At 40.3% G+C, this 108,328-nt stretch overlaps 2 protein-coding genes and 1 non-coding gene across 3 annotated transcripts; 1 reads left to right on the top strand and 2 right to left on the bottom strand.

The window, feature by feature from the left end:
- Nucleotides 1-13,544: 13,544 nt before the first annotated feature.
- Nucleotides 13,545-13,651, bottom strand: LOC136171254 (U6 spliceosomal RNA). Its single transcript, XR_010663804.1, has one exon. It is a non-coding gene; the product is annotated as a U6 spliceosomal RNA (small nuclear RNA).
- Nucleotides 13,652-21,258: 7,607 nt separating this feature from the next.
- KLHDC10 (kelch domain containing 10) lies at nt 21,259-83,251 on the bottom strand. The gene is made up of 10 exons (XM_065938850.1): nt 82,992-83,251; nt 50,835-50,921; nt 35,431-35,652; nt 33,916-34,070; nt 32,426-32,574; nt 30,495-30,579; nt 29,563-29,629; nt 28,884-28,931; nt 26,965-27,104; nt 21,259-26,349 (listed from the first exon to the last, which is right to left on the bottom strand). Exons 1-10 carry the CDS (start codon nt 83,155-83,157, stop codon nt 26,140-26,142), a joined length of 1,329 nt encoding a protein of 442 aa, XP_065794922.1. The 5' UTR covers nt 83,158-83,251; the 3' UTR covers nt 21,259-26,139.
- LOC136170731 (cytochrome b-c1 complex subunit 7) lies at nt 72,039-72,534 on the top strand. Its single transcript, XM_065939190.1, has one exon. The coding sequence runs from the start codon at nt 72,047-72,049 to the stop codon at nt 72,380-72,382; it is 336 nt and encodes a 111-aa protein (XP_065795262.1). The 5' UTR covers nt 72,039-72,046; the 3' UTR covers nt 72,383-72,534.
- Nucleotides 83,252-108,328: the final 25,077 nt, after the last annotated feature.

Below are 108,328 nucleotides of genomic sequence, written 5' to 3'. Positions count from 1 at the left end.
CTTTTCCAAGGGATCTTCCTGACCCAGGGATCAAACCCAGGGTCTCCTGAATTGCAGGTGGACTCTTGCCATTTCATCCACCAGGGAAGCCTGTAACACTAAGAAGGAGGAAACATTTCCCAGGCCTGAAGAGCTGTAGCGGGGACACTGCCTAAAAAGGGTGGGCGTTAGGAAAACACACAGCCAATTCCTTGTACTCTTGGGAAATCTTCCTTAATGATCTGGTGTGAGGCGGTTGCACTTAACAGCAGCACATTGGCCCAGATGCTACAGGGTCCACTGTGAGGAGCTGGGAGAGGTCAGCCGGCCCAGCCATCTGTCCAGGTGGCTTCAGTCACAGCACTCCCCAGGTTATTGATAGGGCCAAGCAGCAGAGGGCTGGGATCTCCAGCAGAAAGCCTTTTGAGAAGGATCTGGGAGGGGGCGGGGGGAACAGGTGGTTGTCTGGCCACTTGGAGTGAGAGCAGTTTGCACCATCAGCACCTGTGCTCCTTAGGCCCCAGTGACATTGCCGCGTCTCACTGTGTATGCCAGTTGCTTTGTGCTGAGACTGCAGGATTGTCAGGCATTAGCTCTGAGCCACGTCTCTAATTTGATCCCTGAATGGTCATCAGTAATTCCATTTCCACACCGAATGAACCGCGCTGGCCGGGGGAATAGGTTATGGATTCTATGGAGGGTGGCACCTCAGTCAGCCTTAGGAAGAAGAGTCCAGTACAGCAGGATAGGTATAGAAAACAACCTCATGTGTGCCCAGAATCCTGTTTACTCAGGACAGCAGTGACCCCAGAGATATTCCACAGCAAAGTCAACATGCAAACAATCTCAGGCACTGCTAAGGATGAAAGGTAAAGTTATAACTAAATCCCTTCATGCCCCCAAAGCAAATTGAATATTCCACAGTCCATCTGGCTGGAAGAGCCACTGGCTTGCACCAGCTGAGACTTGGGAGGACTGAACTCTGTCACTGTTGGGGCAGGGCAGTTTAACCTTTTACACTGATTTCTGGGCATAAGAAAGATATTCATACCTCAGTGATCACTGAGAAGCTGAATGAAAATAATCAGTGTGCGTTAGGGTAAGGGGAAAAATGGACTTAAAAAGTCTTTCAGGGGACTTCCCTGGTGGTCCAGTGGCTGAGACTGTGCTCCCAATGCAGGGAGCCCGAGTTCAATGCCTGGTCAGGGCACTAGATCCCACATGCTGCAATGAAGATTGAAGATCCTGCATTCCTCAACTAAGACCTGACATGGCCAAATAAGTATTTTTTTAAAAATAAAAAAGTCTTTCAGAATAACATTAATATAAAACTAGGAAATGGCTGTTTTGGCATTGTAAAGCAACCCTATCATTCTTGGACTGTGCTGAGATGTATATAGATCTTCATGCCTTGACACACTCACACCCAACCCTACTCTCCTACCCCAGCTGTATCTGCCTCCTGCTCCCTATTTGCTTCCCCGACCCCAGACCTGGCCATTCCTCAATCAGAGACAGTAATGCCCTTGTATCTTGAAGGCTGGGCTTTCTGGTCTACCAAGAAAAACACTGTCTCCCTCCTTTACCATTTCTAAACTAGAAGGAAAAAATAACAACCCTGAATCAGACTCTGCTTTCATGAACTGCATCCCACAGGAAGAAAGTCAGAAGGTGGTGATCTGCTCTGTTGGGGGCAAAATTTGTTTTTTCAGAAGCCGAAGCCAGGCATGATTCTTCCTCAAATACATGGTGTGTAGACTGGAACCAGGAGCTCTGTGATAGTTTTGGCCAGGAATACAGGCATTAACTGGCTGAGCTGCAACTCCAAAGAAAGGCCCCTTTTGTTCCTAATGGGGAGGGTATCATCCACTGGACACCCTGAGGGGCAGAGGAGTAGTCCCGTTAACTTGTCAAAGTGAGACTTGGCAGAAGGGAGTCTGTACTAAAGCCATCAGTACCCAAACCTGGTGGTTTGAAAAGGTGTTTTACAGCTTCCATCTCAAGTTAGTTAACCAACATTAAAAATAAATTCAGTACAATGCTCTGCTTCCAGTTAAGTGCTCTGCATGAATTCTTTAAAGTTTTTTTTATGCCATCTTGAGAATTCCTGGAGTTCACTGCCTTAAAGTGGTGGTTAGACTCCACTTAGACCAAGTGCCTTGGCTAGAACCTGGAGGCAAAGTCCACATCCTAACATACAGTGTCTCTTCAATAAAACACTAGGTGTTTTTCTGTGTAGCCAGAGAAATGATTAATTTAAACTACTGTATCTAAGTTGCTACTTTTTCCCACCTCATTGTTGTTCAGTCACTCAGTCATGTCTGACTCTCTGCGACCCCAGGGACTCCAGCACACCTGGCTTCCCAGCCTATCACCATCTCCCGGAGTTTGCTCAAACTCATGTCCACTGAGTCAGTGATGCCATCCAACCATCTCATTCCCTTCTCCTCCTGCCTTCAATCTTTCCCAGCATCAGGGTCTTTTCCAATGAGCATCAGGTGGCCAAAGTACTGGAGCTTTGGCTTCATCATCAGTCCTTCCAGTGAATATTCAGGGTTGATTTCCTTTAGGATTGACTGGTTTGATCTCTGTGCTGTCCAAGTGACTCTCAAGAGTTTTCTCCAGCACCACAGTTCGAAAGCATCAATTCTTTGGTGCTCATATCTCCCAAAGAGCTCATTTCCAGCTCTCATATCCATACATGACTACTGGAAATTTGTAGGCAAAGTAATGTCTCTGCTTTTTAATACACTGTCTAGGTCTATCACTGCTTTTCTTCCAAGGAGCAAACATCTTTTAATCTCATGACTGCAGTCACCATCCACAGTGACTTTGGAGCCCAAGAAAATAGTCTGTCAGTTTCCATTGTTTCCCCATCTATTTGCCATGAAGTGATGGGACCGGATGACATGATCTTAGTTTTTTGAATGTTGAGTTTTAATCCAGTTATTTTCACTCTCCTTTCTTCCCCACCTCACAACTCTTATTTTCCCACACATCCTACCTCTCCACTCAACCAACCCCAGGCTGACTTGCCCTCTTGACCCTGACCTGGCACCTGTAATAATGGGGCTATGCTAAAACAAGTACCCAAGGAAAACTGCAAGTCTCTTGATTGGACAGAACGCCTATGAATGATAAGCTTCTGTTAGACTGTGACTTCCTTATCGTTCTTGAGGGCAGGTGCATGTCAGGTGTTCAGTAAATATTTGTTGAATTAATAATTGGGTTAAGTAGACAGAATTCACTTGAAAAGCAATCATTTATTTTTTTGACTGGAATTTTTTTATGTGTACTTTCTATGCTAAAGACTATCATTGGGAAAGCAAGCAGGAGGCCCACACGTGGCCTCTACATGTGACCTGGGCTTCCTCATAACATAGTGGCTGAATTCCAAGGGCAAGTATCCTGAGAAAAAAGGGAGCAGGTAGAGGCAGAGCATATTACTTTTTACAACCTGGGCTTGAAAGTTCTGTGTTTCTTCCGCTGCGTTCTGTTGATCAATATAGGTACAACTGAACAGTTTCAAAGGGAGAGGATATACAGAGAGCTCTCTGGCCGGAGAGTGGAAGTGTGGCAGAGAAGAGAGGAAGTAAGAAGCTGGCAACTGGCAGTGGATCTAAACTTGTAGAAGGAAAGGCAGAGGGCCTGCTCTACATTTTCATGCATTCCTTTGTGCTGGGCTCTATGAAAATTGATTCAGTAGTAAAGAGGAGGCATGGCGGTGGGAGAAATACCATCTAGATATGTATCTGCTGGTAGTTTCTCACTAGAAAACAAAATTGGTGACATCGTGCAGGCCCTTACAGCTGGAGCCGTATTAGGAGCAGCTGTAAGGGCTGGGAACACTCTGATCCATTATCAGAGTGGATACCGTCATCCCATTCCCTGACACACTATATAGTTTCCTCCAAGCTTGTGTGTAATTGGACTAGAGCATGTGTTCTCTGAGCCACTTCTCTAGAATCTGCTTTCTCTAATGAGGAAACCAACATAGCTTCAGTCTACTACAGAGTCAGACTCTGTGGACAGGACAATGCATACCCTAGTTATGTATACTTCTAACAAATGTACAGATGGATAAACATTTACCAAGTGCCTGCTAAGAATTAAGAATAAAAATGCAGTGATGTATCCCCTCAAGGAGCTTACAGATGAGAAACAGAGATGAGATTTGCAGACTTTGAGGTCAATGCCCACAAAGAGGCCACATACCAGGGCTCATGAGGTTGTGGTGAACCTGCAAATTACTACAAATCTTTCAGAACACAACATGGGACTGTGTGTTTCAGCCACTTCTGCTGCATTACAAATTGTCCCCAAACAATAATCATTGGTATCTCTCTCTGTGGATCAGGAGTTCAGATAGGGTACAAAATGGGGATGGCTTCTCTCTTCTCCACAGTGTGTGGGGCTGGATGACTGAATCATCTGAAGGCTGTTCACTCCCACGTTCAGTGGTTGATTCTGGATATTGACTGGGGACATCATTGGGAGTGCGGGCACAAGGCCCACATGTGGATTCTACATGTGGCTTGGGCTTCCTTATAACATAGTGACTGAATTCCAAGAGCAAGTGTCTTAAGAAAGAGGGGGAGATAGAGACAAAGCCTACTACCTTTTATAACCTGGGCTTGAAAGTTCCATGTTTCTTCCACTGTATTCTGTTGATGAGATGGTTGGATGGCATCACCAATGTGATGAACATGAGTTTGAGTAGGCTCCAGGAGCTGGTGATGGACAGGGAAGCCTGGCATGCTGCAGTTCATGGGGTTGCAAAGAGTCTGACACGACTGAACAACTGAACTGAACTGATTCTGTTAATCAACACAGGTATAAAAAAATGAACAGTTCCAAAGGGTGAGAACATAGATTCCACCTCTCAATGGAGGAACATCCCACATCATAGCATGTGGGATGGGACATATATCGATGTGACCATTTTTGAAAAATACAGTCTGCCACAATGTGCAAGGGCTTCCCAGATAGCTCAAACTGTAAAGAATCTGCCTGCAATGCAGGAAACCTGGGTCAGGAAGATCCCCTGGAGAAGGGAATGGCAACCCACTCCAATATTCTTGCCTGGAAAATCCCAAGGATAGAGGAGCCTGGCGGGCTATAGTCCATGGGGTCGCAAAGAGTTGGACATGACTGAGCAACTAATACTTCCACTTCACAATGGGCAAAGCCCCCCAAAATGTTAATTTTATATTAAAATATTTTATATAAGATGTTAATGCTCTTTTAGCACTCTTTGACTGGGAAAATATTCAACAGAAAAAAAAGTTATGTCTAAGGATGTTCACTGTGTGCATTTGTTTATCCATCCATCCAACAAATGCTGACTGAAGCAGTTAGCTAGGAGCTAGGAATAGAAGCCTTAAGATTTCCTTTTTACTTTGAAATAGCTTTCTAGTCTATTAATAGCTTGACTATAACAAAACCCATCATATGTCAGTGGTAGATGGTCTTATAAATTATAGTACATCGACTCCGTAAGACACTTGGAGGTGGTAGTTTGGTCACTAAATCGTGTCCAACTTTTGTAACCGCATGGACTGTAGCCCACCAGGCTCCTCTGAAGCTGGAGCAGTTACAGGCATGGAGACCTGTGAGGAGGCTGCTGCAGTAATCCAGGGCCTGGATGCCAGGGGTGGCAGAAAAGACTGGAGAGCATTTGTAGAAGAAAAATGATCACAACTTGGTAACCTGGTGCACACAATGCCAACATTTCAGTTTAGGTTATTATGATATGAAGATAGTAGCACTAACAGAAACAGAGGAGGATGAACTGGTTTGAAGCAGAAGAGAAATTTTAAACATGTTGAGTTTGAGATGCTATTGGGACATCGAGAAGGAGATGACAACCAATAGTTGGAAATATAAGTCTGAATCTCAAGAGACTTCCACTTTTGGCAGAACAATTTGACTATATCCCTTTCCCCCAAATGTTCTTACCCCAGCTATCTGTAACAGCTCCTCCCTGTCTTCACTAAGCCCTCTTCTCAAAAATCACCTCCTCAGACCCTTTCATGTTACTTTTGAAATGACATCCCTGGCACTTACCATCCTCATACCCCACCTGCTCACTTATTCTTCATTGCATATACCTGAGATTTTACTTATTATCTGCTCCCTCCATTCGCATCCCCTTAGAGATGGAATGCCAGTCTCATCTTCCTGTTTGAGGAACTGTACACTAAAGGGCATCTATGTATCAATTAGGCTTCCCAGGTGGCACAGTGGTAACAGTAAAGAATCTGCCTGCCAATGAAGGAGATGCAAGTTGGATCCCTGGGTCAGGAAGATCCCCTGGAGTAGGAAATGGCAACCCACTCCGTCTTGTCTGGGAAATCCCATGGACAGAGGAGTCTGGCGGGCTACAGTCCATGGAGTTGAAAAGATTTAGACATGACTGAGCAACTGAGCACACACATTTATCAATTCACTCCTAAATAAATTTCTACTGTGAAATGATAACAACTAATAGCATGTGTTTTTTCTTCAGATCCTAGTCTAAAAGTTTCAAACTTATCTGTGATGTTACAGAAGAACATATACCAATGGGGTGGTGGCACACACATCCCACTGAACAGCACTTAATCACATGGACAGGACTTCCTTGGTGGCCCAGTGGTTGGGACTCTGTGCTTCCAATACAAGGGGCACAGGTTTAATCTCTCGTTGGGAAACTAAGATCCCATATGCTGCATGACATGGCCAAAAAAAAAAAAAAGTCACACAAACATAACTAACTGCAAAAGAAACTAGGGAAAGTTTTTGTTTTTTTTTTGTTCTGGCCATGACCAGCTAATAATCCTAGCACTTCAGAAGAAGCAGATAATGGGTATCAGGCAACAGTAGTAGTCTTTCCCTGCAGGAGATGTCTGAATCAATCTCCAGAGCCCTGACTGCACCTAACTCCAAGAACAGTAACTGTGGATACAGAACTCCTGGTCCCCTCGAACAATTTAACTCTCAACAAGTGCTTCCTTAATTGCCTCACTCTGTCCGCCTTCCCCGGGGAACTGAAAATGAGGAAATGTCCAACATTTCTGTATTCCAGATGCCACAATTCTATAAAACAAAAAACACTTCAGACTTGTTCATGGTTCTCCTTGACCAACATTCTAAGTATTTGTAGCCAGCATCAGCATCACAATTGCAGGATCCATTGTAAAATAAAAATGTGGGGCCCTTGTACAAAACTTATCAAGACTTTTAAGACAGCCACAACAGAGCATTAAACCCAATACAGGGCCGTTCAAAGTGTGGGGTTCTGTATGACTACCCAGGTCACAGGCCTGTGAAGTCATTTAGTCTTAAAAAAAAGAAAGGAGTTGTTATATATCATGAAACCCACAGGCAAGTAATGTTGGCTTTTCAGCCTGCTTCAACTTTTAGGGTTTTTTTTTTTTTCTTTTCCTTTGTCATGGCTCTGAAAACATAGAAATGGCCCTGGGAATCAAACAGTTGGACTGTTTGATTTTACAGAAGCCCAGAGAGGATCTTGGGGCTTCCCTTATAGCTCAGTTGGTAAAGAATCCGCCTGCCACACAGGAGACCTGGGTTCAATCCCTGGGTTGGGAAGATCCCCTGGAGAAGGGAAAGGCTACCCACTCCAGTGTTCTGGCCTGGAGAATTCCATAGACTGTCCATAGAGTTGCAAAGAGTCTGACTTTTCACTACTTTCACTTTCAGAGAGGATCTGCGAGTGCCTGGGGTGTTGCTGGGTGCTGGTACCAGAGCCACTCTAGCAGTCTGACCCCTACACCGTGCCCCCTGGGCGCCCTGACTGCACTGCAGGAGGGGTCATTTTTCCCATCAGGCAAGCTCTGTGGTGTCAGGTCACAGGCACCCAGGACAGTCTTGGGACTTCCCACTGCTTTCTTGTGCTAGACTCCTCTTCCAGGCTCTGGTCAAAGCAGAGAAGAAACAACCAGAAAGTCACCTTGTTCTTGATTCCCTTTAGGGGAGGTACTGCTGGTCATGGAAAGGCTGAGTGGCTGGCCTGAGAAGGAAGAGCTTGGCCACTGTGTTCCCAGGCTCCCTCCTCAGATACCTCCTGGCGGTGGTTCTGTGCCCCTCTAAGTGGGCAGAGAGGTTACAGGAGGGCTGCCTGACACAGCAGAGGGTTCACCCTGACAGACACTGGGCCGGGGTGAGGTATGGGCACACAGACAGTCATCCTGGTGGAGGCTGGAGCAGGAGACAGCAAGCTGGGGAGGGCAGCGTTGGGGCTGCACAGAGCAGAAGCAGGGGCAAGGACAGATGAATGCGTCACGGAGAGCAGGCGCGCAAGTTGTCAGATGGGCACGCTTTTCTCCAGGGGAAGGAAGGCTGTGCGAGACGCGCCAGAGAGGAGAGCGGAGTGATTAGCAAAGCAGGGATTGAGTCACGCATCCAGTCCCCAGGGCAGCGCGTGCAGGCTGCGGGCTCTCTTGGGTGCAGACGTGGTGGCAGGCAGCCCAGCAGGCTCCAGCAGAGGTGCCAGGCTTCCTGCGGGCCTCGCGAGGTGGGGCCTGGAGCCTGGGGTCTGATGGCCACCTGGCTCCTGGCTGGGATCCAGAGTCCATGGGCATCTCTGCCTCTGGGCCTCCTCGCTGGCCTCAGACACCCTCCCAGTGAGCAAGCCTGATGTCCCTCCCCTGCGCCCCCTTCCCCCCCACACTCTGAGGACTCAGGGTTTCTGAAGAGCTCGAGGGAGGCAGAAGTCCCCCCAGGCTCCCTCCCAGCGCCACTCTGGCCCAAAGGACAGAACCTGCACCCCGTGGGTGAAAGAGAGAGCGTCCAGGTCTAACAAACCCCGAGGTGCTGGCAGTCACGGTCACACCACTGCAGGCAGTCCCTGCCTCCCCATGACTCCTAGACCTGTGTCCACTAGGTTTCTGGCACCCTGGGGAGTTGTGGTAAAGAAACCCTACAATTGCTCTTCCCCGGAGGCTGGAGAGCTGTGAGTGGCTCCCCATGCCACTAGGTCCCTCATCGCGTGGGTTCCCTGGTCCCCACAGCCCCGGAAGATGAACGTCCTGCGGCCCTGTTTCTAGAATTCTTTTTTCAGAGCCGATGGCCCCTCCCCCCTGGGCTCTGCTTCTCGGGGGTTCATCAAAGTTGGGGAGAGCAGAGGGCCGAGGTCGGGGGTGACAGGGAGCCCACGGGGAGGGGCTGTTCAGAAATGCAGGGCCGAGCACACGTCTGAAGCCGCCGGATGTCCAGCTCTGCCCGGGGGCCCTGGAGCGCTTCTGTCCCCGAACTCTGCCCTCCTGGGGGAAGGAGGAAGGTCTGCAGGGGCCTCTCCCCACTCCCAGGCCCTGGAGTTATTCTAGCATCAGCTCCACCCTGATCCAGGAGGTCACCCGGCTGCCACGGGCCAGATGTTAGCCTGCCCACAGTCGTGCCAATATCTCCTCGAGGATCAGGGAGTTCTTCACACCCTGGCCTGGTCACTGATGCTCGCCCCTCTGCTGCCAGAAGCTTCTCTGCCCTTGCTGAGGAGGGGTGAGGGTGGGGCGGGCGCCAGGAGGAGGAGGCCACACGTCTCTGGCCCCCACAGGTGAGGGCCGGCCAGGCCTGCCGGCCTCTGTCACGGGCTCGACCCCGCACGCGGCCCTGAGTGTCCCCTCCCTCCTCCTGAGTCCCTCGCGGAGGCATGGACCGTTCTGAGGCTGGGGCTTCTGAAGCTGCTTTCACCTTCTGCTCACGTTCCCCGCCTCCATTTTCTCTGTCTGCAAAATGAGATCAATACATCTCGGCTCTGAGGTAAGAGGCCCTCCCAAGGCATAGCTTGGGAGGGAACAACAGGCCCGCCGCTGCAGGCGGTGACGCACTTTCTTTCTAAAGACAGAGCGAGCGGCCTCGTGCTGCTGCCTCCTGCGTCACCGCGTGGGCGGCCAACTCCCCAACCTCGCCTAGAGGCGGGACAGGGGTGAATGGCTGTGTGGGGGGGCTGTCTGGTATATTTGGGGTGTGTGTGTGTGTGTGTGTGTGTGTGTGTGTCGGTCCTTGCTATATTTGAGGGGTGTGTGTGTGTGTGTGTGTGTGTGTGTGTGTGTCCTTGCTATATTTGAGGTGTGTGTGTGTGCCCCCGGTGTATTTGGGGTGTGTGTCCCTGGTATATTTGGGGTGTGTGTGTGTGCATGTGTGTGCCCTAGTATATGTGGTGTGTGTGTGCTGTGTATTTTGTGTGGTATATGTGGAGAGGTGTGTGTGGTGTGGTATGTGGCTTGGATTAGAGGCTGGGACAGGGGTGAATGGTCCTAGTATATCTGGGATCTGTAGGGGGGTATGTATTTCATGTGGTGAATGTGGAGAGGCGTGTGTGGTGTGGTATATAGCTTTTCTGTGGTGTGGCATGTATGTCTAATGTGGGACTGTGTACACAGGTGGTACTAAACTGTTTATGAAATAAAAAGAGGGCAGGAGAGACTCTTAAGAGGCCGTGGGGGTCCTCTTCCCTGAGGCTGTCCCCTCAGCCCCTTGGTCTGCACGCCCACACCCTCTTCATTAGATGAATGTTGGAGAGGAGGCAACTCCTGACAGACCTAGAGCAGATGTGGGTGCAGCTGGGGCAGGGCAGCAGGTGGCTGTCCTTAGCCAGCATCTCCTGGGTTGAGAGCCAGGTTGAGTGCACCTACTGCTGGTGGGCTGCCTGGAGCTCTTCTGCAGGGAGTAGGACCTGAAGCTGCACCCCACCATTAGACCCCAGGCAGCAGGATTTGGGGGAGTGTGCAGCACAGCCTCAGTGCCTCTCTCCAGGATTATATGCCAGACAACCCTCCGGGGGAGCAGGAGGAATTCGAGGTTTTCAGGGTAAAATGTCTTAACAGGCTCTTAGCCTCCCTCTCCCCAATCTGTTGTTGTTCAGTCGCTTAGTTGTGTCCGATTCTGTAACCCCATGGACTACAGCACATCAGGTTTCCCTGTCCTTCACCATCTCCCCAAGCTTGCTCAAACTCTTGTCCATTGAGTCAGTGATTGATGCCATCCAACCATCTCATCCTCTGTTGTCCCCTCTCCTCCTGCCTTCAATCCTTCCCAGCATCAGGGTCTTTTCCAATGAATCAGCTCTTTGTATCAGGTGGTCAAAGTATTGGAACTTCAGTTTCAGCTGGAGATTAACTCATGTTATAGCAAAAGCATTTAGGTTTTGCATTCAGAGCTCCAACTCCCCTGCTTACCAGCTAGTGGCCTTGGGCAGGTTTCTTAACCGAATCAGATTTTAACTAAAGCCTGTGAAGCCCAAAGTCATACAGAACTACTATGAGCGCTTTCTGGAAAATAGAGATTGACAACACTCCCTGCAGGTAGGAGCTGTGAAAGTCATTCACGGCTCACCAAGCCCTATGGACAACGAACTCCAGGGCACCTAGCCAACAGCGTCTCCATCCTCTGTCCTGTCCGAGTCCTCTCCCAATCCTGATCTCATGAAAAAGAAACCAGAAAGGCTCTATTACTTGGCTTCTATCTGACATCTTGAAATTTAAGGACTTTAATCAGTAGAACTTTAAGGAGTTAAATAGTTACAATAACAAGAAAGCTGCCAGCTGGCCCTTCCAGTGACCTTGCCACAGTGTGAGGGAAATGGATGGCACCATCTGGGTCTGACTTCCCTCCTGGGGAAAAGTGAGTGACTGCAACACTTTAGGACCAAAGTTTACCCAAAGATAAGCTGTGGTCCCAAACAGCTTATATCTAAAGTATCATCTGCTTCCTGCATCCCACTGCCCCCACCCCACCCCAGCCCTCCTCTATGCCCTGTTCCAGGTCCACAATTCCAACATGGCGTCTTTTGGAAGGGCTGACGGCACCACAAGAGGGCTCCCAGGGAAGAAATGTGGAAAAGTCCTAAAAAGCAGGGAGTCGATAACACTGGTTGAAAAGACAAGAAAAGGGGTGAACTCTTCCCTCAAGTCCAAGTCCAGGATTTCCCAGGCCTCTTCTGGAGGCCATCCTGCTGTCATTGGGGGAACTTACAGCTAAATCTGTGAAGGAAAGATAGAGCAGTCTTCCCAGCGGTGACCATCGAGGCAGGATCGGGAAGGAGCGTTGGTGGTTCATGCTGACTTTCCCTTTTTTTGAGGAACCACTGACAGGAAGCCTGAATTTTGAGACTGGAAGGCCGCCCAAAAATTCCCATGCCCCCACCCCTGGCCCCAGCAATGGCTGACGAACCTGATGCCCCACCTTATCCCTGGGAATAAGAGGCTAAGGGAGCAGGAAGAAGGCAGGATTGAAACTCAGGCTGAGGCTTAGGCTGCTCTTGGAAGTGCCACTGTGAGGAAGGGGCTGGGCTCTTCTCTCCCCAAAGGGATGTATATGATGTGGCAGTTTGGGGGACATCTGCCCACTGAAGGATGTACTGCAGCCTTGCGCTGCTTGGCCAGCTTCGCCCTCTCACCTCGCTGCCCCTCAGACTCTTTTCTTCAGCCCTGGAAGCTTTGCCCCCTTTGACTGGTAGGACACCACAAACCAGCCCTGGAGGTTGTCAGCGTCTTGGCCACTCATGCCCTTTCTGAAGGAACTGACCGTCAGTCATCCTCCCAGGGAGCAGCTTGAGCTACAGAGGTTGGAGTGGCCTGACTATGGTGGGAAGAAGTGGTGATGAGGAAAAGCTCGCCTCCTGAAACACGAGAAGCAAACCCCAGAGAGAGAGCCTCATGAGGTCAGCCAGGGCTTGAGGTGGGAATGGGGCCGGGGGGACGGCAGCTGGGTGGATGGTGCGGCTCCTGAGGCTGGGACCAGAGCTCCTCCCAGGCTGTAAAGTATGGCATCAACCACCTGGGAAGAATCTAATCAGATGCCTGCTGACACTGGCACTTTACAGGTCACTCTTTTTTTTTTCTTCTTGGGCTAGGGTCTCACAACCTTTGGAGGGCAGTTTTTCTCATTTCAGAGAGGAGGAAAGCAAGGTTCAGAAGGTCACATTCTAAATAGAATCGTGAGACTCAAAGTCACGTTTGGTTTAAAGCTCATGTAACTAACCCCTTGGGGCCTGGCCAGCTGGGTCCAGGTGCACCCAGGGCATCAGAGCCCACTCAGCTGCTGGCTTGTCCCTCCACAGGCGGAAATCACATGACCCAAGGCTCAGCGCCACCCATGCCAGTAAAAAGACACTGAGTCTTCTTTTTTAATCCTTTAAGAGAAAGTATAGAGAATACTCTTATGCTTACTACTCAGATTTGTCTTATACCTACTACTCAGCCCTGAGTTGGTATTGAAAAAAAATTTTTTTAAGAAAAAACATAATAGATAAACTGTAGTATATCCAGATAGAGGAGTATTATTCAGCACTTAAATGAGCCATCAAACTATGAAAAGACATGGAGGAAACCTAGTGAAAGAAGCCAATCTGAAAAGGATACATACTGAAAAGGCTACATTACCCCAACTATGACATTCTGGAAAAAGCAAAACCATGTAGACAGTGAAAATATCAGTGGTTGCCAGGGGATGAGGGGAGGGGAGGTGAATTGATAATACACAAAAGATTTTTAGGGCAGTGACATTATTCAGTATGATACTGTGATGGTAGATACATGTAACATGTATCACTCTCTCTTTTTTTAAAAAATATGAAACGCTTCACAAATTTGCATGTCATCCTTGAGCAGAGGCCATGCTAATATTCTCAGCATCATTCCAATTTTAGTATATGTGCTGGTGAAGCAAGCACTGTAATATGTATCTTTAATTTAAAAAAGTATTAATAAAATACGTAGAATGTGCAAGAGTGAACCCTAAGGAAAACTGAATTATGCCTGCTTATGATGTGTCATCCTTTGCAACAAACGTACCCCTCTGGTGGTTGACGTTAATAGTGAAAGAAGCTGTGGCTGTGTAGCAGCAGGGAGTACATGGAAAATCTCTGTACCTTTCTGTTTTGCTGTAAACCTTAAACTGCTTCAAAAAAAAGATAATCTTGTAAAAAACAAAAAGTACAGAAACATTAAGAACAATAACACCTAACTCTCTACACAAAGCCTCTACAGTGCCCCCATGGAAGTAGTTCTGTAGGTCAGTCATAACAACATACCGCACACCTGCTGACTTCAATAGAAATTGTCACATAGCTCTGGAGGCTACCCGTTCTGGATCAAGATTTGACAGGGTTCATACCTCTCTCTTAGCTGTGGTGGTTGGCTGGTAATCTTTGGTGTTCCTTAGCTTGCAGATGTATCACCCGTTTCTGCCTTCACATTCACATGCTGTTCTGTGTGTCCGTGTGTGTGTGTGCAAATTTCCCCTTTTTCTAAACACGCCAGTCGTGTTGGATTAGGTAGGACCCATCCTAATGATTTTATTTTAATTTATCTCTGTAAAGACCCTATCACTGAATAAGGTCACTTTCTGAGGTACTACAAGTTAGGACTGCAACATATCTTTTTTGGGGGGGACACAGTGCAACCCAAAATGCCTGCCGAGGACACAGCCTTGCTCCAACATGTGGCAGCTGGTTGAGTGCTCTGTTGCTATGGAGCCGTTCAGACAGTGTTTATAACCAGCCCCAGCCAAGCGGGTTTTATTCCATCTCGGAGTCTCACAGGTAATTTCACAAGCAGACTGCCACTCATACCTGCTCTCCCATCAGAGCAGCCTGTCAACTGGCAGCGTGGTTACACGCATTTTTCAGGTGTCCCTGGACAGGTCTACACGTGGCAGGTCAGCCTGCATTCAACAAGCACAGACAAGTCTCCACCAGAGGGTCTCAGGGAACCTAGGCACTCTCAGAGCTTTTCTCTTTCCCATCTGTCTCTGTTGCAAAGAAGCCATGCCAGACGTTCCACTAGTGAGAATTTTCTCAAGATCTGTTGCCCAAAACACACTTACTGTCTGACACAGTCATTTTTATATCTTTTAGAGTCCCTTTTCGCACTGCTGACTCCAAGAAAACTAATTAATTATTTTAGACACCACTATTAAGTTGACACAGTGATTAATCGGATCATCCTTTTTATGAAATTACCTCTGAAATGCTAACTTCTCATCTTCTGAAACTCACTGTGTAAATTACTCTGAAGATTACATTGTACTGGCTTTCAGCTCTGTAAATCTTAATAGCAGTTTTTTGTTTTTTGCCGAAAGCAATAAAAGCTGTCCCGAATTTATCAGGTCAATCAGGAAAGAGGCGGGCAGCAGGAAATTGAAGGTGACTCACGCCGCAAGTGGGAGTTTGACTGATGGATTGTTAGAACCTTCTGTTGCTGGTTACCGTCAGGGGACTTGGCATCAGTGAGTCAGTGAGCAGTACACAGGCAGCCTCATGAACCAGAGGGACATGTGGAACCCACAGGTGCAGGTGTCAGGGCTCCAGCTGGAGAGAAGAACTAGTGTTCTAAGAGTGGCCCTCCCCCAACTCTCCTCACCCCCTCCACCGCCTTTCTTGCATTTTCTCTCAGTGCACCCCCTGAGTCTCTTGGTGTCCATTTGAGCCCATTTGGGCTCAAAGCCCACAGAGAACTGCCTCATGGCTTTCCACGCGGAGCAGTGCCCCAAACTCCTAGGCCTGGGGAGGGAGCAGGGAGCACAGCTTATCTACTGCCCTCCACTTTACTCCACCCAGTGGGCAGGCTTCTGGACTCCAGGCTCCATCAACGCTGCCCCACAGAAGGAATTTTAAAGCCTGCAGAGGCTCTCAAGCCTGGTAGAAGTAGCAGTGTTAATCTTCATTTTTTTTTTTTTTCCTAGCTAGTTTTCTTTCTTTTTAGTAGTAAATCCTGAGCATCCCATGTGTGCCTTACCAGGAGAGTGTTAGAGGTCACTTTGCCAGTCCCTTCTCAGGCTGCATGCAAAACACCTTTTACTTGTTTTGAGAACAGCTGAAAGACAAAACACACTGAACCTGTATCAGGCTTCCCACTTCTTTGCTAGTGGCAAAGAATCTGCCTGCCAATGCAGGAGACACAAGAGATGCAGGTTTGATCCCTGAGTTGAGAAGAATCCCCTGGAGAAGGGAATGGCAACCCACTCCCATATTCTTGCCTGGAGAATCCTATGGACAGAGGAGCTTGGTGAGCTACAGTCCATGGGGTCTCAAAGAGTTGGAAATGACTGTGGCCTCATTTACCCATGTATCAGCCCACCCATCCGTCCATCCATCCACCGTGTATATTGAGCAACCTACTGCATGTAAGGCTCTGTTCTAGGCTCTTGGGGAAAACAGAACAAGAACATGGCAGAGATGATTCCTACCCTCATGACAGCTTTAATAGAGAAGTTGGACAATAAATAAGATAAATACTAAGTGAGATGGTGTTCCATGCTTTCAGAAGAGGATAGGGACTACTAGTGTGGGTGGCAGTCTACAATTTTAAATAGAAGAGTCAGGGAAGGCTGAGTTGCCTCACTAACGTCACCCTAGCCCTGGCTCCGCCTCATGGAGAAGATGACATTTGAATAAAGAACTGAAGGAGGTGAGAGGCTGATCCATGTGAAAACTAGAAGGAAGAAACTTCCAGGCAGAGAGAACCTTCCAGGCAGAGGGAATCTTCCAGTGCCAAGGCCCTGACACAGGAGCATGCTTGACTGATCGAGGAACAGCGAGGAGGTGTGGTGGCTAGAAGAGGGTGGCAGGAGTTAGAAGTCAGAGAAGTTTGGCATCCACCGGCCATGGAAAGAGCTGAGTAAACTTGACACTCAGGTGTTTAAAGGAAGAAAGCATCTCTTTGTCTTGTTCCGGTACTCCCCTGGGGTTCTGGCTTGCCCTGAAGGTGTCTACCCGCAGGCAGACCAGAGCCCAGGGCCCCGGCTAACAGAAGGGTGTGGGCTGGAGAGCATGAGGAGAGGGGGAAGCATTTCCTGGGCTCTGAAGCCCCACTGCCAGGTTTCTCCACGTGCCTGAGGAAACTGAGGTTAGAGGGCCTCTCCCTGCGGCTCCCCCTGTAGTGTCACTAAGGCAAGCTTCGTCTCTGAGCAGGTTCCTTCTGCTTCACTGGGGCAGGAAGTTTACCACTTACAAGCTCCCTCGGTCGGGATTTTTCTCCCATGCCTATGCACACAGGTGAGAGATAAGAAAGAAAGGCTTTCAGCTGCTGGGCCGACTCCTCTGGTGGAAGGCGAAACCTTGAAACCAGACGCGGTTAATGATGCCCTCATGTTGCTCCTAAGGGCGGAACACAGTGTGAAAGAGGGCTCCCGTCAGCAGCTGGAGCGAGGCACGGTGAAAGGCAGTCCCTCTCCTCTGGAGGTCTGAGGGGTGAGGGGGCACTCCACTGTGACACCCCCACACCCGAAGTCCTGTGTGGAAGTTAGCCTGTTATTTCATTACCCTCACCCCTTCAGCAAAAGGACGACTTTTCCAGTCATGACGCCACATTGAGGTGTCAAGCCTTCCCGGGGAGGGACAGGAAGAGCCCAGGAAAGCTTCTGAGGGGAGCATGGCAGGGGACGCAGTGTCCCCCCTAGCTCTCCCGCGCAGGCTGTTTTTTTCAGACAAACCCTGTCTTTGGGCCTGCGGCTCTGGATTGCATCTGTGACCGCCCCTCCGCTAAGTTGCCCCACGAAAGGATCTTTCCGGAAAGGGATAGAGAAGTGTGAGTCCAGGGAGGCTGCGAGAGCCCTGGCAGCTGTTTTCTGCTCCCCTGGGTGTGAGGATGCGTGACAGCGCCATAGCTGTGTGTGTCCCCTGCCCTCTGGCTTATCTGCCTGTTCCCCCCCACCCCCCCAGAGGGCCCAACTCCTGCCTCTTCTCCTCCCCTCCTCCAGGCCCAGGCCAGGTTCCAGAACAATCTCCCCCACCCCAACCGGGTGCGTGGTGGAGCCGGCCTTCCTCCCCGTGGCTTTTCTAGTGAGCCTTTCCATCCCCCAGAAGTCACGCTCACAAACCCGAGAGCGCCATTATCGACGGCCTTCAGGGTTGCCATGGAAACAGAGCATTCCTCTCTCCTCCCCTCCTCTCTGTTTACCTCGGTAAAGGACTGCGGCAAAAACCAGCCTGCGGCGGAAAGGGAGGGAGGGCGGAGGGACGGGGAGAGGGAGGAGAGAAAGCCAGCCTGCTCTAAACCAGATCATTCCGGTTCAGAGTGGTCCCCACCCCCGCTCCTCCCGCCCCTTTCCGATCCTGGGAGCCGCTCGGCTAGGCCTGGTGGGCTGCAGTGGGAAACTCTAGGCCCTCCGGTAGCGTTAGTGGAGAGGGTCCGAGGCTCCTCTTGCCGGCCTCTGATCAGAGCTAGACAGGTGTTCACGACACAGGGGCGCCCTGCTGAGGGTGGGGAGGGAGGAGAGCTGAAATCCAGCCCTGACCGGTGTGCCCTGGCCGGCTGGAAGCATCCTCACCCTGCCTGGACCACTGCCAGGTCCTCCCAACAGAGTCCTGCTTCCCCTCGCACCCTCCCTGGGGCAGCCAGAAGCATCCTTCTGTGTTCCCCCTGGCTGAAAAGCATCTCACTTGCTCCTAAATAAAAGCCAGACTATTTGCCCAGCTCTTCTTGATCTGCCTCACCTGCCTCTCCTTTCTCGCATTCCGCACCTCTGCTTCCGGGTTCCCCTTGCTCCTTCTTTCTAGAAGACTCCAGGAGGTGGGTTTTGTCCGTGTCAGGTTCGTTATAACATCTGAAATGCTCTGGTCCGTTATAGTAACATTCGTCCTCACTGGCGCTTTCTAGCTTCCTCCACATTCAATGGGTTCCTAGGTTTTATCTAACTTCTCTATGTGAAACGTAAAATAGTTCGTATTTACATCAGCCCCATTCCACCCACCCCAGATGGAAGCTCCCTGAAGACAGGGCCATAGTCCCTGCTGCATGGCGCACCAGGAGGCGATTGCCTCCTCTAGGGGAGCTCCGTTGGCTTCATTTCTGCTGGCGGGGAAGAGGGGGTAATTGGCGGGGAGCCACCCAGACAGCTCTTCAGGATGCCTGAGTTCAGCACCAGGCCCCCTTTATTTATTTTTTTGGCCGCAGCATTGGGTTGCAGCATCTTAATTCCCCAATTTGGGACTGAATCCGTACCCCCTGTATTGGAAGCTCAGAGTCTTAACCGTTGGACCACCAGGGAAGTCCCCACCAGGCCATCTTGCTGCTGACAGAGAAACACTGCGCGGTGTGTGTGCAGCGGGCATCCCCAACCCTGCCCAATGGGGAAAAAGCCAGGGTGGCAGGGCGGCTGGAATCTCAGTCCTGGAGTGGAGGGGCACGTGGGGTATGCTGCGTCTTGAGGTGTAACTCAGAGCCAGAGCTTCACTGCCCCAAACGGCCCACCCCCAGGAGGTGGGGGTGGAGGGGTGTGCTTCTCCAGATGCCCTTCCACTAGGATTTCCTTGGTCATGACCTGCTGTCTGCAGCCAGGCCCTGCCTGGTGGATGACAGTTCTTATAGAAAACCTCTCGGAAATGTAGGCAGGGCGCCCTTTTTCTGGGCTTTGCAGGTCTGGGTAATTCTCGTGGCAAATCACATAAGTTGGCTTGTCTTGGTTTCACAGCCTGTGAAAGGGGGTAAGACTTCTCCATCCTTTTAATCATCCAGTCATTTACAAGCAGACTTGGCCAGAAGGGACCCAGAGTTACAGTATCTTGAAGAACTAAATAGAGCTGCACAGGGTTCTGCATTATAAAGGAAAAAAAAAAAAAACAAAAAAACCCACCAAGAACACACACTTAAGGAAACAGCAGCTCCCTCTGCAGCCCATCTTATCTCCCAAACTCTAACAGTTGTTAGCTCCTTTGTCTGTTTTTTCCCTCCATTTCTTCTTTTTAAAATTTTATTTATTTAGGCTGTGCTGGGTCTTGGTTGCTGCGCAGGCTTTTCTCTAGGTGTGGGGCACAGGGCTTCTCACTACAGTGGCTTTCTTCTGTGGAGCATGAATTCTAGAGTTTAAGGGCTTCAGCAGCTGTGGCTCCCCAGCTCTAGAGCACAGGCTTAGGAGTTGTGGTACATGGGCTTCGCGGCATGTAGGATCTTCCTGTGGGATCAAACCCGTGTCTCCTGCATTGGCAGGCATAGTCTTTACCACTGAACCACCAGGGAAGCCCCTGTTTCTTCTTTACATTTCTAATCAATACGCTTTCCTAGTTTTTTTAGGTATTCTATGTATTTCCTTCCTGACATGGAAAATGAGGATTTCTCTCTCTTCCAATACTCACTCTCTCTACTATCTCATCTTCCTCTATTTAGTTTCTTTACTGGGTTATCTTTACAATTTTAATAAGTAAAGGTACTTCACCTTTATTTCTTATTCCATCATCTCTAGAGAGCAACCTAATAATGCTTATTATGTGCCAAACATCGTTCTGAGCACTTTACATATGTTTAAGCCACACAATAATATCAAGAGATGGGTTATAGTTATTAGCCCCATCTTAGGGAAAAGAAAACTAGGACTATTTTACTATTATCACTAGTGGTTTACCAAGAGGGAGAGGAGATAAACATGGGTGGCCAATCTGTCATCCGTGCACTCAGTTCTAACAGGGCAAGTTTTCGGAAACATTCATTTTGGCCTTTGCTCTAGTTCCTGGTTGGGCAAATAAGTGTGACGGTGACAAGTAAGGTACAGAGGTCTCCTGGCCATCTCAGCCAGCACCAGGCAGTTAGCTCAGCTGTGGGACAGGGATTCCCAAATGTCATTGATAAGCTAAAATGCAATCAACTAAGGAGTTTGTTAAAGTAACTCACCTACAAAAACAATCTTTGGGATTTGGACCTAAGAATCTTTGTTTTTAACAGTCATGCCTCATGTGTAGAAACCAGTGATTTTTCCCTTGAATCATACAGATAGTTGTGACTCTGTACGTAAAGATTCACATTTTCCCTCTGAATTCTCTGTAGCTTCTCCAACCCTTCAGAAGTCTTGGTACATCCATATAAACTTGTCTAGCAGTGGTCTGGGGAATATATGGGACGAGACAGTAAAAGGGGGTATGACTTGCCCCGCAGTCACTCCCTTGCTGATGTCCTGGAGGGAGCCGAGTTGTGTTAAGGGGACTACATGTGTCCAGGAGTTCCAGAACGGGAGCAGAGAAGGCACACACAGTGCCTGTGGGCATGAAAGGTGGAAGACACACCTATTACAGAGAAAAGCTGTCCTTGTGGGTGGTAACGGAGAAGGCAATGGCTATCCCACTCCAGTACTCTTGCCTGGAAAATCCCATGGATGGAGGAGCCTGGTAGGCTGCAGTCCATGGGGTCGCACAGAGTCGGACACGACTGAAGTGACTTAGCAGTAGCAGTGGGTGGTAAAGGATGTGGTGGCGGCAGGTGGGACTGATGCTTAGGTCATACAGGTGAGCTCACATTACCATCAGACAATCACATTACCATCAGACAATCAAGGTGGCCTTGAACCAAATAGATCTGGATAAGATTTATTGATCAGATTGTTTTAGAAAACCAACAGCAAAACACTGACAAGATACATAAATACAGATTGGACATTTTAGGGTAAATTCACTATATTTCCTACCTGCTTGTAGGAAACCAGGTAAGGTGGAAAAGGTCCTGATCATATGGCATGCACACCAGACTGCAAAAGGACTTCCACACTAGTTAACAGGACTGTGGCAAATAGCTTTAAAGTAAGGCAAGCATCGTGTGTGGCCCAAGCATACCCTGTACCAAGAGCCAAGCCCAGGCTCGTCCTCAGAGGCTGAGTGAGGGTTCCCTTTCGTGCCCACGTCCTTCCACTGAAAGCTTCACTGGCAGGTGCCGTTAGAGGGAGATGCCTGGCGCTGTCCCTGCTCAGACTCTGTGTACAAGGAAGTGGCTTTAGAGAAAGTCAGTGTGTTTCTGATGCCTCCTTTGTATTCTAAATGTGCAACTAGTAAAACAGCAATTACTACAGCTTGGTGACTGCGCTCTGACTCACCCTGTACAGTGACTAAGCAGGTCCTTTTCAAAACTTATAAAAAGTGAAGAAGAAGAAAAGATAAAAACATTAAAATTATACTCAAAAGATGGTACCACTTTTTGAAGCACAATGCAAAACTTTTTTTCTTAACACCAGATGAGGGAAGAAGTCGTTTTCCACCGAATCTAATGACCTTAGAAGGGAAACACCACTGCTGGGCATGACCTGGTGGCGACACAGAGGACATGGAACTCTACCAAACCTACCTCAGGCCCTGCCAAGGCCCTGGAGCCGCACGGCATTTAGGGAACTTAAGCAACTGAAACCAATGGCGACTGGTTTTGGAAGCTTATGATCTTAGGACCATAAACCCTCATCCATCCTGGAGCTCAATGCTAGAACAATGAAGAAGAAGGAAAATGGCTTATTGTGCTACATCAGAGGGCTGGCAGGTAGACAATTCAATAACCTATACCACCTTCTAAAATCTGTAAGACACGTAAAAACAAACTGGTTTTAGAGAATTAAGACCAACATAGTCTTAAAGGATAATTTAACCTTTCCTACAAGCCAAGCAGTATGGCTGGTAAAGGTATCTCCTAAGGAAAACAAAAGTTCCTTCAAGAACAGTGGAAAAGCAAATGTTTGCAAAGAGAGTCAAAGAAATGTATTCAAATGATGGGATTTCTTGTGCATCATACACAGCTCTTTCTTCTTATATGTGCTAAGAGTTCTTTGGTGGTTACAGGAGAGACAGCCTAGAACTCAGGGCAGGAGACTATGCCAAAGCAGAAGAGCAAAGAGTGATATCTAAACTCAGCATTAACAGCTGTCATCTTGTTGACCAATTACAGCTAATTGAGCTGCTTTTATGTTCGCTGGTTTCTAGCCCCTCCCGGATTCCTGCTTTTCCATTTCTAGCTATGCATTAGCCCCACTCCACTGAAAATGAGGTACTTGTGGGAAAAGGGTAGGGAGAAGGAAGAACAAATGAATCAATTTTTTGATAGGAAAGTTGAAACACTGATTATCTCTGGATTTCAATTATCTGTGCTTTAATCTGGTTATTCTGGGTAACCAAAGGTCACTGAATATACCTTTTGTTTAGAAATGTTAATGTTTATTATTATATTTTTAAATTAGCTATGTATTGGACATGAATAGTTTAGGGCAAATTTTTATATCATGTTCCAGGGCCCTGAAAAATGAAGATTCTGCCAGTAGAAAGGGTTTCAGTTTGACCCCTGAAGAACAGTTAAAATTTCAATCTATTCTATATTGGTTTATAGATTTTCCAGAATATGGAAAATACTTTATTACATGAAGAAAGTCATCATTTTCTTCATGTAATAACATATTACATTCACAGATAAATTAGTATATACATGGGAGAACTGATAGTATTAAATAGTAGGTTTTAATTCTCCATTTAAAAAACTTCTTATAGGTAGACTTCCTTGTTGCTGGGCAAAGAAATGTAAAAAGATATGCAAATATGAGATGGAGTACGAAGATGACTGGGGAAAAGTCTCAGTGGTAATAAGCCCAAGAAACAATAAATCTCTAACAGTTGCAGTAATGAGACACTGGACTTGAAATCCAGGTTTACCAAGAGTTGCCCTAAGTCAGCCAATCACATCTCAAATTTCTGGTATAATTTTAACTCTAAAGTAGTGAGCTGGCTTCCCCAAGACAGATACAAAAAAGTAGTCTACCTGCTTTACAGTCACACCTTATATATAATCTGTATATATCCATATGTGTTTCTATATATTGCACTTAAACTTATAGGACTGCAGTAAGATGGCTGGGAGTACCTCAAAGAGGCAGAGAAGCAGCAGGCATAAACTTTCCTAAATCAAGTAACAGTGTCAGGCATTCAGAGTGCTGGTTATGGATATACTAAATGCCTGGTGACCCCCTATATAAAACTCTAGTCATCTACATTTAAGTCATCATACACACATTCTCATTTGGCATCCAGAACATGTGCACCTGTGTGGTTCTATAGCACTCAAAGCTGATCATACTACATCATTTTCACTAGTGTTATATTAAAAGAAGACACTTTAGACCAAGGGTATGTACTTTTATGAAAATGTCACACACAAGGTCTTGGATGTCAGGCCTCCAAAGACCACGTCAAAGAAGACTGCCTTCCGAAGGCTTTAAAAAGGAGGCTAGCAAGTGTGGATTGAACCACTCTCTCTCTTAGCTCTCAGGTGTCGCAGAAGTAGAGACCTGCTTATATCCCAAGACTATGGAAGGATAAGCACAGAGGCTGAGCATTCAGTCTTTGGTCCCTATGAATCCATGACAAAGATCCTTCTGCCACCCTGAGTAGTGTGACTTAATTATGGATAGTCCTCCCCCCCCCCCACCCCCAAAAACATCCAGAGACTAGACTGGAGTCTTTCAGTGAAGTTTTGTTTTGAACTAACAGAGTTGCTCAGACTGACTTGGTCTGGAGAGAGCTCCTCACAGGAACAAGCCTAGCAGTGGGTGGTAAGAGGTTAAAAGGCCAGAACTGATCATGGCAATGTGGGGGTGAGGCTTCCAGAGGAATTGCTCCTTTCCTCATCTCCCCTACCCCTTCACCCCCGTAAAGGACCCAAACTCACAGATGAAAGATGATAAGACCCTTCAGAACACAGGCTCCATGAACTCAATCCCACATGGTTAGGAGATTATAATAAGGCCAGGATGTTAGGAGTCCAAGTCCAGAGGCCACATTTTTCTCTTTCTCAGAACCGAACACTAGATAGTAACTTTTCAGCTACAACTCAAAGGTGATTTTAAATCCACACATAAGCCTAAGAGATTCCCTTCTGAGATGAAGGAAAAACAAGAATAATCTTAAAAGCTAAGTGAAAAAGAGGCACTTAAAGGAAAAATATGTCCCCAGTCTCCTGTCTGAGTCTCCTGTTGTGATGTAACCAACGGGATGATCAGCACTGTGCCCTCCTGCACACCTTTAGCACCTTTCTTACACATAAGGACCTCCAACTGCTTGTGTCTCAGTAGGTCACTGATGGCAAAGCAAGTGAAAATTTAAGTCATTTCTGTTTTAAAATTAAAATACAATATAAAACAAACCAGAACTAAAACTTCACACCAAAGAAGTGAATGATTCTCAGTTTCTTTTCTTCTGCATGCTAGTTTTCAAAATGATACTTAGTTCTTCAGGAAGAATGACCCGTGGCTTTCCCCCAAGACCTTTTATCCAATTACTAGGCAATTACAGCACCATGCACATTAAAGCAGACAGAAAATGAGGCAAAAAGCTAAGAAAAAAATCAAGGGCCAATTTGCTTTCTAGAGATAAAACCCACTGCCTGAGAATATGGTAGGTGCATGGCCTAGAGTGAGAAAAGAAACGATCTAAAAGGAAATAGCCAGTATGACAGTCAAAGCTCATAGCCCAAGAGCAGAAGCCCTTCCTGCCCTGCTCTTCTCTGGCCTCTCGCGAACCTTATGTACCACGGTATGAATGCCACACATGTTTAGGGCCCGCAGTTCCCCATGATGGAGTCAAAAAGATACTTGAAACCATTAACAGGCATAGGAGAATTTAAAAACTGCTCAGAATGAAGAACTTTGACCACCATAAGTTTCTTGATTTGAAATATTCTCGTGCCATAATTTCTAAGAGCAACAACAAACAGCACAACCACCACACACGATGAAGTCTTTAGACACGTCAACTCTAACCACTGCTGGCACCAGAAGGATGAGAACAGAAATCACTGATTGAGAGTTGCTGAGCTGCTCAACTTTCCTCTAAAGTAAGTTCAAGGGCAGGTTTGGGTATCTAGGCTGCAAGATACCAGCCACTGCTGCCATTACGTACAGCTACTCAATTAGATGTACCTTTGAAAACAGCAAGTTAAACACTGAGCTTTCCCTATAATCTGCAGGATTCTCAAGGTTAGCCTTCTTGTTCTATCCCCAGTGCTACTTCTCGTTGTTGCTGGATTTACTTTTTTTAATTTTTGTTTTTACTGATGATGTTGTTTTAATTTATAGAGCAATGCCTAACATGGTCATATGGTGAGAGTTCCTTTAACATTTTCTTTATCTTATCTTGATTCATAATGTTATGAAGGTAACTTTCAGACTCTCCCTCAACTTCCATCAGGGAAGAGGGAGTATGTGAGTATGTGTGTGTACTGGGGCAGAAGGGAGAGAAGCAAAGAAAAAAGCACAAGGGAAAGTGAGATTCCATAAACTTAAAACAATTTACAGAAAGGCATCTGATGTATTTTCTGAATAAGGCCTTGATCAGGGTAACCAATTCTCTCTGTAGCACATTCTACACTGCCCATAAATAAAGGAGTCTCTTTAAATTAACATTTCCAGTATCAATGAACAGTCCAGTAATCCTCATTTCAAGCGCTCGATGAGTCCCTGTGTGAGTCCAAGGTGCAGAAGCTGTGTTCGGGAGAGGTTTGCTAGGTTGGGGAAGGCCGCAAGCAGCTTCTCCCACGCCAGTTCCAGCAGGCTAGGAACCACCAGCCAGATCTTAAACAATGACCCAGTCCGTTTATTTTCGTGGATGTTCACCACTCCTCCATGAATGTACATGCAACCAGCCTATGAACAAATGGCAGTCAATAGAGGATAAATAACAGATACTTAAGCTGAAGATTCAGGAAAAAAAATTCATAGTAGGCTGAACTGAATGAAGTGAAATCAAAAATTTCTCACTGATCCCAACATAGTGCAGAGATCAAGAAAGATTTATATAATGAATGAGTTACTAAGGGAAAAACTAGAGATTACTTTTACTTCAACAACTTTGACATCGTTAAACTAAGATTATATTAAGTACCCATCGTGCCAAAGATAAGAATACAGAGATTAAAATAAAGCTCTTGCATTCAAGAAGCTAGTAGAATCTTCAATAACACAGCATTTTGGGGGTAAAATTATTCTGCCCTCCCAGGAAACATCTTTGATATCACTGTCAAGGCCTGAATACCACATGCAGCATTTCTTTTACATTTTATGCGGCTCTTTTAAGCTTGTACATGATGGATTTTCTCCCTTTTTCTCAGAGGAAGAGCTAGTTTTGGAAGAAAGGTTTTAAAAACACATTCTTAATCCAAGCTTTGCTAATATAAGACATCTTTTTTTCTTGCTCTACCCCTAAAAGTATTTCCTTATCATCTGCAACTACATAAAGAAGATAAGAAAACAAAAACTTACTGGTGTAACAGCTGCACAGTGAAAATAAACTGGCTCTGGCATGGTAGCTGGGAGCTTAACCCATTGAAAAGTCTGCAGATTCAGCTTCCAGATATCTCCCAGGATCACTTCTCCATTATAGCCCCCGCAAATAAACACATCTATCAGTGGAAGAGAAAACCAAAATCATGCAAAGGGAAAGAGCCACAGTGCCAGCATGTCCTGTCGTAGCTCTCATGGCTAGCTGACATGGGGACTTCACACCATAGGGGACTTCAGCTGGCGGGCTGCTCACACTGCTGCCTTGTCCCTCACCAAAGTCTGAACTCGGTGTGTGGATTTTCTCTAGGGCTAAGGATACAAGCCTCTGAGGAGGCTTCATGTCCAGGTTCTTAAATTCAAACACCTTCAAGTGCCAGGCATAGGAAGTGAATGAGCAAGAAGGTTCAGGGAAAATAGATAAGCCAGCTGTAGGAGTGCACGTGCTCTAACAGGGAAGATGGTGATGCAGCTCCAGCTGATGGAGCTACACAGGACACAAGGTCAGCGATGGCCAGACCTTCCAAGTTTGTAGGAGAAGTTGGAAATCCAGATTTTTTTGAAAAATGAAACTTTTTGATTTTTAAGTATTGACCACTAATTCAATAACTATAATACACACATGAGCCAAACAAAACACAACTGCAGGCCACCAGTTTGCAAACCCTTCTTTTAAATAGTGTCCCTAAAAGGATAGACATTTATCTGCCCATAGAGACAAACATTCTCTATGTAGACAATTAGCCTGCAATGTTCAGTTTGGGGGCACAAAGGTTTTTCCAAGCTTTCTTCAGCCCAAAGAGAACAGTCTGAAATCCAAGTTGATCTGTGCATTAATGTCAGGAAAAAACCTTTCCAAAATCAAAGTTGTTTTTTTTTTTCAAATTGCTGTTATTGTTCTGTTTGTTTTTGTAAAGTCAGTTATAACCAAGTATACAACATGTAACAAAGGCTATGTGAAACTTTAAATGCTCAGAACTACAGCTGAGTTCAGCTTGTATGGTGCCAGGATTCAAAGAACCAAATGAACCCTTGTCTTAACTCAGGTCTAGATCAAGTTTAAGCCAATACCTAATTAAACTATAAAATACACTAGAAACATTTTTGGCTAGGATTCAAAAAAAAGTATGGTTCCATTTTTAGAGAGGCAAGGCTGAACAATGCCACTATCTATAAATCTTGCCCAAAGAGCAAAGCATAATAAAAAGCACCTCTGTACTAGAGATGGCAGCATAATCCTAGTAAAATCTGAACTAAGCTGCTAAAAGGATATAGGCTATCAAACTCGTTTATACACACCTTCTTCCTCTCCAAAACTTTAAGGCAGTATATCCAACTATAAAATAAACTGTAAATTAAAAGACAGGAAGGTTGTCCAAAGAGGAGTCATTTATCACACTTAGATAAAGTAGCTGCAGCTGCTTTCTGAAGCCATACAATGCCTGTGTTGTAATATGGCCAAAGAATGAGCTAAGAGTTCTATTTGGCATCAGACGGAGAACAGAATAAACTTTATGAAATAACACTCTAAAGGAGTTATTACAATGTTAATACAATGTCTACCAAGGTCTCTATTGTATGTCAGGATTATTAGTGTTACCCATAATAACCATAGACATCTGTTAAGGTACAGTGCTGAAAGATTAGGTGGTATAGTAAAAGCTTACTTATCGCTTATTTTTGAGTTCTCTGATAAGAAGGAACCCAACCACATTAGTTTACTTTATGAAAATTCCTGAGAGAAGCATAACTTTATGGATTTCCCTTTAAGTATAAACTACAAGAAATAGACTCTCCCCAAAGGTATGCTATGACTCTTTTAGGGTTATCATTAAGAAATAAGATATTCTCAGAATATACAATTACAAAAATGGAACCAGCATGCTATTTGAAATCCTTACCATTTTTTATTTGAACACAACTGTGACATCTCCGGGCTGCAGGAAAACCTGCCAAACACATAAACATGGAAATTCAATTATTCATAAGATACAGCAAAAGACAAACTATGAGTAAGTTATTTAAAACAATCCCTTTGTTGCATTAAGCAAACACTGAATAGTCCTTCCAACCTTCCCTTATTTCACACTCAAATAAAGTCATCAGAAGTTCCATCACAATGATATAATGTTAAGGTCTCACCAAAATAAAGTGAGGTGGCAGTGGGCAAGGGTTATTAGTGGATCTCCCAAGCCCTTTTTACCCACAAAGAGACAGGTACATCTTGATTTAAGTGCCTACTTCTTATCCTACCCAGATTTCCCTCTGCCACAGAATTCAGCAATCCCCATTAAAAGTCTTTGCTCAGCTGCTGAGGAAGAATAATTGGGCTAAGGAATACAAGTAATTTCTCTCTTTCTTTTTCCTAGTTCCCCAACCAGGGATCAAACTCGTTGTCCCCTGCAGTGAAAATACGAGTCTTCACCACTGAACCTCCAGGGAAGTCCCATAAGTAATCTCTAATACCAGTTCAACAGATATTTTTCTTGTCATATAATGCAATAAAACCACTTTTTCACTTTCAGAACCAACTGAAAAGTACATTTATTAAAGATAAATGAATCAATATTTTAAATTTACCTATTTTTTCATGGGGTTTTGTTGCAATTTCCTCCCATGCATTCGTTTCAAGGTTGTATGCATGAATCTTGGAGACAGAAAATAAGAAGACACACAAATAACTTTAGTTAGCCAGAAAACTGGATTTTCACAACAGCCTGTACAAACATATTCCTGATTGAAAATGCTTCTTTTCCTTTGCTATTCTCTGATTGTTCCTAATTCTAATATAAAGCAAAACATTAAATGAAGCAGTTGAAAATTAAGCACATACATAATTTTATTATTTTTAAGTCATAGAAAAAAATGAGGGAAAAAGTTGGAATTCTGCTGCTTCCACATTTTCTGTGATAAACATGTATCATTTTTATAACAGAAAAAAGCAACTGTTTTTAAGTAAATATGAGAATGCGGTTTTGACAAAACTTGGAAAGGACCATTAAGATTCCAAAGCAGATCAGGAGCTCTGAGGCCTATAGACCTCCTCTGGGACACGTGGATTTAGAAATGCCACAGGGATGGATGAAGAGAAGCTTCAGAGCTCGGCTTTCTCAGGTTAGTGATGTGTCGTCCTAAACATGCCTGTTCTCTTTAGATACACAGCACTGACAATGAGAACAATGTGACATTCTGAGAATACTGGTTCCAATTCTAATTAGCTGCCCCATTTGAGCTACTGTATCTTTCTTTTAATATCTTTTCTCATCGAGCACAAAGGGATAAGTCTAATAAAGGATCTTCGGTGTGTGGTTACACAACTGTCAACGGGAAAGCACATTAGGGGCACAGAGTTCAACCCTATATTATAAAGAGCATCCAACACAAAATAGGTCTTCATAAAGAACCTGCTTGAAAATTAAAATGTCTACCATAACAGAGCTGTTACTCATTATGCTCAGTGTAACAATGCCTTTCCTCTGGCCCTCTTCCTCTCTCTCTCCTTTTTAATGTACCTTGTTTAAGGAATAAGCTGTCCAAGAAGTACCACCTCCCAAGATGTAAATCCTCTGCCCATCATGTGCAATTTCATGTCTGTACCTGAAAATATACAACAAATACATTCATAATTAAGGGGGAAATGACCTACGTAAGAGTTGGCTAGAAGACTTTTACTGCATCGTTACTTATAATAATAAATTATTGGAAATGACTCAAGTGTCAAATAATAATAAATTGGTTAAATACAATATAAAAAATGGATTAGTATGCAACCAATGAGAATGTAGATACAGAGAATGTTAATATACTGAAAACTTCTTTTCATGTCACTGACTGAAAAAAATCAGTTAGATAAGAGCAGATAGGTTATAATCCTACTAAAAATTTACAGATATACAAATAATGCACAGAAAAATGACTATAAGGATACATGTAAAATGTTAACCTTGGTTATCCCTGAGTTTAGATTTTATTTTTTATTTTCTTCATTTTGCTTATTTGTATCTTCTAGATTTTCTATAATCTTTTTGTGGTAACTGTATAAGGGGGGAAAATATTACAGTTTTAGAAAGTGATCTGCCTACATTTAATCAGAAAGTCTAGACTATGGGTTTTCAAATTAACACACTTATTTAACAGATACAAAGATTATCAGGAAAAATCATGCTACATAAAGCTGTGAATATAATATGAAACACCTACCAGAACTTTTATCCAAGTAGTTTAGCTAAAAGCTGAAACAATTTATAATATATCCATAAAATTACTCAAAGAAGGCAACTATGTGAAAATACTTTGAAAACTTAATCTAGTTTCTCCTTGTCCTGAAGGCCTTGGTGCTGAAAAAATATTATACATCAAAATTATTCCCTGTACCAAGCCATCTCCCAAGTTCTCCTATGGTAGTTCTGCAATAATCAGAGCACTAAGATACTACAATAGAGATAAATCTTCCTCAGCACCCAAATGCCATTTTTAAAAAGCCGACAAAGAATAGTCTAACAGTAAATTAAAAATTGTTTACTGTCTTTGCTTTTAAACTAGGGGGGGTGGGGAAAACACCTCTTTAAGTTTTCTGGTGAGTTTAATTATAAGAAGAGGCAACTGCTGTTAGGAAAGAAAAATGAAAGATAGTTCATGTAGGACTGCTACTAAAAGGTAACTACAGAGAATCATGTGATGTCTGAGTGTTTAATAGAGCACTTAAAATACACAATCTTCCCTCCCTTTGTTCCATTCATCCAACCACCCATTCAATCAACATTCACTGAGTACCACATGAGCAAGGCACTGTGTCCTTCCTGGGGATAGGTTGTTAAGCAAGGGAGCCAAAGAATCCTAATATGCAAGTTAAGAAGGGAAATCAAAAAGTAACTAGAAAGTAACCGGCTGTGCCAGTAATATGAAATTTAGTTACAATTGTTACCACTGTTTTTTTCTCTTTTCACTGTTTTTTTCTAAAGGGCTGCTGCTGCTGAGTCGCTTCAGTCGTGTCCGACTCTGTGCAACCTCATAGACGGCAGCCCACCAGGCTCCCCTGTCCCTGGGATTCTCCAGGCAAGAACACTGGAGTGGGGTTGCCATTTCCTTCTCCAATGCATGAAAGTGAAAAGTGAAAGTGAAGTCGCTCAGTCATGTCCAACTCTTAGGGACCCCATGGACTGCAGCCCACCAGGCTTCTCCATCCATGGGATTTTCCAGGCAAGTGTACTTTCTTAATGCAGGAAAACTGAAGCATAAAAGGAAGTAACGTGAAAAAAATGCTATAGTCCAGAGGGAAATATTTCCTCACCAGAAAACCCTTCTTTAATGCTGAACAGGGATCTAATAGCCAGTCAGCTATTTCAACCAGGGCAAAGGGCTTCTTCAAACCATACTGCCAATATTCTAAAAAAAAAGGTAAAATCTTAGCAAGAAAGAATATGCTTTAATCCTAGAATCTCACCTCTCTTCTGGTAGATCACAGGATAGGTTGTTTGGTTTCAGTTGTGTCCACTCTCTGGTATTGAGATCTAATTTGTGCAGGTCTGTGCTGTAAATATAGCCAGTTGTCCCTCCAAATACATAAAGGGAGCCATTGATGATAGCCATAGCCTGGATAATGAGGAGATGTGAACAAGACTGCCTCGTTAACACGTGATTAAAGAATGTAAACTTATTAGATACCCCAAAATCAAGTTTTATGAAGTTTTCTTGTACTTTTTAATCCTTCTAAAAATCAGACCCTTAAAGGATTAAAGATTTTAGAACACAAGAGATTGTTTTTAGAAAAATAAGTTTTGCTCAACTGGAAAGCAAGTTCTGTCTAGATGGGCAAAGGGCTCCTTAGGGGTCTTAGCCAACCAAAGAATTTACAGATCATGGACATGAGCATTTCCACTGAAAGTTGCTTCACTTTCTAAGCAGTCTAGAGAAAAATGTCTTTACGAAGAAGGAGCCGATATGAAAATAAGACCCCAGAATCCCTTAAGTAAGAAAGTTCTCAAAACTTGACATTTTCCACAAGACTCTTCTCAATGTAAGCGTGGCTTTTGCTATAGTCATTTCTTAGAGTTTAAACCTGTGGTGGGATACAGTCATTCAGTATGTGCTTCTACACACAGTACAGAAGCTACGTATCAGTATCAATGCCAGCTAGTTGAGAAAGAAGTCATTGTTTTGGCTGTTTTAAGCTTAGCCCATTATTCTCAAAGGGTCTCTGATGTATGATGAGTTGCTTCCTACCTTTTCCTACAAAACTTTCCAAACCTAAAGTCTGAAGTACTAGAACCTAAAGTGAAAGTGAAAGTGAAGTCGCTCAGTTGTGCCCGACTCTTTGCGACCCCGTGGACTGTAGCCCACCAGGCTCCTCCGTCCATGGGATTCTCCAGGCAAGAATACTGGAGTGGGTTGCCATTTCCTTCTCCAGGGGATCTTCCCAACCCAGGGATCGAACCTGGGTCTCCCGCATTGCAGGCAGACACTTTAACCTCTGAGTCACCAACTGGAAGCTAATTTCTGTGTAATCTGCGTTTTAGCCAAGATCTGTATAAAAGTCTCTTAACCAAGTGCAGGGATCATCTACTCTAAACTTAGGTCAGAAAGCTCTTCAAAGCATCATATCACTCTAAAAACGACAGAACTTGGACCATATATATAGCCCAATCTCTTACTGAGGGTAAGTGAGGTCCTGATATTTAAGGAAACTTCCATATAGGTCTAGATCATTGATCCTAAAAGTTGGAGTAGGAAAAAAAAAAAGAGGGGGGAAAAGAACGGAAAGAAGAAGGCAAACAACCAGATTTACAATTTCACACTGGAACTGAAAAATCGAATAGTAACAATGGATTTATTTGCCATTTAAAAAATTGGTGGTAAAATAAATATTCTGACGTTGTTCCTGGAATTAAAGAATCTGAACAAATTCATCCACCATGACTGGCCATAGATTGGTACCTGTCCATATATACGACTGGGTTTCTTCCCCCGACAGCTGAGCAAAGCCCATCTCTTATATTTCACGTTGCAGACGTGGACGTCATTGCCATTGCTCTCACCAAATGGGATGCCAGTACCTCCAAACACTAACAGGTTGTTTCCATGCAGCACAACTGGGAAAGAAGAAGCATGGATTTCATTTTCGTACTGGCTACTTGCATGGTACTCCCACATTAACCCAGGATATCAGAGAAACTAAAAAATGTCTGCTTTAATGCTTTCAGAAAATAGCTCAAACCACTGACATATAACTACTGTAAGTTCTACAGAAAAAGATCTAATTCATACTACATCACATGGCTCACTCTTTGATATGTGACATGTATTCAATGCACATTTTTGGAATTCATGAAACACGGTATATAACAATACAGAATGATATGAACTACAATCCACCACTGCTGCTTAACACAGTTCAAGTACACAGTAGAGCAGAAGAAAATGAAGGCTCATCTTTGCCTTAGCAAAGACCCAGTGGGACTCAGGATGAAGGGATAAAAGGATCATTCTGTATTTTTCCAGGGGAATGATCGCTACATGTTAAATTATAGTTTCTGTCATCTTAATCCTACACCTGATAAAGAGAACATGAATATCCTGCTGGCAACTTTCTGTTCCTGTCATCAAACACACTTGTATATTCTTTCTCTTATGGCAAATATTCTGAAAATACAGCTACTGGATCACTTCAATGATTTTTTTTTAACCAATTCTTCAATTGATAGTGTTAGAGTCAACAGCAGGAGCTCTAGAGACAGTGAAAGCTGGGTTTTAAGTCTTATGTGACCTCAGGAAAGTTATTTAATCTCTTTAAATTAATCTTTCCAACAACCCTATGAGGTAGGAACTATTATTCTCTTCTTCATTTTTATAGATGATGAAATAGAAAGTGGTGAAAGGTTTAAATAACTTGTTGAAGGTTTTCTAAAAAGAACCTTGTCAAACTAGGGTTCAATCCCAGGCAGTCTGGCTCCAGAGCCTGCACTCACAGCCACTGTCCCTTAGGGCCTCTCTAAAGCCTCAGTCTCCTCATCTGTACAATGGCAAGAATTCCAGTGCTGGCACCATAGAGATGCATGTGAGATACCATGTGTGAAGCACTTTGCTCAACAGCTGTAAACGCCATTTGTTTATCTTCTACTACATTTTGCCAGGCTTATATATGATACTTTATGTTGTACCCTCTGAGATATTAGTTCCATTTTATGGGTAAGGAACTAGAAGTGAAAAATCATTAGGCAAGTACGTGACATACAGCTAAATTCAAACTCAGGATGATCCAACTCACAATTGATTCTGAATACAATGCTATATAGTATTATCATAGTGAGAGTCTACCCATTAACAGGGCTTAATCATATTACTATTATGATTTAGTATTCTTAAAAATCATTAACAAGAAAAACACCTAACATTGAACCAGACCTCTGAGATGTTTCATAAAGCCCAAAGTTCAGAACTGCTTGCACTCACGTGACATAGATGCCAATTCTCGGGGCATGTAGCCATCTGTGCCCATCTGGTGCCATACTCCTGTAGCAAAATGATACCTCCAAAGCTCCCTGAAGAGAGGATAGTCTTCATTATCTGGCCCTCCTGATTCATCATAATCTGGGTTATAACCTCCAAACACATACAGATTGGTATTATCTGCCACACAACGATGTCCACTTCGTGCTGGTGGAGGTCTGTGGCCTAGGAGAGAAGAGGACAGTTTTCCACAGGTGGCCCAGCAGATTAAAAGTACACACAGAATTTGGTAACAAGCATTTTATCTTTAAAAGGTAATCAGGGAAAATTTATGATGTGGATGCACTTTTTTTAAACTAGGTTATTTTATGTGTTCACACATACTACTTAGGATTTTAAGGAGCTAGTCTCCATTTCTATTTCATAAAACTATTTTCAAATTTTGATAACTGTAAAAGGATTTTTCCCAAGGGAAGCAAAACAGCATCATAAACTTGAGAAAATGGCTGGTGACGGAATTTTCAAGAAAAGGAGGAGGAAGGGTTTAAAAATCCAAAAGCTAAACGGACGAATTTTCTATTTTCTTAGAGGAGGAAAAACACAGGCCAACTAAATTAAACTGAAAGTATTAGAGAACTACATAAATATAATCACAAATGTGAATGAGTCATGTATAAATAAAAATACACATACATAAAACCTGTGATTTTTCTACAATATATAATTATACACTTAAAAAGAAAACTGGCTTTCAAAGAGTTATAGCGAAGTTTAGAATTTAAACACCACTCCATGCATTATGGTAGTTAACAAAGAATATCCCTATACTTATCTTAAAGAGCATCTTTCATCCTATTAAGAACTTTATTAAGAAAAGCTATTTCAGGGAATTCCCTGGTGGTCCAATGGTTAGGATTCAGTACTTTCACTGCTGGGGCCCCAGGTTTCATCCCTAATTGGGAAACTAAGATCCCACAAACAACACAATTGAAAAAAAAAAAAGCTGTTTCTACAATCTGTATTTGCAAGCTCTCTTAAGATTAAATTGTCAACTAGTTCACTAGAAGTTACTTCGATTATTTTAGAGTTAAAAAAACCCAGATTTATATTATTTCTACTACCCTTACAATTTTTGTACCAGTCTACACAAATCCTTACAAAGCTATAGAACCAAAGATGATTAAATATACACTGGATGGAGTAAGGTACTAGGTTGTCTGTTATCCTAAAGACTTATCTACTTTCATGTATGACGAATGGATACTAGTATAACATTAGTATTTATGACAATGCTGGACACCTAATAAACACTATTATATAAACATTACCAGCCTAATACAGGCCTCACATATATTTTTTTTAAATCAAAATCCTACTTCCTACGGTATGCTTTGAAATAAGAACTGAAATAAAACTGCACAGACCTAGAAAAACTAAAAGCCAAATGAACAAACCATGGCCATCGAATCACTCAAGTCCAACCTGTAAGTCCTGAGAAGTTCTCAAACAGCAATTCAGAGCCTTCCCTGCTCCTTCACACTCCTGCCTATTTAAGTCTGTCTCTTTGCTTGGAAAGCCGAGTCCTTCCCTTAGCCTTTGATCTGGTCTACCTAGCCTTCAATGCGGAGAAGGCAATGGCACCCCACTCCAGTACTCTTGCCCAGAAACTCTCATGGACGGAGGAGCCTGGTAGGTTGCAGTCCATGGAGTCGCTAAGAGTCAGACACGACTGAGCGACTTCACTTTCACTTTTCACTTTCATGCATTGGAGAAGGAAATGGCAACCCACTCCAGTGTTCTTGCCTGGAGAATCCCAGGGATGGAGGAGCCTGGTGGGCTGCCATCTGTGGGGTCGCACAGAGTCGGGCACAACTGAAGCGACTTAGCAGCAGCAGCCTTCAATGTCTGGTGTGGCAAGACCTCAGAGCTCAGTCCATGTAGCTGTCTCATCAATAAAACTCTATGGCAAAAACAAAAACTCTATGGCCCTGGGAGTTCCCTGGTGGCCTAGTGGTTAAGATCCTGAGCTTTCACTGCCACGGCCCAGCTTCAATCCCTGGTCAGGAAACTGAGATCCTGCAAGCTGTGTGGCACGACCAAAAAAAGAAAACTTGTGGCCCTTACTGCCACACCACTCAAATATTAGGACAGACGTGGGCAATTAATAAGATGACTACACGATAACTAGATAAGTACATAATAAATATAATATTACACAAACTATAATCAGTTCGGAGTTTACTCATGAGCTATGATTTATCTCAAGTGAAGAGCTAAATTTCTGTTTCTAAAAATCTTTAAGCAGAAAATGTGGTGTGGAAGGAAGAGCAATAGCTTCTATAAATATCTAGATTTGAATCCAGGTTCTAACTGCTTCCTTGAACAAGTCACTGACCCTCACTGAGTCTCAGCTTGCTTTGTATGAAGGAATAATATTTCTGTACTTCACAGATTTATTATACTTGCTATTTTGTTAAACTATGTTTATTGGTTAATATATGCATCTTTCTAGGAGGCAATAAACTATTTGAGGGAAACAGAATGTATTTGTATTTACCTTTCTATTACCAGGCCTAAGGAACACAGGAACTACTGAACAAATTTACAAATTTTAATTTTTCTCTATTCATTTCATTAATATTTTTCTTCTCCAAATAAAGGGCAAAAATCATATATAGCAATTATTTCTGTATCACCACAATATCTAAAGCAGAGATGTATAACAGACACTAGAAGTTTCATTGATACTAACTTCAGGTCAAAGTTAACATTAACAGGAATGATCAAAACAGTATACAGCTCTCACTGGACTTTAATACTGTACTTAGAATGAGATACAATTTTGGGGACAGGAATTGGATTATGCAATGGTCTTCTTAAAACATAAATGCTTCTAAGAATTAGCAAGACAAATTTAATGAAAAAAAAACCTCAACAGTTGCTACGGTCAACAGACAGGAACTCTTCTCTATAGTGTGATTTGCTTTATTACCTGGAACCAACAGAAATTTTTGAAACTGCTTTTGAGCAGATATGAAAAGACATATAGTATATTCCAGGATTTTCTCTAAATGACTGCACAGCAGAGAAGTCATTCCATTTTATGTTTACTGCCAACTATTTTTGAGACAAATATAACATATATAATTAAAGGTTGAGAAGTCAATGAAAAGATGACTTTATATTTATCCATTTATTAGTTGAGTCAAAAGTATTACTGGGCGCCTGCTATATGGCAGGTACTGTACTAGGTGCTAAGGATACAATGATAAGATCATTCCTTTCTGTCCTCTGGGGCTTAGAGTTATCCCTGTGCTCTCCAACACAGTGGCCGCTAGCCACATATGACTACCAAGCATCTGAAATGAGGCTGGTCCAAACTGGGTTAAGCTTTAATTGTAAAATGCTCCCTGGATTTAACAGACTTAGTATCCAAAAATGAATGTAAAGTTACTAATTTTTATATCTGAATATAGGTTGAAGTGATATTTTTGATTTCCTGATCAAATAAAAATTAAGATTGTCACCTGTTTTTTACTTTTTTCATAAGGCTACTAGAAAATTTAAAATTTTGTGGCTTACATAATATTTCTATCAAGAGCACTGGTCTAGTTTAATTGCTGGCTTCTGTAAATAATGCCATTATCTATGCAAATAAAACTGCTGAGTTAAGAGCATCTGATCAACGTTTGATAAATATTAAACATCCCATCAAGAAGTCCTAGGGCTGGGAGTCAAGAGTTAACTATTCTTTCTCTCTAGTCAGTATCTAAAGATTTCTTTCGGTCTGGGGTCAAAGGAACATACACTTAAAGTTGTCACAGATGCAACAGGGTTATAACTGAGCTGTATTGCTTTTCAAGAAGACTGAAACAATGTATACACCCAGCAATAGTGTATAGAAGTGCCTATTTCTTCATGCCCTCTTCAACCTTTTTAGTTTGTGCCAATGTGATGGGTATCAAACCAATTTGCATTTCCCTGATTATCACATGTTTATCAGCCCATCTGTACTTCTTTGGGGAACTGTCTGATCATATATCCTTTGTCCACTTTCTTATCTACTGCATTGTCTTCTCACAGATTTGTAGAAATTATTTATTTGTTCTATTTCTTTCTTCCAGCCTACTCTGGTCTTTTATTTATGGTATCTTTTAACATATGGAAGTTTTTGTACAACTGAATCTCTCAATCTTTTAAGGCTCCTTTGCAACAACAGCAACAAAAGGCTCATTTGGTTTACATCTTACATTATAATATTCCTCGTGCCCTTGTGCTCCTGTTCAGTCATATCTGACTCTCTACGACCCCATGGACTGTAGCCCACCAGGCTCCTCTGTCCGTGGAATTTTCCAGGCAAGAATACTGGAGTGGGTTGCCATTTCCTACTCCAGGGATCTTCCTGAGCCAGGGATTAAACCTGCGTCTCTTGCACTGGCAGGCAGGATTCTTTTACTACTGTGCCACCTGGAAAGCGTAATTATATTATAAGATTACTATTTTCATTTATTTCTAATAATTTTTTAGTTTTAGTTTCTCATATTCAGAACCTGAATACATTCAAAACATATTTTTGTATATTTTATGAGGTAGGGCACTAATATTTCTCACAAAATGGATAGGCTATTGTCCCTGAACCCCTTATGGAAAGCTATCCCTCCAACACTGAACTGAAAAGCTGTCTTTGAAGCTAGAGTAATGTATGCATGCTAAGTCACTTCAGTCATGTCCAACTGTACCATTACCCTTTTGGTCTTTACTGTATACCACACTGACAAGTTCTAAAGTAGAATTAGGAAAATCTCAATATCCAGGTCTAATCACCATGGACACAAAATCTTTTGCTCTTTAAGAATGCATACAATCAACACAAAGACACCACACACTCTTAAATGCAAAAGCTTGCAAACAGAATATAACATTTTAGCTTAATAAGCCTATCACTTAGAAGATGAAGCCACCTCTTGATGTGCTATGAAACATTTGTGGTAAGGTCACTATTAAAAAAAAAATTAGGACTTTTACTTCTATAAGCACTAACCAGTTATAAATATCATAGAGCTTAAAGGATGAATTCAGTTTAATTTAACTGGCTGCTGTTGTTTAGTCGCTCAGTCGTGTCCAGCTCTCTGCGACCCCATGGACTGCAGCACGCCAGGCTTCCCTGTCCTTCACCATCTCCCGGAGCTTGCTCAGACTCATGTCCATTGAGTCTGTGATGACATCCAACCACCTCATGTTCACTGAGTCCCTGATGACATCCAACCAATTTAACTGGTTACTTCTTTCCAAATATAAAGCCTACCATTACCTCTACCTGAGAAGACAGGCCTTCTGTTGTACACTTGGAAGCCTGGACTGTGCCAGCTGGCTCCCACCCCTGACTGGTAGGCACGCCTTTTTACTATTCCCAGAGTCCAAGTTGCTCAGGCAAAGGCCATCCATTAACAGCAGCACACAATATTCTTGGTTATGTAAGTGTCTCCTACTGCAGGGCTTCCATACCCTGTGTAAGACTTTATTAAGATCTGGCTTCTAAGAGCAGAGTAATCTTCAGTGTAAGTTGGCGGCAATAAAAGAAACTTGGTCTGACAGACACGGGTGCTGCCATGAGTTCAAGTGCTGAGCAAAGCGTGCTTGTGCATATTGGCCTGGGTTTCTCAGCTCTGTTCAGTCCTGCTATTTATTAATACCTGTACCATTACTACACTGTTTTAATTATGACAGCTCTGAAGTATCTTAACATCTAATGGGACAAATTCCCTGCTGTTGCTCTTTTTCAAAACTTCTCAGTTACTTTTCTCCATGTCCTCTTGCATTGGGTTTTAGAATCAGTATGTTAAAATCTATGAGGCCCCTTGGGCAGATACCATCTTATCCAGGTGGTCAAAGTTCACATCACCAGTAATGGGATAAATCACCACCACATGCAATGAAATGAACACAATATTACTTCAGTTGGTATTTCAGCTCAAAATGTATAAGCTGAATGTAATCATGAAAAAACATGAGAGAAACCCAAACTGAAGGACATACAACAATATGACTAGTCTGTACTGTTCAAGAATATCAATATTAAGGCTAAAGATATATGAGAACTGAATGCAACACGTGATCAGGGATTTTATTTTACTATAAAGGACATTTTTGGAAGAACTAGCAAAATCCAAAATGAGGTCTGTAAATCTGATAATAGTGTTAATTCAGCCCATTATTTATAGTGTTAATTTCTCAATTTTAATACTTGTTCTGCAATTACACAAGAGAGTATCTGTGTTCCAGGAACAGACACCAAAATATTTAGGGGTAAAGGGGCATTGAGTCTGCAGCTTAATCTCAAATGATTCAAACAGAAAAACAGTATGTGTATGCATATGTATTATAGATAGAGAGGGGAGAAAGGGGAGAAGAAAAAGAAAAGAGGGAGCAGGATAAAGCAAATATGATCAAATGTTAACAGCTGTGGGATCCAGGTAAAGAATAGGAAAATTTTATCATTTTTGTAACTGCTCTGTAAGTCTGAAATTATGTAAAAATAAAAGCTCAATTTTAAGGAAGTCTCTTGAAGATTTTGAGATGACCCATAAAGGAATATAATCTCTAGCCATTTATCCTCATCTTTTTGTATCATCAGTATGCTTTCAGTTTTCTTATTTTTTATTCCTAAGTAAAATTTTCTGTACAACTGTTAATAGACATCTTTTATTTTTTAATTCAGTTCAGTTGCTCAGTCATGTCTGACTCTTTGCAACCCCAAGATCTGCAGCATGCCAGGCTTCTCTGTCCATCACCAACTCCGGGAGCTTGCTCAAACTCATGTCCATTGAGTCGGTGATACCATCCAACCATCTCATCCTCTGTCGTCCCCTTTTCCTCCTGCTTCAATCTTGCCCAGCATCAGGGTCTTTTCCAATGAGTTCTTCGCATCAGGTGGCCAAAGTATTAGAGCTTCAGCTTCAGCATCAGTCCTTTCAATGAGTATTCAGGACTGATTGCCTTTAGGATTGACTGGTTTGATTTTTTAACTTGTTGTTAATATATGGTCTGTAGCCCACCAGGCTCCTTGTCCATGGGATGTCCCAGGCAAGAATACTTGAGTGGGTTGCCATTTCCTTCTCCAGGGGATCTTCCCAACCCAGAGATGGAACCCAGGTCTCCCACATTGCAGGCGGATTCTTTACGGTCTGAGCCACCAGGAAAGCACTCAGGCAACTGTTAATGTACAGGAAAGTAATTCATCTTTAAAGTTTAAATTTTATCTAATTTTCTAAATTCTAGTATTAGCTATCATTAGTTAATTATCTTGAATTTTATAGTAGATAATCATCCTGTTATTAATGGCAATTTGCAGCTCTTTCTAATATACATACCTTTTTTCCCCCTCCATCTTTTATTGTATTGGCTGAAACCTTCAGAACAAGGTTGAATGGTGGAGATGACAATGGGCATTTCTGTCTCAGTTTTCACTTTTTCAGTGAGGATATTGGTAATGTTTCACCATTATATATGAAATTTGCAATTGGTTTCTTATAGATAGTCCATCAGTAAAACAAACTTACTTTTATTCCTGGATGTCTACATTTCTTAACCAGGAATGAGTATGATTTAAAATAGTCTTTATTAAAATGTATATACAGAAAAGGGCAGATATCATAAGAGTATAGTTTGATGGATTTTAATAAAATGAACACATTGACTATCAAATTTTATTAAATGTTTTTTTATAACAGAAAAATCAAATTGTTTCTTTTAACCTTTTAAAGTACTACATTCCACAGATAAACCCAATTTGATCTTGATTTTCTTTATATTACCACTGCCATCTTATATACATATATATATACACAGTTCTTAAAAATTTGCCATGCTTTCTTATTGTTTCATTTTCCCACTTACCTAATCTTACTGAAATAATCAAGGTTTCTTTTTTTCCTCAGGAGATCTACATACTATTACCCCCTAATATTCTTTTAAAACCTATAAATTTGTATTTCTCTAACAATACTAAGAATAAACGAGGCCTGGAAAGAAACTTGGCTATTAACAGTGGTTACTTCTGGGAAGGGGAATAAGGTGAGGAGTAAAGATGTGAAATGGCATCTTGCTTTTTTAATTTAAGTTCTTTTATTGTGAAATATAAGACATGTATAGACATGTCATAAGACATGTCAAATATAAGACATACATAATTACAAATGCATAGTTTAACAAATTTATCAGAAAGGTAACATGGAACCATCATCTAGGCCCAAAAATAGAATATTGCCAGCACATAGATGCCCCCCTTACCTGCCCCTTTTGATTACAACTCTCTCCATCCCATTGGCTTCACTTTTAGAGAAAACCTATTTCCTAGTATTTTATAACAATCATAAAACTTGCTTTAACAACTTAGATTATACCTAAGTATGCATCTCTGAACAGTCCTGTTTATTTTGGCCTAGTTTTAAAGTGTATTTGTATAGAATAATATAGTATGTTTTCTTTCTGGGATCTTTCATTCACTATTATGTTTCTGATATTCATCCATGTTGTTGGGCTTAGAGGTGGTCTGTTCATTTCCACTGCTAAATAGTGTCTGTCTATGTATGAATACATACCACAATTTACCCAGTCTATGTTGCGTGAATGGACATTTGGTTTGTTCAAATCAGCAGTTCTTAATGTTGCTATAAACACTTTTGTACGTGTTTTCAGGTGTATAGAGACCTATATTTGTTGGCTATCAAAGTAGAAATGGAATTTCTGAAATCATAAGCTACAAAAATCTTTACTAGATAAGGCCTGTTTACAAACTATTTAGTATTAATTGTCTTCAGTCCTTTTAATTTAGCAATTCTTGTAGACCTAGCTCACCATGGTTTTAATATGCATTCATCTCATTACTAACGAGGTGGAGCACCTTTTATTGTTTACTGGCCAACTGGATTAATCCTTTTGAGAAGTGCCTGCTCAAGTCTTTTATACATTCTTGTACTGAGATGTCTTTTTCTGATTGATTTGTACAAATCTGTTATATATGCTTGAGATAAGGGCATTCATTTTTCACCCTATATGTTTCCATATTATTTTAATTTTAATAAGCATATATTATACCTATAAATTCTAAAACAATAAATTATAAGATCTTCAGCACAGTTTTACTTTCTCCCTAGTTTATTTAAATCATCTGAAATGTTGGAGAATATTTCATATATATATATATATATATATATATATATACACACACGCACATACATACATATACATATGTATTTTTTATCATTATTCTGTGTGTTTAGAAATCTTTTGTTATCAATTATACCAGGCGTCACAGTCCCTGTATTTCAATGTAACTCTACAAGTTTTACTGTGTTTTTCACACATCACCACTTCTTGTGTCCAAATCTTCCTCTTTCTTGGATTTGTTTTCCATTTTACTGGGAATACCTCTTCAAGTACTTTTCTCAAAAAAGGTGGTTCACCTACTTTCGGAGTCCTTACTTATCTTGACCCCTATTTAAACATTCAATTATTAGTGAGGCTACGTACAGTTCTGTGTTCAAAATACTTCTCCTTCAGAACACTGAAGGCACTTATTTTCTAGAAAACTATGTTGCATCAAAAACCAGCCTGATTCTCAGTCTTGAGTCTTCCTATGTAGCCTGTTTTTCATCTTTGGAATCATAACTAGTTCAGTAATGCACGGATAGATGCTTTTTGCTCTATTTTTTTTTTTTGCTCATTTCTCTAGCTTGTTCCCTGGTGGGCTCTTTATACTTGAAAACTCAGCATAGGGAAATATTCCTTATTTCTTTATATTTTCTCTTTCACTGTCTTTCCATATGTACCTCTATAAAATGGATACTGGATCACTTAGATCTATCCTAATAGTATAATTTTCCTCATGTACTTTCTCTTTTTGTCCTGTTGCTTTATGGTCTGTAAATTTCCCCTACTTTAATTTTGTAAAAATTGGTCTTAAGTCTGTGTGCTATTTGAGTCGGACACAACTGAGCGACTTCACTTTCACTTTTCACTTTCATGCATTGGAGGAGGAAATGGCAACCCGCTCCAGTGTTCTTGCCTGGAGAATCCCAGGGACGGGGAGCCTGGTGGGCTGCTGTCTATGGGGCTGCACAGAGTTGGACACTACTTAAGCAACTTAGCAGCAGCAGCAGCTATGTACTGTTTAACTAACTGCATTTTATTTCAGCAATCAAATTTCAATTGGAACTAATTCTTTAACCACTCCTTTTTTTCTGCACAGTAGTTATCTTTTTATTTGTAAACCCATTTTTCTCTTGACTCTGAGGGAACCAGATGTGATCAGAACTTCTTCAAGTTCCATTCTGCTTCCTCAGTATCTCTATTTCCATAGTCAGCTGTTTCATTTATTCAGCTTATTAATCTTTTTTCAAGTTGTGTTCTTGTTGTCCAGTCGCTCAGTAGTGTCTGACTCTTTGCGACCCAACTGAGCATCCCAGGTTCAGCAGCACTCCAGGTTCCTCTGCCCTCTACTATCTCCCAGAGTTTGCTCAAATTCATGTCCACTGAGTTGGTGATGCTATCTACCCATCTCATCCTCTGCCACCCCCTTCTCCTTTTGCCTTCTACATCTTTCTCAGCATCAGGGTCTTTTCCAATGAGTCTGCTCTTCAAGATAACAGGTTTCCTCCACAGTTGTATTACTCTGTCTCCAAACCTCCAAATGGGAGATATGTTTGACTGTGGGTCTCTGCAGGTATGTGGTATACTCACAGACAGGTTTCTCTTTAGAAGTGGAGGAAAAAACCCAGTTTTTCCAAAATAAGGAAGGCTGTATTCTGATAGTACAGTCATTTAACATACCTCAGTCTTCAGTGGAGCTCACTTTCTTCTTCTCCCCACATTCCATCCACCTCATCCAATCTGTTGTGGAGATCCATTACCTAAAGCTCTGCTCTGCGTTCACACTCTCTCCAATCCCAGGTCCACTGTCTGCTCAATCCTCCCTCCAACAAAACCCCTCCTTTGCTTGAAGAACTGTCCTCAGAGCAAAAGCCACTGCTCTTCCCTGCTGGCTCAGTGGTAAAGAACCTGCCTGCCAATGCAGGAGATGCAGGTTTGATCCCAGGGTGGGGAAGGTCCCCTGGAAAAGGAAATGGCAACCCACTCCAGTATTTTTTTCTTGGGAAATCCCATGGACAGAAGAACCTGGCAGGCTACAGTCCATGGGGTGGCAAAGAGCTGGGTATGGCTAAACAACAACAATAACAAAGCCATTGCCAGGGAGGGAGAGAAGAAGTAGAGGAAATAACAGTTTTGAAGGCAGTCTCTTAATTATTTGCCCTGATGTTCCATTTCCCCCCAACCTTCTCCTCCTCCTACACTTGCTGATTCTAGGCTCTGAGTTTCAGGAAAGAAGTTCCATTAAGAAATTCTCTTTCAGCATGCAGCAGGAGTACCTACTTGGGGTTGCATTTTATTCTGTTCTGGTTTCTCAATCATTATAACTCCAACTGTTTTCTATTACCCTGAAATTCCACCAATTTTCTGGTATTATAACAATAGCAAGAATGACAGCGGCTAACATTAAGTCAATACTGGCTGAACGTAAAAGCTCTTGAGTGCTTTGCACATGTTACCTCTCTTGATACTCATAGCAACCCTAGGAAGCTGGTATCATTATCATCATCCTAATTTTGCAGATGAGGAAATTGAGGTTAAAAAAAAAAGAAAAGAATAAGCAACTTGCCCAAAGTCATATAGTTGGTAAATGCCAGAGCCTGGATTTAGACATGGGTAATCTGGCTTCAAAGCCTCCCTTTACTGTTTTTCAATACATTATGATTCATTCTTTTTTGTATGTCTGCTTTATTATTTTCAGTAATATAGCATGGGATAGGAAATGGGTATAATCGGACCATCATTTTGCAATGAAAACACACTGTCTTCACTAGACTGATATTGTTTTCACGCTACTTTTTACATGGGCAGAAAATATCTTTTAGAAAAGATACAGGATCTAGTGAAGGAATCTAGTGGCAGAAAATGAGTACCATGAAACTGTTTAATCAGAATCAAAAGAGGTAATGTGTACGAGTCCCAAAATGAGAGGCTTAAAAGTGGCAATTTCAAGAGTATAGATAACTTTAAAAAAGAAAAAACTAAGGAAACACTAAAGTGCATTTCCATATTCTCAGCAACTCATTAGTTTGCTGTCACTATCACCAGAAGGAAGCAAAAAAGGTACTAAAATTTTAGTCCCATCCTATTCTGTTGACAGTAGCCTTACAAGTAACAAATTCAACTCAAATACATAGGATACACCTACCACATGCACTGTGCTACAAACTGGAGATAAAGAGATGAAAGGCACTGTTCCACTGTCCCTGCCCTTACAGAGCTTACAGTCTATGGCAGGCACAAAACAAGTAAATAAGTGACTATAATTCAGTGTGATAAGTACTGTGATACAGGCAGGTACACAGAGGGTGCCATCAAAACAAAGAGGCAGGCTTCCATAGAGGTTTCCCTAGAAATAACTCTTAGACTGAGTGTCCAAGGATATGCTATTATTGGTTTGGTAAGTTTAAACTGAATTTATTATCTTTTCCCTCAATCTGCCCTTCCATCAATCTAATACAACACCTGGTAAAGAGAAAATGGTCCACACAGAAAGCTGAAGCTTTCTTGACTTTTCCCTCCTCCTCTTCAAGTGGTAATCAAGTCTCACCTAATTCCACTTCGTTACATTTTAAATCGATTACCTACTCTCTAGTCCTACTATATGTAACTACCTTAGTTGTAGTCCCCATCATTTCTCACCTTGCTAACTCTAACAGCCTTGTAACTGGTCTTCCACTGAAATCTCTTTGCTAGTTAAATAAACTGATCCTAAAAACTCCCTGGGGACGGTGCCCAACTTGATCCGGGCCCTCTCCAGCTTCTTCTATCCGCACTCTGCCCCACTCCGTGGAACTTCTACTGTCCCTCTGAAAGAGCACACTCCGTTCTGCCTAACTGCCTTTACTCGAGCTGCTTGGTCCCCAACCCTGCCCTGTTAACACCCACTCAGACTGCACAGTGTCCCTCTTCTGAAAAGCCGCCCTGAGGACTTCCCTTCCTCTGTCCTTCCCACGTGCCGAGTCAGGTACCTCTTCTTGCGCTCCCGCACCATACTACCTCATCAGGACGTTTACCACAAAGAATTACACATCCAAATTATTCTGTAATTATTTCTTTACCTGATTCTCTAGTATCTAAATTAGTGAGCTAGCATAGAGCCTGTTACCCAGGAGGCAGTCAAAAAAATACTGAAAGAATGAAAGCATGAATGAACGAACAGGGTTAGTTAAGTCTGTGAAATCTGATGAGATAACAGAAGGAGATAATGGAGAGGACAGAACGTTGGAGTAATACCCATCTTTAGTGAGAAGGAAGAAAGAAGCTAGTACAGGAAACAGAGTGAACAATCAGAGAGGTTGGAAGAAAACATCTCAGCTTGTACATCAAAGTATAGCCCAAAAGGAGAGAAACATTTAAGAAGGTGCAGCTGGTCAACAGATCAAGCAGTACAAACAGGTCAAAAGAGAGAACCAAGACAAGGCCACTGCGTCAGGGGCGGTCACCGGGGACCTTGATGCTGCTAATGCTGAGTTTACTCCCACCTCACGCTTCCCAGCACAGTCAAAGTCCTTCTTCCTCAGCCATTTTTTGCAGCAATTTAGGGCTTACAAAAATAACGAAAGGTATGAAACTTACCTGTACTAATCTCTTTTTTCCATGATTAAAACATTGGAAAACAGAGAATATACAAAAGAAAATAAAATCCCACCAACCAGACAAAATGTTATATCACTATTTCCTTTGTTTTTTTTTTATGTTTATAATTGTACAAAATTGATATCATATTGAATTTTATATCCTAATTACACAATTGCTTAATTATACTTAAGTTTAGTCAGCCCAAGTTAGCTTTCTCATTATAAATCAATAAGCATTTTAATCTTTTAAATAGGAAAAAGAAAAATTATGTTATAGAATTAGATGTACTGCTTGGCCACATGTTCACAATGGTTTTTTAATTTTTTTTGGTCACATAACACTAAAATTACCTCTTAGTTTCTATTAATAAAATTATTTTTGCTAGAAGGTGGTAGCATAACAGGAATTCCCTGGTGGTCCAGTGGTTATGACTAGATGCCTTCACTTCCATGGCCCAGGTTCAATCTCTAGTTGGGGAACTAAAACCCCACAAGCCATGCGGTGCAGCCAAAAAATAAAAGAAAAAGCAAATTCTTAAAAAAGGTAGCATAGCACCCTCTGTATCTTATCTTGACCTATTTAGCTTTTATTTGTTCATGATCTGGAGGGGCTGCTAAAAATAAATTAGGCACTAGATATAGAAATGTCTTTAGCTGCTGCAGGACTTTTTTCTAGACTTTTTTTTTTTTTAATAATCTCTTCAGTCAAAATTAGATAAACTGGCTTTTAAATAAAGTCTAAATTATAATATTAAGAACGCTTGTCTGACAATTTGTTATATTTAGAACAAGAGTGTGAACCAGAATTTTCAACCCTTTTCTGAGATTTTCTTTTTTTCAGTAGGAGTATGTTTTATTGAAAAAACCAACAACAACAGAAAGAATGAAACCTAAAAGTAAGGTTACTAGGTCAAAGGATGTGAACATTTTTAAGGCTTTTGATACATACTGCCAAATTAAATCCAGAAAGGCGGTGTTAAGTTTATACTTCCTTCAGTATATGAGCTTGGATTTCCCCATACCATTGCAACACTGAGTACTCTTATTTTTAGTCTTTGCTGATCTAATAGGCAAAAAATCTTATTATTTCAGTTATGTTTATAACAATAGTGAAAATAAACATCTGTTCATATTTATTGAGCTTTTTATTATTTTTTTATTAATTGATTATTCATGTTCTTTTGCCTATTTTTCCAATGGGTATTTGTTTTTAAACTTTTGATTTGTAAGAGCTCTATATATACTCATGATACTAACCATTTGTTACAAATATTTGCCCCTTTATCTTTTTATTAATGGTTTCTAACATACAAATTTATAGTCATATGAATTTTATTTCTTCCTTAAAATCATATTTAGAAAAGCATTTCCCATACCCTTATTTTATAAATTATTCAAAGTTCTTTTTAATATATTTACAGGGGAATAATACTGATATCAGTGAGATGATTTATTTCTACCATCTAATACATATGAAGTGATTCTAACTTCCTGAAACTTATAATTACAGTTCCAACAGTGCTCAATATGAAATACAGGTTTAAAATTAAAATTATAGACTTTCCTTAATCCAATTTTAGCTGTTCAGACAATTTTTAACAACCAGAGTTTTGAGTTTAGAAAATTCAAAGCTCCCTTTAACCCATACGAAGCACAGATCTCTTGCTAGTTATCACCCACCTCTCAAAAACCTGTTAGGGATCCTTATGATGGGACAGGACTGAATGAAGCGCCTCCTAACTGGGTCCCATCGTATTTTCTTCTTACCTGTTACCACAATTATCAGCAATAAGTCAGACACATACAACACATGGCAAATAATACATAGCAACTGTAGTTATATAGACAGAAAAACAGGAAACAAAACAATACTTGAATACAGAAAGAAATGATGTAAAGTAGCATTTAACCCTGTTTTGGAAGTCAAAGCAAAATCAAATTAATATATAAGCAGTGATGAAGGTTTTCAATTCATCCCCAAAACAATATGAACAATTATGTGCACCATTTTTCAAAATTCTGGTTCAACAGAACATGCATTCAATAATCACCAATGCCATCTTGTGGCAAAAATTGACCAGGAGCTTTATAAACAGATCAGAAACGATGACATTTTTAAAAATGAGTGAATGTTAAAAAGGGAGCTCTTACTAAAACTAATTTGATATAACGTAGGCTCCTGTTCGCTTCTGGGTTTGGTAATTCTTTTATCAGTTTTACGGTTAACAAGATAAAGCAATGGGCATCATCCTTTAAATATGAAATAAGCTGATCTCACTAAATTAAAATTTTATGATAGCAAACAAATAAAACAAACATTTAACATTTGACAATTCCACTGTGGGGGGAGAAAAATAAGGAAATTTTTCTGCCTTCACAGGAAGCAAATTAACTGCACATTAATCCCAATTAAAACTTGTTTTCTTATAATATAGAAGAAAAATGCAAAGTGTTAATGGGATAATTTTGTCTCTTCTCAAAGTTTTGATAGCTCCCAAAGACAGCTCTTATAGGCAATAAAAACAATTAACATTGGTATTGAATTTAAAGTTTATAAAGAGCTTCTATACATGTTATCTCATTTGATCCTCACAATAAGCCTGTATGGATTGAACAGTCATTTCATTAAGCACCTGCTCTGCTGTGAGCCCCAGGCTAGGCTCCACAGTAGCCAGAGGAGGATATGACTCCTAGCCCCCAAAACTCATAATCTTCTGAGGAAGGCAGATGCCTAAACAAATAATTACATTTCAGTGAGGTAACTGCTATAACAGGGGCAATAAAAACACTTCAAGGAAGATATTATCATCTTAATTTATAAGTAAGGAAGCTAAAAAAAAAATTAAGTGACTTAATGCCAAAGCCAGGAGTCAAGTCTGGGCAGTCTGACTCATGATACATGCCTTCTTTCTACTACATCACACTTAACCTGTCTCAAATTCCTTAGAAAGCATATAGCTTTTTATTTTGGTAAATGGAAATATCTTAGATGTAGTACTTGTACGTACAGATACACAAATTCTGTGTAATGAAATGGCATTACCTGTACATTTATACTTAATATTGTGGAGGAGACAGACGTGTGGGCAAAGGGAAGAATTATTTATTTTGCAAAGAGTTTATCTGTTAATCCTCTAAGTCTTTTAAATCAGTAGTTCCCAAATGTTGGCCTATAGGCCACTGCTGGGCTAAGGTACAGATTTACCAATACAACACAAAATAATAAAAATATGGACAAGGCAGTAAGTTTTTTAAATACTAAAATGTTCCACTTAAAAGTCTATCCCTTTTTCAGAAATTAGAAACTTTGTTATTAAATATTCTTTTGTGAGATGAAGGTGATAGAAAATGGTAGCTGATTTTGTTTTTTAATATTCTTTCTTGGAAAAATAGAAATTCTGCAAGCCTGTGTATATCCCCAAATAGATACATATTTTTTAATTTATAGGTTTATGGCATCCAAAGATTGGAGAACCACAGCTTTAAATCAATACAATACTTGTCGATCACTCATAAGTCCAACACTGTAAACCACACTATCAAAGGATACATAAGATGCATAAGAAACTCCCCTTGCCCTCAAGGAGCTTATATTCTAATTAGGGAGACAAGACAAACACAGAAAACAATTAGATAGCAATACAAGACAAAATACAACAAGTGATTAGCTTAAAATTTGACATCTTTATGTATCAAAAGCATTGAAATGTACATACCCTTTGACCCAGCTATTCCACTTCTAGGAATTTATTCCTAAAGAAACAATCATGCATGCATGGAAAGATGTATGGACAAAGGTACTACGGTATTATTTATAATGGTAAAAAATCTGAAACACTTTCAGAGCCCAACCATTGGAAGATGGTTAAGTAAGTATGCTAAGTAAACATACTTAAATATATTCACATTCTATGCACCACTAAAAGTACATAAAAGAGTACTTGCTAATATTCACATTCACAATATATTGCAAATGAAAGGTACACGTACAAAATAGCAGTAGCGTATTATACCATATCAACAAAGAAAAAAGTATATATAGTCATGAAAAATTCAGGCAGGATAGACATCAGATTTTAATTGTGGTTATCTTTGGGCAGTTATTAAGAGCAATTTTGTTTTCTTTTCTTAGTGCTGTCTTTAATTTCCAAGCTTTCTCACTAAGTAGGTATTACTTTTGGACTGAAAGAAAAACAATACCATATTACTAATTTTTTTGAAGCTGTGATAAGAAAATACTATAAAGAAACATCAAAGTGTTAACAGTGGTTACGATTCAGGTTGAGGATTATCACTCCTTTTATATTATCCCAAAATTCTAAGACATACATTATTTTATAATGGAAAAATATAAAACGAATTTAGGTAACAGTGAGGGAATAACACTGAAAATTACTGAACCAAAGTTGTAATCAAAAATTCTTTTTGATGTTTTTTCAGAGCTTTGTCACACATCTTTGGCCTGCTTCTCTGTCAGCAACCAACGTAAGTCCATCAAAGGCATAGGCTAATATTGACTCTACAGAGGGTTATTCAGGCGAAGTAGGCACTAACTTCAGAACCCTTGTTTTCTTCCTTTAGCCAAAGAGCAGATAAAAAGAGAAACCAGCAACATACCAAATATATCTTTTCAATTTCAAGTAAACATATTCCTGAAGTTTTGTTCATTGAAACTTTAATTTTTATATATTTGAGTGTCAATCTTCATTTGTGATTGCTTCTACTCTTCAAAACAAAAACCATAATTTTCCAATCATTTCATCAAGATGTTACTTTTGGCTAGCTTTTAAGTTTTTCCTGTTTATTTATTTCACTATAAATATGATGTAGTCCTCAATAATCAAGACGGTAGGCTAGGCACACTGCAAGCAACTCCCCTCTCCCCAAAACCTCACAAATAACACAAAAGCCATTTTTAAAGATATATAATTTAAAAAGAGCAAGAAATGGTCTTAGTCAATCACTGAAAAATGAAAAGCTGATAGAATCAGCTTAAAGGAGGTTTACCACAGTCCTACACACCCAGAGTAGAAGGCTATTGCAAGTGACCTGAACAGCCCTCAGAGATAACAAAATAAGCCCAGAGGTGAAAGCAGAAAGAACAGAAATAATTTACAGAATTTTAGCACAACTGGTTAGGAGTGGTTGCTTCCAGAAAAGAACAATGGTATCAAACTAAAAAGGTGTCACTCCCCAGGTAGGAACAATGAGTATATAAACACTTAGATCAAAAAGACAGGACAGAGCTCTGGGTGGATATTAAATCCCAGGAAAAAGAGGGGACAGACACTAGATAAGACTGGCAATTGGTACATTCTACCTCACTGTATATTCCATCTCTACCCACAGTCAGTGAAGACTTGCTGCAGTAAACAGATATAATATTCACAGGAATATTACACAAAACCAAGACCATGAAAAGGTTATTAATGTGACCAAAAAAACTCACACCCAAAGAAAGAGAGCTAACAAATTAAATAGAGTAAGACCTTAGATTAGGTACAATTGCTATCCTGAGATATACCAGACAGTAATACATTTAAGAAGAGATAAACTGGAACTTTAGAAATTAAACTTTGATCATTTAACTAACAAAAAAACTAATTAAGGATGGGAAAAACGAACAAATTAAATTACTAGTTTAAAAGATGGAGCCAAAGAAATTCACCTGAATACAGTATAGAAGGAAAAAGAGGTGGGAAGCATTTTAATAAGTTAAGATATAAAAGGGAATTGAGCAATTATTATAAAAATTCCACCTGCTTTCTTTGCAGAAACAGGCAAGCTAATATGAAACTTCATGTGAAACACAAGGAACTCAGAAAACCAAAACAATCTTGAAAAAGAACTAAACTGGAAGACATACTTCCCGGAGTTAAAGCTTACTGCAAAGACATAGTATTCAAAACTGTAGTACTGGCATAAAGATAGACATGTGTATTAATGGGACAGAACTGAAGAGTCTACAAGTAAATCCATACACCTCTGGTCAATTGACTTTTAACAAAGGTTACAAGATTACTCAATGACAAAAGCATAATCTTTTCAACAAATGGTCCTGGGACAACTAAATATACTTTTAAACTAGAATTCTGGATCAACTCAAACTCTCAGTCAGTTGTGAGAGTGAAATTAAGACATTCTTAAAATTTTTTTATTATTATTTTTTGACTGCACTGCCTGGCTCGTGGGATCTTAGTTCCCCAACCAGGGATCAAACCAATGACACATACAGAAGAAACATGGAGGTTTAACCATTGGACCACCAGAGAAGTCCCTCCCAAGACATTTTTGAGTGCACAAAGACACAAAATTTTTGCTTCTCTCAAGAGTTCTGGTGAAAGAATTACTCAAAGATATATATCTAGAATGTTCTTAAAAATTCAATAATCATCATCAAAGTAAAAGAAAAGAGTAAGCAGAGAATTGCTGACTTCCTAAATAAGTGTTTTAGTAAAACAAAAGCTTACTAACATTCAAAAGTGTACTCTCAGGTGATACTGACAGAAATAACTGTAAGGGTAAAGAGAAGGGTTGGGAGAAGGGTAAGTTCATGAACGGTAAAAAAAAAAAAAGATGCAGAGGGTGACTAATATAGATATTGATGGAAAATATAAACTTAAGTATTATGTAAAAACTTTAATATGGCTTCACTCCAAACATTTAAGGCAGACACAAATGCTTACAGAGAATAGAGAATCTCATTTATGAGACTAGTAGATATCTCATTTATGAGACATATCAAAGTCTGATAAAGGTATTAAAAATCATTACAGGTCAACATCCTTTGAAACATAGGCACAAAAATTCTAAACAAAATATTATCAAATCAAAATTACATAAAAAGGATAACACATCATGACTAAGTGAAATGTGTCCCCAAAATGTGAGACTGATAAAAAATTCAAAAATCAGTATAATTCACCACAAACACAGAAGAGGAAAAACTACACAATCATCTTAATAAATGGAGAAAAAAGCATTTGATAAAATTCAACACCAAGAAACTGGGAGGAAAAAAATAACTTAAGCTTACACAAAAACCTGTCCACAAATGTTCACAGAAAGTTCATTTGCAAGAGCCAAAGCCTGAACAACTTTCCAATCAATCAGAATGGGGAGACAAACTGCGGTTCTATCTGTACCATGGCAGACTACTCAGTACCAATAAACTAACTATTGATGGGGGCGACAACTTGGATGGCTCTCAAGGGAGTTATGCTGAATAAAAAAAGCCAGTGTCAAAGGCTTACATGGAAAAGAAAAAAAAGGTTACATGATTCCACTTATATAACGTAACTGAAATGATGAAACTATATAGAGATGGAAGACAGACTAGTGGGTGCCAGAGGTTTGCTGGGGGAGGTGGCTGCGCCTGTACATGAGGGGTCCTTGTAAATGGATCTGTGCCGTATCTTGACTAGGTGGCCATGAAAATCTACACGTGACAAAATTACACAGCACTCAAAACACATGCATAGACACACACATGAATTAGTGCATATAAAACTAATGAAATCTGAGTAAAGTAAGTTGATGGTATCAATGTCAATTTCCAGGTTGTGTTACTATGGGATAGCAACAAGATATTATCATCTGGAAAACTGGATGAAGGGTATATGGATCTCTCTGAATTATTCCTTACAAGGCAAATTTACAATATCTCAAGGTAAAAAGTATGAAAAATAAAATAAAAACCAGAATGAAGAAGAAAAACCCAACTATGCTGATATGGAGCAGACTGCATTCAAAATGACATATCAGAAACAAGAATGAATATTTTAACAATCAGAACTATTGACAGAGAACTCGATCTAAGAATTCTAGTTTAGATGATATGGTCCTACTACTTTATATAATTCAATATTTATAACGAATTTCAAATGAGAAGCAAATTAATACTGTATTCAGAATCACTGCACGCTTGTGCAGACTGTACTGCCTGAGAACTCCATGCCAAGTGGCTAAATGGGAGCTAAAATCCAGCCTGCACTCTACCCCTAATGCACTCACAGAACTATGTCTACCCGTGCCATGGCACACTTTGGGCTGACAGTGACCAACTTGTTAAGTAAATTACTTCCTTTTAAACATAAGAGAAATGACATTTACTGAGCATACACTCTATTCCCAGCATGTATATACATTCATTTTTAAACGTCTGCCTTTGCCTTTCAAAGTAAGATCTGAACCTGTATCGGTTCTGCTGTGCTGCTTGGGTACACAGTATTCCTTAGGATGCTTTGGTTCTGCCTCAAATCTTTTTTGAAACAAAGCAGTGTATAAATTAATAGAAACCAAAATATGAGTTACAGTGCTATACTGTACTGTGTTCTGGTTTAGTCACGCATTATATATATGTATATATGTTTGTATGTGTGAAAACAACTGTATTCCTTAATAAAAATACTCTTCCAAGAACTCATTTAATCCCTACCACAACTCAGAGATAGATAAAAATTATGATCCCAAATTTACAGATGAGGAAATTAAGACACAGAGAGATTAAGTAATTTGCCCAAGGTCACTTAGCTAAATAAGTAAGTAAAAACTCCAGGATTCAAACCCATGCAGTCAATAATGCTCATAACCGGAATTCAATTTAGCACCTGAAAAAAGTATCTATAATAGAGGCACTTGAATAAATACTTGTTAAATGAATGAATGAATATTGAGGGAGTAATTCTCAACCAAAAGTACACTCTCCCAACTCCCTAAAGAAGTTGCTCTCCTCTCCCAAGATTCTCCATTATACAGTCATCCCTCAATATCAACTGGGGATTGGTTCCAGGACCCCCTGCAAATACCAAAATCCAAGGATGTTCAACTCCCTTATTCTATAAAATGGTTAAGGCTTAAGTAGGCATACAACCTACTCATACATCTTCCTGTATACTTCAAATCCTCTCTAGATTGATAATACCTAATACAATGTAAATGCTATGTAAGTAGTTGTAAATACAATGTAAATTATCTGTAAATAGTTGCTGGAGTGCAGCAGATTCAGTGTTTGCTATTTGGAACTTTCTATTTTCCCCAAATATTTTTGATCTGAGGTTGGCTGAATCCATGGATGTGGAACTCATGGATAGAGAAAGCTAACTGTATCATTATACTGTCACTTAATTATTAAGAATAAAACCATAGTAAGTCATTCCTAACTACTGGAATAACTGTTAATACTTCCCATCCCTTAGGTTTTTAGGAGTCAAAAATTGTGAGGAATAACTGTGCTGGCAACTTGAATATCACTCTGATTCTTTTAGGGGCTTTCAAGTAGAGTGTAAGCAGCTGTTGACTACTTACTGGTTTCTACTGCACTTCCCAAAGACATGCAAAGGAAATGTATCTTTATGGAACTAACAATATTGAGGCAAAAGCAGCTATTTGCCCCCCCCCCCCAGACATCAGATGTTATATCTTCTGTTTTTTAATCACACTCCTTATTTATTTTAAACATTCCATTTTCACCTGTATCTGCTTATAAGCCAACTCTATAAATAAGTGGTAAATGAACGAAAATCACTGGTTCTCGCCGTTTTGTTGCCGCCATTTCCATTGGTCGTTAAAACATACTCATTTCCCTTGCATGCTTCATTTCCGTTTTCTTTCACTTTAGTCTCTTTGCTCCCCTGACATTACTCCTCTAACACGTGTAGCAAAAGGTAGGCCTGTCATAGATTTCTTTTATTCTATAAAAATAAAGTAATCACAGCACACTGAGAGACATCTTCAAATCTTAAGCTATTCTTTGTCATTTCAGTTTATATTATCAGTTATTCAAGTACTACTTTACTGGAAAAAAAAAGTGGGCTTATTGGGTGAGTAGTTTTGTCTTCGAAGGAGGGAGGGAGCAAGGAGGAGCTGTAACTAAACTGTTCCAAAAGGTAGCCGTGAAACCAGTGTTCATAAATGATACTATCCTTCCTTAGAAATAGTAAAAATGAAAGAGGCTAAAATTTTTACAGATTAAAAATTAATCAAAAAGTACTGTAATTCATAAACTTGTGTTAGATTGAAATACTATATCTGGATCTAACAAACAAAAATTCTAGGAACACTTCTAATTTAAAATATCAGCACAGGCTGCCAAGACTTTGAAATAAAGTTTTAAATAAAAACCCCACCCTTTTGGACCAGTTTAATCTTTTGACAGGAAGGATATAACTATAAGCACATCACAAACTATATGTATACTAGACAGTCTCCAAAGTTCTAAAAATTCTACCATTTTCAACAGAATCAGAAAGGCTTTAATCTTAGAACTTACCCAGTGCAATGGTTCCTGAGATGCTGGACTAGATGGCTCATTGCAAGCTTATTAAAAAATATAAAAACAAAAAGCAGATTACCAGGTCCATTTCAGTAGGTCTGGTACATTAACTCTGGTAGGGAATTGGGTTCCACTGAGACTAATAAAAATTATGGCTCTCTTCCCAGAAAAATGCACATATATGTTCACAATTTTACATATGATATAATCCTCTGAAGACGATCCACAGACTCGTGAATTTATAGACCCCAAGTTAAAAAATTAAAAAGAATTTAGACCCAGAAAGTTAAAATTGTTTTCAAAGGGTAGTTAAATGAAGAAGGAATGGATTTACTCCATATTCTACCAGCAGATACAACTGAAAAGACTTTAGGCCCAGAATATTATAACTGTCTTCAAAGGGTAGTATTCTACCAGAAAACACAACTGGGAGAAACTCAAAGTTGCAGCTGAATTTAAGGCAAATCTTCGTAACAATTAGAGACAACTTCCAAAGTCTTTTTCAATTTTAATATTTTATGATTCTAAGAAGTTTTAGAGGAGGGGAAAAGGGAAAAATTTTAAAGTAGTTTTAAAACTTTTTTTTTTTACTCCTTATAGGTTGTTTTCTATGTTTAAGATTTAAAAAAGTCTGAATTTGTGCTCTAAGTTATCTGTGTCACAGATGTATAGAACAGACTTTTGGACTCTATGGGGGAAGGCGAGGGTGGGATGATCTGAGAGAACAGCATCGAAACGTGTATATTATCAAGTGTGAAACAGATCGCCAGTCCAGGTTGGATGCATGAGACAAGTGCTCAGGACTGGTGCACTGGGATGACCCAGAGGATGAGATGGGGAAGGAAGTGGGAGAGGGGTTCAGGATGGGGAACACATGTAAATCCATGGCTGATTCATGTCAATGTATGGCAAAAACCACTACAATATTTTAAAGTAATTAGCCTCCAACTAATAAAAATAAATGAAAAATAAATTAATAAATTTATAAGTCTATTAAAAAAATAAGTTATCTGTGTCAATGTGGCTTTTTTTCTATTGAAGTATAGTTGATTTACAATGTCGTGTTGATGTGTGCCTGACTAGAAATGTAAACTATAGCAAAAGAATCTGTATTAAGCATAGCGAATATTTTTCTACAACCCTAAAAAATAATCTGATCAGTTTCTTTGCTAACAACTACATATCTGAATCCTAATTATACTGAAATGAAAATTTACAGTAATAATTCACCCAAGAGCTAGACTACACTGTTTGGTCTTTACTTGCTCCTGGATTTCTTGTACTCTGTAACTTGAATTTCCAGAGAATAACTTCTTTCCCCAAAAACATCCCTGAGAGAGAGAGAGAGAAAAAAAAAAAGACTATGTACTCTATGAGTATAGATGTAAGGAGACTAAATATGAAAAACAGATTTTTAAATCAATACATTTTGACAAAGCCTGCTGATCTAAAATTTTGCAACCTCCCTCCTTTAAGGAACACTGAAGATGGGTAGCTCCTTAGAGACAGAGTCCATGCTATTTCTGCAAGTGAAACTAAGGAACTCCTAAGGAGAAGGAAATTCAAAAATTCCAACAGTCAAACAATTGTATCCAGAAATGCCATTTATATTTTTGCTATTCATTGTTTCTTGATTAAAACTAGAAAAGTGATGAGTTTTGAAAGTGAAGACACAACTGTTTTATACGAATTAACTTTGCTTTCTCTCAAGTCACCATTTTCTATTGGTAAATGCAGTGTCTTCCAAGAAAAGATTTAGACTCAACCAATGGCAATGAGAGCTTGTGGTGGACTAAATCTGGGCAAAAGCAACAAAATATTCATTAAATAATTAATTTTTAATATTGGATTAAAAAAAAAAACTCTTAAAATTTGATATTTAGAAACTATCCTGAAAAACTGATAATAATCCTGTTAGGTAATAAGCAGAGAGCCAATATCTTAAATGCAAAACTAAAAAAAGTGCCAGATATGAATATGGCCAAAGTACACATGATTTCTAGTAAAATATTTGCATGAAGCATTATATTCAGAAATAGCTATTCTTTACTTAGAAACAAAAATTACAAAAAGTAACACTTCACAAGAACACTTGCGCTGAAGTATTCTTTCTAAAAATGCACAGATAAATTTTGGACTTAAAATCAAAACTGAATAGAAAAGATTTTGTTACAGCTTTGAGAGTTATTTTTCTCCCTGAATGCTTTCCTCACTGTTTTCCTTTGTATACGCATACTATTTAAAGCTAAAGACATTACCTCTTTCTAAGGTACCCAATTCACATTCAGTTCAGTTCAGTTCAGTCAATCGTATCCAACTCTTTGCAACCCCATGGACTGCAGCACACCAGGCTTCCTGTCTATCACCAATTCTTGGAGCTTGCTCAAATTCATGTCCACTGAGTTGGTGATGGCATCCAACCATCTCATTCTCTGTCACCCCCTTCTCCTCCTGCCTTCAGTCTTCCCCAACATCAGGGTCTTCTCCAAAGAGTTAGTTCTTCGAATTAGGTGGCCAAAGTATTGGAGTTTCAGCTTCAGCATCAGTCCTTCCAATGAATATTCATGACTGATATCCTTTAGGATGGACTGGTTTGATCTCCTTGCAGTTCAAGGAACTCTCAAGAGTCTTCTCCAACACAATTCAAAAGCATCAATTCATCTTTGGTTAGCTTTCTGTATTGTCCAACTCTCACATCCATACATGACTACTGGAAAAACCAGAGCTTTGACTAGACAGACAGCAAAGTAATGTCTGCTTTTTAATATGCTGTCTAGGTTGGTCATAGCTGTTCTTCCAAGGAGCAAGCATCTTTTAATTTCATGGCTGCAGTCACAATCTGCAGTGATTTTGGAGCCCAAAAAAATAAGTCTGTCACTGTTTCCATTGTTTCCCCAACTATTTGCTATGAAGTGATGGGACCGGATGCCATGATCTTCATTTTCTGAATGTTGAATTTTAAGCCAGCTTTTTCACTCTTCTCTTTCACTTGAATTAGAGGCTCTTTAGTTCTTCTTCCCTTTCTGCCATAAGGATGGTGTCATCTGCATATCTGAGGTTATTGATAATTCTCCCAGCAATCTTGATTCCAGCTTGTGCTTCATCCAGCCCGGTATTTCGCATGATGTATTCTGCATATAAGTTAAATAAGCAGGGTGACAATATACAGCCTTGACGTACTCCTTTCCCGATTTGGAACCAGTCTGTTGTTCCATGTCCAGTTCTAACTGTTGCTTCTTGACCTGCATACAGATTTCTCAGGAGGCAAGTCAGGTGGTTTGGTTATTCCCATCTCTAGAAGAATTTTCCACAGTTTGTTGTGATCCACACAGTCAAAGGCTTTGGAAGTAGTCAATAAAGCAGAAGTAGTGTTTTTCTAGAATCCTCTTGGTTTTTCGATGATCCAATGGATGTTAGCAATTTGATATCTGGTGTCCCTGCCTTTTCTAAATCCAGCTTGAACATTTGCAAGTTCATGGTTTACATACTGTTGAAGCCTGGCTTGGAGAATTTGGGCATTACTTTGCTAGCATGGGAGATGAGTGCAGCTGTACATAGTTTGAACATTCTTTGGCACTGCCTTTCTTTGGGATTGGAATGAAAACTGATCTTTTCCAGTCCTATGGCCACTGCTGAGTTTTCCAAATATGCTGACATATTGAGTGCAGCACTTTCACAGCAGCATCTTTTAGGATTTGAGATAGCTCAACTGGAATTCCATCACCTCCACTAGCTTTGTTCGTAGTGATGCTTCCTAAGGCCCACTTGACTTCACATTCCAGGATGTCTGGCTCTAGGTGGGTGATCACACCATCATGGTTATCTGGGTCATGAAGATCTTTTTTGTATAGTTCTTCTGTGTATTCTTGCCACCTCTTCTTAATATCTTCTACTTCTGTGAGGTCCATACCATTTCTGTCCTTTATTGTGCCCATCTTTGCATGAAATGTTCCCTTGGTATCTCTAATTTTCTTGAAGAGATCTCTAGTCTTTCCCATTCTCTTGTTTTCCTCTATTTCTTTGCATTGATCACTGAGGAAGGCTTTCTTATCTCTCCTTGCTATTCTTTGGAACGGTATATCTTTCCTTTTCTCCTTTGCCTTTAGCTTCTCTTCTTTTCACAGCTATTTGTAAGGCCTCCTCAGACAACCATTTTGCCTTTTTGCATTTCTTTTTCTTGGGGATGGTCTTGATCACTGTCTCTTGTACAATGTCATTAACCTCTGTCCATAGTTCTTCAGGCACTCTATCAGATCTAATCTCTTGAGTCTATTTGTCACTTGCACTGTATAATCATAAGGGGTTTGATTTAGGTCATACCTGGATGGCCTAATGGTTTGCCCTACTTTCTTCAATTTAAGTCTGAATTTGGCAATAAGGAGTTCATGATCTGAGCCACAGTCAGGTCCCGGTCTTGCTTTTGCTGACTGTATAGAGCTTCTCCATCTTTGGCTGCAAAGAACATAATCAATCTGATTTCGGTATTGACCATCTGGTGATGTCCATGTGTAGAGTCTTTTCTTGTGTTGTTGGAAGAGGGTCTCTGCTTGGACCAGTGCGTTCTCTTGGCAAAACTCCGTTAGCCTTCGCCCTGCTTCATTTTGTACTCCAAGGCCAAATTTGCCTGTTATTCCCGGTATCTCTTGACTTCCTACTTCTGCATTCCATTCCCCTATGATGAAAACGACATCTTTTTTGGGTGTTAGTTCTAGAAGGTCTTGTAGGTCCTCATAGAACCGTTCAACTTCAGCTTCTTCAGCATTACTGGTTGGGGCACAGACTTGGATTACTGTGATATTGAATGGTTTACCTTGGAAACAAACAGAGATCACGCTGTCATTTTTGAGATTGCACCCAAGTACTGCATTTTGGACTTTTGTTGACTATGAGGGCTATTCCATTTCTTCTAAGGGATTCTTGACCACAATAGTAGATATAAAGGTCATCTGAGTTAAATTCATCCATTCCAGTCCATTTTAGTTCACTGATTCCTAAACTGTCGATGCTTACTCTTGCCATCTCCTGTTTGACCACTTCCAATTTATCCTGATTCCAGGTTCATATGCAATATTGTTCTTTCCAGCATCAGACTTTACTTCCATCACCAGTCACGTCCACAACTGGGCGTTGTTTTGCTTTAGCTCCATCTCTTCATTCTTTCTGGAGTTATTTCTCCATTTTTCTCCAGTAGCATATTGGGCACCTACCAACCTGGGGAGTTCATCTTTCAGTGTCATATTTTTTTGCCTTTTCATACTGTTTATGGGATTCTCAAGGCAAGAATACTGAAGTGGTTTGCCATTCCCTTCTTCAGTGGACCACATTTTGTCAGAACTCTCCACCATGATCCGTCTGTCTTGGGTGGCCCTACACAGCATGGCTCATTGTTTCGTTGAGTTAGACAAGGCTGTGGTCCATGTGAACAGTTCGATTAGTTTTCTGTGACTGTGGTTTTCATTCTGTCTGCCCTCTGATGGATAAGGATAAGAAACTTATGGAAGCTTCCTGTTAGAAGAGACTGATTGTGGGGGAAAGTGGGTCTTATTCTGATGGGTGGGTCCATTCTCTGTAAATGTTTAATCCAATTTTCTGTTGATGGGCAGGGCTGTATTCCCTAAATGTTGTTTGACCTGAGACCACACTATGGTGGAGATAATGAAGATAATGGTGACCTCCTTCAAAAGGTCCCATGCATGCACGGCTGCACTCAACCCTGCAGCAGGCCTCCAACGCTGCAGCAGGCCACCGCAGATCCACGTCTCCACCGGAGACTCCTGGACACTCACAGGGAAGTCTGGGTCAGTCTCTTGTGGGGTCACTACTCCTTTCTCCTGGGTCCTGGTGCACACAAGGTTCTGTTTGTGCCCTCAAAGAGTCTGTTTCCCCAGTCCTCTGCAAGTTCTGGCGGCTCCATGGTGGGGTTAATGGCAACCTCATCCAAGAGGGCTTATGCCACACCCAGGTCTGCTGCACCCGGACAGACCTGCCCCTGTGGCAGGCCACTGTTGACCCATACCTCCATAGGAGACACTCAAACACTCACAGGCAGGTCTGGCTCAGTCTCTGTGAGGTCTCCTGTGTGCACCAGGTTTTGTTAGAGCCCTCTGAAAGTCTCTGGTGGGTATGGGGTTTGGTTCTAAACACAGTTTCACCCCTCCTACCATCTTGCTGGGGCTTCTCCTTTGTCCTTTTCAATTCACATTAGAAAATTCACATTTCTGCATCAAGTTTGTGTACTTCCCTGTGTTTGAAGGAATTTATTTTATGTGACACCAAGATGTTTGCAGCTAAGCTTTGGTTTGATCAATTACACATCTGATTCAAATTAACTGGGTTGATAGTTTGCTGATGAAACCATATGGCAAGGGATACTGAGTAAAAAGGGAAACAACTTTTCTAAAAAAGCACCATTCAACTCCAATGACTGTTTACCTCATCTTTTTTTTGGCTTAATTACTTCTAATTTCATTGTCTAGTCTTTAGACAACTCAATGATTTCACCTTAGATAAAGCTTGGAGCAAACTGACTGACAGTATAGCACATATAAAAAGGAAGAGCATGAGATTGAGCTGAATTCTAAATGCAGCAGGAAGCTACTAAGGATTTTGATCTGGGAAGCAATAATCATAGTTATGCTTTGGGGAGATTAATCTTGTTTCAATATATAGAATGAAATAGGATAGGAAGACTGAGAGTGACAAAAACATTACAGGTTTCCTTGTTATCCTAAAGTAGCGTATTCCCAATGAAACCTTTCCTAAGCAAAATGGTGGTATGTGAAGAAGCAATTACCTTAATTACCTTTGTGCTAACTGATGTACAAAATAAATCCTGATAAAGCCCAGATGCTCACAGACACAGTGCAAAGCTATGGTGGCTTGATGCTGAGATGATGAGTGTAGTTTCCAGGGAAGGAGCCTGGCAGGGCCACTCATGCTGCTTGGGGTGTGTGCTGCCTCTGTACCAACTCACTGCAAAACAAATCTTGAACCCATTTTTTTGCTTTATCATAAAAGTGACAATCCTCTTCCAATTTCTTTCAGTTAGTGAAAAGAGACACTAACACAAGACTTTCTTAAAAGAGGTGTAAAGTAAACTTGGAAAAGTGGGGAATACCTGTATTTGTTTTGTCTATTTGTTTTTCTTAGTTGCTAAGTCATGTCCAACTCTTTAGTGACCCCAGAGACTGTAGCCTACCAGGCTCCTCTGTCCATGATATTTCCCACGCAAGAATACTGGAGTGGGTTGCCATTTTCTTCTCCAGAAGATCTTCTCAACACATAGACTGAACCTGCGTCTCCTGCTTGGCAGATAGATTCTTTACCACTGAGTCACTGGGGAAGCCTTTACCTGTATCAATAAAGTCAAATTTGAGGCAATGAACGCCTGAATTATGGCACTACTGGGAAAGACAGGCAAGAGAGATGAGGACAGCACAGTAGTTAAAAGCATGGACATTGGAACCACATTGCCTGTATCCAAATCATAAGGGTTCTGTCCCTTGTGAATTATATGGCCTTAGAAACGGTGTTACCCTCTGGGCCTCAGTTTCTTTCTCTATGAAAAGGGAACAATAACAGTACCTACTCCTCATTAGGTTATGAGTAAATGTTTATAAAAATTCTTAGCTAATAATAGTTACTATATGCAGATAAAACACAAGGGCTTAAAGACTAGCTGGATGGGAAAGTTGAGTAAGGTAAAGAGATAACAATCATGTGAGTTTTAAAATTCTATAACTTGAAGAAAACTTAATAAACACAGATACTGAAGGGCAAGTCAGCAATATTTACCACCATGCATTACACAATCTTTTTAAATAGTAAAAGACCAGAAAAAATATAAATATCTATCAATTGTGTGGCTTGCACTTTGCTGTATACTTTGAAACTAACACAACATTGAAAATCAACTATACTCCAATAAACTTTTTTTAAAAAAACTGTGTAGCTAGTAAATTACTCTACATCCATACAATGCAATACTTTCAGCCATGAAGAAGAATCAGATCTAAATATGCTAATACAGAACAATTCCAACAATATATTTTTAGTAAAAAAAGACAGGTGCAGAAAGAATACTCCATGTATTCTTTATGTATTTACTCTAATTTGTTCAAAAATAAAGATAACATATCTATATGTGTAGTGAAAGTGAAAGTCACTCAGCTATGTCCGACTCTTTGCGACCTCATGGACTATACACTGCACGGAATTCTCCAGGCCAGAATACTGGAGTGGGTAGCCTTTCCCTTCTCCAGGGGATCTTCCCAACCCAGGGATCGAACCCAGGTCTCCCACATTGCAGGCGAATTCTTTACCAGCTGAGCTACAAGGGAAGCCCAAGAATACTACAGTGGGGAGCCTATTCCTTGCCCAGCGGATCTTCCCGATCCAGGAATGGAACCAGGGTCTCCTGATTGCAGGCAGATTCTTTATCAACTGAGCTATCAGGGAAACCCCATACCTATATGTATACATATGCAAATTTTAATTCTGGAAAGATACACTAAAAACTAACAGATGTGACATCTCTCGGGAGAAACTGGAGAATTAGTGATCTAAAGAGAAGAGAGATTTGGTCGCCCTTGTATACTATTTTATCAGGCTTAAAGAGTGATTTTCAGTTAAAAAAAATAATAAAAAAAAAAAATGACAGGCAGGGAAGGTTGAGTTCAATCATAAGAAATCATATTTACATATGTAAGTGAGCATAACTTTTTTATGTGTTCTACAAGTTTGCCCAGTATAGATACTGGGAACAGTCTAATGACCTGGGTGTTCAAAAACACTAAAGACTGTTAAAAAAAAAATCTTAAAAGTAGCTCAAGGACAATATACAAACTGAACCTTAAAATGCATGTTGTTTGGTCGCTAACTCATGTCTGACTCCCTGTGACTCATGGACTGCAGCATGCCAGGCTTCCCTATCCTTCACTATCTCCCGGAGTTTGCTCAAATTCATGTCCACTGAATAGGTAATGTCATTCAATCATTTCATCCTCTGTTGCCCCCTTCTCCTCCTGCCTTCAGTCTTTCCCAGCATCAGGGTCTTTTCTAATGAGTCGGCTTTTCACATCACGTGGCCAAAGTGTTGGAGCTTCAGCATCAGTCCTTCCACTGATATTCAGAACTGATTTCCTTTAGGAATGACTGGTTTGATCTCCTTGCTGTCCAAGGGACTCTCAAGGGTCTTCTCCAGCACCACAAATCGAAAGCTAATTCTTTAGTGCTCAGCCTTTTTTACGGTCCAGCTCTCACATCTGTATATGACTACTGGAAAAACCACAGCTTTGGGTGTACAGATCTTTGTTAGCAAAGTGATGTCTCTGTTTTTTAATGCACTGTCTAGGTTTGTCATAGCTTTTCTTCAAAGGAACAAGCATCTTTAATTTCAAGGCTGCAGTCACTGTCCAGTGATTTTAGAGCCCAAGTAAATAAAATCTGTCACTGTTTCCATTGTTTTCCCATCTATTTGCCGTGAAGTGATGTGACCAGATATCATGATCTTAATTTTTTGAATGTTGAGTTTTAAGCCAGCTTTTTTCTTCTCCTGTTTCACCTTCATCAAGAGACTCTTTAGTTTCTCTTCACTGTCTGCCACTGAAGGAGTATCACTTGCATATCTGAGGTTACTGATATTTCTCCTAGCAATCTTGATTCCAGCTTGTGCTTCATCCAGCCTGGCATCTTGCATGATATACTCTGCAAATAAGTTAAATTAGCAGGGTGACAATATACAGCCTTGACGTTCCAATTCTGAACAAGCCCATTGTTCCATGTCTGGCTTTAACTGTTGCTTCTTGACCTGCGTACAGGTTTCTCAGAAGACAGGTAAGGTGGTCTGGTATTTTCATCTCTTTTAGAATTTTCCACAGTGACTGTAAGTACCATCTGCATGCTAATAATTCCAAAATTTATATCCTGAGCCTCTACCTCTCCCTTGATTTGATTTATACATGGGGATTGTCTACCTTATATCCTCTACTTAGATGTCAAATAGGCATGTCAAGCTTAACACAGCCAAAAAAGAACTCTTGACTGACTTCCACAATCCTTCTTGTCTCAGTCTGCTCCGTCACATTTAATGACACCATCATCCATCCAGTTGCTTAAGACAAAAACTTTGGAGTCATCCTGATTTTTCTCTTTCCTTCATATCTCACAATAAATCCTGTTCATTCTATTTTCAAAATATATCTCATACTTAATTATTCTCACAACTTATACCACTATACCCTGCTCCAAGGCACCATCATCTTTTTAGGGGACTATTGCAGTATTTTTCTAAATAGCCTTTATGCTTCACTTTTACCATTTCCCACAATCCATTCTCCACCTGGCAGTTACAGGAAGCTTTAAAAAATGTAAATCACACAGGCACAAAAAAATGTAAATCACATCCCATACTACCCTGCTTAAAACTGTCCAATAATTCCCCCGTTTAGAATAAAGAAACGTCACAAATTCCATTTTAGACATGCTGAACTTGAGGGGTAAATGCCATGTAAGTGGAGACATGAAGAAAGCAAGTATTTGGCTCTCAAGAGCGATTTAGGAAGAATTACAAAGTGGCCTGACTTCTTCATGTATAACTGAAAAATGAAAACCATGGATTTGGGAAAAAAAAAAACACCTAAAATAATTTGAAAAAAGAAGGGCAGAGGCATGGGACCAAGACTTCAGAACTCCAATTCCTTAAAGGCCTGGTAGAAGAAGGATCAACAAAGAAGACTTAGTATGAGAAGCCAGACACAAAAAGGAAACCAGAGCTGATGCCAGAGAAGCAGAGGAAAAAGGATGTTTCAAAATGAAGAGAGATCAGGTAAGGTGGAAACTGAAAAACATCACTTGATTGGATAACACATAAGTCACCTGTGACTTTAACAAGAGCTACTTCAAAGAAAAGAGGAGGAGATGTGGCAATGAAGACCTCAACTCTAGTCAATATTTTCATGAACTTGGCTCTGAAGAAAAGGGGAAGACCAGAAAGATCTTCAGTCTAACACTCTCCCAACTGAGCTATTTCGGAGAGGCTAGAAGACCAGAAAGATAAAACTTGAGCAAGCTCAAATGCTAAAGGGATGACTTGATCAAAAGAAAGGGTCTGAAGACAGATAAGTGATAAAAATGTAAATATTCTGAAAAGTCTGAAAAGGCAGGAAGGGGTGGAATTGAGGAAAAGACAGAAGGATACAACAACCACTGATAAGATCAGACATAAAACTGTACTTGGAAAAGCCATGCAAAAACTGTATGTGCTAAATACCTAGGTTAAAAAGTTTATTTAGCCTTATGTAATGTAAAATAACCTAAACACAACTCTTCTGCCTGAGTAACTACAGATATTGACAATTACTAATTCATTCAATAAATATTTAGGAAAAGTCAGCTATAAATGGGGCAGTGTTCTAGACCTGTGGAAGGTGACAGCGAATAAGACATTATTTTTCCCTTTAAGAAGCCCATAGTTACATAGGGAGCTCGGTCCCCGGTGCTTTGTGACAACATAGAGGGGTGGGATGAGGAGGGGGTGGCAAGGAGGCTCAGGAGGGAGGGCATATATGTATGTATACTAATAGCTGATCCACATTGTAAGGCAGAAGCTAATACAATATTGCAAAGCAACTGTCTTCCAATTAAAAAAAAAAAAGCCCATAGTTAGATAAGTTCAAAAACAAATACTTGCAAAGCAATTCAATATAAGTACTGTGATCCTTTGTATATACAAAAGAAGGTGATGGCACAAAGAAGAGGCACAACAGCATGGACTCTGAAGTCTAAGAGATGGTCTGAATCCTAAGTCTGACATTTATTAGCTATATGCACTTCGTGCAAGTTCTGCAGCTTCTCTATAAGCCTCAGTTCTTCATCACAGAAGGGGATGAGAAAGCTAATTACCTCACAAAGTTATGAGGATTAAATGAATTAATATTTGTAAAACACCCTGAACAGAGGCAGACACACAGTAACTACCCAGTATAAGTAATCTATTTGTATTAATAGAGAGAACAGAAAAAAAGCTGTGTAACGTATACTTGGGTGGGTCTTAGAAGGGATTTAGGAAATGGCAGTCTAAGAAAAAAATGGTTATGTGTAGAATCATGACACAGTGTGGTACTGCAGGAAATTGCAACTTAAAAAAATCTCACCCTCCCAACCTTACTTCTTCTACGAATTTAAAGCAACTAACTGCAAATAGTTCTATAGCTGAAATATAAAATGAAAGACATAAGTGGTGAGGCTGTAGTCGTGGAAAAGGTCAGAAAAATTAGAGTAAAGAGGAAAAACTGGCAACTTTGTGACCAACTGTACAAGGGGTGAGCAAAAGAAAGGAATCTAATGTGATTCTCAGATTTCTGGCTTCATTCACTAAATTGATGAGGTAGCCATTAAATTAGTCAGAATAAGGGACACAGGAGCAAAAACAGGTTTGGCAGGAAAGATAATGAAACTGTTTTCAGACAAGCTGAATTTAAGGCATTCATTAGTCACTGGAGTGGCACTGTCTAGTAGCCGCTGGCAAACAGGCCAGGAAAAGAGGTCTGATCTATGTTGTTAGGATATTAACGACATCACCCAGAGGAAAATATAAGAATGAGGTGGGGGTCAGGTCAACATGGCGGGCCGGCCAGCTGTTTCAGCATCAAGCAGGTGGCTGGAGGGTATTCGAAAATGGTATTACAACGCTGCCGGGTTCAATAAACTGGGCTTAATGCGAGATGACACAATACATGAGAATGATGATGTAAAAGAAGCCATAAGAAGGCTTCCCGAGAACCTTTATAACGACAGAGTGTTTCGCATTAAGAGGGCCCTGGACCTCAGCATGAGGCAGCAGATCCTGCCTAAAGAGCAGTGGACGAAATATGAGGAGGATAAATTCTACCTTGAACCGTATCTGAAAGAGGTTATTCGGGAAAGAAAAGAGAGAGAAGAATGGGCAAAGAAATAATTTAGTAGTCTAATCTGTGGGTACAGCTGTTCTCAAGTATTTTTATGAAGCTGGTTAAACCTGAAATGTACAATGTAGAACTATTTGGGCTGTAAATGTATTACTTTAAATAAATATCATAATTATTGTTGGAAAAAAAAAAAAAAAAAGAATGAGGTGGGAAACAAACAGATATACTCTTGGATATCAGCATTAAGCACCAGATAAAGAAAAACTAATGAGAAATTCAAGCGATAAAAAGGGTAACTAAGGGCTCTTTAGGAATACAGATTGTGTCTAGTTACATATTCCCAGGTTTTAGCAAAGGGGCTAGTTGAAATCAAAATCTAGAGAAACTGGGTAGGATGAAGACTAAGAGATATCTAATGAATTTGGCAGTTAAGAAGTTATTACCTTAGCCAAGAAGACCTGAGTAGAACAATGGAGGCAGAAGTGCAATAGACTGAAGAGGAAAAAAGAAATTAAACAATTGAGTCTATTCTTCCAAAACCTTGGCTGTGAAGAAAAAAGAAAATAGTACATCAGCTAGAAAAAAATCTAAACAGTTATTCGTATGATAAATTGAGGAGAAACAGAGTCTACTTGGTAAAATAAGAGAAAACATTTAAATACAGAACAGGTTTAAGAGAATCCCAAGCTGCCACTAGTAGTATGTAATGATTTATACAATATTAAATATAACACAATTCACTGTAAAGGACTAAAAAAGCAAAATATCAAAATGCTGACACAAGTATCAAATGGAATTACTATAGATGATTTTCTTCTTGTTTCAAGTTTTTAATATTTTCCAAATTTTAATGAGCTGTATTCCTTTTTAAAAAATTGAAGTATAGCTGGTATACAGTATTATATTTTACAGATGTACAATATAGTGATCTACAATTTTAAAAATTATATTTCATTTAGTTATTATAAAACATTTGCTATATTCCATAGGTTGTATAATATATCCTTGCAGCTTATTTCCTACCTAATATTTCATACCTCTTAATCTCCTATCCCTATACTGTCCCTCCCCCCTCCTTTACCCCACAGGTAACTACTAGCTTGTTCTCTATATCTGTGAGCTTGCTTCTTTTTTTTTTGCTCTATTCACTAGATTGTTATGTTTTTTATATTCTGCATTTAAGTAATATCATACAGCATTTGTCTTTCTCTGACTTATTTCACCTAGCAAAGTGCCTACCAAGTCCACCCATGTTGCTGCAAATAGCCAAATTTCATTCTTTTTTATCACTGAGTAGTATTCCACTGTATATATACACCACATCATCTTTATTTATTAATCTGTTGATGGACACTTAAGCTGTTTCCATATACTGGCTTTTATAAATAATGCCACTATGAGAGTTTGTATTCCTTTTACAGTGGTGGTAGGAAGTGAAAGACAATAAGCTTTACCAAAATTAAAGCTGCTTCAGGGGCAGAAAAGACAAGTAATTCTAACTTGAAGAAGACAAGATAACAGAGACAAAATATCAGCAGGCAGAGAACAGAAAAGAAATGGAAGGAAAAAAATAAAACCAATGCAGAAATGAAATCTTCGTTGTAACTAACACAAAGGAGTACAAACACTGCTGAAAATATAGTAAAGCACCTGAACAACATTTTCTTGCTTGAGAAAGGCAAGTGACATATTAATATAAACAAACTCTGGAAACCATAAAACATTATTGAAAGAATTAAAGAAAATCCAAATAAATGGAAAAATATCCCATGTGCAGGGATTAGAAGATAACGTTAAAAGATGGTGATATCTTCACACTGATGTACAGATGGCAATCCCTATGAGAACCCCAGCTGAGTTCTTCCTACAAATTGACAAATTTGTCAAATTTATATGGAATTGCAGGGACCCAAAATAGCCAAAACAAACCTGAAAAAGAATAAAGTAGGAGAATTCACATTTTCTGATTTCAAAACTATGTCCAAAGCAACAGTAACTGAGGCACTATGGCACTGGCACATGACAGACATATAGATTAATGGAACAGAATTAAAAGCCCATAAATAAGCCTATGCATGTTTAAGGTTGACTGGTTTTCAACAAGAATGCCAAGACTATTCAATGGGGGAAAGCACAGTCTTTTCAACAGGACAGTCAATTAAGATAACCTTTACCACATGCATAAATATTAGAGCAAAACTATAAAATTCTTAGAATAAACACAGGTCTTCATGATCCTGGATTTGGTAAAAGATTCTTAGATAGACAACAAAAGCAAAAGCAAAAAAATAAAATAACAACAGTAAGACAAACCAGTCTTCACCAAAATTTAAAACTTTTATGCTTCAAAGGGCACAATTAAGAAACTGATAAGACAACCACAGAAAGGGAAAAATATTTGCAAATCATATATTTGACAAAGGACTTGAAATACATTTTAAAAAAATGTAGTGAGAGCTAAAATGTATAAAGAGTTCTTACCATTCAATAATAAAGACAAATAATCCAATTAAAAATTGAGCAAAGGATCTAATAGACATTTCTTCAAAGAAGACATACAATTAGCCAACAAGTACATGAAAAGATGAACAATGTCAATCATACCTTAAAAGAAAAAAAACTAGAAAGGAGGAAAGAAAAGAGAAAAACAAGGAAAGATGCTTGACATCATTAGTCATGAGGGAAATGCAAGTCAAAAAGTACAATGAGACGCCACTTCATACCCACTAGGATGACTGAAATCAAAAAGTCAGATAACAACAAGTGTTGGCAAGGATGTGGAAAAACTGGAACCCTCTTACGCTGCTGGTAGGAATGTAAAATTCCACCCACTTTGGAAAACAGTTTGACAGTTTCTGAAATGATTAAATGTCAAGCATAGTTACTAACTGACCCAACAATTCTATACCTAGATATGAGTGTGTGTACATGTGTGTGTAAAGTTGCTCAGTCATGTCCAGCTCTTTGTGACCCCATAGACGTAGCCTACCAGGCTCCTCTATCTATGGGACTTCCCAGACAAGGATACATTTCCTTTTCCATGGGATCATCCTGACACAGGGATCAAACCCTCATCTCATGTCTCCTCTATTGGCAGGCAGGTTCTTTACCACTGCACCACCAGGGAAATACTACTTAGGCATGTACCTAAGAGAAATGAAAACATATGTCCACACAGAGATTGATACATAAATGTTTATTTACAACAGCCAAAAAGTGAAAAACAATCTATATGTCCATTAATGGGTAAACAAAATGTGGTCTATCCATATAGTGGAATATTATTTAGCCAGAAAAAGGAATGAATTACTGATATCTGCAGCAAATTAGTAAACTTAAAAAACAGTATGGAAATGAAAGATGGCAGTCAAAAAGACTATGATTCCATTCATAGGAGGAAGTCCATAACAGGAAAATATAGAGAGAAAGAAAGCAGATTATGGTTACTTAAGAGCTAGGGTAGAGGATGAGGGAGAAGAGGAGCAGGAAGATAAGGGAGGGACAACTTAACGGTCATAGGGCTTCTTCTTGAGGGGATGAAAATGTTCTAAAATTGACTGTGGTAATAATTCCACAAGCCTGAATATACTAAAAATCACAGAATTGTACAGTTTAAATAGTGAACTGTACAGTATGTGAATTAAATCTCAATAACGCTACTAAAGCCATATAAATGGATATGTTAAAGTTTAAAAGGATTAACTACTCCTGTGCTAAAGAAAATAAATCAAAAATTGAACTACAAAAATATTCAGAAAATAAATACAAGAAATCTATAACTTACAAGACACAACTCAAGTACTGTTCAGAAGAAAACTCAAAATTTAACACCCAGGTGGTACAGTGGTAAAGAATCCGCTTGCCAATGCAGGAGATGCAGGTTCAATCCCTGGGTCAGGGAGATTCCCCTGGAGAAGGAAATGGCAACCAACTCCAGTATTCTTGCCTGGAAAATCCTGGATTCTCTGTGGACAGAGAATCCTGGTGGGCTACAGTCTCTGGGGTCACAAACAGTCAGATTTAACTAAGCACGAATACAAACATACACAAACACAAGAATGAAAAGAACATTAAGGATTCTACACAAGAAGACAGGAAAACAGTCACAAAATAAACCTAACAAAAGCTAAAGGAAGGATTTAAAACAGTGAAAGAAAAATATAAATAAGAAAAAAGAAAATAACAGAACTAATTTTTTACAAAATCCAAGACCTGGTTGTAAACAACAAGAAAAAGGCAAGGCCTCACATATACTAAATAAGAAGTGATAATGAGTAAAGTGACAGTGTAGTCACAGACACAGGAAATTTTTTTTTAATCACAAAAGAGTACCTTGCTCATGTTACACAAATAATTTTGAAAACGTGGGTGAATCAGATTATTTTGTAGGATAATACAAATTGGCAAAGCTTCCTCACAAAGATATAAATGACAAGCAAATTATCATAGAAGTAAAGAGGTAACTGTCAAAGAGCTAGTCTCCTCCCAAAATACTCAAGGTCCAATAATCTCACAGGCAATTCAACCAAACATTTAACTCAAATGCCATTTAACCAGAGAGGAGAAAAAAGTATAGAAAAATAAAAGTTTGAAATTATTTTTATGAAAGTGGCATAATCCAACAAAGATAAAATACATAAAAGAAAACTACAAAGCAATTTAGCTTAAGAGGAATGATGCAAAATTTCTAAATAAAGTTTAGCAAATAGAACCCAAGAGCACATATAAAATAATACACAATAACAAAGTGAATTGATTTAGGAAAGCAAGGATGGTCCAGTGAGAGCAAATCTATTAGTACAACTCACCAAAATAGTAAACAAAGGAAAAAAAATCATATAATTCCCACAGAGGCTGAAATTTTAATTTCCATGTTTTAAAAAATCTTTATAAAATGGTAAGAGCTGACTAACATAGTATGTACACTTTAACTTAAAGTCAGGCCTAATATTAATAGGAAAGCACTAAAAAATTCACATTTAAGTCGGAATAAGACAAAAATCCACTACTATTTTACTGTTTAATATTTTTGGAAAGTACTAACTAAACTGATTTGCCAAAAAAAAGAATTAAGTATAAAAACCGGAAAAGAGAAGATAAAGTTATCTTTATTTGCTAACGATATTGTGTGCAGTCACTCAGTCATGTCTGACTCTGTGTGACCCGGTGGATGGTAGCCCGCCAAGTTTCTCTGCCCATGGAATTTTCCAGGCAAGAATACTGGAGTGGGTTGCCATTTCCTCTTCCCGGGGATCTTCCCAACCCAGGGATCTAACCCCTGCCTCCTAGTCTCCTGCATTGGCAGGTGGATTCTTTACCACTGAGCCACCTGGGAAGCCCAAGGATATTATTTAACTGCAAAACCTTAGAAAAAAACCGGGAAACCATAACAGATAGTACTGAGATTCCAAAGGTGGCCAAGTACAAAATTAATACTCAGAAATTAATAGCATTACCATGTTCAAAGAGCAAGATAAAAGATATAACAGCAATAGAAGCCCCATTTACAATAGCAATAAAAAAAGGTAAAATACCAGGAATACATATAAAAGAAATGATCAAAGGTCTACATGAAAAAAACTAAATTTTGTCGAGGGATACAAAAAAAAATTTGAAAAACAAGAAATGAATGTACACCCTCTTCCTGAACAGGAGACTGAACCTTAAAAAGAAGTCAATGATCTCTAAATCAATCTTCAATTATAATGCAGTATCAATAAAAATACCAAAAGATGGGGGGAGGGAGTTCAATAATCTAATTCTAAGTTTTACAGAACAAACAAAGAGTATCTAGGAAAACTCCAAGAAGTAGAATGAAAGAGGATTATAATCAAAGAATGACGTCACTAGGTATAAATAGGTAATCTGATCAATGAAACAGAATAAAAGTCTAGTAAAAATACCAAATTATATATAGAAACTAAGCACACCGATAGGCAATACTTCAATACTGTGATAACTGGGTAGCCACCTAGAAGAAAAGTGAAGTTAAATCCTCCCTAAATACTTTACCTAACTAAATTTTGTATCAATAAGTGCATTTAACTTAAAAATAAATTATAAAATTACCAAGAAAAAAAACACAAGTATTTTAATTTTAATTAGCAATATCAATAAGATTGAAATAGGAAAGCCTTTTCTTATGATCAAAAAACCTAAAATAAAAAAAAGATTAATAATTAAACTATACAAATATTTTAATTTCTGCTGAAAAAATATATTGTAAACAAAGTCAAAAGCTAAATGAAACTGTGACAAGTACCTGCAACACAAAACTGAGACAAAGAACTAATTTCTGTAAAACAGCTCCTACAAACAATATTAAACATTCCAACAGAGAAATAAAAAATATAACCAGGTGAATAGGAAATATAAGCAGATGTTATAAATAAAGGAAACAAATATGGCTGTATGGTTTTTATATCTATTGAAAAGATGAAGAAAAATATACCTTTTAAATTGGCAATGTAAAAAAAGTTTAATAACCCACTCTGTTACCAAAGCTATGGGAAGCCAGAACTCCAACATCAATGAACACAATCTGGCACAACCTCTATGAAAGGCAATGACAATATCTATCAAAATTTAAATAGCACATATCCTTTGACCCAGCAATTGTACTTCTAGGAATTTATTCTAAAGACAGTCACTAATGTGCAAAATTATATACATACAAAAATATTAACTTTATTATCCTTTGTATTAGTAAGACTGTAAACGTTTTAAATGCCCATCCAAACAAAGAAATGCTACCATTTTTCTCCCCTCCAACATACACACACACTTTTCTGGAAAAGACACACACGAAATCAGTTGCTTCAAGGGAAAGAAGTCAATTACTGGTCAAAGGAAAAAGGAAAAGTTGCCTTTTACCATTTGTACCTTATATCATAAACATATATCACAAGAAAAATTCTCAGTTAATATTTTCAGTATTATTTTTAAGCAGCTTTATCAATTGTTATATTTTTCCTCCTTTTTCTTTGTCAGTTTTCCAGTCCCCATGTTAGCAACATTGTTTAGCTGTTTCCCGAGGTAACACATGGTATTCACTCAAATTTACACACTTAAGTCACAATGACAACATGGGCTCCACTGTCCCCACGAGCTCCATGCCGAGCTCTACGGCTGCGAGAGCACTGTCCCTGTTCTCTGCTGCGCACGGAGAGATGATGAGTGGGGAGAAACCCAGGTCTAAGAAGCTATGAATTTCTTGGCCTATGGGGCAAATGCATAATCACTACTGTATTTTAGGAGACAGAAAAAAGGTGACAAGCTGCTCAAACAAGGTTTCACAAAACATTATTTGTGCTGCCACCACGGATGCAAAGTCTAGTCCACTATCTTTATGTTCAAGAAACTGATTGTATCCATTTGTCCAGAGTCAATGGGGCAAAAGGCAACTGAACCACACTGATCAATCACTTTCACAAGAATTTAATTGTTTACACATAATGCCAATGTATTAATTTAGAATTTAAAAATACATGTGTGTCTGTATATTAATACATGTATATATTTGATGTCTGTGTGTGTAAATATATGTAAAGAGTAGCAAATCATGCATATCAAAGAATTACATACAAATGGAAACACATGTGGCTACTAGTGTGTATAAAGAGAACAAATAAAAGGTCAGAGATGACTTCTCTGAAAAAACAGTGTGATCAAGCTGAGATCCAATGGGAGAGAAGCTTAAAAAAGAGGGAGAGAACAGAATGAGGATTAACAGGGTTACTAGATGACGGAATAGCAAGTACAACTGTCCTGTGGCAGAAGGGAGCATGATCTAAAGAGGTGGGAAAAGATCAAAGAACAAGACAACATGATGTAGGGTTATCTGGAGAGCTAGAGAGGGGCCAGACCACTCAGTGGCTTTTAGGCCATGTTGAGGATTTTTGCCTTATTTTAAGAGCAATGAAAAGCAAGTAAGGGGTTCTAAGCTGAGATGAAAACAAATTTGTGCATGCAAAAGATGAGTGTGCTATACAAACTGGAGGGCAAGAGTACAAGCAGGAAGACTGCTTAGAAAGCCAGTGTAGGAGACCTAAGGCAGGGATGATGGCTGCATCATCTGGCACAAATAAAATAAATAGGACTTGGTGACTGATTACAACAGAAATGCAAGGAAGAGGAAACCGTTAAGGAGGACGCCTAAGTTTCAGGCTTGCATAACTGCAGGGATAAAGATGCTATTGGTGAAAGAGAGAACACCCCAAGACCAGATAGCTCTGTTTTTGGTTCATTGGTGGCTGGAGGAGGGTGTATTATGTGCACGCTCAGTCGAGTATGATTCTTTGACCCTATGGAATTGGAGCCCGCCAAGTTCCTTTGTTCATGGCATTTTTCAGGCAAGAACACTGGAGTGGGTTGCTATTTCCTCCTAGGGGATCTTCCTGACCCAGGGATTGAACCCGCATTTCCTGCATTGGCAGGTAGATTCTTTACCACTGAGCCACTGGAGCTCCCTGGGTAGAAGGTAGCTATGCAAAAAAGTAAGAAGGGTTGCTCACTGCTTGGTACCTGAAAATCTTGGTAGAGCAGGAGGAAAAATGTTAAATGGGATTAGAAATCAAAGGTGGGAGAAAGTTACCTACAAAGATGTATTATTATTATTATTTTTGAATCCTCAGGGTCAGCCATAAAAAACCCTTGATATTTCTACCCCTTTCACTTAAAATCTTGTTGAATGTCTCAAAATAAAACCTTTCAATCAAGGGGAGAGGCAAGGCTTAAAATGAAATGCTTGGGGAGAAAAAAAAAAGAACTGATGTGAAAGAATTTCAAAGTATATATTGAAATATCAGATGTTTCCAATTCTGAGAGTCAAGAGAAGACTGAGGCTTTCTACTTGGGGAAGAAAGAATGAAATGCCTGCCACTCAAGGGGGAAAGAAAGCAGAAAAAAGAGCTGATGGCCCCATTGCATGAATTTTCACAGTTTAAACACGTTTATCTTTACCTCTGGACAAATGGCTGTTACTGGTCTTGTGTGCAGAGAATGCAGAAATAGCTCCACACCGAAGCCCCTTTTCAGAAACCAAGGCTTCCACTGCCATCAAGTGGTGGCAGTAAGGAAGTGCACCAACCAGTTTCCCGGAGCCTGGGAATGCCAATATGAAGACTATGGTATAATTAATCTAAGCTCAAAGATTTAAGATTGCAGTAATAGAGGACAAACTAGTTACAGTCTTTGGTAAGAGCTTTATCTGCTAACCTGTCAATACACAAAAATGGAAGTTTTTGCTATTACTTTGGGGTAAAAAAAAGATTTCTCCTTTTTCCTTTTTGATGTTAAAGAGTACATATTTAGCAATTTTAGAATACCCAGACTGATACGATCATCTCAAACCCAATTCCTGGTGTATTACATATTTGACTAAAACTGCTTCACAGTTAATTTTAATGGTGCATATAAACGGATTAATGTGCATTTCTAGCATAAATCAATAACCTTATCACAAACATAAGCAAGTGTCGCACTTAATATGCAAAATTCCCTTTCTCTTCAAATTAATCAAATAATTTTTTTTACTACTTAGTACAAGGCATGGTAGTAAACACATTTCAAACACCCTCATTCTCAAAACTCATCAGTTAAACAAATATAAAATCACCGATAAAATCAACATCAATCTTATTCACAAAAAACATGGTGAATGATTAACACATTTTTGATAGTTCTCTTCATGGTAAAAATAAGCTTGCTCAACATAATATTTGACATTCTTGGCAGTACACTTTCATTCTCTATACTGAATATTCACCTACAAATGTAGCTCTTTAAAATTTTTTGCACACACACATCGATTTGATTTGTCTTTCAAGGCATCGGAACACAGGGATAGTAAATTTAGACAAAAACGTTAAATAATCACACTGGGTACATTTTCCAGTTTTCAATAAGCTGTTTTTCATAGGGGGTGTGTGTGTTTAGTCGCTAAGTAGGGTCCAGCTCTTTCGGGACCCCCTGGACTGTAGCCTGCCAGGCTCCTCAGTCCATGGGATTTCATATGGTAGACAGCATAATTTTGTCACTAACGATATTCTTGATCTTCATTTTTTCCCGTTAAAATCCATACACGCTATCTATTCTATGTATATTCCAAAATATTAATAATTCAACTAGTTTTCCCTAATTCTCTTGGTTCTGTTTCCTACCCACCTCCCACCCACCCCCTTCTTCCTCCTTTCTTGTTTCAGAATGCCTAACTCTTACACATTTGAGGTGGTTTTTACAAAAATCACTCCTTGGAATACTCTTCCCTCTTTCTCTCTTTAAAAATAATTTCCCACAGCTAGGCGACAATGTCTTTCTTTTACAAGATCAAACTGCGGAAGAGGACGAGACTGGGAACCGAGTAAGCGAAACATTTGGGAATGTCAATGAGACGACGGCCTCTCCTTTGAAAAGAAAACACAACAACTTTCAGCACAGAGCTTTCAACAGATCATAAATACTTTTTTTCCCCCTCCGGGCTCCTGTTCCCTCCCTGACCTCAAAGACACCTTTCCTTTTCTCTAAGCCCCCCATCGTTCTGCTGTGCGTGGGGCCTGCCTTTGCTCCTCCCAAGGAAAAGAAAGGCAGGGAGAAAAGAAAAGGGAGCAGTCACCTTCCCACCCCGCCTGCGAGCTGTCAGGACCGTGCTCCACCACTCACCTGGCAGGTGCGGCCGCCCGGAGAGTTGCACGAAGCGGTTGAGCTGACCAGTCCCCCGACCCCCGTTGCCCCCACTGCCCCCGCCGGCCCCGCTACCTCCGCCGCCACCGCCGGCTGCGCCTCCTCCCCTCCGGCGGTTCCTGTCCCAGCCCTGGGCGGCCGACATGACCGGCTAACGACTGCCGCAGCCTGGTCGCGGCAGCCCGTGGCCCGGCGGCACTAGCGGAGCCTCCTTCCTGGGCTCCTCAAGAGACCCGGGAGACCGGGGAAGGGGGAGCGCCCAGTCTCACCAGCGGCCAATGACTGAGTAACTTGGTGACAGATAGCCAATGGCCAGCCGTCTTCTTGGTAGGTGGAGGGAGGCGGGGAGAGACGTGGTAACCATAGCTATGGCTTAAAAAAAAAAAAAAAAAAAAGAAAAGAAAAAAGTTGGGAGGGGGTGGAGAAAGGCAGAAGCAGTCACTCATCACTCGCATCCACCGCGCTAAGCAAACCCGCGGCGCGGTGACTCCTGAGGGGTCAGGCGGGCCAATCGAAGGCCGAGTGAGAGAGGCCACGCCTGCAGAAAGAGTCCCGACGAAAGCCGGGAATCCAGGCGTGTTCAGGATTCAGGAACTCTTCCCCCATAAACACTGAAAGCAGAAACAGGACGCTGACACAGTACACATATTTTGAGGCAATCCAGTGTTCTGCAAAGAGCTGTCTTGGACGGGGGAAGAAAAACAGAGACAGAGTCAAAGCTTAAATGTAAGAATGAGATTTCATTTGTCCTTTCAGTCCACTGGCGAATTCCTCCCTAATTTAATATAAGCCACGTCCCACGCAAACGAAGAATTTTAAACCTGGTTATCAAATGTGGGAAGATGTTCAAGCTCACCAATAACTGTAGAAATACAAATTGAGATCCCAATGAGAAACCATTTCAAGCTTATTACGTTGGATTCCTTAAATAACATCCAGTAGAGAATTAGAGTGCCAAGAAAAAGGTTCTTTCGTAGATGACTGATGGCACTGTAAATGTTTTAGTTCAGTCAAACTCCTTTTTGCTAGTAGAAAATTCGAACCAGCCGGAAGACAGGAACAGGTACAGAGGATGAAGATCAAAGAAAAATGTAGATGCAGAGATCAGGAACTCTACTATTCCAAAATTAAATGTAAAATTTGGCTTTGAACTTAACTGGGGACAGTGCAAAGTAGGAAAATAGATTGTTCACTGATGTTTTTGAATGGTAAGAGAAAACCATATTAACTCCTCAAGAGAAACAAAACTTTTCAAGATTTTCAGATCAGGTGACTTTTTTTTTTTTTTTTTTTTTGCATGATGCTTCATCATACAGGATGCGGAGAAAAAAGAAAATCTGCTGGAGCTGAGGATGTGTATCCTCCTGGTGCATGTTTGGAGTTTCACTGTCCCCTCCTCCTTCTTTTGTTATTTTCAGGCCCTGTGGGCACATAATTTTTCCCATGAAGCATTAGAAAGCACTACTTAGGAAAATGTTTGAGATCTGGCGGGTGGGGGTGGGGTCGGGGGGTAGTCTATAGCTCTAAAATATTAAAATTAATAAAATGTTAATATTTATAAAGAATTCATACCATTGAGTAACCAAATAGTAGATGAAGAAAAATTTCTTTTTATAGGAGTATTCCAAGTAATAAATGATGAGTGATAATCACCATTTTGTAACCTCTAATGAATTGAGAGATCAAGTCATTGAGCATCAACTACGTTATCACAAAAAGTTGAGACATATGCCTCTAGAATGGAAACATGACTGTACTCTTGTAGAAAAAAAATTGAACCGGAATCCCATCAGACACCTATATCTAACTACCAATTTATAAGAAATATGGAGGCCAGAGAAACATTTAAAAAATACTATAGAGATGCAAAAAGCAAAATCTAGACTATGAGTATTCTACAGGATTAAAAAAGCAAATTTCTTCCACAAAAATTACAAAGGAAAAAGACCTGGAGATTTCCCTGGTAATCCGTGGTTAAGAATCCGCCTGCCAATGCAAGGGACCTGGTTCAGTCCCTACTCTGTAAGATTCCACATGTCTCCGGGCAACTAAGCCCAATTGCCCTACCAAACCCACACCCTGTAACTGCTGAAGCCTGGCACCCTAGAGCCTGTCCTTGCACCACAACTAGAGAGTAGCTCTCGCATAGCAGCAAAGACCCAGTGCAGCCAAAAATTAAATACATAAAATTTTTAAAAGAAAGAAAGAAAAAGAGATTTGGAGAAAAAAAATCTATAGACTAAAAAGAGATTTGTGATTGTTGTATAACTCTGTAATATATTAAAAATCACTGACTGGTATTGGCTGCACAACTTTGTGAATATATTAAAAACCACTGAACTGTACACTTGAAAAGAGTGAGTTTTCTGGTATGTGAATTGTATCTCATTAAAAAAAAGTTTTAATAATCTAAGAAGGGAGACATGGATGGGGAGCTGGCCCATCTTTGTATATATTAAAATTCTTCATAATAAAAAGGAAAAAAAGAATCTTCAAAAATAAGATGATATTAACCAATCAACTGAAAACCATCTCATATAGTTACATAAATAATCAATTTAAAATTCCAGTAACAAAATGAAAATTTTATTCTGAACTAAATTTAAAATTATGAAATTATTTTTAAAGTCTTTTAAAATGGTTCTGGTTAATTTTTTAATGTAGAATGTGGATACACTGATGAATATAGACATGATTTGGAGAGGGGCCTTCAAAATAAGTGCACAAAAATAATATGTACCTGCTCAAGTGATGTACTATGAAGTACACAATATCACCTATGAAGTAATCATGCCAAAAACATTAACTTGAATTAATGAAGGGTCTTCCCTGGTGGCTCAGATGGTAAGGCGTCTGCCTACAATGTGGGAGACCCAGGTTCGATCCCTGGGTCGGGAAGATCCTCTGGAGAAGGAAACGACAACCCACTCCAGTGCTCTTGCCTGGAAAATCCCGTGGACGGAGGAGCCTGGTAGTCCATGGGGTCCATGGGGTCGCAAAGAGTTGGACACGCCTGAGTGACTAAACTTCCAAACTTTAAGTGCTACTATCCAGCTTACAGGAACTTTCAAGGGTCAAAGTAACAAGTTAAATGGCATGTGAAATGATCTAATAAATCCAAGGAGACAATCTCCATAATATCTAGACTGATCTTGTCCATAAGTCAATGTCATGAAAAACAACATTAAAAAAATGAGAGGATGGTAACCCCTTGTGACATAATAGTCCTACGCAATGATAATCAATGGCTGCTAGTATAATAAAAAGAATCAAGACGTTATATTGGTAAGTATTTGTACCAAAAAAAAAAAAAACTGAACAAAATCAAAAGCTTTAACTCTAACTACCTGGTGGCTCAGACGGTAAAGAATCACTGACTGTGATCCAGGAGACCTCAGTTGGATCCTGGTTACGAAGATCCCCTGTAGGAGGGCACACCAACCCACTCTAGTATTCTTGCCTGGGAAATATCCCATGGACAGAGGAGAATGCCAGGCTACAGTCCATGGAGTCGTAAAACAGTCAGACACAGCTTAGCAATTAAACAACAACAAAGAGACATATCAACCAAATGCAGTGTTTGAGCCTCATTTGCATTTTGATTAGAATAAGCCAACTATTTTTAATAGGAAAATATGCTTGGACATTGGATTATACTCAGGAATCATCGTTAATTTTTTTTTAGGTACTGTAGTTTCTCTTTTTTTTAAGAACTCAACTTTTGTAGAAGCAGATGGAAATATGTACAGTAAAATGCTATGATATCTAGGATTTGCTTCAAAATAACCCAGGAAGTGGGACATGGAAAAGAGGGTGCAAATGAAGATTAAACAAGAATGTCCCTGAGTTGATGCTTAGTGTTGCTAGGTGATGGGTACTTGGAGTTCGTCCCACTATTCTCTCTTGTTTTTTGGTATATTTGAATTTTTCCCTTGTGACATGGTTTTAAAAAAACAGTTCTTCAAAGAACAATTCCAGATTAAAGGAAATTTACAACAAAATGTATGTGGTCCTCTTGAACAAATCAACCTTAAAAAATTGGTGGGGGGGGGCAGCTAGAAAAATTGGAATTTGGAAAGATTATTAGAGATTCAGTTCAATACAGTTGTGTATGACTCTTTGCGACCCCATGGACTGCAGCACACCAGGCCTCCCTGTCCATCACCAACTCCTGGAGTTTACTCAAACTGACATCCATTGAGTCAGTGATGCCATCCAACCATCTCATCCTCTGTCGTCCCCTTCTCCTCCCACCTTCAATCTTTCCCAGCATCAGGGTCTTTTCAAATGAGTCAGTTCTTCCCATGAAGTGACCAACATACTGGAGTTTCAGCTTCAGCATCAGTTCTTCGAATGAATATTCAGGACTGATTTCCTTTAGGATGGATTGGTTTGATCTCCTTGCAGTCCAAGGGACTCTCGAGAGTCTTCTCCAGCACTACAGTTCAAAGCATCAGTTCTTCAGTGGTCAGCTTTCTTTATACTCCAACTCTCACATCCATATACATGATTACTGAGAAAACCATAGCTTTGACTAGACAGACCTTTGTTGGCAAAGTAATGTCTCTGCTTTTTAATATGCTGTCTAGGTTGGTCATAGCTTTTCTTCCAAGGATCAAGTGTCTTTTAATTTCATGGCTGCAGTCACCATCTGCAGTGATTTTCGAGCCCCCAAAAATAAAGTTTCTCACTGTTTCCATTTTTTCCCTATCTGTTTGCCTTGAAGTGATGGGACCAGATGCCATGATTTTAGTTTTCTGAATATTGAGTTTTAAGCCAACTTTTTCACTCTCCTCTTTTACTTTCATCAAGAGGCTCTTTAGTTCTTCTTCACTTTCTGCCATAAGGGTGGTGTCATATGCATCCTAACTCCTCAGTGAGTATGGATTGCTGTTTTATTTTACAGTAAATGTGTGGTTATTTTATAGACAGGGAAATTGAGGCATTGGGAACCTCAGTGGCTAGATAAATAAGTTATGGACCCTGCTGGGAAACGTCAGCTAATGTTTACCGAGTCCGTGTGGAGCGCAGTGCTCTCATAAGCCCTGTGCGGTGTACTTTGTTTCCGGCTTTCCCCATTAGTGCCTAAGGAGAGGGTGCCATGGAGCTTATTGGCTCCATTTTATTTATCTGTCCTCATGGAAACTGTTGTTTTGTGGCTGTGCGTTTTACTTTTACACTTGCATTTTCTTAATACTTTTTACTTTAGCTAGGCAGGACCTAATTAAAAGCATTTGTCATATTTCCAGACTCCAGGCTTTTCCAGTTTTTCCAAAAAAAAAAAAAAATGTGAACATTGCCATGTATGAGGGACTGTGCTAAGGGCCAAGGTCGGAAAGGTGAATTAAGACACAGTTCTTGTTTCCAAGAAGCTCTATTCTAGCTGATCCTTTCTAGTACCTTACACATGTAATATAATTTTTCTTCGCTTGATTTTAAAATGAAGAACTGTTTATTGTGGAACTTTTCAGAGCTTTACTAGAAAGGGTTTGTTGTGAATTTCCAGAGGCAAATAGCATATGCAGCCTTTTCTAAGTTGATGGAAACGATAAATCCATTACTTAAGAAGTATATTTTAGAGTAGGTATTCTTTAGGACACATCTTAAAAAACTAATGACATGGCCATTTTTCACCCTCCGCTTGCCAGACAGTGCTAGAAGTGAGCAAGGGCAGGCAATCCAGCTTTCCCTGAACAGCTGTTGGGGATGTAATTGAGTTCCTCTTTAAAGCTGTTTTTTCCCCCAAATTGAGTAGCAGCCTGTGAAAGAGAAGCAAACTGCCTCCCCACTGCTTACACTTAGGCTCAGTCTGCAGAAGGTATTTTTGTCCTTGAAATCGACTCTTAAAAGATTAGCATCCTCTCATTTAGAGCCTGGAAAAGGCAATGGCACCCCACTCCAGTACTCTTGCCTGCAAAATCCCATGGACGGAGGAGCCTGGTGTGCTGCAGTCCATAGGGTTGTTAAGAGTCCGACAAGACTGAGCCACTTCATTTCACTTTTCACTTTCATGCATTGGAGAAAGAAAGGGCAACCCACTCCAGTGCTCTTGCCTGGAGAATCACAGGGATGGGGGAGCCTGGTGAGCTGCCATCTATGGGGTCGCACAGAGTTGGACACAACTGAAGCGACTTAGCAGCAGCAGCATCTGCATATCTGAGGTTATTGATATTTCTTCTGGCAATCTTGATTCCAGCTTGTGCTTCCTCCAACATTTCTCATGATGTACTCTGCATATAAGTTAAATAAGTAGGGTGACAATATACAGACTTGACGTACTCCTTTCCTGATTTGGAACCAGTCTATTGCTCCATGTCCAGTTCTAACTGTTGCTTCCTGACATGCATACAGATTTCTCAAGAGGCAGGTCAGGTGGTCTGGTATCTCTATCTCTCAAAGAATTTTCCCCAGTTTGTTGTGATCCACACAGTTAAAGGCTTTGGCATAGTCAGTAAAGCCGAAGTAGATGTTTCTCTGGAACTCTCTAGCTTTTTCAATGATCCAACAGATGTTGGCAATTTGATCTCTGGTTCCTCTGCCTTTTCTAAAACCAGCTTGAACATCTGGAAGTTCATGGTTCACCTACTGTTGAAGGCTGGCTTGGAGAATTTGGGCATTACTTTGCTAGCATGTGAGATGCATGCAATTGTGCGGTAGTTTGAACATTCTTTGACATTTGCCTTTCTTTGAGATTGGAATGAAAACTGACATTTTCCAGTCCTGTGGCCACTGCTGAGTTTTCCAAATTTGCTGGCATATTGAGTGCAGCACTTTCACAGCATCATCTTTCAGGATTTGAAATAGCTCAACTGGAATTCCATCACCTCCACTACTTTGTTTGTAGTGATGCTTCCTAAAGCCCACTTGACTTCACATTCCAGGATGTCTGGCTCTAGGTGGGTGATCACACCATCGTGATTATCTGGGTCACGAAGACCTTTTTTGTACAGTTCTTCTGTGTATTCTTGCCACCTCTTCTTAATATCTTCTGCTTCTGTGAGGTCCATACCATTTCTGTCCTTTATTGTGCCCATCTTTGCATGAAATGTTCCCTTGGTATCTCTAATTTTCTTGAGGAGATCTCTAGTCTTTCCCATTCTCTTGTTTTCCTCTATTTCTTTGCATTGACCACTGAGGAAGGCTTTCTTATCTCTCCTTGCTATTCTTTGGAACTCTGCATTCAAATGGGTATATCCTTCCTTTTCTCCTTTGCCTTTTGCTTCTCTTCTTTTCATAGCTATTTGTAAGGCCTCTTCAGACAACCATTTGGCCTTTTTGCATTGGGATATTAGGGTATTAATGTTACATTTAGTAGGTGTGATAATGGTATTAAGATGCTGTAAGAAAATTCCTTTATTATTTAGACATGTGTAATAAAATATTTAAGGTTGGACTATCAGGATGCAAGATCAAACTAGTCAATCCTAAAGGAAATCAACCATGAATGTTTATCAGAAGGACTGATGCTAAAGCTGAAGCTCCCACATCTTATCCACCTGATGCAAAAAGCCAACTCATTAAAAAAAACAAAAAACAAAAAACCCTGATGCTGGCAAAGACTGTGGGCAGGAAGAGAAGGTGGGGACAGAGGATGAGATGGTTGGATGACATCAAGGACTCAATGAATATGAGTATGAGCAAACTCCAGAAGATGGTGAAGGACAGGGAAGTCCGGCGTGCTGCAGTCCATGGGGTTGCAAAGAGTCAGACATGACTCAGGCAAAAAACAACAACATCATTACATCACTATGACTTCAGGCAGCAGAAGCATCTCTGCTCACCTGAGGATTGCCCATGATCATAATATGCAGGTAGAACTTGCAACAGATTCTATATCAGAAAACAAGTCAGTTGGAATTAGCAAGAAATCTACATTGAGAATACTTTCCAAGAAATTTTGTTTTATAAATGTTAAGTACATACAGTGATTCAAACGAATTTCCAGAGTTATTTTCCAGCAGAGATTCTGTAAGTACAACATTTGACGTAGTGAGGAAGCAAAGGACTGTGTAAGTAGTGTCAAGTACTTACTATATATGAAATCTAGTTTTATGTATCATATTGATGTTTTAAACTCAACACTGCACTGGGAAACCCAGTGACTGTCAACACTGACTGCATTTTGTACTAACCTTAGACCATTTTGGAAAATACTGATATTCAGGTTCCATTCAGACAAATTAGATCAGAATCTCTGTAGCACAAACATTGGCCATATTTTTTTAATTTCATTTTATTTTGGTTACTTATTTTATTTTTTATTGGAATATAGTTCCCTTACAATGTTGTGTTAGTTTCTACTGTACAGCAAAGTGAATCAGCTATACATATACATATAACTCCTCTTTTTTGTATTTTCTTCCCATGTAGGTCTCCCTGTGCTATGCAGTAGGTTCTCATTAGTTATCTATTTTATACATAGTATCAACTGTGTATGTGTGTCAGTTCCAACCTCCTAATTCATCCTACCGTATCCTCCCTTGTTATCCATAAATTTGTTCTCTACAGCTATATCTCTATTTTTGCTTTGTAAATGGTCATGTTTTTAAAGTTCCCCGAATTATACTAATCTACAGCCAGAGTTGAGGAAACAAATGCAATCCTTTGAACCCCAGTTTTATTACATGCCCAATGAGAGTAATATCTTCTGTTTTAGCAATATCTTAGTGTTATTGTGAGAAATCAATGAAATAGCATATGTGAAAGTACATGGAAAAGTATAATGTTTCACCTGAATGTAAAGTCATATTACCATGTTAACAATCAAGGTACAGCAATCCTTTAAAAATGTTTACTTCTTGGATTGTTGGTTATCATCACAGATGAACTATAACCCAGGATCATATAAATTCTTTGGTGAGTAGTCAAAGGTGACTAACCACCTGTCTGTACTATGCATTGCATGCTCGGTCGTGTCCAACTCTTTTGCGTCCCCACGGACTGTAGCCCTCCAGGCTCCTCTGTCCATGGGATTTCCCAGGCAAGAATACTGGAGTGGATTGCCATTTCCTCCTCCAGGGGACCTTCCAGACCCAGGGATCAAACCTGCATCTCCTGCAGTGGCAGGTGGATTCTTTACCACTGTGTCACCTGGGCTCAAATGGGGCATTGATATTAAGAAGCCCAAAGTAATGAGTCTTAGTTTACTTAATTATGAAAAATTATAAGCATTAGCACTTACAAGCTAGAGTAGGAAATGGCAACCCACTTCAGTGTTCTTGCCTGGGAAATTCCATGGACAGAGAAGCCTGGCAGGCTACAGTCCATGGGGTCACGATGAGTCAGACACAACTGAGTGACAGAGCATGCACGCACACATACAAGGATTACACACACATACATCATACATACACAGATGTCATAGAAACACAAAGTACAAATTGTAGCTAAGACTGCCCAAGGGAAAGAAAGAAGAAGGTTTCCATTTGTTGGCCACTTTTGTGAACTAGGTACTTTTGTGTATTATAACTATGGTATTTTTTGAGACATTAAGTCATGAAATTAGTTTAATGGGTTATGACCAGTAACTTCTTTTTTAATTAATTAATTAATTAATTTTAATTAATTAATTTATTTATTTTTCCATTTATCTTCACTAGTTGGAGGCTAATCACACCACAACATTCCAGTGGGATTTGCCATACACTGACATGAATCAGCCATGGAGTGACATGTATTCCCCATCCCAATCCCCCCTCCTAACTCCCTCTCCACCCAATTCCCCTGGGTCTTCCCAGTGCACCAGGCCTGAGCACCTGTCCCATGCATCCAACCTGGGCTGGTGATCTGCCCCACCATAGATAATATACATGTTTTGATGCTGTTCCCCCAAAACATCCCATTTTCACCCTCTCCCACAGAGTCCAAAAGCCTGTTCTGTACATCTGTGTCTCTTTTTCTGTTTTGCATATAGGGTTACCATTACCTTCTTTCTAAATTCCATATATATGTGTTAGTATGCTGTAATGTTCTTTATCTTTCTGGCTTACTTCACTCTGTATAATGGGCTCCAGTTTCACCCATCTTATTAGAACTAATTCAAATGAATTCTTTTTAATGGCTGAGTAATATTCCATGGTGTATATGTACCACAGCTTCCTTATCCATTCGTCTGCTGATGGGCATCTAGGTTGTTTCCATGTCCTGGCTATTATAAACAGTGCTGTGATGAACATTGGGGTACACGTGTCTCTTTCAGATCTGGTTTTCTCAGTGTGTATGCCCAGGAGTGGGATTGCTGGGTCATATGGCAGTTCTATTTCCAGTTTTTTAAGGAATCTCCACACTCCTCTCCATAGTGGCTGTACTAGTTTGCATTCCCACCAACAGTATAAGAGGGTTCCCTTTTCTCCACACCCTCTCCAGCATTTATTGCTTGTAGACTTTTAGATAGCAGCCATCCTGACTGGTGTGTAATGGTACCTCATTGTGGTTTTGATTTGCATTTCTCTGATAATGAGTGATGTTGAGCATCTTTTCATGTGTTTGTTAGCCATCTGTAGGTCTTCTTTGGAGAAATGTCTGTTTAGTTCTTTGGCCCATTTTTTGATTGGGTCATTAATTTTTCTGGAATTGAGCTTCAGGAGTTGCTTGTATATTTTTGAGATTAATCCTTTGTCTGTTTCCTCATTTGCTATTATTTTCTCACAATCTGAAGGCTGTCTTTTCACCTTGCTTATAGTTTCCTTTGTTGTGCAAAAGCTTTTAAGTTTCATTAGGCCCCATTTGTTTATTTTTGCTTTTATTTCCAATATTCTGGGAGGTGGGTCATAGAGGATCCTGCTGTGATTCATGTCGGAGAGTGTTTTGCCTATGTTCTCCTCTAGGAGTTTTATAGTTTCTGTACTTACATTTAGATCTTTAATCCATTTTGAGTTTATTTTTGTGTATGGTGTTAGAAAATGTTCTAGTTTCATTCTTTTCCAAGTGGTTGACCAGTTTTCCCAGCACCACTTGTTAAAGAGGTTGTCTTTTTTCCATTGTATATTCTTGCCTCCTTTGTCAAAGATAAGGTGTCCATAGGTTCGTGGATTTATCTCTGGGCTTGCTTTGTTCAATTGATCTGTATTTCTGTCTTTGTGCCAGTACCATACTGTCTTGATGACTGTGGCTTTGTAGTAGAGTCTGAAGTCAGGCAGGTTGATTCCTCCAGTTCCATTCTTCTTTCTCAAGATTGCTTTGGCTATTCGAGGTTTTTTGTATTTCCATACAAATTGTGAAATTATTTGTTCTAGTTCTGTGAAAAATACCGTTGGTAGCTTGATAGGGATTGCATTGAATCTATAGATTGCTTTGGGTAGTATAGCCATTTTGACAATATTGATTCTTCCAATCCATGAACACGGTAGGTTTCTCCATCTGTTTGTGTCCTCTTTGATTTCTTTCATCAGTGTTTTATAGTTTTCTATGTATAGGTCTTTTGTTTCTTTAGGTAGATATACTCCTAAGTATTTTATTCTTTTTGTTGCAGTGGTGAATGGTATTGTTTCCTTAATTTCTCTTTCTGTTTTCTCATTGTTAGTGTATAGGAATGCAAGGGATTTCTGTGTGTTAATTTTATATCCTGCAACTTTACTATATTCGTTGATTAGCTCTAGTAATTTTCTGGTAGAGTCTTTAGGGTTTTCTATGTAGAGGATCATGTCATCTGCAAACAGCAAGAGTTTCACTTCTTTTCCTATCTGAATTCCTTTTACTTCTTTTTCTGCTCTGATTGCTGTGGCCAAAACTCCCAAAACTATGTTGAATAGTAGTGGTGAGAGTGGGCACCCTTGTCTTGTTCCTGATTTCAGGGGAAATGCTTTCAATTTTTCACCATTGAGGGTAATGCTTGCTGTGGGTTTGTCATATATAGCTTTTATTATGTTGAGGTATGTTCCTTCTATTCCTGCTTTCTGGAGAGTTTTAATCATAAATGGGTGTTGAATTTTGTCAAAGGCTTTCTCTGCATCTATTGAGATAATAATATGGTTTTTATCTTTCAATTTGTTAATGTGGTGTATTACATTGATTGATTTGTGGATATTAAAGAATCCTTGCATTCCTGGGATAAAGCCCACTTGGTCATGGTGTATGATTTTTTTTAATATGTTGTTGGATTCTGTTTGCTAGAATTTTTTAAAGGATTTTTGCCTCTATGTTCATCAGTGATATTGGCCTGTAGTTTTCTTTTTTTGTGGCATCTTTGTCTGGTTTTGGAATTAGGGTTATGTTGGCCTCATAGAATGAGTTTGGAAGTTTAGCTTCTTCTGCAATTTTCTGGAAGAGTTTGAGTAAGATAGGTGTTAGCTCGTCTCTAAATTTTTGGTAGAATTCAGCTGTGAAGTCATCTGGTCCTGGGCTTTTGTTTGCTGGAAGATTTCTGATTACAGTTTCGATTTCCTTGCTTGTGATGGGTCTGTTAAGATCTTCTATTTCTTCCTGGTTCAGTTTTGGAAAGTTATACTTTTCTAAGAATTTGTCCATTTCTTCCAAGTTGTCCATTTTATTGGCATAGAGCTGCTGGTAGTAGTCTCTTATGATCCTTTGTATTTCAGTGTTGTCTGTTGTGATCTCTCCATTTTCATTTCTAATTTTGTTAATTTGGTTCTTCTCTCTCTGTTTCTTAATGAGTCTTGCTAATGGTTTGTCAATTTTGTTTATTTTTTTCAAAAAACCAGCTTTTAGCTTTGTTGATTTTTGCTATGTTCTCTTTAGTTTCTTTTGCATTTATTTCTGCCCTAATTTTTAAGATTTCTTTCCTTCTACTAACCCTGGGGTTCTTCATTTCTTCCTTCTCTAATTGCTTTAGGTGTAGAGTTAGGTTATTTATTTGACTTTTTTCTTGTTTCTTGAGGTAAGCCTGTAATGCTATGAACCTTCCCCTTAGCACTGCTTTTACAGTGTCCCATAGGTTTTGTGTTGTTGTGTTTTCATTTTCATTCATTTCTATGCATATTTTGATTTCTTTTTTTATTTCTTCTATGATTTGTTGGTTATTCAGAAGCGTGTTATTTAGCCTCCATATGTTGGAATTTTTAACAATTTTTTTCCTGTAATTGAGATCTAATCTTACTGCACTGTGGTCAGAAAAGATGACTGGAATGATTTCAATTTTTTTTAATTTTCCAAGACTAGATTTATGGCTCAAGATGTGATCTATTCTGGAGACGGTTCCGTGTGCACTTGAGAAAAAGGTGAAGTTGATTGTTTTGGGGTGAAATGTCCTATAGATATCAATTAGGTCTAGCTGGTCCATTGTGTCACTTAAAGTTTGTGTTGCCTTGTTAATTTTCTGTTCAGTTGATCTATCCATAGTTGTGAGTGAGGTATTAAAGTCTCCCACTATTATTGTGTTACTATTAATTTCCTCTTTCATACTCGTTAGCGTTTGCCTTACATATTGTGGTGCTCCTATGTTGGGTGCATATATATTTATAATTGTTATATCTTCTTCTTGGATTGATCCTTTGATCATTATGTAGTGTCCTTTGTCTCTTTTCACATCCTTTATTTGAAAGTCTATTTTATCTGATATGAGTATTGAGACTCCTGCTTTCTTTTGTTCTCCATTTGCGTGAAATATTTTTTTTCCAGCCCTTCACTTTTAGTCTGTATATATCTCTTGTTTTGAGGTGGGTCTCTTGTAGACAGCATATATAGGGGTCTTGTTTTTGTATCCATTCAGCCAGTCTTTGTCTTTTGGTTGGGGCATTCAACCCACTTACATTTAAGGTAATTATTGATAGGTGTGGTCTGTTGCCATTTACTTTGTTGTTTTGGGTTCACGTTTATACCTTTCTGTGTTTCCTGTCTAGGGAAGATCCTTTAGCATTTGTTGAAGAGCTGGTTTGGTGGTGCTGAACTCTCTCAGCTTTTGCTTGTCTGTAAAGCTTTTGAATTCTCCTTCATATCTGAATGAGATCCTTGCTGGGTACAGTAATCTAGGTTGTAGGTTATTCTCTTTCATTACTTTAAGTATGTCCTGCCATTCCCTTCTGGCCTGGACAGTTTCAATTGATAGATCAGCTGTTATCCTTATGGGAATCCCTTTGTGAGTTATTTGTTGTTTCTCCCTTGCTGCTTTTAATATTTGTTCTTTGTGTTTGATCTTTGTTAATTTGATCAATATGTGTCTTGGGGTGTTTCACCTTGGGTTTATCCTGTTTGGGACTCTCCGGGTTTCTTGGACTTGGGTGGCTATTTCCTTCCCCATTTAGGGAAGTTTTCAGCTATTATCTCCTCGAGTATTTTCTCATGGCCTTTCTTTTTGTCTTCTTCTTCTGGGACTCCTATAATTCGAATGTTGGGGCGTTTCACATTGTCCCAGAGGTCCCTGAGGTTGTCCTCATTTCTTTTGATTCTTTTTTCTTTTTTCCTCTCTGCTTCATTTATTTCCACCATTTTATCTTCTACCTCACTTATCCTATCTTCTGTCTCCGTTATTCTACTCTTGGTTCCCTCCAGAGTGTTTTTGATCTCATTTATTGCATTATTCATTTTAATTGACTCTTTTTTATTTCTTCTAGGTCTTTATTAAACATTTCTTGCATCTTTTCAATCTTTGTCTCCAGGCTATTTATCTGTAACTCCATTTTGTTTTCAAGATTTTGGATCATTTTTATTATCATTATTCTAAATTCTTTTTCAGGCAGATTCCCTATCTCCTCCTCTTTTGTTTGACTTGGTGGGCACTTGTCATGTTCCTTTACCTGTTGGGTATTTCTCTGTCTTTTCATCTTGTTTAGATTACTGTGTCTGGAATGGGCTTTCTGTATTCTCGAGGTTTGTGGTTCCTTTTTATTGTGGAGGTTTTACACAGTGGGTGGGGTTAGACGATTGGCTTGTCAAGGTTTCCTGATTAGCGAAGCTTGCGTCGGTGTTCTGGTGCGTGAATCTTGATTTCTTCTCTTTGGAGAGCAATGGAGTGCCCAGTAATGAGTTTTGAGATGGGTTTATGTGTTAGGTGTGACCTTGGGTAGTCTGTATGTTGACGTTCAGGGCTATGTTCCTGAGTTGCTGGAGAATTTGCGTGGTATGTCTTGCTCTAAAACTTATTGGCTCCTGGGTGGTGGTTGGTTTCAGTGTAGGTATGGAGGCTTTTGGACGGTCACTTATTACTTAAAGTTCCATGTAGTCAGGAGTTTTCCGGTGTTCTCAGGTTTTGGGCTTAAGTCTCCTGCCTCTGGATTTCAGTTTTATTCTTCCTGTAGTCTCAGGACTTCTCCAACTATACAGCACTGATAATAAAACTTCTAGGTTAATGGTGAAAAGATGCTACCCCATGAGGGACACCCAGAGAGGTTCACAGAGTTACATGAAAAAGAGGAGAGGGAGGAGGGAGATAGAGATGAGCAGGAGGAGAAAAAGGGGGACTCAGTAGGAGAGAGACAGATCTACGCAGTTGTCTGTTCCCAGAGTGTTCTCCGTAGCCCAGACACCCACAAAGATTCACAGAATTGGATTGGGAAGAGAAGAGGAAAGGAGGAAATAGAGGAGTTCTGAGGTAGAAAACGGAGAGTCACAATTGGGAGAGAGTAATCAACACACTCCTGAAAAAAAATGGGCGCTGAATATTGGATTCTTAAATGTCCAAAATTTATATCACATACTGAAAAACAAAGATTAAAAATCTAGAGTAGAGGTTAGACTCTTAAAAATACAATATTAAAAACAAAAACACAAAAAATTTTAGAAATATATATGAAGTTTGGTTTAAAAATAGGGCTTCTCTTTTTTTTTTTTTTGGGCAAGGTTATAGTGAAATGAAAATGAAAATTAAGGAGTAGTAGAGGACTAATAGAGGACTTTAAAAGGAAATAAGAGAAAAAGGAAAAAAAGAAAAGAAAAAAGAAAAAAAAAGAGAAAAAAATTTTCTCCTAATTAAAAAATCATAAAAATCTATGAAAATAAAAGTTAAGGAGTAAAGGGAGAGTAATAGGGAATTTTAAAAGAAAATAAAAGAGAAAAAGTAAAAAAAAAAAAAAAAAGTAAAAATGTATCTAGGAATTTCTCTGGAGCTGTTGTAGTCAGTACAGGTTCGGTTCAGTTTCAGATAGCTCCTCGTTCCAGCTTACACTTCTTGATATCTACAGGCCCCTTCCGGTGTGGTCAGTGTTATCTACAGGGATTTTAATCTGTTGCACAGGTCCCTTCTGAAGCAGTTGCCTTTGTTTATTTGGCTTCTGTTTGCTGGTCTCTTCAGTGCCTAATTTCCGCCCTGACACAGGCGGGTGGAGGTGGTCTCTTGTTTAGGTTGCTAGTTCCATTGCGCTGTGGGGAGGGACTGGCGCTGCTTTCCCCGTCTATGCTGCTCAGGCTCCCCGCTGCTCTATATGGAGCGTGCCCTGTGCTGCACGCGGTTCCAGCCCTCGGGTGTTCCACAAAAGCGCGGACTCAGCTGCACCTTCGTTTTGTGCCTTCCCCGCCCAAGCGGCTCAGGCAGCCAGGAGCTTGACGGGCACACTCTCCCGGGTGCAGTACACCTTCTCCCCTCCGTGGCCCCAGTCTCAGTTTCCGCCGGTGCTGGTCAGGTGCGTGCGCCCTGTGTCTAGCCGTGACCCTCCCGGCGGATGTCGACCATCCAGAATCTCAGGAAGTCTTTGGCTAGAAACTGAAGACCTGTTTGCAGTGCAGTAGGGGATGCGGTCCTTGGGGCCGAGCCTGCCCCTTTCCCCTCCCCCCTGCCTCCTGCCTCCAGCGGCGCTGGGCCAGTCCGCAGCCGTCTAGCTCCTCTGGACTTGCTCAGTCCCTTTGTTCTGTGAACAGCCGGCAGTGTGTTCGGGCCGGTTAATTTTCTCTCTCTCTTTTGCTGTCCCACAGTTTAAGTTGGTAACTCACAAAAGCTCCCTCCGATTGTCCTCAGGGCACTCAGGCCCGGTCCTTACCCTAAGCAATGCCGCCCCCTCCTCTCCGTTCCGCCCCCATTTGCTGTTGGTGGCAGATGCGGGTGTCTGGGGTACTTTTCTGCTGGGAGTTGCTTTTAGGCACGTAATCTGTGGGTTTTATTTATTTTTCCCTTCCCAGTTAGGTGGCCCTCTGAGATTTAAAAACTTCCCTCAGACCCGCCAGTGCGAGGGTTTCCTGGTGTTTGGAAACTTCCTCTATTAAGACTCCCTTCCCAGGACGGATCTCCGTCCCTAGCTCTTTTGTCTCTTTTTATCTTTTATATTTTGTCCTACCTCCTTTCGAAGACAATGGGCTGCTTTTCTGGGCGCCTGATGACCTCAGCTAGCGATCAGAAGTTGTTTTGTGAAGTTTGCTCTGCGTTCAATTGTTCTTTCAATGAATTTGTAGGAGAGAAAGTGGTCTCCCCGTCCTATTCCTCTGCCATCTTGGCTCCTCCTCCAACTTCTTTTTTTCTACAACTATAATTCTAGTTATGATATGTCACCATTCAAAGATATTACAGTGATTGACTATTCCCCACACTGTACATTTCATACTCATGACCAGAATGTCTTACATGAAATACAGTGGAAAAAGAATAAAAATATGAATAGAAGAAAAGGACCCAGGAGACCTTAAAACACCTTGTCGAGGGACTTCCCTTGCTTCTTGGAAGAAAAACTATGACAAACCTAGACAGCATATTAAAAAGTAGAGACATTACTTTGCCAACAAAGGTCCGTATAGTCAAAGCTATGGTTTTCCCAGTAGTCAAGTATGGATGTGAGAGTTGGACCATAAGGAAGGCTGAGCACCGAAGAATTGATGCTTTTGAACTGTGGTATTGGAGAAGACTCTTGAGAGTCCCTTGGACTGCAAGGAGATCCAACCAGTCAATCCTAAGGGAAATCAATCCTGAATATTCATTGGAAGGACTGATGCTGAAACTGAAGCTCCGATAGTTTGGCCACCTGATGTGAAGAGCTGACTCATTTGAAAAGACCCTGATGATGAGAAAGATTGAAGGCAGGAGGAGAAGGGGATGACAGAGGATGAGATAGTTGGATGGTATCACCGACTCAATGGACATGAGTTTGAGCAAGCTCTGGGAGATGCTGAAGGACAGGGAATTCTGGCGTGCTGCAGTCCATGGGGTCACAAAGAGTCAGACAGGACTGAGCAACTGAACAACAAAGGGACTTCCCTGGAAGTCCAGAGGTTAAGACTCTGCACAGTCAATGCAAAGGCCACAGGTTTGATCTCTGGTCCAGGAACTGGGATCCCACATGCTGTGCAGAGAGGTCGAAGAAAACACCTTGTTATAAGTATTCTTGTTTGAAGAGCCTGTTGGGAAAGAACAGGTAGACTCTAGAGCTCTTACCCTCCCCTCTCATGATTCTCAGGCAGGTATTTGATCAACATTAGAGGTGGCAACTAATATGTTTAGCGAAGTTTTAGGTTCTCCGAAGCCCTGTCTCAGAAATCAATCTGCAAATTGTAAAGGCAACTCTTTGTCCCTCTACTACACCCAGTTAAAACAAGACAAGGAAACAAAATTAATTGCAAAGCTCTTATGTTTCTTTGTGTAGCTCTGTGGGTAAAAGCCTGAATTTGCTGTTGAGGTTTGGAAAAACTACTCTGGGCTTTGCAAAGGTAAAACCAAGATTTCTTTCTGGACTGGAGAAGGAGTTAAACAATTCTACTTGAGATGACATTGGAAAGGTAAGCCTCATCCAGGAGCTTAGATTGAATCCTAATGGAGCGGGAAGCCACTGAAGGCTTTAAGCAGAGAGGTGACACGATCAGATTTACGTTTTCATAGATCACTCCAGTGAATTGGGTTGAGGATTTATCTTGGAGACTGTCCACCCCCACAGGTGCATCTGCCTATAGGCAGCAGACTCAGGGAAAAGACCTCTACTCCCAAATATCCCCAAGATCTATCAGCTCACGTTATGCAAGTTTGTGAGCAATATAAGTAAAGATTGGAATTCTTGTTTAGGCTAAGATTTAAATGCAATAGTGTTCTAACGCTGAGCCTCAAGGTCTTATAACTTCAATTATGAAGACAATATTCTTGTAGTGGTGTTCTATAACTGAAAGCTGAACAGAATTAAACTTTGTTATTTAATACATTAGGTTTTTTACTTGCCATCAGGAAAATGACATAATGTGATGTTCTGCTGTGCTTAGTCGTTCAGTCGTGTCCTACTCTGTGCAACCCCATTGACTGTAGCCCACCAGGCTCCTCTGTCCATGGGGATTCTCCAGGCAAGAATACAGGAGTTGGTTGCATGCCCTCCTCCAGGGGATCTTTCCAACTCAGGGATCAAACCCAGGTTTCCCACATTGCAGATGGATTCTTTACTGTCTGAGCCACCAGGGAAGCACAATATAATGCAGTAATATCTTACTTTAATTGTTGCAGGCTAATGAGGACAAGGGACTAGATCTGATAGACAGAGTCCCTGATGAACTATGGATGGAGGTTCGTGACATTGTACAGGAGACAGGAATCGAGACCATCCCCAAGAAAAAGAAATGCAAAAAGGCAAAATGATTGTCTGAAGAGGCCTTACAAATAGCTGTGAAAAGAACAGAAGCGAAAGGCATAGGTGAAAAGGAAAGATACACCCATTTGAATGCAGAGTTCCAAAGAGTAGCAAGGAGAGATAAGAAAGCCTTCCTCAGTGATCAATGCAAAGAAATAGAGGAAAACAAGAGAATGGGAAAGACTAGAGATGTCCTCAAGAAAATTAGAGATACCAAGGGAACATTTCATGCAAAGATGGGCACAATAAAGGACAGAAATTGTATGGACCTCACAGAAGCAGAAGATATTAAGAAGAGGTGGCAAGAATACACAGAACTGTACAAAAAAGGTCTTCATGACCCAGATAACCACGATGGTGTGATCACCCACCTAGAGCCAGGAATGTGAAGTCAAGTGGGCCTTAGGACGCATCACTATGAACAAAGCTAGTGGAGGTGATGGAATTCCAGTTGAGCTATTTCAAATCCTGAAAGATGATGCTGTGAAAGTGCTGCACTCAATATGCCAGCAAATTTGGAAAACTCAGCAGTGGCCACAGGACTGGAAAAGGTCAGTTTTCATCCCAATCCCAAAGAAAGGCAATGCCAAAGAATGTTTAGACTACCACACAATTGCATGCATCTCACATGCTATCAAAGTAATGCTTAAAATTCTCCAAGCCAGGCTTAAACAATAGGTGAACCGTGAACTTTCAGATGTTCAAGCTGGTTTTAGAAAAGGCAGAGAAACCAGAGACCAAATTGCCAACATCAGTTGGATCATTGAAAAAGCAAGAGAGTTCCAGAAAAACATCTATTTCTGCTTTATTGACTATGCCAAAGCATTAAACTATGTGATCACAATAAATTGTGGAAAATTTTTCAAGAGATGGAAATACCAGATCATCTGACCTGCCTCTTGAAAAATCTGTATGCATGTCAGAAAGCAACAGTTAGAACTGGACATGGACCAACAGACTGGTTCCAAATCAAGAAAGGAGTACGTCAAGGCTGTATATTGTCACCCTACTTATTTAACTTATATGCTGAGTATATCATGAGAAACGCTGGGCTGGATGAAGCACAAGCTGGAATCAAGATTGCCAGGAGAAATATCAATAATCTCAGATATACAGATGACACCACCCTTATGGCAGAAAGTGAAGAAGAACTAAATAGCCTCTTGATGAAAGTGAAAGAGAAGAGTGAAAAAGCTGGCTTAAAGCTCAACATTCAGAAAATGAATTTCATGGCATCCAGTCCCATCACTTCATGGCAAATAGATGGGGAAACAATAAAAACAGTGACAGACTTTATTTTCGGGGCCTCCAAAATCACTGCAGATGGTGACTGCAGGCATGAAATTAAAAGACGCTTACTCCTTGGAAGGAAAGTTATGACCAACCTAGACAGCATATTAAAAACCAGAGACATTACTTTGTCAACAAAGGTCCGTCTAGTCAAGGCTATGGTTTTTCCAGTGGTCATGTATGGATGTGAGAGTTGGACTATAAAGAAAGCTGAGTGCAAAAGAATTGATGGTTTTGAACTGTGGTGTTGGAGAAGACTCTTGAGTCCCTTGGACTGCAAGGAGATCCAACGAGTCCATCCTAAAGGAGATTAGTCCTGGGTGTTCATTGGAAGGATTGATGCTGAAGCTGAAACTCCAATACTTTGGCCCCCTGATGTGAAGAGCTGACTAATTTGAAAAAACCGTGATGCTGGGAAAGATTGGGGGCAGGAGGAGAAGGGGACGACAGAGGATGAGATGGTTGGATTGCATCACCGACTCGATGGACATGGGTTTGGGTGGACTCTGGGAGTTGGTGATGGACAGGGTAGCCTGGTGTGCTGCAGTTCATGGGGTCGCATAGAGTCAGACACAACTGAGTGACTGAACTGAACTGAACTGAATGAGGACAAAGGCTGACATATAACATATAAATGTGCACTCTTAACAAATGAAGTCCATCTGACATCACAGCCCAAAAGCAAGTCAAGTCCAATAAAAAGTATAAGATTATTAAAAAAAAAAACTGAATAAGAGTCAATCATTCTTAATTATGCAAATTAGTCATTTGAGTGTTTACTTCCTTCAACAACCTAATAGAAAGTTTTGGGCTAAAGCTAGACATTTTTTTCTAACCTCTGCAATATTGAACTTGAAGTCCAGATATTATTTCCTGTTCCCAGTTCCAGAATAATTGCCTTATATTCGCATTTAATGCAGATTTAAAAAACATTAACTCAACTACAAGGGAACAAGACAGTTTTATGAAGATGTGAACTGACATCTCATTAAATTGACCTTAGAGGAACGCTGTCTGGCACATATTTCTGAAGTATTGAGTCAGATGATCCTGAACAAGTAAACAAAGCATTGAAATTATTAATATCATTTTGTATTTTTGATGTGACAGGCTTGTATAAACAAGCACTCTGCATGTGTTAATATCAGTGAAACTAAATTACACAAGCAAATTAAATAGAGAACTACACTGGGACATATTTTTCTACTTTTCTCCAATGTTGGTGATTTTAGTTCAGCAAAGCAACATCATTCATCAGAGTCATGTCATTAATGTGAACTGTTGTGAGTTTATGGTTATTTACTTTACATGTTTATTCTGATTTTATGTTTTACAAGTATTATAAACATAAGGAACTTTAAATAATTTATATGTTTAAGTAATATTCTGATAAAAATAACTTGGTAACAAGTTGAGGAGGGGACTTTTTCTCTGTTTGAAACAAGAAGAACAAAAAACATTGAATGAACATTACTCATTTTTAAGAAATACTGTTCTACCAAATTCTCTTTCTCAAGTTAAATTAGGTTTGTTACCTGAAGTCAATAAAATCCTAATTAATACACTATTTCTAGAGTTGCAAGAAATAAATGCAAACCATAAAGTAAACAACAAATGTGAAATATTTACTACACAAGGTAGATTAAGAAATGCTTTTTAGTTGGCCAGCTAAGAAAGGCAAATATTGTTCTTTACAGCATCAGAATTTACTTTCATTACCAGTCACATCCACAACTGGGTGTTGTTTATGCTTTGGCTCCATCTCTTCATTCTTTCTGGAGTTATTTCTCCACTCTTCTCCAGTAGCATATTGGGAACCTACCAACCTGGGGAGTTCATCTTTCAGTGTCATATCTTTTTGCCTTTTCATACTGTTCATGGGGTTCTCAAGGCAAGAATACTGAAATGGTTTACCATTCCCTTTTCCAGTGAACCACGTTTTCTCAGAACTCTCCACCATGACCCGTTCATCTTGGGTGGCCCTACACAGCATGGCTCATTGTTTCTTTGAGTTAGACAAGGCTGTGGTTCATGTGAACAGTTCGATTAGTTTTTTCTGTGATTCTGGTTTTCATTCTGTCTGCCCTCTGATGGATAAGGATAAGAGGCTTATGGAAACTTCCTGATGGGAGAGACAGACTGGGGGCGAAACTGGGTCTTGTTCTGATGGGTGGGGCCATCCTCAGTAAATGTTTAATCCAATTTTCTGTTGATGGGCAGGGCTGTGTTCCTAAACTGTTGTTTGACCTGAGACCAAACTATGGTGGAGGTGATGAAGATTACAGCAACCTCCTTCAAAAGGTTCCATGCATGCACTGCCGCACTCAGTGCCTCCAACCCTGCAGCAGGCCACCACCGACCCATGCCTCCACCGGAGACTCCTGGACACTCACAGGCAAGTCTGGGTCAGTCTCTTGTGGAGTCACTGCTCCTTTCTCCTGGGGCCTGGTGCATACAAGGTTTTGTTTGTGCCCTCCAAGAGTCTGTTTCTCCAGTACTGTGTAAGTTTTGTAATCAAATCCCACTGGCTGCTGAAGTCAAATTCCCTAGGGGTTCTCAATCCCTTTTCCAGATCCCCAGCTTGGGAAATCTGTTGTGGGTCCTAGAACTTTCTTAACAGTGTGAGAATTTCTTTGGTGTAATTGTTCTGCAGCTTGTGGGGCCTCTGCTCAGCAGCTCTATGGTGAGGTTAATGACGACCTCCTCCAAGGTGGCTTATGTCACAGGCAGTGTCCAGATCACCTGCACTCAGAGCTGCTGCCCTGAGGCAGGATACTGCTGACCTGTACCTCCACAGGAGACACTCAAACACAGTTCTGGCTCCGTCTCTGTGGGGTCTGTGGGACCTGGTGCACACAAGGTTTTGTTTTAACCCTCTGAGCGTCTCTGGAGAGTATGAATTTTGACTCTGAACATGATTTTGCCCCTCCTACCATCTTGCTGGGGTTTGCCCTTTAACATGGGGTATCTTTTTTTGGTGGGATCCTACATTCTCCTGTTGAGGGTGGTTCAGCAGCAAGTTGGAATTTTGGAGTTCTCACAGGAGAAGATGAGCACACGTCCTTTTACTCCACCATCTTAGTTTCTGGAACAACACTGCATAGGAACCTGGGATGTTAGGTCCATGAAACAAGGTAAATTGGATGTGGTCAAACAGGAGATGGCAAGAGTGAATACTGATATTTTGGGAATCAGTGAACTAAAATTGACTGGAAAGGATGAATTTAACTCAGATAACCATTATATCTACTACTGTGGGCAAGAATTCCTTAGAAGAAATGGAGTAGCCATCATAGCCAACAAAAGAGCCCGAAATGCAGTGCTTGGATGCAATGTCAAAAACGACAGAATGATTGTTGCTCATTTCCAAGGCAAGCTATTCAATATCCAAGTCTATGCCAGTAATCCAAGTCTATGCCCCAATCAGTAATGCTGAAGAAGCTGAGGTTGAACAGTTCTATGAATACTTACAAGACCTAGAACTAACACCTAAAAAAGATGTCTTTTTCATCATTGAGGAATGCAAAAGTAGGAAATCAAGAGACACTGGGATTAATAGGCAATTGGCTTTGGAGTACAAAGTTAAGCAGGGTAAAGGCTAACAGAGTTTTTCCAAGAGAATGCACTGGTCATAGCAAACACCCTCTTCCAACAACACAAGAGAAGACTCTACACATGGTCATCACCAGAAATTATCACCATGGTTAATACTGAAATCAGATTGATGATATTCTTTGTAGCCAAAGATGGAGAAGCTCTATACAGTTAGCAAAAACAAGACTGGGAGCTGAACGTGGTTCAGATAATGAACTCCTTATTGAGAAATTCAGACTTGAATTGAAGAAAGTAGGGAAAACCACTAGACCATTCAGATATTACCTAAATCAAATCCCTTATGATTATACAGTGGAAGTGACAAATAGATTCAAGGGATTGAATCTGATAGACAGTGCCTGAGGAACTATGGACAGAGGTTCATGACATTATACAGAAGGCAGTGATCAAGACCTTCCCCAAGAAAAAGAAATGCAAAAAGGTCAAATGGTTGTCTGAAGATGCCTTACAAATAGTTGTGAAAAGAAGAGACGTGAAAGGCAAAGGAGACAAGGAAAGATACACCCATTTGAATGCCGAGTTCCAAAGAATAGCAAGGAGACATAAGAAAGCCTTCCTCAGTGATCAATGCAAAGAAATAGAGGAAAAAATAGAATGGGAAAGACTAGAGATCTCTTCAAGAGAATTATAGATATAAATGTTCCAAGGGAACATTTCATGCAAAGATGGGCACAATAAAGGACAGAAATGGTATGGACCTCATAGAAGTAGAAGATATTAAGAAGAGGTGGCAAGAATGCACAGAAGAACTATACAAAAAAGATCTTCATGACCCAGATAACCACGATGGTGTGATCACCCACCTAGAACCAGACATCCTGGAATGTGAAGTCAAGTGGGCCTTAGGAAGCATCACTATGAACAAAGCTAGTGGAGGTGATGGAATTCCAGTTGAGCTATTTCAAATCCTAAAAGATCTGCTGTGAAAGTGCTGCACTCAATATGTCAGCAAATTTGGAAAACTCAGCAGTGGCCACAGGACTGGAAAAGGTC

Source organism: Muntiacus reevesi, chromosome 6 (genome assembly GCF_963930625.1).
Source record: "Muntiacus reevesi chromosome 6, mMunRee1.1, whole genome shotgun sequence".
NCBI classification, from domain to species: Eukaryota; Metazoa; Chordata; class Mammalia; order Artiodactyla; family Cervidae; genus Muntiacus; species Muntiacus reevesi.
The sequence above is the reverse complement of the archived record's forward strand: the minus strand, read 5'-3'. Positions and strand labels throughout refer to the sequence as shown.

Coding starts and splice junctions, on each gene's coding strand:
- KLHDC10 (XM_065938850.1), bottom strand. CDS start 83,157: ATGTCGGCCGCCCAGGGCTGGGACAGGAACCGCCGGAGGGGAGGAGGC. Junction 50,922..82,991: donor CGGGCGGCCGCACCTGCCAG/GTGAGTGGTGGA, acceptor TTGTGGTAACAG/GTAAGAAGAAAATACGATGG. Junction 28,932..29,562: donor AAAACCCCATGAAAAAATAG/GTAAATTTAAAA, acceptor TGTGTTTGGCAG/GTTTTCCTGCAGCCCGGAGA.
- LOC136170731 (XM_065939190.1), top strand. CDS start 72,047: ATGGCGGGCCGGCCAGCTGTTTCAGCATCAAGCAGGTGGCTGGAGGGT.